The following is a 141,640-nucleotide window of genomic DNA, read 5'->3' on the forward strand; positions in this document are numbered from 1 at the left end:
CGCATCACCACTGTCTTAACCTAAAAGACACTTATGCAGCAACAACATACAGTTCAAAATTAAGTAGTCTCACCCAGAATCAGATCACCTTCAGGGACACATCGGACTTCACCATCTTGCAACATCACCCACCAAGTACATCCAGGTCCCTGAGCAAAAGCAATCCCACGAATGGGTTTACCTTTGCCCGTTACAGGAAGAATCCAGACAGTTTTTCCCAATAGATTCCTTTCATGCACCACCGGGACTTTATCTCCTTCTACTGTATGTAGAAGGTCTGACTGAGCAGGGCCAGCTCGATTGATAGATCCCCTGGTGTTAACTAACCAGGTAGCTTGTGCCAGATGTTTATCCCAGTTTTTAAAGGTTCCACCCCCCATTGCTTTCAGGGTAGTTTTTAACAGCCCATTATACCGTTCAACTTTCCCAGAGGCTGGTGCATGATAGGGGATGTGATATACCCATTCAATGCCATGCTCTTTGGCCCAGTTGTCTGTGAGACTGTTTTTGAAATGAGTCCCATTGTCCGACTCAATTCTCTCTGGCGTGCCATGTCGCCACAAGATTTGCTTTTCGAGGCCCAGAATAGTGTTCCGGGCAGTGGCATGGGGCACAGAGTATGTTTCCAACCATCCGGTGGTCGCCTCCACCATGGTAAGCACATAGCGTTTACCCTGGCGGGTTTGAGGGAGTGTGATATAGTCAATTTGCCAGGCCTCCCCATATTTATATTTCAACCACCGTCCCCCATACCACAAAGGTTTTAACCGTTTGGCTTGCTTAATTGCGGCGCATGTTTCACAATCATGGATAACCTGTGCAATAGAGTCCATGGTTAAGTCCACCCCTCGGTCACGAGCCCATCTGTATGTTGCGTCTCTCCCTTGATGACCTGAAGTGTCATGAGCCCACCGAGCTAAAAATAGTTCACCTTTATGTTCCCAGTCCAAATCTATTTGGAACACTTTAGCAGCTTGATCCGCTTGTTGGTTGTTTCGATGTTCCTCAGTTGCCCGACTTTTAGGTACGTGAGCATCTACATGACGTACCTTCACGACTAGTTCCTCTAGCTGAGCAGCAATATCTTGCCACAATTCAGCAGCCCAAATAGGTTTCCCTTTGCGCTGCCAGTTGCTTCGCTTCCACTGCTTTAACCACCCCCACAAGGCATTTGCCACCATCCATGAGTCAGTATAAAGATACAGCCTTGGCCACTTTTCTCGTTTAGCAATGTCTAAAGCCAGCTGGATGGCTTTTACCTCTGCAAATTGACTTGATTCACCTTGTCCTTCTGTGGCTTCTGTGACTCGTCGTATGGGACTCCATACAGCAGCTTTCCACTTCCGATGCTTTCCTACAAGACGGCAGGATCCATCGGTGAACAGGGCATACTGCTTCTCATCCTCTGGTAGTTCATTATATGGTGGGGCTTCTTCAGCACGTGTCACCTCCTTTTCTGGTGGCATTCCGAAGTCTTTGCCTTCTGGCCAGTCCATGATCACTTCTAAGATTCCTGGGCGATTAGGGTTTCCTATTCGAGCCCTCTGCGTAATTAATGCAATCCATTTACTCCACGTCGCATCAGTTGCATGATGGGTAGTGGGAACCTTACCCTTGAACATCCAGCCTAGTACTGGTAATCGAGGTGCTAGGAGAAGTTGTGCTTCAGTACCAATTACCTCTGAAGCAGCTCTAACTCCTTCATATGCTGCCAGTATCTCTTTTTCAGTTGGAGTGTAATTGGCCTCGGAGCCCTTGTATCCTCGACTCCAAAATCCTAGGGGTCGACCTCGAGTCTCCCCTGGCACTTTCTGCCAGAGGCTCCAGGTAGGACCATTGTCCCCAGCTGAGGTGTAGAGCACATTTTTAACATCTTGTCCCGTACGGACTGGCCCAAGGGCTACTGCATGCACAATCTCTTGTTTAATCTGTTCAAAAGCCTGTCGTTGTTCAGGGCCCCACTGAAAATCATTCTTCTTTCTGGTCACTTGATAAAGAGGGCGTACAATCTGGCTGTAATCTGGAATATGCATTCTCCAGAAACCCACAACGCCTAAGAAGGCTTGTGTTTCCTTTTTGTTAGTTGGTGCGGACATTGCTGTTATTTTGTTGATCACCTCTATCGGGATCTGGCGACGCCCATCTTGCCATTTAATCCCTAAAAACTGGATCTCCCGGGCAGGTCCCTTGACCTTGCCCCTTTTTATGGCAAAACCAGCTTTCAGAAGAATTTGGATTATTTTCTCCCCTTTGTCAAAAACTTCTGCTGATGTATCACCCCACACAATGATGTCATCAATGTATTGCAAATGTTCTGGAGCTCCACCCTTTTCTAGTGCAGTCTGGATCAGTCCATGGCAAATAGTAGGACTGTGTTTCCACCCCTGGGGCAGTCGATTCCAGGTGTACTGGATACCTCTCCAGGTAAAAGCAAACTGTGGCCTGCACTTTGGTGCCAAAGGAATAGAGAAAAAGGCATTAGCAATGTCTATGGTGGCGTACCACTTGGCTGCCTTTGACTCCAGTTCGTATTGAAGTTCTAGCATGTCTGGCACAGCAGCACTCAGCGGTGGCGTAACTTCATTTAGGCCACGATAGTCCACAGTTAATCTCCATTCTCCATCAGACTTTCGCACTGGCCATATAGGACTATTAAAGGGTGAGCGAGTCTTGGTAATCACTCCTTGATTTTCTAATTGTCTAATCAGTTTATGAATGGGGATCAGGGAGTCTCGATTGGTGCGATATTGTCGTCGGTGCACCGTGGTAGTAGCAATTGGCACCTGTTGTTCTTCAACCTTCAGCAACCCCACAACAGAAGGATCTTCTGAGAGGCCAGGCAAGGTAGACAGCTGTTTAATGTCCTCAGTCTCTACAGCTGCTATACCAAAGGCCCATCTGTACCCTTTTGGGTCCTTAAAATACCCTCTCTTGAGGTAGTCTATGCCAAGGATGCACGGAGCATCTGGGCCAGTCACAATGGGGTGCTTTTTCCATTCATTTTTAGTTAGGCTCACTTCGGCCTCCAATACAGATAACACTTGAGATCCTCCTGTTACTCCTGAAATGCTGATAGATTCTGCCCCTTTATGATCCGATGGCATTAGGGTGCACTGTGCACCAGTGTCTACCAGGGCTCGATACCTTTGTGGTTTTAATGTGCCAGGCCATCGAATCCACACAGTCCAATAAATCCGGTTGTCCCTCTCCTCCACCTGGCTGGAGGCAGGGCCCCCCTAATTAAGAAATGGATTCATGCTGCTCACAGGGACTGGACCTTCATTTCTCCTATTCACACTTGGGAAAAAGTGATTTGAGGCCCATCTCCCCTGACTGGGGTCCTGCTCACTGGTAACTGGAGCAGCCATCCTCCTAGAAAAATTCTCTCTGGTATTTCTTTTAGCTTGCAACTCACGTACTCGTGCCTGTAGGGTACTGGTAGGTTGTCCATGCCATCTGCTCATGTCCTCCCCATAACCACGCAGGGCACTATCTTCATACTGTCGCATACAGTTAGCCATTTCGCCCACACTAGATCGTGCCATAGCATCTTCTCCCCATACTAATATTGACAATGTATGGGTATATGTCGGTGGAGCATTCTTCACAACCTTCCGGAACATGGATCGGTTGCATTCCACTTCATCAGGATCTACAGGATCTACAATGTCCCGTGGGTGTCTATAAATGATCTCTTGCACAGCCAGTTCTCTAAGGTAGTTAATACCTTTTTCTATAGTGGTCCATTTGCTTAGGTGGCTCATAACATCATCTTTATAGGGATACCTGCTCTTTACAGCTGACAAGAGTCGCCTCCAGAGACTGACAGTGTTTGACTTTCTTGCGAGCGCTTTATCAATACCACCATCTCTGGACAGGGATCCCAACTGTCTGGCTTCTCTGCCATCCAATTGCATGCTGTCTGCCCCATTATCCCAGCATCGGAGCAACCAGGTAATAATAGGTTCACTGTCATAACGGCTGAAGTCTTTCCTTATATTTCTCAGGTCCTTCAGGGATAAGGAGTGGTAGGTTATCTCTACGTCCGAGTCCTCTTGTGATAGTTCTGCTTTAGAAGGGCCTTTCTTCTGTGATGGGTCTGCTTTAAAAGGACAATCAAGGGAACCCCCATCTGTGTCGGGCCCTAACTCTGCCTGAGAAGGGCCCTCACCTGGGTCATATGATGGCTCTGTCTTAGAAGGCTCTGAGTCATCATCCTTCTCTTCATGAGCTGATTTCTTTTGGTATTTCTTCCTGGTTACAGGAGCAATTGGTACAGATTCGATAGATGCTGGGGTCTGAGTAGATGCAGTGGCTGTCGTGGGAGTGCTGAGAGTCTGAGTAGCTGCAGTGGCCATCTTGGGGGGTGTAGCAGCTGTGGTACAGGCTGCCAAGGTTTCAGTGGGTTGAGTGGCTGTAGCAGCAGTACACACTGTAGGATCTGAGGTGGCTGCATAACACCTACAACTGTCCCTGCACCGATATTTAATCTTATCCCACATCAGAAACACATTCAGGACAACCAAAAATAAAAACATGCCACCTAGACAGCACCATCCTAATTTCGCAAAATCTAGTGGAATCAGCTTGGCAGAAAAGGAGAAGGTACTATTTCCCAAAGTAAAACTGGAAGTGTAATCATTAACAGAATCAGCTAAAGGACGCCTGGAGCGTGCAGATGAAGTTGCTGCTACTGATTCGCGATTAAAGCTGCCCATCATTGTGTCATAGAGATAAGAGATCGGAATATTAACTGCCCAGTTTATCACAGCATAAATCAGTATCAAACCCCATACCAAAACAATACATTTCGACCAGCGCCCACTGCTAAACTGCATGTAAACATTCATAAGAAGCAAGCAATAACACAGTGCCCACAGCAGGTAAGGCATCATTGCAATACTCAATTGTGAAAGAAACTCCATAAAAAGATGAGATAACACAGCATTCAAAAATGACATCACCATCTTCACTATCTGTTTTAACTTTCCAACTCCTGGTAAATCTCAAAGGAAGAAATCTGATATTCTCTCAGCTGAGCTCTCCAGGTCTCCTCCCACCAGAGCCAGGATTCAACTTATCAGAGTAACCTGTTGGAGCTTCTCTCGAGCCCCACGTTGGGCACCAATAAATCTGTCATGGTTTAAAGCTGGGCCAGCTATTAACCAGGTGGCAGATGCTCTCTGTTAACCCTCTCCCCCCCACCTAAGGGAAAGGGAAAGGGAAAAGGGAGAGAGACTTACGGGTTGGAAAGTTAAAACAGTTTTAATAAACTATAATAATGAAAAAAGAATATAATAACAATAATAATAGAAATAACCAAATATATACAAATATGTACAAAACCAAGATCAAGAGCTTGGAAATCCTCCTCAGGCAGAATTGCTCCCCCCAGTACAGGCAGAGGGGAAAAGGCAGTAGCTCCCCCCAGCACGGGCAGAGGGCAAAATGCAAAAGCTCCACCCAGCACAGGCAGAGGGCAAAATGCAAAAGCTCCACTGCCATCACACCTGCAGGCTTTTAACTGGAGATTTGGCAAAGCTGGTACCAATCAGTGGGAGACAGGAGGGCCCCTCCCTCCTGGGCCCCACCTCCAGGAGGCAGTGGGTTAGTGATAAACAGGAAAGTGAGAATGACATGTATGGGATGGAATACCTTGCCGGTCAATCCTGGGTCACCTGCCCCATCCACTCCTCCCTGCAGGTACAACCCCCTTCAGCTCTTTACATGTAAGCAGTGACCTTGGGTTCTCTAAGACTCTTTGGCCTGGTTTGAGCCAAACCAGGACAGTTACTAAGCTTAAGCTAGATTTAATCAAACTCTTCTCTTTCCACTGGTGATAAGATCCCTACAATGTTAGTGTTACCAATAATATGCAGCAACTCATTTCACATGTGACTACCAGGTTGATCTGACCACTTACATGTGTTTACACAAGGCAGAATAAAACCTGCTTCTCTATACAACATTACACAAGGTCAAAGAGAAAGACATTTAACCTAATTGAACAGATGTATGCAAATAAATCTTAACTAAAGCAGCATTGCTTTCACTCCAGATATGTGCTTATAGAGTTCAATTATTTTGCAGACTGGAATCTACATGGATTACTCAGACCTGTCTTCATTGTTCTGGGATTTGATCACAGGCTGGTTTCCTCTGGTAAGCTGAACTTAATTATTTTGAGCACAAGCAGCTATGGCACAATATAGGACCTTGCATTACACATTTAAGATACAAGCAAGTGGAGTTAACTACTAGTCTGCATCTTAAAGAGATCCATTTTGAAAAATAAATCTATCCTTTGTTGTCTGCTGCTTTTATCTTCACTTCTCTACCATCGTTCCCCCTCTGTTTTGTTAGATGTTGGCATGCCCCTCTAGAATAGGCAGTTTTTCTTGTTTTGATTTAGATTGTTAGTTACCTAGAGAACCAAGCCATATGACTTATGTTCTGTGTCGTTTTTTTCCCCCCCTCCAAAAACACATTCAGAATCAGGTACTTAAGATTGGTTTGGATTTGGGCGTTTATTAGTAAAAAATCAGATCTTTAACACTGGCAACAGCAGACTTATTTCCTGAGCCAGAAACATCAGACCATTTAGGTTAATAGGTACAAGGAACCAGTTCTCCCCATCACTGGGCATGACGATGCATGATCTCCTGTATATAGCTGTCTCTCCATGTAGGAACCAGTACACATATTCAAGCTCTCTTGAAGACCTGTTTACATACTTGATTCTCACAATGAAGCTCCTACCAAAAAAAACACAAACAAAAGTATAGATGTATATAGTAATCAAAGAAACTGCTTCTAAAAGTGAACATAGATCCTTTGCCATGACTACTGACCACCGCTCTGCTGCCATGCTAATCAGTTATGCTTAACACTCTGAATTTAACTGTACAAGACAGTGTTACAGTGAAGTTGTTCCAGCTGAATTAAATCAAAGCAGAATGTTCTCACTATGTACCACCCGTTACAAATACTACAGAGCTAGAAAACAACTTGTGCACACCATGACCACATTATAGATCTTAATTTTGTCATAGAAACAGAATTAGTAGAAATCTGAAGTAAATACCAGGTGGAGGTCATCTCCTTCAAGCCAGTGAGTCCAGCCCCTGTTCTTCTTCTCACCAGTCTGTACACAGACAAGTTTGTCATTTTCCCAGGTAACTAGGCTCTGTGGGAGAGGAAACAAAAAAGTGTTTCTGTATGTCTTTGTCTCAGTTCTGCAATATACTCGTAGACAATGTCCTTTTTTCCTGGACAAAAGGGGACCTAAATACTACTCCTGAGGGAAAGTGAAACTCCTTGTCTGTAACTCAGGCTCCTACCTCTGCATTGCATTACAAATAGTATTCTTGAAACAATTTCAGCTCAAGTAGCTGGATTGATCACGGCATCTTAATTTTGTCACGGCCTCTTAATTTTATATATTCAGCCTTACCTTGCATTTTCTGTTATCCAGGCCTTTATTATCTTCTTCAAACTCTTCTCCAATTTTGAATTGAAGCGAATAATCTCTGAATGTGCTAGTGGTATGGATATAAAATGAATCACCATCCTGTTTGATCACTTTCTGAGGCTTCAGCATTTTTGCTATCTTGCGTGTTGCAAAGTCAATACCTTGGATGGGAGGCAAAAAAGGTCAGAGTTGTATTTATCACCAGCCATTTTGACAGTCAGGACTTACCTTTATTACTACTAGAAGCATTTCTTAGATAGTTTGACCTTACTGCTATGCAAGGTTTTGTTGTTTGGTTTTTGTTTGTTTGTTTGTTTAAAGCTGTACGTTACACAGATCAAGTCAATTATTCTTGTACAATTTACTCTTTGGAAACCAGTTTACTCAATTATTGCAAAATTCCTATGCAAAATTTCTAGGACTTTGAGTCAGAAGAGTCCTTTTGGGAGTGGGGGAGAGTTGGTTTCCCCCGCACAGACACCCCAAGCTTGGTCTCAGACTTACCCTCTGCTTAGCTAGAGGGAATAGTTAATGCCTATTCTCATCCTTTGCCAGAGGAAAGGCATTATGTGAATTAACAAGAAATCTTTGCGCCCTATACCCTAAATAGGGTGAAATGAAGGGCAGTCCTAAAATGAATTACTCAGGCTTGTTTTCAGGACATGCCACTTGCTATTAACACTTTTTAAGTGCAACTAGAAAACATCACACTTGTCAAAAGATTTCCTGGTTATCTGTAATGATCAGATTTAACAGAATCCTGATGTTGTTGGTAATACTGAGCCTAAAGCAGTGCTTCTAGGGTTTCTTCTGTTTCTCTAGTACATGTTTGTTTCTTTAGAGGAACAGGCCATCTATTTGGCAGGTAACTGAATCACATTGCATCCCAACAGCATGCTCAGAGTTGGGTTTTCAGGAAGAGGGATGGGTAAAATGGGGGGCTGTGCATTGATTTGGTTATTTTCATCATCTAGATTAAAAGTGTCATTTTAAAGGACCGCTAGAAGTTTCTCACTTTATGCAGGCTGGGGTTGTGATCTTGACAGGGTGTGTTCAGCTACCATGTGTTGAACCATATGGCTCATTATGCAGTCTGTGTTTGAAGGGGACTTCATTACTGTATGCATTACAGCAGTGCCAGAATCCATCAGTCATGTTTTCACATAGTTACCAGTTTATTTTAGCATAGAGGAGTTTGAATTCAGTACGGGCAACAGCTGTACCCGTTAAGCCTTAACATGGTTATAAGAATGCATAAATACAAACTACTTACAAATCTATTCTTTAGAGGCAGATAAATTGAAGGGAAGGCTAGGCCTGGAACAGCCATGTCCTTATCTGTAACCCCCTAGTTACTCAGCTGATCAGATATTAGCCTCCTCATTCTACTTACCCTGGCACAAAATTTTTTAACTCTATCTCTACCATATTAAGTTCAGTCCTTGGTTTGTTCAGTATACTGGCAACCAAGCAGGAGTAATTAAAGATAGGTTGTAGATCATCAACAGGATTCTTTGCCTTTACTTTTAAGTAAGTTCCCCCAATTACATCCTGAAAACAAATTGCATTTTTCACAAGACTGGTACTTATGTTTCATTTAAAAAGCCCTTGACTTAGCTAGACAATGTTTATTATCAAGGAACAGCCAGAATCTCTATTCCATTTGAAGACATTAACACATTAAGTGTATATTACTTAGTATGCAAACTGAGGAATAATTTCTCATTATAGGAGCACCCTTTCTTTTTTTCTAATTGGTAACAGAGCAGAATTAGAAGCAGAAGAGTTCTTTCACCCTGTTAAAGATAGGAACTATGCGATTTAAGTAGGTCAGCCAGCATAGATACAGCTAGAAAACAGATTTCATTCCAGTTGTGTATACAATAACCAACAAGGGACACTGTTGGTCATCAGTTTACACAAATCAAAAAGGCAGAAAGGGGTAGGAGAGGCAGGGAGAAGGCAGCACACAAGGTTGCCTGCTGTCACAGTCTGTCATGAGCTTTGTACAAGAAAGCTAATAAAGTACTGAGAACTTTCTTAGTTCCCCATTAAAGCACCGTTAATCTCTCTCTCTAAAAGATCTGAGCAAGGTAAGAGGTTAGCTTCAAGCACTCCAGGAAAGGGACAAGTCACTGTAATGAGACAAGGATTTTGTAAGCTTTTTAAAGATAAATGACACCAAGCTAAACAACTGCCTGGAAGTGGCAAATACCCAGGCACTTTTTTGTTACTTAATATTTAATTAACCCCAGACATAGGTTCTGCAAGTTTGTGCTCAAAAGCAAGAAAAATTGAGTGGACAGGGCAAACTCTTCCCTGTTTCTGATGAAAGCTGTAAAAAATTTCTACTTTTAACAAGTACTAGGCTGAGAAATTCCTGAAAGCTGCAAGGACACTTGGGTTACAGGATGAAGTATAGTTTATGCTGGCTGTTTATCAAGAAACAAAGATCCTTCCATTGTTTTTCAGAGGAAAAAAAAGCTTCAGCTACATCTAGGTTATAGAAGAACTCAGACTCTTAAAACTCAGCAGGACCCTTGTGGGGGAAGGATAGAATCATATATTTTCACCTACCTAAGGCCACCATATAACCTTCAAAGTTGTCATTGCTGATAAGGTTCCAGGTTCCACTGAAATCCACAGGCATTGCCAGGCTGTGGACAGAAGACACAGTCAACCTCTGACCAAAAAGCAAAAGTGAAGAAGTAGTTTTCTAGCCAAGCCTTATATAAGGAAGACTGTGGGTGGGATTACATTGCAGAGCCTTTCTGATGGAGGGGAAGGGTAGTGTTGCTGAGCCAATGGGTGAGAGGGTATCTGTAGATCAGCTCATCTGCGTTGCAGGGAAAAGTTCAGAGTTTCTGAAATCTTTGTGTGGAGCAAATGTTAATAGCCCAAGAGTCGTAATGCAAACCAAAAACTGGTTTAAACCATTTATGTCCATCTTGTATACTTCAAAGGGAATAACGGACAGATTTTGTCATTACTAAATTTCCCTGCATGTGTATTGATCTGTGGCTTTATGACCTGAAATGCACATATTTGTTGAAAAGGTGATCTACCCACTGTAAATACATGCTATATTTGAACAGACAGGGATTGACTGTTAAACTGTGGAGAGTATTGTATCAGCAAATTTTAAAGCAGTACCTATGACACAGTAATAGAGATAAGTATTATATCTTGTTGGTTTACGTCTGGGGTGAATAGTAGGCAGCATCATTGTCTAGTGGTTGTTACAGAAAAGTGAAAGACTAATCTTGTTTGTATATGTTATTTTCTGATGTGACTCTCAACACAGATCTACTGTGCCACAGTTTACCTATTGGTGTTCTGGTTTCTTTAATGCTGTTAGTTATATCGTAGTTAAATGAACGTACATATACAAAATTCTTTATTTTCTCAGATGCCTTTTACCAGACAGAAAGTGTGTGTAACAGTTAGGCATGAGACAGCAGATCCAGAGGCCTGAGCTCTGTTCCCGGTTCTGCAGCTCTGTATTTATCAGTTTTCCTAGATAGGCAAGAGGATGAATACCTGTTCTTGCAATCCACTTTCAGCTCCTAAAAACAGCTAATAGCAATAACAAATTCAAAAAGTAGTCTCATGTATATGGAAGATGTAGCTCTCCCCTTTGCTTTTTATTCTTGACACATCCAGTAAAGGAGAGATGATACAGAAGTTATTCCCACTGATGCTTTATTAGATGCTATACATTGGGGCAGAGCATATAGGGAGTAGAGCACAGGATGCGGCAGGTAAGCTTCAGTGTTGGACTTCAGAAAAAAAGTGAGAGAAATCTCTTAAGTGATGACCCAGCCATGTGTTTTGAAAAGTGAATAAAGAATGCTTGACTTTGAAGAGAAAGGACATCTAAGGAATTTGGAAGTGAGATTTTATTTCCTTTAGAAGATACATAATTCTCCAATCTCTTGCAGTTCCTCCATCTGTGGTTACTTTTTGCAAACTATATGTCTTATTGTTATAATCTACCAACTGAGAAATATGAATGTAATAATCCTGAACTAGGCACTCTAGAATTGCTAAGTACAGAAGAGAACTTCGTACTTCAGTTTCCTCATTGGTAAAATGAGGAAAACAATCATTCCTGAAGACAGGAGTATGCTTTGAGCATTAGCTTAATCCCACATTTTAAGTGGTCGGATAGGACAGTAATGAGCACCACAATGAAGGCTGTGTTAAAAGAAAAACCCAAAATTGATAGGCAAGAGAAATATTAACTGTGTTGCTCCCTGTAAAAAGGGAATTTGGAATTCTGAATCTTGAATGAGGAAACTCATCTATAGCTACTACATTTATCTATTTACAGATTTGGGTTAGGCTGAATAAAAAGATAGTATTTTGCAGAGAAAATTAAGTTTCCCTGAACTTTAGCTACATTTTTGGAGCTGACAGTTTGACCTATATGACTCACAGAATCATGCGAGTAGGAAATTAGAACGTCAGATCTTGTTTCCTGTTTGCAGAGGGATATTGTTCTCTAACCTATGCTAAACTAGGAATGGCACAGAGAAATGCAAATTAATGTTTCCCCTGGACTCAAATAGTAACATTTCACCCATATGTTGCTATTACGAGGTTATGGTAGTAAAGCACTGTTGCAATACTACTGACTTTTCCAAGTAAAGAGAAGTCAGTACTTGGATAAGCCTGAATATAACATTTTAATTGAAAATTAAGATTATGCAGATTGTCTGGGATGTGGTGCTCCTTTCTGTTAAAAAGTGTAATTTTTGAACAATGATGTTCTGTTTTGTATAGACAAAACTGTACTGACATCATTCTACCTACTTAAAAATCATGCAGTCATCAGACATCAGATTTGGTTAATAACGGGATGACTAAAATTAGCATATTACATGCAATTTATTTTATTGAAAGACCCATCACACGTAAGTACATTAAAAACCAGTGAAATATAACTGTTTTAAGACCAAAGCTTTATAAAACATCCTATTGAATTTGCAGTTTCTCTAGAATTACACAAAGTGCACGAACACACACCAGCATCATTATTTAGAAGAATAAACCTAGACTTAAAGTGCAGTTTTACTCTGAAAAGTGACCACATAGATAGGGTGCTTTCCCATTAGAAAGATCTGCTGTTTATTCAGACGCACACTGGTTGACTCGAGTGCTGAAAAGACATTTTTCTCACCCTCTATTCTTCCCAGTCATAAAGAGAGACAGTGAGCAAAAGAGAACAGCAGATCTTGTCCCGTCCTACACACCATCAATAATATAGTTATCTGCAATCAGTTACGGCAGTTAGATTGCTAAGGTGTCACGGGGGGCATAATTTATCCTTCAGTACCTTTATTACTATTGATGATAAATAAACCCAACCTCATTATTGAAGAACAGTGTAAGCTTGCCTGAGCTCTAGGGGAAAAAATAGCAGACTAAGCACATATGATGCAGGAATCACCAAGAACAAAACCTCAGAATCCTTGATGCTACTTTCTGTCACAGTGCTGTTACAGCTGCACTTCTAAGTTGTGACTTGATTTTATTACGCTCATCTCCTTGTAGATTCCCTGTAGACAGCCACCTTTACAGGCTGGAACTAGTAGAACACAGATGTTCTTGTGTATGTTAATTGCAGAATTTAATGTGAGGCTCCAAGTTTGCAGGCCTGATGCTAGCTCCACTGCAGGTTACAGGTTTTCCCAACGGTGTCTTGACTCTGCTACTGAGTTTTATATGAGCCTTGCAGACCTTAGGGCCACCTGTGATGTTCTGTGTTTGGCTTCTGGCTTCCAGACTCCCCCTAAGCTCCTAGCAAAGCCTAGACCTCTGCCTCAGCTCTTTGGGGACCCCCTGCCCAGGGAAGGAGGATGACGGGTTGTCACGGTTATTCTGGAACATGTCCCTGGTTCTAGACTTGCCCAACAGCATCTAGGCTTACTGCCCTGGGAGTCTCACATTCTGCTGGCTTTGTAGATCTGAAAAATGTGAACAGAGTCATCCTGTGGAGATTGTATGAAAAAGCTGTTGGCCAATTAGGTAGTGTCTTGGAAACCTTGACATTTTTAATAAGGCACATAGTCCAAACAAAAATGGGATGACGGCAAATAAAGGGAGGTATAATTCTATCACCATGACATTCACAGTGCCTCTCTAGTTTATATTCACATAATACAGACAATATACTGTTAGATTCAATATCGGATTTCTAGCAAAGAAAAACATTTCACTTATGTACAGTCTTAATATCCTACCATTTCTTCTCAACTCCAGTTTTACAGAAAACAATTCTGGCTATATACATTTGGCTCAAAAGTATATTATTATTTGAAATAAAGGGACAACTGTCTGAGAATCAGTGCAATGACACTATTATTAATTTCTATCCATTAAATCAATGGCTATAAACTAGTTTCTGAAGTAGGTCTGTCCTTCCATGAGAAACAGTGCTGAGCTTAACATGCAGCTCTGGAAATGTGAGTGGAAAAGTAAAGCACAAGGCATTTCTGGGAGCAAACTGCATGACGGCAGACAAACAGGCTGCATATTTGAAAGGCAGGCAGCTCAAAGCATGGCATATCTACCACCACTTCAGCCAGCAGGAAATTTTTGCCTTCCAGGATGGAGCTAATTTCTTTGAGGTGCACCACATGTTGGCAATTTAAAAACAAACTGAGTTATATAGGTTTGCTATCAGTAAGTGGTACATTTTGAAATTAAATGGCTCTGTCTGTTACAACACCATAACTTATTAAAAGTATTTGTGTTAATATTTTATAAATAGCAGTCAGAGCAGTCTGAGTTAAAACTAACCAGAACATTTTCATTTGTTTTATTTGTAATTCTCATATGCAAGTGTGAATTTTTATACTTAGTTCACTGCACTGTGACAAAATGTTTAAATGTGAAAATCTTATTATTGGATTTAAAAAAGATTGTGTAGGTCCAATTATTGAGTGCATCAAACCTCAACAGCAACTGCATATGTACTAAAGCCACAGAATTAGCCCACTATTTACTTAAAAAAAAAAAAAAAAATCACAAACAACCCCTAAGAAACACAGTTTCCTGGACTTAACTGTAGCTTTTTTCACAGCAGAAAGTAAGTTAGTTGTATAGTGCCTTAGTTCTTGGAATTACTTGCATATTTCTGTAAGGGAGCCAAGACAACCTCAGCATTCCTGTCTTCACTCTCTGGACCATACAGATTATTTTTTTCAATGTATGCTTGAACTACATCAGGCACTAGGTAACGAATGCTCTGGCCCCTCCGCAGTGCTCTTCTAATCTTGGTAGAGGAAATGTCATTTGTGATCCATTCTTCCACAAGGTGAATGTTATTCTTATGTCTCCACAAAATATCAGATTCATAGATGAATTTCTGAACGCTGTTTCCAGCCCGAGTGATGCATACAAGGCCATGATTTTCCACAATTTCAGTGATGTCCTCCAACTTCCACAGATTGGGGATCCCAAAAGATTCCAGTATGTCACTTCCACAAAGCAGTTTAACCTGTGGGACACCTTAAAAAAGAAAAATAAGTGAGGAACAGGGCTTGTTTTAGGCTGCCAGATTTTAGCTAACTCGATGGGGACATTTAATTTCTAGGCTACTTCTCTGTACCTTTGGTTAAGATGAGACAATGGAATGAAATTTTAAAAAATTCAGAGCATATAATTTATAATTAGTAGCCTCAATACAGGATTTTTCTCAAAAAAAGGTTATGGGAGTCCCTTTGTTCAAAAGGACTGGAAAATAAACTCTAATATGCTCATTTAGCCTTGGGGTGAATCAATCACTGTGAGGATCAAAGTAAAAGAAAATATAGAGAAAATTCCAGAATAGCTAAGTATGAAAGGATATGGTAATGCTGTTAAAACTTTATCTGACATTCCATAGAGTTACAAAGGAGGAGCTAGCTTTTACAGGACAGGGGGCAGAGGGGATTATGTAAAAGGAAAGAAAGCATGGCCCAAAAAAAAACCCCACAGACTGTGACCTGACTTCAGGGGACTCTCTTCCATACTATGTTTTATAGGGGATCTAGAGAAGCATGCAGATAGAAACCACCTTAAAGTAATGGAAGCAAAATTGAGAGTGCTACAGATTTGCAGCTTCCAGTAATGTCACAGGTTGGTAGGAATGTAGTACAACATCTGTCAACATAATATGAAAAAAGCCTGTCTGATGCTGTTCGTCTCTTCTTTGAATACACTTACTTTAAAACACTACCAATTAAACAGTAGAATTTGGAAAGGTTGAAAGGAAGAAGTCAAGATTTGCTAACATAAAGGATTAAGATGGTCATTATGCAAGGCCATTCAAATTCTATATGAATAGATATAATTGTACATGTTAAGCTAAAGAACTAAAATTAAGATCTAAAAGCAATAAGCAAAATAAATGCTACTTAAAATTACAAAGCCAAGCTACGTCTGTTGTATGAAGTTTTAAATTACAATTTAAAATGATCCTGTGCCCGGACACATTTTGAATTTCAGGACTTAATCCTGTCTTTTCTTTCTTCAGCAACTTATAATATGATCCAAAATTCTCAGCTGTAACTACAGTTTAACAAAGTTCTGTAGGTAAAATGGATAGCTCAGACCTGTTTCGGTTCAAATTTATATTATCTTGAGTATTTTTCATGTCCTATACATTTTACCCTTACAGTCACCTTGTTACAAAGCATACTGTTTTATGCTGTGGATCTAAGGGAATAAACTTACTCAGTGAAATCAGAACCAAGAACTCGCATTAGAAACAGTTACTCATCAGCACAATTCCCTTGAAATAGCAAGTGTTGTTAAGCATTTGATTTGTGAACAGACTTAACTTTTTATATCTGGACTCTGATTTTTCTTTTTAACGGGGTCATGCCTATTTGGTTCCTGTTTCCTCTTCCGTCCTGGCTTTGTTAAAGGTATAGCATTCTGCACACTGTTCGTGGGATCAGGAGATAAAAGCTTTTGATGATGGTACCTGCAAAACAGATGTATTTTAGGTATTTTAAAGATGTAGGACAATATAGGGAAGAGTAAGGCCTACTAAATAATCTATCACCACTTCCTCTTGCTGTACTTTCACAGACAATCCATGCAAGAACTGATCTGCTGGAACAGGGACTTGTGAGAGCTGGGTCGTGAGATGGCCAAAGTGCAAAGATTTCAAAGCAACAACTACAAGGTTGGTTTGTTTCTTCTTTAATAACAATGTTTTAAAAAGAACCTCAGTGAAGTAGCAGTGACTGAAAGAGTAAAAAATGTAAAACTTAAAAAGATATTCCTTCAGACAATTCTCATGCCAGGCTTTAAATACACAAATGGGCAGCATAGAACAATTGGAATTAAATGACAGAAGCTTGTGTAACATGTGTCTACCCTATTCTAGTCTTATCCTTCTTCATGAATGCCTTTTCAGCACAAAAATTGAATAAAACCTAAGAAACAATATATCTTAAAAATTGTTCACAGGCTCTGTATGTTTAAGAGTAATGGTGCAATCTTTCATTTACAATGCTTATATAAACGTACTTCTGACTTCACTGAGTCTATTCATATGATTTGGGGTTAGCCTGCTATTATTCTAACTTGTTAGAGCTAACACCATTCCTTATCCTTCTATAGGTTCTTGAGACTTTTTAGGGTTTGGCTGAAGAATACCTTAAAACTTTTAGTGTTTCCAACCACTCACTCTGGCTGCTTTCCCAATCATCAACTTCCACCCAATCTGAGGTTTTTGTAGCTAGTTTTGCCATAGTTACTCGGTGATTCGCACTGATCAGACCTTTCTTCTTATATGCATCACCTACTGGTGAAATTATTCCCTTGATTACTTTGTATTTTCCTGTGGAAAAAACACATCACACAAGAACATGAAAAGTGGTTGAGCAGATGTTACTTCCACTGTATTGTATTTGAACAATTACATAACCATTATTCACTGCAGTCCCTAGGAACACCAAAGCCAGCTCTGACAGCCGGCCCAGTGGAAAAGTACAGTACACTTCTGCCCTTGTGCAAGGCAGCACAGTTAAAGATTTAGTAAGATATATTAGAAAGATATGTTTCTATAAAGAAAACCTGTGAAACTCATGCTTTAGCTCATTAAAATTAGTAGTAAGACTGTCCTCTCATGCATTTGGCCTACATGATTTTCTGCGATACATACATGCATACTAGCTTCAACATCTAATTAGTATTTCCAAAAAATATCTATCACTGTCAAACAGGCATTCAGATACACAAAATAGTCACCTTAACATTTAAGTGTCTATTAATCAGAGCTGTCTGAATGATCTAAACTACCATCCTACCTGTTTCATGAAAGTAGTCTTTAGCCAGCTCAAATAACCTCAGATGCATGTTGGTAATGGGATTGAAGGACCCACAGGCCAGCAGTACTACTTCAGTCTTCTTGTCAGGATCTTCCATAGCCACTCCTTGCAGCTACAGAACCAAGTGGAGAACGTTGCTGCTAGTTACCAGCCACTACAAGAAGAGACCAGATGAAAAAATAGTTATTCCTACTTATTTGTGCTGCCAATATCAAATTGAACACTGTATTTTCCTTCCATCAATATTTGGCCTGTGATTGTTCATGTAATACTGCATTATCCAGTTTTTAAGAGATTAAAACCACCGCCTCTCGTTCTTTCTGGTTGTCCCTGGATAGAGGTACAATGCCAGGTGCTGAGACAGCAGTGGCATTACATTGCAGAAAGGGTAGTTCTTCTATGGGGCTTTAGAAATCAAGGATGTAGAGAAAAGTGAGTGTGCTAGGAAGAAGACATATGTGATAGATAAGTGAACTCACATTTGCCTTGCCCATGTATTATCAAAGCAGCTGTAGCTCCCTCCTATATGCAAGAGAAAACATCTTTAAAAATGAAATCACCAAAAACAGGCTGCTTGCCCCAAGAGAGGACAGCGTACTGCCCACTCTGAAGAAAAGCAGCTCATGCAGAAAAACTTCATGAGGAGATATTATTTGTCCTGACTGCAGGACAAACTTTATTAGAACTTTGCAGTTTTTTTAAGATGCCAAGAGACACATCTGCAGGGAACTTCCTTATACGTAACTTCCTTACTTCTAGTGCTTACAGGGGAGAATAGAACATCCTGTGACAGTTATGAGTGCTGCTACTCTAAATTGCAGTGAGTCTTTTCAGCAAAATCTATAGAACTAACATTATATTCTATTAAATTCTGGAGGAGAGGAAGGTTCACATTTCTTCGTTTGGGATTTATTTACATTTTACACGCTCTTGGTATGCGGGAAGAGAATGCTATGGGCTAAACATGAAAACAACCAATCTACTTTGTGTACCAGTGGAACAGATGATAGAAGAATAGTGAATTAAAAAAAGTTTAGTAAAAGCTGCAATTAAATACCAGATTTTTTTTCTTTTTTAAAATACAACAGCACTGTTCCAATTTTGAACTTCAGTTTCAGAAAGCTGTTTAAGAATTGGTGGAAATAAGGAAATTTCACTACTTATATTTTTGATTTCTCCTCATACTAGATGGATTTTTGCTTCTCAGTGCTCTTTTCTTTCATGAGAATATTCTGGCTTGCCAAGATGGTTTCCCCTAGCCTGGCCCTGGACAAATGAAAACTGGACTATGTTATGGGCCATTCTCTTGCTGTTGCTGTTTGTGAGATGTGCCAGACATCTGTGTCGAGCACTGAATAGTCTGCCATTGTTTCTACAGCAACATCACTGCCTGCAAAAATCCCACAAGGTCACCCTCACATTCTGTCTCCTTTACAAAGAAGCTGAGTGATGTTCGCAGCCATCACAGTGGTGAGATATCAGCACAGCTGAATCTTCTAACAGCTACTATGTACGAATATCAAATAGCCCTTGAATGAAAAAAAAAAAAAGGAACTCTTGCAAGGCTTCATATTTTGCAAGTGTTAGTACTTTTCTGTGCTCTCAAGAGTTTCACAAACTTTCACAATATTCTTTATTGTTGCACAGTAGTTCAGCACTGGAAGGGTTTGGTGTTGGAATGCAGTCTTCACAGGGGCATCAGCTAAAGAGTTACTATGGGAACAGGCAAGGAAGGAGTTGGACTTGCCTTTCTAATGCATAAAGCCCTACTTTCTAAAGAAAGTGACTCATGCTGCAAATTTGAAAAGGGTTGATTTTCTTCTTAAAAAAAAAAAAGCAAGGGCAAAAATAATAGGAAATTTTAAGATGAAAATTTATAGTGCCTTTTCTGGTGTTAGTCAAATGTCCTTTTTTGTGCTGCTGGCTAATTTCACAATCTTTAGAAACAGGCAATTATTGCATCATAAACTCACCTTGTAGAGCTTCATATCTGCATAGAAATTGAGACTATAAATATAATTGAATAGTTTGCACATACCCTCAGTCTCCTAATTTGCATTGACATCCTCTGTCTAGCACTGTTCTCATAGAAAACAGCTGCACAGTTGATGTGGAGAGCGGAGGAAATGACAAAGAGGTATCACCCCGTGATTACCTTCACTGTTATGTCATCCTTATAACCAAGACAGCACTGTCAGAGCTGGGGTTTGCTTTGTACGAAATGATCTTCATAGAGCTCTGACTTTTGGGGGAAAGCTATGCGATTTGCACATCCCAGGAGAGAAAAAGACGACTAGGCTCCAGTGATGATTAGAGCCCAGCCACTGCCTGAGCTGTATATGGAACTACACCTATTCTTATTGTACAATAACATATAAGTACTTTTGATGTATATTACATATAATTATTACATATAATTTGGCACTGCTTGACACAACTCAATATTGCAGTTTGACCGTAAGACCCAAACTAGCAACCCAGCTCCTGCTTTAGAGAGATGAGAGATGTGTATGCAGGTGTTTAGTTTCACAAAAATGAGAACAGTCTTAAAATAATTAATGCTATTCTATGTCAAATACTAAATGAAATATTAGTAAAACCTCTCTACAGGGACTTAAGATGGGGAAACAAAGTAAAATGGCCTTCACTCAGATTCTCCCTGAGTGTAGGACATCCTAGATCATTTTCCCTTCTCCTTCAGAAGGAACAATAAGGTGCCCTGTGATGTATTCCTTTACATATATGCTTATATATCATCTTGTCATGCTTATACATAATCTTACCAATATTTAACGTGTACTACTTGCAGTCCTACTAGTGCTTAGCTGGATTGGACACGTATTTGCACTAAAAAACATCAAAGTATGCTTACAGTAGGTTTGGGGATGGTTCTGAAAACCAACCTGTTAGCTGGTGAGTGTGCTTTGGTCAGTCCCGTTTACATTTCAGAGGTAAATATTTATTAAGCATGCTTATGTATCTGTAGAATATAAACGTCATTAAACATTGAGTTTAGGGTCCGCAGGCTGCAGCCGGCAGCTCTCGCACGCTCAGCGCTCCCGTTTTCGGTCCGTTTCACTCACCTCCTCCCCACAGCTCCACGCCGCGAGAGGCCTGCACACGGGTCCGGCCCCGAACGCGCGGGACGCACGATCAGGCCCCAGCCCAGCGAGTCCCCCGCCCTGCAGCACCCACCAGCGGGCCCCGCCGCTGCCCCGCCGCCGTGCTTACCGCCCGGGGCCGCACCGCCAGCTCCGCGCAGAGGGGCCGCACTGACCTGTGGCGCTGGCGCCGCGCTCTCATTGGCCCGGGCGCGCCGGCGCCGCGCTCTCATTGGCCCGGGCGCGCCGGAAGCGGCGCTGGTGGGAGGCGGTCAGATCCCGCCCGCCGCGGCCTGCCCCAGGTGAGGTGGCGGCGGTGAGGGCAGCGTGCGGGGCCGAGGTGGGCAGAGAGGGCGGCCTCGGCCTCCTGCCCGCGCGTGCGGGTCTGGGTGGACTCGCCTCCGCGAAGGAGGAAGAGCCGGGCTGGAGCCCTGGCCTCGGGGATGGGCAGGCAGGACCCGGATAGTGCCCCAGTTCCTTCTTCTCGTTTCTCCTCCCCCCGGGCCTCCCGCTCGCTCTCCTCTCTCGCACCTTTCCGGCGGGGAGGATCGCGTTTCACTGTCCGGCTGCCGGCTGCTGGAGCCGTTGCCGTTAGTGCAAAGGTCAGAGCTCGCTGGCTAGCGGCTGTGGAGCCGGTGCGATACCCGGGGCTGGCCCGTTGGTCGCTGCCGTGGGCTGGCCGTGTGCTCCTGTTTGATACCCAAAGCAGCACGAATTTCCTCGAGAGTCCTCGAGTTTTCTACAGCTAATGGTCCTATCTAAGGTGTTTGCATGCTTCAGACACTGTGCGTCCGGGTTGCTGTCTCTTAAATAGTTTCCCAAGGGGCAGTTGAAGAGTAGAATCTGTTGTTTCATACAGCGGGACCTCAGTATTTCAGTAATTGCTGCATGGTTTCAGACTTGTTTGCTTTTATGTGCCGTGGCTGTTTGAATTATTACCTTGGTTAACTGCCTCTAGCTACAAAGAGAACAGCCCTGTAGACCCAGCCTAACATTTCTGTATTTCCACTGCAAGGGTCTCAAAGTGTTTTGATTAGACATTCCATCATGAAGATATTGCATAATTTTGTTGATACTTGGAGCATTTTACAATAAATTTTAACTTGTTGATACCGAACAATAAAATGTTCTTTCTCCTAGAAGTGTCATGTAACAACTGTAAAATTTTCATGTGAAAACATAAAATGGCTTCAAGAGGAACAACAGAGACCAGTAAACTAAAACAAAACCTGGAAGAGCAGTTGGATAGATTAATGCAGCAGCTTCAAGATCTGGAGGAATGCAGGTAATAAAACCAGATGCTTTCCTCTTACGTGGTAATATTGTTCTTAAGTGGTTGGCAGAAGAAAGTGGTACCTTTCAAAAATCTTATGTTTTTTTTTTGTTTTATGTTTTGCTGTGGCTTTATATTTTTTAAATTAGGTAGGATGTTTGAGTTAGGCAGTAAAAATTATTTTTAAAAACCTATCTTTTTATTAAGATAATTCTATCATCTTTTTGAGGAACATGTAGGCAGAAATACTCATTACTATTTTCTTTGAAATTTTATATTTCAGTGTGACTTCTTAACTTTTAATAACTACTCACAGGATTCACAGTTTTCATATGGTCTTTTTTAATAGCAGTTAGCAAATACCTTTTGCGTCTGTTTTGTTTTGTAATTATGGATGTTTGGGTTTGTTTTTAGGTTGTCTAACATTCTCATGTGATTTGTTTCATGTGATTTTTGTGTTAGTTTTTTTGTGGGCTAATAAAATTTCAGATAGATTGAATTACCAAGGAAAAGGTGTTTTTCTGTCTCAGTACTTGCAGTACTTGAGGAGGCATGCTTCACGATATTCCCTGACATCCTTTTCTCCATGTTAACATCTCAGGTTTAATCCTATGAATTAATGTGTCTTGTTGGATCCTCTTTAGAGAGGAGCTAGATGCAGATGAGTATGAAGAGACCAAAAAAGAAACTCTAGAACAGCTGAGTGAGATCAATGACTCCCTGAAGAAGATTATGTCTGGAGATATGACTTTGGTGGACGAGCTCAGTGCGATGCAGCTGGTAAGGGTGATGTGTTACTAAAACAGTTCACGTTCTGCCTGGACTCAGTGAAACAGAAAATAGACAGAAGTGGTTCATTATAATTTTTAGACAGGCACATGTGAAAGCTAGTTCTATGGATCTAATGTTTTTATTATTTAATACATGTGTACCTACAAAAACTTGGTTAGGTGTCTTCATTTTAAAAGAAAAAAAATGTTGAAGTATTATAACCATAACACTGTAGAAAAAACTGTGGGAAACTGCAGGGACTAAATATATCAGATCCTTAATATGAGAAAATAACATAAAATAATACAAATTAATTTAAAAGGTGTGAGGGACAATACAGGACAATATCTTTTGAGAGAAATAAAGTTCATGCCGGTTTGTTAGAAAGCGTAAAGATAGCATTTCCTGTGCTCTTATTGCCGATTTGTATTTTAGAGATTCAGGAGTGACTGTGTAACTTTAAGTTATTTTAGTGAATTGATCTTATTTTATGCTGAATTCCAAACTTTTGATCTATTTTGTCTCTTCTCAAAGGTTTAATTAGAGCATGATTTGTTCCTTCTGAGCCCTGTCTTTTAGTGGGTTGTTTCCAGAGGGATCATGATTTGTCCAAACATAACTGTGGTGAGGTTTAATCATAATAGTTTTGATACTCCATAGAGCATTTTGAATAACAGTAGCAGATTTACCTCATCATTTACATTCTGCTTACCCTTACAAGAGCTGTAATCATCAGTGTGGGCATTAAAACTGCTAAAGGTAGCATAGCACATCCACTTGTGATGTGCTAATATCAGGAAGATGTTGGAAACTGTTAGAAATTAAGACCTGGACTGTAATGAGAAGTTTCACAGCTCTTTCTCAGTGTAGTTGCACTAATCAGTGGATTTTTTCAAGCCCTGCATAAAGGTCATATATTTTTTCATCTCCCTTCCATTGTTATGCAAAAAAAAGAAAAGCTCTCTTTATCAAATGATGCAGAGGATACTAATGATGCTTTCCAGCCTTTATTAATCTTGTCATGCAGCTGTAGCTTCTGACTATTAGTTCTGGTCATTCTTACTCTTTTCCTTGTAGGCAATACAAGCAGCCATCAGCCAAGCATTTAAAACTCCAGAAGTAATTAGAATGTTCGCAAAGAAACAACCAAGGCAATTGAGGACAAGACTGGCAGAGGTGAAGGCTTCTATTTTACTGTAAAAACTGTTTATTTGAGCTAGACTGATTTAAATATGTAATGACTGTAAGGAGAGCACCAGGTGTACTAGAGAACTTTGTGGCAGCATCATAAGGAGACAGAGAAGTTCTCTTTCAGAATTTGTTCAGTTTTAAATGTTCCTTGAGGTAGTGAGGACAACCATGTGTATTTCTTGAATTATCTGCTAACTTGCTGCTTCAAAACAAAATGTGTTTAACAGATAGTGAACTGAGTATAACTGTAAATAGAAAATCTGAAGAGTATGAATCTGTAATTGCATTGAGGGGCTGGAGAGTGCACTCGATGTTTCAGAGATGTAGACTGAACTTGAGATCCAGGTAAAGTGAAATGAAATGTGATTCCTCCATGTATCAGTGATATGTAAATCCATAATTTTGAATGAATAGCAATCTTTTAATCAAAGAGATTCACGTTTGGAGAAATCAAGAATGCTAAGGTTAGGTGCAAAGAGTATTTGCAGAATGGTCAGAAAAACTTCACGGCCATCTTCTAAATTATGGGTAACTCTGTCCCTTACTTCCATAGGTACCATGCTTATTGATGATATTTTTAGGCTGTTGCATTGCTCGTGCTGTTGGGTTGAGCGAAACTAATGGGAACCTTATATATTTTAACTTACTTCCGCCCCGCTATACAGATGGACCGAGACTTAATGGTTGGGAAGTTGGAACGAGACCTGTACACACAGCAGAAAGTGGAAATCCTGACTGCCCTCAGAAAGCTTGGTGAGAAGGTAAGGTGTTGGTATGACAGGTGAATAGAAATTTCTATCTATCTATTGAAGAGGAATTTGAAATCATTAAAATGAGAAATTACAACTTCTGTTGATGAGCAAATAATAAAATGCAGCTTGCTTTTGTAGTACATAAACGTCTTTCCATTTTAATGCTAAGCTTTCTGAAACACTGACTACTGAACCATATATCAAATAGTATTGTATATTTATCTAAGGCTGTTTTTACTTTAAAACGCTTTCTTTAGTGGGTCATATGAATCAGTCCCATATAAGCTGGTACAAGTTTATGGTATTTATAAAAGCTACAAAACAGGTCTGTACTTACTTTTGTATTGGTGATAATACCTACCTCTTGGTGGAAGAAAAATAAATTGGAGAGATGAGTGATAAACTCATTGTTTCCCCAATGGGTATATCAGTGGCAGAACAATCCCTGTTTTATACCACTAGAGGGAGGAAGAGAAGTTATTTATTTTTGTTGAGGGTGTATGAAGAAAACGGGTTGCTATATATCTGTGTTCTTAAACTTACTTAGGAAATGAGGGAATATAACGGAAAACATCAAGTGCAGTACTTAAAGGAGCTGCATTCCAAGTAGATGATAGTAGCAAATGCGTTCCCTCAGAATATTTTTATTGCTTGACTGTCAGAGAAAAAAAATATTTTGGAAATAGGTTAAAAGGCTCGTTAAGATTGTGAACTGAATGCACGAAGATATCTAATCCTCCTGGCATGAGTTCCTTGGATCACTTCAGACAAGCCACTTCACCGTGCTTTGACACAGCCTCTGTGTCTTTTAAAATTATCAGTAACCTACTTCACAGAGGACTTGCTGGGACAGTAGTTTCCCATCTGTTCTGAATGTGAAAAATCATGGTCAATATTACATGTTTGTCTGCACAATAGTGCAAAATGTTAAGTAGCCAGATGCTTGCTTACAAAGCACAGCAAAGGCACATAACTAATACTTCTTCCTTCATTCCAACGTCATTCTGAATGCCTGTGCCTGATTTTTCGTATTTTTAATAAATAAACTGACACAAACACTGTGAACAGTTTGACACACTTATGCTTTGCTTTAATAAGGATATATATAATCTGAGGCTACTTAAATGAGCAAGTTTTAACTTGGAGTATCTGAACCTTCCAAATGTAGGTTACTGCTTCATTATAGTAAATATTTTATGGGCATCTGTCACGAGGCATCAGAGGACATACATAAAAGCAGAATATACATGTGCCAATGTCACTTTCAAGGGAGAGGACCATTTCTAGGTCATTGACTCGTAGCATGGTCAAAGCTGGTAGTGACTGCATGTTTTGCTTTCCTCAGTAGGTGATATGAAGCGAGCTTAGATCTTAGCTCGTTACTGTATTGACCACATGACAAAAAAAGTAATTGACATCCTTTGCATAGTTTTGGTACAGAGGTACCATGTGACCTTTTCATCAAAAATTATCACTGGAGGTCAGCTTGAAACTTAGTGGTGCATGTAGAGGCATGTCTGATGTTGCATATGCTGTCCTTCCTGGGCTGACAGGCACCATTGAGAAAAAATTCAGTGGTAGAGGGAGTAGCTTGCATTTTATATTGGCTTTTAGAATGTTAGGTAACACTGCCACTTAAAAACTGCAAATTGACAACTGCTGTAACCTGTCATAGTTCATGTGTATGCCCATGTAGATGGTGGGAATTACGGTGGTGGGAATATGCACAGTTAAGGCACCAGGTTCACAGTTGTGGCCTTTTTGTTTTAGCTCACTCCAGATGACGAGATGTTCTTGTCAGCAAATGCTGGTACAGCCCTGAACCAGTTTGAGAGAGTCTCCACTGACCTTGGTAAGTTTTCATTCTCATAACTTCCAATTTCTTTGCCTCATTGAACACTGATTAATAGAAATACCTGTGATTCCCCTATGAAAGAGAAAATACGAACAAAACCGTCTATAAAATGGCAAGTCTCGCCCATAATTCTGAAGGCTTAAGTGGTCTGTCTCAAGCAGAGATACCACTCCTACAGTTAAACACGGATTTTTTTTGCATTAATGACTCTCTTCAGGAGAGGCTTTTCCTCTGCTTGATGCAGAGAATTCAGCAATTATAGGCACATTGTCAAAATACAGCTTTAAAGCACTCTTCTTGCCATGACTGTCATAACTCTAATCATATTGACAAGACCTAAAGTTCAGTTATAATATACATTAAATAAGCACAACAGTTCATTCTAGCATTACAGTTAGAATTGTGATGAAAAAACTATGAATGGCAGGAACGTGCCAGACTAGGTCAGGGTACAAATAAACTGTCTCTGTGACCTACCTTTCAGCACTCCTCTTCCTGAGAGTGTAAGCAAGGTGAGAACCCTTTTGTTCAAAAGGGTGCTTCATTAGAAGCTCTGTAAGGGGGGGTGGGTTGACCTTGGCTGGCCACCAGGTGCCCACCAAGCCGCTCTCTCATTCCCCCTCCTCAGCAGGACAGGGGGAGAAAATAAAATTAAGAACCCATGGGTTGAAATAAAGGCAGCATAATAAAGAAAAGCAAAGGCTGTGCACAGAAGCAAAGGAAAACAAAATGATTTATTCTCTAATTTGCATCAGCAGGCAATGTCCAGCCACTTTCTGTGAAGTAGGGCCTCGGTACGTGTAGTAGTTCTTTGAGAAGACAGATGCCTCAATAACAAATCCCACCTCCTCCTTTCTCATGGTGTCATGTGCTATGGACTATCCCTCTGGTCAGTTTGAGGATCCTGGCTATGTCCCCTCCCAACCTCTTGCCCACCCCAAACCTACAGGCCTTTGGGGGCGAGACAGCCTTCATGCTGTGCCAGCACTGCTCAGCAGTAGCGGTGTGTTATCAACACTATTCTAGCTACAAATACAAAGCACAGCACTACGAGCTGCTGTGGGGAAAGTTAACTCCATCCCAGCCAGACCCAATACAATGTGGCTGGTTTCAGACCTGTCAAGCCAGTATGGCTCTTTTTTTTCTAAATTAGCTCAAGTGTTCTAGTTTTCAAAATGTAGATTTGATTTCTTTTGATCTCAGATGTTTTGCTTGATTTAAATTGTATATAAGGAAATTCACAATTTCTACTAATACTGAAACTGTTTTTTTCCTCTCATAGGATCAGGAGCGAAAGTCTTTGCTCTAGCCAGTTTTGAAGTAGAAAAGGCAAAACAATGAAGAGGTGCGTTAGGCTTGTGTCTCTCCAGTTATCAGCAGCATTGGACTTCTGTCATATGGCATTTGTTTTTTCTATTTTTAACTGTTGGGAAAAAAAAAAAAGTCAAAACAAAACAAAAAAACCCAAACCCTAAACCTCTTGTGTTCTCAACCAGAAGATATGAAGTAAACAGCCTTAAGTGCACTTTGGAACCTTGGTGTCTGTACCCCTTAGTAATATAAGCTCTGAGGCTGAACACTAAGTGGTACTCTAAAAACAAAAGTGTGGTATGACTGTCTTTGGAAAGAAGCAGCTATTTTGAACTTTTCTGAATGTGTATTTCTCTAACTATTAAAACATAATCTTTTTGCATGTGGTTGTAGCAAGCAGATCTTTTTCAGGAGCAGTCCCAGTGAGTGGTTTTTTTGGGTGATTCTTCACGTTGCATTCTCAAGTTGTCTTAATTTTTGTTTGGACTCCCCACTAAGTAGTATTTACTAGAAATGCACTGAAGCTTTGAAAAATGGACATAGTTTATTTGAAATGCCATCTTTCTACAAACTGTTTGCAGAAGAACCAAAATGAGACTGTATGCTGATGGTTGGCCCTTATCCGCTTGTTCGCTCTGCGCATGAATGAGTGCTGTTGTGTCCCAGCCTTGACTGACAAACAATGGAAGCCCTGTAGGGAGGCTTCTGGAGTAATTTAACCTTGTGTATTGAAATGACAGGGAATTGCTAGGAAATGGCAATGAGAAGCCCTTTCTGTGACCTCTTACTTTAGCTCTATGTGTGTAACTATGTGCTACCGTTATTTCCCAGTATTTCTGAGGTAGCATGAAATAGCTTGCAAGTAGAAACGAGTTTAAAAAGGAGGGGAAAGCTCTCATTCATGGTAGGTGCAAGTGTCCATTTATCAGATGGTGGTGCTGTGGAGAGGGTAGGGGCTGTGTCTCTACAGAGAAGTTAGAATCCTGAGTAATCTCAGGGTGTAGGAGGGTTTAAAATCTCATATTGTTGAATTTTGAGCTCAGAGTGTGGAGAAACTACTTGGGACTCTCGATGTGTGTTTAACTTCCTGATAAACTAGTTTTTGTAAAGTCAATATTAGGGGTCTTGTTCTTAAAGTACTGGCTGTTTCACACTTTAATTCAGTACTTGTAGCATTTTGAGCTGATTCGAAGCCTGTATTTCACTGAGAATTTTTTCAGCTTGGGAAATGTGCATTTTGGGTCTTCTCTACCCTTGGTATATATTCAGGTGCTGATCTAATAATATTGGCAACAACAAAAAAAAAGGCATTTCTTAATTGAATTTCGTACCTATTCCCCATCTTATTTTGCCACTAGCTAGAGAAAAGTATACAGCTTATAGCCATAAAAAAATAATGGAAAAAAAAGTAATTTCCCTATATTTCTGTGCAGAAAGTTCAAACATTAGACAGTTCTGGGTCCTTTGGACTATGTGTTTTAACAGGGTTAGCACTTCCTTTCTTTGGAGAGCTTCAGAAGTGGAGGAAGTGTTATGAAATCCCATTGGCAAAAGGAGTGAGTTAGACTTGAGCTTCAGTGAGAACTGCCATTAAATTGAGTGAGTGGAGTGGAAATAGTCTTAAATTTGGGTAGCCTGTTGCAATGTTAATCGTGGTGTCACATAGTAGTCAGTCTCTAAGTGGGTAGCATAGACTATAAACAGAAAATTAACATGATCAGTCATAATTTAGATTGCACTTATGGGGCATAAATACCCTATAAATAAGCAGGTTTGTCTAATTGTAAACTAGGACTGGAGTAAACTAGAAAATGTGCTTTTTAGAATGTATTTTGCTTTAATAGATATCCTTTTGAAACCTAGTATTTTAGAAATGAAAGGATACACAGCATAGACAGCATGGTTTATGCCTTTCACTGATGGAACTTTTTTCTCTTTTTTTTTTAAGAAGCTTTTATTTAGATGGTGTCTTTTGTCCATCATATCAGAACTATTTTCCTGTCTGGGACAGTATTATGTTCTCTGACAAAGGCTGATTGCAGCTTTATAGCTGAGAGCAGCTTATTAAAAGATGTTATTAGACAGTCTAAAATTATTGAAAACAAAACAGTCCATGGGGACTGTAGCTGCCTTCTTTTCCTTTCTGCTCATTACTGGTGCTCAGTAACTCTTCTCCCCCCACACCCCCCAACCTGCTTGCTGCATTAGTATGTAAATTACATCTCTCAGCACTCCCACAGATCACAGTAAGTTTACAGTACAAGGATATGGAAATCTTTTTCCTTGTAATTTGAGAGGTGTAAGTTTCCAGGAGAAACTCTTTTTATTGATTTGCAAATATTTCATGATTTTTTCAATGTTTCTGTACTGCAGGCAGTTGTAAAATTCCTATTAAATTGATCCTTGACTGAATATCTTTTTAACATTGTGCTTCTGCTCTTGAAAAGCTCCCTCGTGATTTAGATGGACAAAGATGAGACTGAGATCAATGACTGATATTAGTGCAAGATTCAGTGTGCCAGGCCAGACTTCCCTTCTCAAAAGTTGTGAAGGGTCAGAAAGCATAGCTCTAACCCAGAGGCTGGCTGTGTCCTGTAGAATGCCCTGACTATAAATGTAATTTAACAAGGAAGCTGTTGCCAATATGAAGCTATTCCTATGTTGACACTAGCAAACGGTTATTTAAGTAACCTGCTTGAAGTGGTTAGATTAATTTCAGAAGCCTGGTAAGTTAATTGGTGTGCTGGGCTAAATATTTTGCCAAATAATCCTGGGATGTACCTCCAGTAGTATCACAAATGATTCTTCCAGGGCTGGAAGAAAATCCATAATCGATTTATTATAATAACCATTTGCTCAAATAAAAACTTGTAACAAAAAAAACAACTCCTAAATGAAAGCATGGTTTTGTCATTTAACATACAAGCTTGTGATGTTTGAGTTCCACCCCCGGTTCAGCATTAGACCCTGGCAGATCACTTATTCTCTACACATCTTTCTCTCCTGCAGTAAAACACAGATTATGATACTTGAATATCAAGTGCTATGAAGTTGTTATTGATCATACATTGCTTTGAAGATTAAAAGTGCTTTGTTTTTTGTTTATCATTTACTTCTGAAGTAAGAATTGTAAAGTACAGTAGCTTTAAACACATCAGCAAAGTTGCCCAGGGTTCTTTTTGGCCATATATAACCTCCCTTTTAAAATCTTTCTCTATAGGGTGAATCTAGTGATTGTACTGATCTTAAAAGTGTTAGAGAGAAAACTGAAGCTTCGAATGCTCTGTCACTCTTCTGTCTTTGTCTCCTTGTATTATTTCCCTTCTTTGATCTTGAATGGAAAAGTAGCAAGTGATCTTTGTCTTAAAGAAAAAATACAAGATTTCTTAAGAGATCCCTTAGATCATCATGTTACCTTGCCTGTTAAATACATTTTGATAGAGAGTAAAGTCTTTGACACTATCTGACAGGATAAATACATTTCATTATAAGTAGTCTCTAAAATAAGGCCTTAAGAGGAAATACAGACATAAGGTTAGTGGATATAACTCTATGTAAGGCATTGCTGCATCATGCACTGAAACGTCTACTGTAATTTAACACACTGATGTGTTAATGCTATATTTAACAGCAGATTTCCTTTTAGAACAAGTTCTAATCATAGACCTCTTTTTTTTTATCTTGCTATCATAATAGTTTGCTGCTTCATAATGTTTAGGATCGTGTTTTCAACATGCCTTGGTAATAATTGCAGATGTACTGAAAACCATCAGGCAGAACCACCTGCAAATCCTGTGGACAGAAGTGTTAATGTCTGGGTAAATAGCTTTTCTTTTGATTGTCCAAGTTAATATCCTTGTAAGGTGGAGATTGAAATTAAGTTTTGTAATGTTGTTGTAAAAGAGTGTGCTTTGCAACTTTGTAAAGGCCAAATTTAATCTGGGAACACTTCTGGTTTTGAATAAAATATGCAGCTGAGAAGGTTTCTTAGTGTATAAACTAAGTCTGGATTAACAAAAGAAAGATTGTCGTAGCCTTTTCTATACTAAAGGGCTTTTTTGTCGATCCTTCTAAAATACCTCTGCATACCTCCTCACTGCACAGTGAAGAAACATTATATATAGTAACTAAGGCAGCTGAACTATTTCTTTAATTTTCTAGTATAGTCTCTAATCTACACAAGTTGTGCTTGCCACTAGTTATGCAAATGTCAACAGACTGTTGTGACCCTACATCATTTATTATAGTGTCCCAAGTATGCAAAGAGTTGATTGGTTGAACTGCATTTAATTTTCAGAAAACACTGTACTGTTTCTGCATCAGAGCGTCATTTTGATGGATTGGAATTGTCAGACTAAGTCTGAAATATAAAAGACTACCAAAAGAAAAAAGATTGCAAACTGAAAACAATTCCCTCATTGGCTACCACACACCTCTTCGAGAGAAACGGAGTTTTCATTATTGTTGCATGTGGTTAAATCAGATGGATAATGAAAGCGGGGCTTGTGTGTGCAGATGCTGCTGGAAGCCCTTAATGAGAGGGAGATGCCAACAAATACAGAGGGACTTGGAGGGTGGAAGCAGCTGTACTGTGAAGGAATCCTAAATGAATTTCAGAGCTGATTAAGAAAGAATTGGAGATCAGAGAAGGACAGAGTGAATTGAGAGATTTTTTCTGTGTCAAGCAGGGATTCAGAGGAGAAGGTTTCATGAAGTTTTTTCTTACTAGAATGAATAGCAGCCTCATTAAACAGAAGAGATGAGAAGCTATTGAAAAGAAAACTCCATTTCATCTGTTAGATTTTCGTAAAATAATATCCAATCTTTATACAAACTTCTAAAAATGTTAGAAAGACTTAACCTTTAGATAATTAAGCTTCCTAACATTCCCCTGCTGATGATAAGCTGTATTATTCCCTTTTTGTGGTTGGGGCAAGTAGGGTGATGATTGGTAAGATAATAGATTTGATCGAGTGTATCTTCTGTTTACTCTGTGAAGGTCTGTGCGTTCCCATGAGACATGAAGAATATTCTACTAAATCTGTTGCGGAGCTAGGAGTTAAGCGGTTTCCTGAGCATCCGTCATGTCTTATGATGATAAAAGTGACTACGATAATGGCAGGATGTCACCTTGCTTGATAGCTGAACATCTCAGTAAGCTTGATGGTAACAAACTAAGGTGAGGCAGAAGCTGATTTAGACTCAGTGTTTTAAGAAAACAAAATTCTCCAAGGGTAGAGGAAGCCTTATAGTATCTCTCTCTGCTAAAACCCTTTCTAAATAAATGCAGGGTATTAAATTGATGCTATATAAGATTGTATTGCACTGTTGTACAGTCAGCCAGCTAAATTAGGAGAGCGAGACAATACTTAGTCATAAAATGGTGGTTTGCCCACAATGTTATCAGTAAGAAAACTCATACTGTTGCAAAGATGCAAATGATGGCTTAATTATATGCTCCTACTAGCATAAGATGCTTTTAGATCTTTCCCTCACACTCATGTACTGTGCTAATTAACAGTAATCCAACTGGAGGATCCCAGAGCAATGCTTCTGCATATTTTTTTCAGCTTATGCTGGAGCTCTTATGTTCTTTTCTTAAATAATTAATAATCATTACTGCCTGCTGTGCTGTGGGTCTGTGCTAGTGATCTCAGATCCCAGCATATTTGCACCATTCCTGTTCCTGTCAGCAGCTTGGTTTTGCTCTTTGCACAGGCTTTCATGTTAAGACCTTCATTAGCTGGCAGTGGGGTATGGATTTCAGTGCCGTTGGGCTTTGATGTCATGAAGTAGCAAGCTGTTAGAGGAAGTGCCACCTATTTCATTACTGTGACTATTTTCATGCAATTAAGTTAAATACCAAGTAGAAAACAGATGCATTTTACTAGATAACACTTAGTACACAAAGCATTTTTATCTTTAGGAATTTTACCCTTACCTTGCTGGCTCTGCCAATGCATATTATAGGTAAGCAGCGTTACTGTTAAGGCTAGTGGGAAACCAAAATGCCCATCAGTGATGGAGCAGGGGTGAGGAACCTTTGATGGCTTCTGTCTTCTTTTTTTAATTATTTTTTATAATTAATTTCTCTGAGTTCAGTGTGGTTTTACTCTGCTTAGGTCTGTCTAGTGGAAGGATTACTTTATTTTTGAGTGCTTGAATGACCAAAACGATATTCATTGTAGTTGGAGGTTCTCAGAAGATGGCATTTTCTGTATTTGCTGAATTAGCATGAATTCAGCTGTACTGAATTAGGCAGTGTCTTTAACTTTCTTAGCATAGTATTATTGAAAAGTGGGCACGTAACCTGTTTTAACATTAGTGTGATTTATCTAATATGGCACTGCGGGAGAAGTTGTGCTCCTCAGCCTCGCCCCGCTGAGCAGGACAGCTGGAGGGGAACGTGAGCTCAGGGAGATGCTCCGCACCGCGGCATTTCTGAGTCCGACTCCAAGGATGTTTCTTCAGGTAAGCACACGGCTGGTACCAGGAGCCACACTGCGGGCCCCTCTGCTGCCGGCGTCTCGTATGTCACCTGTCGTGATGGAGAAGCTCTGTCGCGGAGGGAGACCCGCAGCCCGTGGCGGTGGCGGGTGGTCGCCCATGAGTGCCGGCGGTTCGTTCCTTCGCCGGAGCCGCTCCGGGCGCGCTGGCTGCCCCGGGGAGCCGGGCTGAGGGGTCCCGCCGGAGGGTCCCGGCGCCGCCAGCCCCGCGGTTTCCCTCGCCGCGCTCCCGCGTGGGCGCGGCCCGGCCCTGCCCGGCCCTGCCCGCCGGCCCCGCCCCTTCCCCGCCGCGCCCCGCCCCGCGCGGCCCCGCCCCGCCCCTTCCTGCCGGCCGCCTCGCGGGTGGTGCCTGCGGCGCCGCCGCTGCCCTGGGCGCCGGGACGCGGCGGGTCCCTCCCCCGAAGCCGCCCAGGCACCTCCCTCCCTCCCTCCTCCCTCGGGCCGCCGCGGTGAGTCACGGCGGAGGAGGCGGCTGCTCCGCACGGCTCCGCTCGACCCGCCCGGCTGCCGCCGCCCGTGCCGCAGGACCGCCGGGGCCGGCCCGGCCCCGCACGCAGGTGAGCGCGGCTGCCCTTTGTGCGCAGCGCCCGGCCGTGAACAAAGGCGTTCGCCTGGGCCGGGGCGCCGCTCCGCCGGCCCCGGGCCTCCGCGCCTTCCCTCTGCCGCCCCGCCGGGGCCGGCTCCCGAGCCCTCTCCCCGGCCCGGCGCGGAGCCCGACCCGGAGCCGCGGCCCCCGACCTCCCCGGGGCCCGGCGGCGGCGGCCGAGCGGTCGTGGGCGCTGGCAGGCCGTGGCCTCGCGGCACAGGTACGGGAGGTGCCTGTTTAATGTTCTGGCATCATCTCTTACGTCATGTGGCACCCTGTTCCGCGGCGGCGGTGTCCCACCCCAGCAATGGCCGCGTTTTTGCGGCAGGTGAAGTCATTCCCACGTAAAGCTGCTTAAGGTGCGCTGGAGCCGGCGGGAGGGCAGGTGTCACGTCCGCAGGCGATGCAGGACAATAGCTGGACGCCCCGGCTCAGGGCAGCTCCCGTTTGTCGTACCAAAAGTGTTCGGTGCTGCACGGTGTCCGGTCCTTGGCGTGAAACGCCGGTAACTTGCGTGGGAAAATTGCTTCTCGGCCAGTATTTAATAGAGGGCTTCGCTTGGAGGTAATTTCTACCTTGGCTAAAAATTGTGTTCCTAGAGTATCTGGAGCAGCTCTCTGTAACTTTTGATTTAGCGTACAGATGGGCAGTCTGTGTTGGTGCACAGTAGTTCCGTATCTTTTGGAAAGATACACGAGAGAGGGACAGCATCATTTTCCGACTGGGAATACATTAGTACTCCAGAAAGCAGATGAGAGATGATACTAGTTTCTGCTTAACATCCTGTGCTGCATCAGGGTACGTTTGACTTTCAGACTTGCCTTTGCTTTCTCCTCAAGAAGAGAATATTTTGCTCTGTGGTATATCATCTTTTATTTGACCGTTCCTCATCTTGGCACATTGAACAGAATAAGCTTTGATGCTCTGTGAGATGAGAGCAAGACATTCTGCAGATGCAGTGGCTTAAAAAAAAACAAACCACCAAACTCCAGAAAACAGACATTGGAGGCAAGTTAGGTGTGCTTGTGCAGTTTTCTGATTGGAGTTGGCTCCAGTATGGTGATAGCCATGTCTATTGAGTATTTTAAGAACATAATTTTTAAATGTTTTTACAAAATCAAAATTTTATATTTATTTTTTATTGGCCACTGAACTTGCAAGCTGTCAACTTCTTTTGCCTTTGGTATTTTTGGGGCTCATGTATGATGTGAAATAGCATGCTGAAGGAGAAAAGCTATGTAAACGGTGGAAAGTGAGGCTTCTGTCTGTTGTCTTAACAAGAATTGGTTAATACTCATCCATTTCACTAGATATATAGCGTAATAATGTTAAGTATTAGGGCTGCACAGAAAGCAAGTTCTGAATCCCAGTTTGATGGGAAATCTGTAGTTGTATCAAGTTCTGCTCTTTCCCATCCTCTGCCATTTCCCTCCTTCCCCCATCCAGGGATTTACAGGACTTTGCAAGAGGACAGAGGGGTTTCCAAAACAATTTGTGTTATTTTCTAAACAAAACCAAAAGTGAACTGAAACAAAACTTAAGTTTTGTAATTGCAAACATTGACTGTGATATACATCTATTGCTAAAAATTAAAATATCATCCTGCAGTTGCATACAGGCAAATAAAGCTACATCTGAATGTGTTTGATACAGTGAAACTAATGTTAAAGGTTGATGCTTTGCCCAGGAAACAACTTGTGTGGAATCGATCTGTTTATATTAGTTTGAGTTTTTCCTCTCCAGAATGTTTGTCATCTGTAACCAACATAAACATTTATGATTTTTAGTAAGTATTTCAATTTCTAAGTTTGTTATTGACTGCAAAGCATCCCTCCTGAGCACCTGACCTAGTTTTAAGTGTCAAAAATGCACCCGAGTGCTGTGCATATGGAGAGGCAATAGGCTTTTGGAGGCTGCTGTTGAATATGCTTGCAGAAACTTCCAGTAGAGTTTTTTCCACAAAAGAAAGACTGTGTGTCTTCAGAAATATTTCTATACATGTGGATGCAAAACTGTATTTCTTTTTATTGCAAGCTGTCATCAGATTGGATTTCCTGCTGAAATGCAACAAGGACAGTAGCAGCAGTTACAGCTGTACCACACCATTGTGTATGTAATGCAGAAGGGATTGAACCTGATGTTAATGTTTTTAGTTGGAAAAATTGTAATCCTATTAAATATGCCAAATATTTATATTCTGGGGGTTGGCGTAAGTGTTAGAGCTAGAAGGTGGTTATAATTCAATTTTCAGGTAGTGAGAGTAAATTACTTTTTCTGCTATGTTTCCAAATATGTTAATAGTCAGGATGGTAAAGCTGGTCAATCATGTTCTTTATTTGAGCTATCAATGTGGTACTTTTGGAACGGTATAGTGGGATGTTCAGCCAAAAGTAAACCTTGATTTGTAATAAGAAAGATGCCAAGAATCATAATGTTTAATAGTTCTAATAGAGCCCTCTTTAAAAAAGCAATTAGTCCTGTATGTTTTTCCAATAGACTAACTGAAATCCATTATATCTTGTAAGATTATGAGTATACGTATATAAGTGGGGTTTGATTTTTTGGTCTTCTGTGTTAAATGATATAAGCAGAAACCATACATAATTCATATTTATAATGCCTTTAAAAATTTCTTTTTATTATTTTAAAAGAGTTATTTTAAACTCTCTACATTATAGGTATTAGAGGGGTTTTTTTGTTGTTTAGTTTGAGAGTTCTGATTTGCTGGAAAAGTAATAGTATCCATTAATTAATGTCAATAAAGCTGTTGGGTGTATACAAGTATGTGAATAGTCCCAGAAGATGTTCATGTTTTGATGCTGATGAACACCAAAGTTGTAAAATATTGGAATGAAACATTTTGTCACCTACTACACATTGTAAGTAACATTGGTAGTCTAATGGTCTTCTAAGTACATGGGAAAATGATACATAAATAGGTTTTAAATGTACAAACTTAATTTCATTTAGGAAAAAAAACAAAACACTGTTTACTGTTGTTGATGCTGTTGTATCTCTGAGAATGGATGAGACTGACAGTTCTTTTTCCCTTTAAGGAGCTGTGGCCTCTCTGTGAACTTCGATTGGAGTAAGAAAGTGGGTAGACCAGAATGAGCAAAACTACGGAGTGTTAATAGGTGAGAAGAAACCAAAGATCAGAAAAATAACGTTAGCTGGTAATTCAATAAGGAGAACACTCTTCTGACTCTGGGATTTTCAGGCTCAGTGTTGGGGAAGCATTATGTAACAAATGCTCAAAAAAAATGAGGAAAGTTAATTTCTTGTTTCTACTCCCTACTGGTAATTTGACAGAATGTTACAATTCTTCTGTATGAATTCAGGGAGTGTAATCATACTTTATGCTTTTCAATAAGTATTTTTAAAGTTTTACAGAATATCAAATCTGCCAAGCCTATTTTTCTCTCTAAAAAAGTAAGATAGATATATGTCATAATTATTAATGCTATTTTAAAAACAAACCAACCCCACAGCCTAAAAATCTCATCTGGAGATAAACTACCATGAAAAAACCCTAAACATTTCAACTTATTGCATTATTGGAATTCCTGTGACTGACTAAATTAGCTACTGATTGGAGAACAGAAATGGAGCCAATAGATCTGTACAACCATTGCACTTGCCTCAGGATGTTCTGTTTTATTTCCTGCAAATACGTAGACCAAGAATTTATTTGATTTTTCAGAAAGTCCATTTTCTCTTTGTTATGAGGCTGACGAACAAATACGGAAGCAACTTAAGTAATGACCATGACCAACCTCTGAAACTCTCTGACTCAGTTTATCCTTCTATAAAATTAGTTGACTACTTCACAAGAATGTTAAGATGCTTAATTAAAGTGTAATTGTCTTGCCTCTGAACTCATCCAGGTTCTGATTCAATGCACATTGAAGTCAGCGAGGAGCTTTTAATTAATTTCATTGAGCTTTAAATAAGTGTACGTGTATGCACACCCATGTACACTTAAAGGAAAGGTGACCTAAATTTTTGCAGCAGAGTTTCTGTAGAGCAGCAGTGTAAATACTGAAACGGTTTCAAGTAAACTACTGATGGAAGGCTTTTTGTAGAAATGAGAAGGGAATAGTGCAACTGCAGTGATCTCTGGTGCCTGCTGCCGTGCTAATGTAATTTTAATAGTTTCCTAACTTTGAGTGTGCTGGATCTTAAATGGAAAGCTGAAAATATCATTGTGTCCTGGCAGCTTGCTCAGTTGGTCAGGAGAGGCAATATCAGACTACAAGATAAACACAGTAACTGAATGTTTATGCAAAAATGATCAGCAATAACACACTTAATATAATTAACTTTAAGAGTTGATGCCAAATGGAGAAAAATAGGAGCATTCACATCTGCTTAGCTGCTTTTTTTTCAGGAATGTCTGTAGATGCCAAATAATACTCATTGGTTTATGTGGAATTCATGAAAGATTTTGCTTCACTTCAGAGGTCAGAAACATCAGGTTTATAAACAGAACTTTTATCACTGAAAACGTGGTCAGCAGCTACAGAGGAGTCTGCAAAATAAACCTTTCACAGTTCACATAAAACTGGTTGCAACAGTTTTCTTAATGTTTCACTCTCATTATTCTTGGTTCACTAGCTCTTACAAAATATGTTTTATACCTGAAATAAAATTCTGTGTGTGTAGTAGCGTGTGTGTGGAAATCCAGTTTTGGCACTTTGGTTTTAGTATATTACTTTCATTGTTCTTTTCTTGGTAGCTGCAGTTTTTGACATAACTGCTATAAGCTCCTTTCTTCTGTTGAGAAATTAAATATAGTAAAGGTGTACTGTAATTGTACTAACAGTTTGGGAAGTGCAGAAATCTGTCTGCAACTTCAGTAGTTCTCTTTCCCCATTCTGCCTTAAATTGGTGGTTGTTGCATACAGTCCTGCTCATGGAAACTTTCTGAAGGGGTCTGGAATCTTGCAGTAGTTTTACCCTGTAGAAGGATCAGCCTTGTCCTGAGCGTTGTTGTTAATGGTCTCTGGGCTAACACCCTTTGTGTTATTGGTATATACTGGAGTTTGATTAATCAAAATACATATTGTTGCATGTGCATGATGCCCCCGTTCTAGGGGAGCGGTTGCCATTTATCCTGTAAATACACTGACTTTTACATATATAGGAGATCTTGAAGCAATCAATTTTAAGTATTTGATTTCATTAGTGTGGATCTCTGAATAAATCAAACTTGCCACACAGTTCCACATGCAGCTAAGCTTGGTTGCCTCTAACATATGTGCATTCTCAGTTTTACCTGTGATTCTTCCAGTTTTCATTGTACTCTGAAATAAATCAGTCCCAGCCCTGATTGGGACTTGATATAACCCTTAAAAACCCCTGTAGGCAGTAGTTTGTTTTTCTCCAGCCCATGTGTGTGTTTGTACAGTAGTGCTAAAGGGAGATTCCTGCTGTCAAACTAACGACCTCATACAGGTTTATTTCACAGTTCAGGGCTAATATAATTAAGGTAACATTTGAAATTGTGGCTAGGGAGGAAGGAAATTGCATCCCTTTTCCTGAGAAATAGGAAGGTTCTTGAAGGCAAGATTTCCTTCCTTGTAATCCCACTTTACCAAAAAACTATAGAAAGCAAAATGTCTGTGGTACAATTGGTGTGTAATTAGAAATTTGTTTTAAACTCGTGAACGCTAGAAGTCCTCTCTTAAAATTGACAAGGATTTTTTTCCTTCCTCCTCTCTCCATCAGATATCTTTGCAGTATGGTCTTGTTTGGTGACCTAAAGAAGGTAACTCTTTTGCCCATATTATCCAATAATATTAACGATGCTAACGGATCACTGAGGAGGCAAAGGTTTTGTGTTGTGGTTAGTGCAAAAAACATGATCAAGGAATATATTCATATTAGACAAATAGCCATTAATTCTTAGCTCAGCTTTCAGCGAGAGGTATTAATAAAATACGTCTTTAAATGGTTTAAGAAACTTAACCATACGTTGATTCAAAACTGAAATAACTTGTTTGCTTTTTTGATTATGCAGAGCATCCATGGGGAAAGCAGCACAGATTTTTTTGGTTTTTTTTAATTTTTTCTTCTTTAAAGAGGCAAGAGAAATAGGTGTCATAAGGGATATATTTATCACTGTTTTAAAGCAAATTTTATTCATGTATAAGGCCAGAACAATATTTCATGTTGTTGTTCAATGGTTAGGCAATTTTGGTAGTCAAGAACTATTAATCTAAGAGTCTCTGGTCCTAACACTGTACTTTGATACAGTATTGCAAAATATTAAAATGCTAAGTAGTCACCAACCTAATAACAGCTCACATTTTAATTCCTTTTAAAAAAAATCTAGTTAGCCATAATGTCTCTACTGTAAAGATCTGTAGGCATTTTCAGTGTAAAATGTATATGATCTGGCGTTAACGATGTTCAGATGTCAGTATAAATTACAGGGCAGCATAGGTCATGCTTTAAATTGAAAGCTATCTCTAATATGCCAGGCATCTGTAGGAAGATACTGTGTTGATCAGTACGAAAGAAACGCCCGTAAATATAATGGTGCTTCAGTGAGTGGAATGGTGGAGAGAAATCCTTTCAGTAGGCATTACTCATGACGTCTGCCATTGCTGGTTAAATATAACAATGCAGTGTGCTTAGGCTGCTGAGAAGTTGGTCACTGGACCACAAGCAGTTTGACTCCAAATATGGTAGGTCTGGTTTTTGGAGGCTTTTACTGCATGCTTGTAAATTGAAATTAAACATTATTGTTATTTTAACTGCTTACAGATACTTACTGGAATTTTGCCTGTTCTGATTTTAGGTTGTTCTGTAATGGTTCATGATTTGTTAGTGGCGTCACTTGCCTTTTTGTTAAAGTTGACTGAAACATCAAATTTTTGCACTTGACATAGTTTAGTTTCAAAAATCTGAATACAAATACAGTGTTAATGAAACTATTTGGTTGGAAACATACCAAATACTGAAGTGCCTCTCCATTGGCACTGCTGGTAATTCTGCACATGTGCTCGTTCATGCATGTTTCTGTTTCCTGTTCCATTGCAAGCCACTTCAGAACTACTGGAGAAGGCAGAAAAAACATCCTCCACCTTGGGCACATAGACATACTTGCATCGATTTTGACATGTACTTTGCTGTGTAGGCGTGGTAGGTTCATTGTGAAGGCTGAACCAATTTCTTTTACAGTCAGCTAATTCTTTATCGGTGTTTATGCTTCGTGAGCGTAGGGGGTTTATGTCCCATGTGTTAAGTTTTTTTTTTTTAGCTTGTTGAGTTTAGTTTCTGTAATATAAATGGCAGTCTTCAGTAAAACCCAGTTTTAATGCTAATGATCTGTAAGTCTTCAGAGGATTGTGAGTCCAGTGTTACCACTTCTTGCAGAGCTGCTTTGAAAACGTGACTTTGGTCATAAAGCTGATTGACATTACAAGGAAACGAAGTGACCACAATTAATGGTCTCGATCTTCCTTGTGCGTGTTTGTGTATTGGCCTTGGTTCAGTGTCTGCAGTGATCATAGAACAGGCGTGCTGCAGGAGGCTCTGTCATCGGTGTCAATAATGAATAGTCAAAAAATATGATACTTCATAGGTGGAGGTGTTATGGGTACATATTCGTACGATGTGTGTAGCATGCCTGCCATATAAAATGGGATAGATATATTGAAAATAATTTGTTGATTCTTGTAAGCGGTTGATAAAATTTTTACCTAATATTGGTGCTCTGTTTTTTCACTGGTTTACGATTCAAGTTAAAATCAAACTATGAAAATAAAGCTAATTTCTTAAGAAGAAGAAAAGGCATCTCAAGTTTGTTATGTCTGTGTGCTGGAAACTTCGCTTTCTGTTTCTGAAAAGATACAATATTTACAAAGAGATCCATAGAAATCACTGCCGTACAGTTTTGTTTTGATGATGGATGCATAACAGCAGTAATTCTTTTGTGTGGGCTACCTGGTAGTTAAAATCATTTGCTATCTATCATTAGTGCCTAATTTCCTGTCTAGAATATTTGTAGCTGTGTTATAAATAGGGGAAGAGGTGCATGAGCCTCTGTGGGAGATGCTAATGGCTTGGACAAGAGCAGCACTCATCAACCCATCTGTTGAAGACCATTTTGAGTAAAGTATTGTAACCTTCTTTTAGAATTGTTTCTTTGACTGGGATAGACCTTCTGTATAAGCTGCTGTAGCTAAGTGGTGTCACTTTTTAAAGAATCTTTGACAAATTCATCTTTGAAGTGTGAATACCTTTGTGAAATGAAAGTCTCTTTTTAAGGTTTTGTTGCTGTTACTACGTTTAATTTCAGAGGCTTCAAGTTGACTGACGTGAACTACCTAAAAACCTGTGCTGCTTAATTTAACTGTAAGAGATGTGACAGATGTCTTCTCTTTGAGAGGTTGCTGCTGTGGTACGGCAAAAAAAATAATCTGGTTTCTGTGTGCCTGAAGGTCGGGAGGCAACCACTAATTTCATAAAAATGGTGATTATAATGGTAGGATTTTTGTCTTACAGTTAGCTTGAGCATTGATGTAAGAACTGGTTTAGTATGTTGGGAAGCTTTTTTGAATGCACTTCGTTACTATTTTTGAAGTCCTTTTTGACACTCTGAAGGGTGGTCCAGCACTGGGAGAAAAAAACCTGCTTGTTTTTATAAATTTTCATGTCTAAATGGCAGTGTTTTGGGCTGTTCCCTTTCCCTCTTCAAGAAGGATGACTGTACTGTTTTGTTAAAAATTTAAATTGATGTGACCCTACCACTGGAGTTCCAGCTGTAGATGGACCAAAATCTGACGCTGGGGTTCAGATTCTAAAGTCAGCTAAAAGATAATACTGAACATAGAAACGAAGACAAAAAACCCCACATGTATTAAATATTTTGACTCTTACTGTTGACCTATGAATAGTTAGCTGTAATGAATTCTTCATTGTCATATTCCCCTGGAGATGGGAATTAATCCAGCCTCCAGCTGCCTGTGACTGAAGGTCATGAGTCAGGCTGAATTAGAGGAAAATTTGTAGAAGGATTTTGCAGACTCTGGTTCCTGACTTCAGGCTTCAGGCTCCAGCTTGGAAGGTTTTTAGGGCTCTAGCTGTTCTCTGTAAAATTTCATTTGAAAATTAAAAAGGCTTAAAGGTGCAGCATCCCCTTGCACTTACAAGCTTCCCAGTGTGACCATGTTTTAACCACTGAAGTACTCAATAGTGTAACTGTGGAGGCTAATAGCTTAACCTCGGATAATGATATCATAGAGTTAAAGGGACCTTTTCATGCTGGCTGTTAACTCAGTTTGTGTAGCGCAAAGGAAACCTGCAGCGGTTGGTTTTATTCTCCGTAACTCCGTATCTGAGCTTTTATAATCCTATCCCATTAATTGAGGTTTTTAGCTGCCTTCAACAGAACCACCCAGATCCAAGAAAAAAACTGAAATTGTAGCTGAACTAACTCCTGTTGGATTTCTTTTGGCTATAACTGGAAGTGATATAAGATGTTAAAGAGGTAGTCAGCTGTGGCTTACATTTTAAAGAGCTTGCCAGATGGCTGCTGTAAGTACCCTGAATTATTAAAACTAAATATGTAAAATATTACTCACATTTAATGACAGCTTACTGCCTTTTTCTTTTTTTTCCCCTTAATTTAGGCTAAATTCCTTAGTTTCACTTTGTTTTTTCACATACCAGTAAAATGTGGATGTTAGGAATTTCAGCATTACAGAGGAGTGTAGTGTTGGGGGGAATATGTAGCCTGAAGGAACAAAAGCTCCTGTTGCTTTCTCATTGCATTAGATAAGCATGTCTTTAAAATTAAATGGGATGCTAAAGTAGTTTGCCTTATGCAAAATTTACAAGCATACCATTTTTAGCGTGTTTTTTTTTTCTTTTTCTATTGGGATGTGAAATTTTTTGGTTTTTTTTTTAAAAAAGATTATGGGGGGGGAGTCAGAGTAATTTACAAGTTCTTTATTATGAACCCATCTGTGGCTTGTCCAGCAGAAAAGCCCTTCCAGGTTTTGAATTCATAAGAGTATAGGTGGAAGTGAGGGAAATACAATTACAAATCTGTAATTTTCAGTTGCTGCGTGTTGGAATCCTCCTCTGCTGAAAGCGTTGAGTCAAAACAGTTCTTGCCAGAGAGCTTGAGTTTCTTTAGGAGCTGTTTCCATCTGTTCGTAAAACAGACTAGTTAAACTGAGTGTGAGTACACAGTAGCTGATGTTCTGAATCTAGTTAGGAAAAAAAAAAAGGGGGCTAACTGCAAAGGGAGTATTTTTTCATTGCGTACTGTACTGTTGTGTCCAGGGTCTGTAATTGAAGAGAAAGCTGATATGGTCTTTGAGTTCAGTTTTTTTTGGAAGGATTATATTTTATATTCATTATAAACTTTTCAGGACAAGTAACAACATGGAGAGGTAGGGAAGCATCTCTTAAATGCTAGTGGAAAAGTTAAAAATACTTAATCTCCTTCTACTTCAATAACATACTTGTAAAGTAACCCAGCTGTTTTTCAGTGTAGACATACCTACATCTTCTGGTTCCAAAACCACGTCCAGTTTACTCTTATCTCTTACTGTCTTGCTAGAAAATATAATTTCAATCTATAGTGTTTTGCATGGAGGTGGTCCTTACACTTTCTTTCGCAGGGGGACAGGATTGTACATAGTCTCTCCACAGCCAAAGAGATTGGTTTGGTAAGCAGACAAACGGGGATCAGAACAGGGATGTCGGGCGTGCTTGACTCTGCCCAGTCCACATGTTGGGCCTTGCAAAGCAGAAGGCATTCCTGGGATCCTCACCCAGCCCTTCTGCAGGCAGCGTGGGGTATGAAGCGCTGAAGAACAGGACAGCTTTGCCAGTTGTTTACTGACCAACCTCCTTTCCTGCTTGGGAAAGGGAGGGAATGTCTTTAAACCCAAATTTATTGCTTTGGCAAAGCTGGACTGGCAGTTTTGGCTGTAATATATAGATCTTTCTCATTTATTATTCTGTCTTGTGAATTATATTAAAAATAAATGAGAACTAAATTTCATTCCCTACACCTGCCAAACAAGGGAAAATTAGGTGACCCAGTTATGTCCTTTTGCAGTGTGTTGGATGCAGCAGGACAAGCTTGTAAGATTTAGTCTTTTAACACGGTTTAGTGAAGAATGTAGTCATTTCAGACTAAAACTACAGCTTTTGAAATGCACGGGTTAGGCTTTTTTATGAGAAAGGAATTGAATAATGGCACTGGAGAGTAGAACCATGCTTGGCTGCAAAATAGATAAGGTATCAGCAGCCCAAACTTTCCTGTTGGCTTTGCACATCTGCCTCGCCCTTACCTGGAGAGACCAGTTCCAGACGTGATAGAACAGTGCGTTCTGTATGGCTTCGTCAGCCTTTGGCATCTCTTCCTTTAGTGCTAATAATTCAGGATAAAATTACCAGAAATTCAGCTGGGACCCCCAGTAATTCTTCGCTTAGGCCAGTAAGTATCAGTGAACGTGTAACTGGGCTTCTGAATAGCTTTGGCTATTCACTCTTGAATGAACATCTTCCCAGTTCAGTTCTGTTAATGCTGTGGGGATTCCTTCAGCCCAGTACACAATGGTTCTTGTTTTTCTATCCCCCTGTCTGGCTTTTTGTGCTGAAAATACAGATCAAAATGTTGTCTTTCAGGGAATGTTTCTCATATGCAATATAATATATCTGGCAAGAATAGGTAGATAAATTAATTCTGTTTCAACTATAAACACCAGGATTCATTAGTGTTGTTGATAAAAGTTTGTTTATGATGTACAGGATGTGCAAAATTTGTTTTTATCTTTGCTGATCAGCTGACGTTCAGCTGCCAGCATCCTGCAATTGGCATGTTGCATCCTGATGCTGGTTCAGTTTCCTTACGCTGTTGTAATTCAGTGACGTGTACTTTAAAAACAGGTTTATTTTCAATTAGGGTGCCTTACATTTTAGTTTCAAAACTCATTTGGGGAAGCAGCATGATCTCTAAGTGATAGAACCTAAAGTGAAGACTTTGACCTTTTTCCATCTCCTATATGGCCATCTCTGAACTTGTAAATGTGACTTCACTGCTTTTAAGATTTTTCTGTATGTTAAAAAGTACTCTTTGTAGCAATCTCTGACCCAAGTGTAAACCATTCTAAGGAAGTTGAATTATTTAGGGCAGAAGGATAAGGATGGATTGAAACTGTAGTCTTTGTGATTAGAATAGTTCTAATTTCATTTCCATGGTAAAGGACTGTGCATGGTTTTATCTGTTCTTAAATCCTGGCTGGGAATGTAAGCCCATTGGGGAAAGAAGAATTTTGATTTTTAAGTTTGAGAAATGGTTTTATGTTCTTGTATCCTAGTGACACCTAAGTTGGAAAGTGTTCAGGCTTGTTTTTTTCTTATATTCGTGGGAGTACGTGGTGTGAGTTTGGCTTTGACAGAACCTCGTGACCAGGAGAAAATCTGAATCTTGCTTTCGTGGTAGAAGTGCTGATTGGTGTGATGAGCCCAAGCAGCTGTTTGGAATACCTGCGTAAATGTAGAGAGGCTTGTGTGAGGGTAAAGTGATACAGACAGACCTGAGTCCTGTGGCATTAATAAATGAAATGAAGCAGTCACCGCTTGCTTAGACAGAGGGACAAAAAATTGGAACTGAGCATAGGCAAAATAAACGATGTTCTGACCTTGCAGGAATCGAAGGTGGATACAGGTGAGCAGAGAGGCAGAATTCAGAGCTGGTAATTGCGACTGAGGCATAGAATTATCTGACCTGGAAAATGCTTCAGGAGTGGATCATTGTTTAGCACACAGGTCTGTTGGGACTCTTAAGATTGTGAGCAGAACTCATGCTAGTCGTGATTCAGCTGTTCCTCAGCTGTCCTGCTAAACTCTTTCTCATATTTTGCACTTCTTCCCTCCCACCCCTAAAATACACAGTTGCAAAATATTTTTAGATCTTATTTCTTAGGGTTCTTTAGAGATGAATGTGGAAACGTTGATGTATAGTTGAAAATATTGGAAGAGCTGCCATTTAGAATAGATAGGAACAAATTGGTAGGAGAACCTTTGTGTGGCTTTGGACTGGTTTCCTGGCCTTTCAGTCTCATTTTGTTCTCATACTTCTAAGAAAAAGTAATGAAACCTGATTTATTTGACTTACTCCAGTCAAATTTTTGGAGCCTTTAGCAGTAAAGGTGCTTGTTACTCGGAGGATGTGCCCTATGGTTTAGCAGAGAAGTTCTCACGCTCTGGTGTGCAAGCTTGATGTTCCACCCATGTATTTGTTATGACAGTGGTGAGGTGAGTTTAGCTGGAGGCAGCCCCGGGGATCGGATGAAGACAGCATGGTTGGAGTGCTGCTGCTGCTGGCTTGTAGAGGGACTGGGCTTTTGCTTGAAAGGGAAAAGTGTCTAAAAGACAAGCCTTCTGGCTGTTGTGAAAATGGCCTGTCTGTGGAGGCTGCTTCGGTTCTTAGCTGAATTCCTCTGAATTTATAGAGTTAGGGGTAAACATTTGATCTTTCTGTTTTCGTTTGTATTTGGTGTTAACTATAACAAATGGATGGATTGCTATTATTTGCAATTCAGGGTGTGCATGGGGAATTTTAATGGTAACTATAAATACGCTGTTGCTGTCAGTATGACAGGAGTGCATCTCAGAAGTGGTTGCTTCCCGTGCTCTAATCCTTTCCTTTAGGAAGGAGTTCACACAGTTGTGAGGTGAGTATTTGTACAGTGATGGTGGTGGTGGGGTGTCTTTGAAGTCCATAGAAATGAGAACAGCAATTAGTTACTGCAAATGGTCCCGTTGTCAGTGCTGTAGGATAATCTTGGGACTACACTGCACATTTAGAGGGCAGGAACAGTGGGAACTAATTAGTGAGACAGGGCTTAAATAATCCTTTCAGAGCAGGCGATTTCTCTCGTCTGGATAGGTGAAACAATTCTTTTAAGCCATTGATAAAGCTCAGCTGCTTCCAACACTTGTTAGTGAGAGACACTGTTGAGAACCTATGGGTGAAGCTAGCGGGTATTTTGGATTCAGCATTTCTCTGACGAACCTGGGGTAGAGAACAGATGAGTAGCTCTAGCTACTCCTGTCTTGTTTCCCTGCTAGTAATGACATCTGCATGGGGTGGTGAACAGCCATGAAAGAAATTGAATTAGTCTAGATTTGCCTTCCCTTGGTGACCACAAATAAAAAAAGAGAGAGGGTATGTTTGGTAAATTTAAGACTTTATTAACAAATGGTGCAGGTATGCATATCTTCCCTAATGAGAAACTCTTAACTGAGTACAGCAACTTATGCTATTAATTACACGATTCTAGCTGTGATGCTGTCCTGAGGAGCAGCCACTTGCTATTTCATTGCGTATTACAGGGGGCTTGAACTGTCACTTCATTTATGAGATTGCTTGACTCAGAGGGAATGTGGTGTATAGGAAGAGTTATAAATCCTTACCATGCCCTGATAGCCAGTTGTAAAATATGTTCAGAAATATGTCTCGAGTCTTAAAAAAAAAAAGTCTGTAACTCTTAGCTGTTGGTGACTGAACAGTGAGGTTGGACTGAAAAATTCTGCGCGAAAGCTTTTCCAGCCCAGCTTTCAAGTGCCAGTCTTCGTAATTGCTATATACAGATAACATATGCATAGTTGAAAACAATAATTTTGGTCAAAATCAGCATGCTTTACATTTCTCCCTAGTTTTCCTCAAATCTTTGGTAAGCTATGCCTGGTTTTGGGTTTTGTTTTTTTTTCTTAACTGGAAGAAATTACGTGTCGTGACATATATTGGTTTTTCCAGGGAGTTGGGTTTTATGCTGAAAGCTTCTTAAAGAATGCAAAGCTTGAATGCATTCCATTCTCAAGTGATTGGGAATGTCATTGGTATGGTCAGGGTGTAAATCTTGTAGATGAAGAATGACTTGAGCTTTAAAAAACTTATTCTTTAAAAATAAAAAGGATCTACAAATTCCAGACAAACCTACAGCTTTAGGAATTTTGGCTAGACCATGTTCTAAAGCAGACTGTGATTCAAAGCATATTGAATGAAGGGTCTTTCGGGTTTTCAGCTTTGTATATTTCTGTAATGCTTTGCTCGTTTGTTTTCACAGGGCAGTTTCTTCATACGTTTTTTCCAGCTACAGTCATTAATTGGGACTGAACACGTGGGTTATCTGATCTTCTGTGGTTTTTAGAAGCAGGTACGTTGGCAGGGAAATCTCTGATGTTTTTGGTTGGGAACGGGGGGGTGATGACTTCATCTATGTGCCAGAAAGAATTGTAGGGCTAGGGAAATTCTGCTTAAGTAATGTTGCATTATGTGTAGCATATTAATGTAGCTTTCTTGAGAAAGCAAAGTTGATAAGTACTTTCATAAGATTTTTCAGTCCTTCACTTGTAAAGATGGATTGTGCTGTCTTCTGGGCATAGACTAGCTTTGTAAGTGGCTGTGGAAATTTACTGAGTAGTATATGCTGGGTAGTATTGTCATCCTAAACCACAACTTATAAAAGCTTTATGTAACAGGAACAGAGATGTTAAAGTTTTTCATTCTGGGGTCTCAGTACTGTCTTAAGACTTTTGTCTTTCTACTTTGAGGTCATCAATTAGGAAAAGCTGTGGTGACTGAGGCTGTTGCCCAAACTAATTGTGCAGTGTATGAAGAGCAAAGCACTGTTGCTCTGTAATCTTAATTTAACCTCTTTATACATATATTTTGATAGCTTTTGAGCCATATTGAGTGCTTTAGTACTTTTATCCTTCCTGTTAAATAGGTAACTTCATGATAAATCCATCTTGGCTGAAGTTCACTTTAGAAGAACCAGGTTTTGATAGGCATTTCCATCACCCCTTTTTAAAGTTTGAAAAATTAATAAACAACTGGGAGACTATTATCATGGAAAACAATTAATAATGACATGTATAGCCTACAACTCTCTTGTAACAGCTGATGTGTAGAGGAATGCTGAAATGTGGTCTCCCTAGCTGGCATGGGGGCAGCCGTGGCATTTTCCTGGTGCTTGTGTATGGTGCCACCTATTGATAGATATCCCATAGAATTTGTTCCATTTTTAAACAATAGGTGTGTTACCACCTTTCAGGTTTTTGCTGTTGTGCTTTTTCTTTTCTAAATCGATTTCTTTGGCTACTAGTACAGCACCTTCCCTCTTCAAGTAACAGTATTAAAAAAAATACTGTGAACCAGTCACAACCTTTCAGACTTACTTGGTATCTTGATAAGTGTTTATTGTTTTATCAGTCTCTGGATATGCATAACAATGTCTCTTGCTCACTGTCTTTTGTTCATTGTGTTACTATTGACATCACTTGTTAGCACTCACTAAATTGCACTGTGGGGTATACACTTGTAATCTAATCTACTTATTTGAGTTGACACTACACAAAAATATGGGATAGTTTTATTCCCCTTTCAGAAAGCAGTTTGCTGATTATAGCAATAAAATATGATCAGCTTGCACGTTTACAGGGTGCAAGTTTCTGAGCAGAACCATCTATAGCAAATCTTCCCACTGGAAACTTACTCAAGTAGGACTGGTGATATAGCTTTCTCCACTTTTTACTACTGTTATCTTATGCTAAGTAATGTGGGTGGTAAAGCTTATCCCAGCAGCTGCTACTTAAGTTTGCATTACTTCTGACTCATTCAGGAGGGCCTATGTGTAATTTTAAACTGTTTCCACACCCAGATTACTTTCCCTTAAAAGTAATAATGAAAATAAAGTGAGGAGAGAGGTTGGTAATGACTAGAGGAAAACATTACATGGAAAACAGTGAGTTTGAACCTGTTGTGACAGAGTCTTCACTAAGCATGCCTCATATGTGGCGTATTCCTTGGTTACTAAGGTTCAGGAAAGCAGATTTATAGCTTAGTATAGGACCAGACCCAGTTCTGTAAATGAAAACTAACTGGAGAACTGTTCTGGAGCCACTTCTCCAAGCTATGCATGATGGAAGAGGGCTGGCTTACGCCTCCATCCACAGATGCCTTAGCGGGGGTTACGTTTCTCCAACACACAGTACTTCCAAGAGGTTTGTCTAGTTTGTTACACTGCTGTACTAGTGTATTCTTCGAAGCACCATTATTTTCTAAATTTGAAGTTAAGATTGTTATTATTGCTGACTTAATGATCATGCTCCAAAATAATTTTTAATAGCAGCTGAAGAGCATGCCTGAACATTTTTTTTTTGTCGTGGTAAACACCCTATCGTGGAACTTAAATAATTATCAGATACACAGACAACAAAGTATAATCATGCTCTGCACTAGAGAATTTAGACAGCATAGTCTGTTTATTCCATAATGTAATTATTTAAGTAGAAAAGCAAAACTTCAGCTTTTAAATGATAGGACAAAGGATGATAAACTCTAGTCCTTCCCTGCTCCTCTTAGCTCTTCTTTCTTGCCAAAACCATTTAATGAGTTTTATTAACTTTTACAAAAGTGCAGTGGCCTTTTTTCTATGATATAAAAAGGAGAAAAGAGTTTAGATTTCATCCACCTTTTGTTTAGCCATTGCAGGCTTGATGGTTGTGCGTTCTGCATCCTGTTTTCATACTGGTTGTGCTTATTTATGGGAAAAATCCAAAACCACAGGCTCTTCTGTCAGGGTGATTCTTTCATCTAGTTGTTAGAATTCTCTTTTTCTACTCATGCAGTAATGTAACAACAGATAATGAGCTAGTAAGGGTGTGAACATCGGCCTTTTTGAATGCTTGAGTTGCATATGTAAGGCCCAATTTAGCTCTTCAGATTTTTAAGGATTTCTCTGATGAAGCATGTGGTTCCTTACTCTCCCGGGCTATTAAGTGGTCTGCCCACTGGTGAAAAGCAGGTAGTTTGGAAATTAAGCTTTTCCTATTTTTCCTATTATACCCCATTATCTATTTTAGTTTGCCTTTTTCTAATCTTATATCTTCAGGAAATCCAGGAGCTGGCAGGAGGGGAATGAACCGTGAGGGCGTCCCCGGCAAGAGTCCGGAGGAGATGTATATTCAGCAGAAAGTGAGAGTCCTACTCATGCTGAGGAAGATGGGATCAAATGTAAGATGCACTGTCAGAGCCCATATTTTGTAGCTTTCCAGACATAATTTTGTAGTAACTGGGATAGTGCTTACTGAGATGGGCAGGTGATGGGCTGGTTTAATCGCTGAATTCTTTTAGCCGTCATTGATTTAACTGTTATCTGCAGTTAAACACAATTGATTTTTGGCTTGTGATGCCTGAAACTAAATATGAGCATCTGATCATTTCTCTGTACACAGTGAAGCTTTTCATTACTGGAAAACCAGCAAAATAAAGCAGCTGTTTTAAGGCAACTTTGAACCTCTCCATGAGTGCACGATGTACGGTTTGCTGCTGTGTCCTTGCTGATGGTATAGTTTGTACAAATAACAGATTAAACTGTTGAAGAGTAGCATAGAGGCAACTCTGACGTTTCTTATTGGGAAGTCAGAGACAATATCTTCAGTCTTTCCTCATTTTCCTTTTTGCTGACTGACTCTTTGTGCCTTTCCAGCTGACCGCTAGTGAAGAGGAGTTCTTGCGCACATATGCAGGTGTAGTGAATAGCCAACTTAGCCAGCTTCCTCAACACTCGATTGATCAGGGTGAGTACTGGATTTATTTGCCTTGTGTTTATTTCATCTGTGAGAACTGTCTCAGAAAATAACCAAATTTAGGCTCCTGTAGTCCTGTAATAGTATGCAACCTATTTAAACCCATCCTGCAATCTGGGATATGCAAGTCATTGCCTGCAATAATCTTTGGTAGAGAACTAGTGTGTACTGTTCAACAGGTAGTTTTATTTTAACAGGTAAATCTTAACAGGATGAAGAGCATTGTTAAACATCTTATTCTCCACGATAACTCAAAACATTGATGGCCAAAGTCCTATGAACTGAATGCATGTATATAGCTTCCTACTCTATGTAATACATTAAATACAAATAAATTTTAACCTGACTGATTTTTGCTATAGGTGAAGTTAAATTCAGGAATACATAGGTCCCTTTAGTTCTGAGTGTGTCTTACTGTATTCAGTATTGATCCTCTGTATAAGATGACTCTGATCTAAATTTTTGTATTTCTTCTTAAACTGGACATTTGTGCTTAAAAAGGAAGACGACTGGGGGTGGGTGTGTACGCTTCAAACTGGGAGTTTTACAACAAAATCAAATGTGAAGTAGATACAGATTTCTAAGGTACAAAAGCAATATTATGTGTATGATAATTTAGTTACTGTTGCTTAATAACACTTTTGTCACAAAATAAAATGGAATCATCTAACAACATCTTTTGTTTTTCACGTTTCCATGAATGTGGAAGTAAGGTGGGATGTTATTGTTTCAGTAGAGTGAGAGGGAAAGTTTAGCAATAGGAGGAATTTGTTTTCCATTGCATTTCTTTAATTTGCACAATGTAATTAATTCCTGGACAGGGGTAGTAGACATTAAATAAGTTTACAAATCTGCTTTGGTTTGTTTAGCTTCCCATTAAGGGGATGAAGTATGTGCTGCTTTTACCAAGACTTCTGCAAAGAATTCACAAGCAATTGTGTGCTGCTGCTCTGAATCTACTAATCTCTTCTGAACCTGAATGTTTCTTTCTGAATTCTTTTTTTCTCCCCTTCATAGGCCTCGGTCCAGATCACATTCATAATGTAGGATTTGGTATTGAAGGGAAATTGTAAGACTCATATGCCAGAAAGAACTGAGTTGAGCAGAAATTTAATACAGATCTAAGACCTTTAGAAAACCAGTAGAAACACAACCTGCACAAACTTGCTTTTCAGTTGTAAGCATGTGTGTTCATTCCTCACATAGCTGGGGGACTGATGGAGATAGATATACTTGTGTATTTTGGCTCAGAATTCTTAAACTTTTCTGCCAGTCTGAAGTGAAAATTTGCCTGTTTCTCTCAAAAGCTGAGGCAGACATATTCAACTAATAAAGACTGTCTTAGTTGCAGTTGGCATTTTTCAGTGTTATTCCTAAAGTAGTTACATTTCTGACAGTGAAAATCTATGCTGAATTACCTGCACTTTGGCAAAGAAGAGATAATAAAACAGAAGTCCAGCCAGGGGACACAGGTAATTAGTAGAGCTGTGCTCCTGCACAGCTTGATCTCACTTTCTTGTCTAAACTATATGGTTTTATTTTCTGTAACATTATATTTTCTCACTTTGCAGAGGGCTTTGGAGACTCAAAAAAATGAATTTTGACATAACTTTTAAATGTAATCAAAAGAGAGACCAACAGTTGCTTAGTCTGCATCTAGACTCACTAACCATGCAATACAGGAAATGCAAGAGCTTCACACATTGTTCAAAAAGTCATCTTTGTCCCACATTTGAACAGATGCTAACTGATTTCTCTTATCATTTTAAAGTCCTTGAAGATTCTTAAAACTTTGTCCGTAGGGAAGTGAAGTCCTCCCTGTTGATGCTTGCTTTGATCTAATCTGAGACACTGCTGTCTTTCCTGGGAGATTTGACCCCACAGGCTACCTTCGCTCCTCCCAAATTATAATGAGGCTGGTGGTCTGACCATTAAGACTTTTCTTGGTAGGGGAAAAAAGAACAAAGAAAGAATATAGTTAAATATTTAGAGAAGTGGGAAAGTATGTTGGTTCTTTTCATATTCAGATATGCCATCTCTCCCAATTAAGTAGTGAATAGTGTGAAGAACAAAAGAAAATGAGGAAACCTGGCCAAATACTTTTTCCTTTGGAGAAAGATGAAGCTGTAGTATGCTCTATAGACATAAGCAACTATAATTTATTGCTCAGGACTTTGATTTCCTTAGAAATCTCTCCAGATTTCTCACAGTCAGTTATGATAATGTTGCTCATTGCTCTTAGGTGTGGTGGCTTATGCAGCAACAGTCATTGCTGTCTGTACCTTTTGCTGTATCCTGGTGATGGTGAAACAGGAAAGGTCGATTGTGGCAGCATTGGGAATAGAGACTACAAATTGCGTAGGTGTCCAATTTGCCACCTGAAGGCAGATCCTGTCTCCACTAGATGGCATGATCTTGTGCTGCAAAACCCCGTCCCAAGTCCACACCCTGAGGTACTTAAATGTTTTGTGTTCTTCAGGGTTGCTTAAAAGAATTTTCTTCCCTGCTTTTCTGCTGTTTTCATTGAGTCTCCTCTGGAGGATTTTTTTTTTGCCTTTATGCAACTTGCCTTACACAACAACTAAAAGATGTGTTATTTAAGGAGTAACTTAGAAAGAGTTAGTATGTGAGTGGATTTCACAATCTCTTCTTCCAATAGTAAGACAGATTGCTCTCAGCCTAACTTGTCCCAGACCTATCTTTAGAGTCACTTTCCTCCAGCAGACACACAAAAGACAAAGATGTTTTCATACCACCATTCCATTCCAGAAAAGGGAATGACATTTTTGGCCTTAGCACTCTAAAAGCTTTGTTATAGACCTGCAAACTTTTGTGTGTCGCTTAAAAATGCTGAAGTCTAGCTCCAGAATTACAGGAAAGTAGTTCTGGGTTTTTTTGGGTTTTTTTGTTTTGTTTTTTAAGAGGAATATAGAGGATGGATAGTCTAGAATTGTGTAAGTGTCTCACAGTCTCTGTTACAATTTTTATGCTTTTCTTATTGTGCATCCATGAAATACTGTCTTAGAACAGCTGGCTGGTGGCCTCATAGTAATTACCTGACGTAGGACTACTGAGCTTATCACTGTATGGTGTTCCCTACTGCGGTTTCTGATGAAGATTTGTCTGCTGCTTTGTTGAGTCTGTTTGTTTGACCACAGGGAGTCACTGCAACCTCTGCGTCCAACGTATCTTTGCAGCAATGTGACAGTGCGTTGAAGGAAGAAGTTTACACTTGTCCCTGCTAAATTCAGGTGCTTGTGCCATAAACCTTCAGTGGGCCACTATTAATAACAATATCTCTGACATTGAGTTCCTCCATGATACTCTGCTTACTGTCTTAGGATTCAGCAATAGAGGTTAATTGCTAATTTTGATCAAGAAGCATCTTAGAATACCTCTGTAATTTTCAAGCAATCCTGAAGTCTAAGACTCCCCCTTCTGTTTGTGCTTATTTTTATAGGAAGAGCAGAAACTAAACTCTTGATCTTTTTATTTCCCTTCTTGCTTTCAAAAGGAATTCATCAGTTCAGACATACGAAATCACTGTGGTTTAGGATTGTTTGCAGATCCCCTTTTACATTTGAAACCTACATTTGGAACGCCTTCACTCTTGGAAGCATCTGCACTGTGTACTGTTGAAACGAATCTTGTTTTCCTGACAGGAAGCTCAAAGTTATTCTGATGGCATTACTGAATATCTTTGTGTAAATCAGGTAATAATGACATATGTCCGGGGCTCTCTAATGTGCTGTAGCAGATACCAAATTGAAATTAGTGCAGATCTTTCTAGTATGTGTTCTAAACTCTGTATATTCATAGCCACAACATATATTAGAGCAACAGATCTGTGAAGGGATCTTAAATGACCAGAACATGTACTCCAGTCTTAAAATAGTCCCTTTTGTTTTTTATTTTTAATTCCAGCTCTATTTGCCCTTTCTTTTCAGTGTATTCCAGAATCTCAGGTTGTGCTTAGTCCCTCAGTATGTTGACTTTGATACGCTTCTCTAGAGGTGCTGTTTTCCTGACATGGGCTGCAGTCCACCAAGAGCAAGGCACATTTAGGCAATTCAGATGTCTGGATTCCGTTCATAGCTTGATATTTTAGCTATTTTTATAAACACTTTGGCCTCCTTTGGTTCAGCCATTCTCTTCTTCAACTGATCCAGACAGTCGTGTTGCATCCATGACATTTATGAGGCATATCTGATGTATTAAAAGTACTTTATTATCCATTGAAAGGTCAACTGCTAGCAGAGGAGATGAGATCTCAGTAACCCAGGAAAACCTGAACAACAGTTATAGAACTCTAGGCTGAAGTATTTAATACTTAAATTTAGCATTAATTAAGAGACTAAACATTAATATCATGCTCACGGTTTTTTATAATAATTTTATTTTTGGATCATTGCTGTAGTGTTGTTAACACCTATATGAAAGTGCAAAATATAGGGCGTTTTTCTTTACTTCTTTAGCTGACATCCATGGGTTGTTATTTTGTTTTTATGGCTCCAAGAATAACTGAGGAACCCAAAGGTATCTATGTTCAACCAGTGTACGTGCTCGAGAGTGGATGTAATCATGAGCTGTTTTGAGATATTAACATATTAGTTGTCTTCCCTGCATTGCAGCAAGAACTAATGCAGCTCAGACTCATTGGGTTTCTTGAGCTCGAAATCATGAAATTAAGGCTTCCTCACATATCTTTAACACAAGCAAAATGCCTCTCGGGAAGTTATATGCACAGAAGCATCTCCTCCATAAAAACCATATTTCCTGTTTCCCAGTTACTTACATTTCTAAATGGCAGGCTAGCACTTGGCTTCCTTAAGTCGCTCCTCTGGCAAATCTGTAAATGGAAGCTGTGCAGCTAGTAAGCGTGAGATGTGAATTATACTAAGACCTTGGTGATTACAGCTCTGTTGTTCCTATAGCAACAGGAGTGTCGTGCTGGTTCTTGAAGGAAGCTGGTCCCTTGGGGAGGGCAAAGCTGAGATGCAAACACATGCCTTGGCTAGGCTAGACAAATTCTCTGGATGGTAGGGCATTAAAAATGAACCCAGGCTGCTCGGGGAGTTAGGAGGGGGACCATGCTCATGAAATACCAGATACTGGTGGAGAAATGGAGATAGAGCTCTTCTCAGTGTAGTTTTAGTCTTTTGAACACAATGCTTGTTTTAATGTGCTCCTCCTCTCAGCAGTGCATGTTGTATTTTTAGAATGCCAGACTAGGTACTAATACTGGGAATTTCAGAGAAAAGTTAATGTTTAGAAGATAGTTGCTGGAACGTAATTGAAGCAATGTGTGTATGCAAAGATCTTGAGGGAAGTAAAGAATTCTTTTTAATTTGGCAGCCTTCAGAAATTCATGACAGGCTTAACCACTTGATCTCTAAAGGCTTTTTGGGTTTAATTAATTTTGCAGGTGACTACAAGCAAATCAGGTCTATGTATCTATTCATCATTCAAAGAACGCTCGGAAATAGCAGCTGTTAGGTGCTTCAGTTAGTGTGTTAAGGTAGTGTGGTTTTAATCCAGCTTGTACCGTACTGGCTTGATGTCACTAGCTGAGTACTTGCTGTGGAAAGCATTAGCTTCAGTCACCTTGGTGAAATTTTCTGAAACTGAGGTGAACTGATGAGCAGTTGCATGTGCTGAGCTCAGTGGCTACCTACAGTCTTTACTGCTGTGCGGTAAAGTTGTTTGACCTTCAGATCATCTTGGCTTGCTAAGGCTGGAGTCCAAGTGGTGTAAAACAACTACAAAATTCAGCAGTCCAAACAACTGCAGTTAGAACATAATTGCAGCAGGATTTTTTTGAAAGTTAGTGGGGTCAGACCGTCACTATTGCTTTTTAAGACAGGACATAGGCCTACCAGTTATTGTTAATTTCTAGGAAGGATGAGGGTGGGAAAGTGTAAGGCAGAAGAAGTGGGCGAAGTATTTGCATGTCTGAAAATTAGTGGCAGTTAATGCTTTGCTCATGACAGAAGATGGGGAATGTTTTGTTGGGCATATGTAAGTCTATTTCAGCATAGAAACGTGTGCCCAGAAAAGGGGCAGCTGCGGAGAGAGAAGTTGTATGTATAGAACGCAGAAGGCCAGGTATAAGTGTGCCTCTTTCATTGTTCTATACGTTAATTACTGGAAGTGCAAGGCACAGTGAAGGATGTGCTAAAAGTAAACATGGGTCACCGTCCTATTGTCTTAGTTGCAGGCTTCTGGCAATGTGCAGCTTAACTTTATAACCTGTGCTCTGCTTTTAAAATCTTTTTTTACTTGATTAGAAGGAAAACATCCGTTGTGGGAGCCAAGTGGGACTGCAGCAGAAGCTCTATTCATGGGTACTTTAATCCTTGCTTTCCTTTCACCACATAGAAACCCCTGCTCTATTCTCTGGAAATGTTTGTACATGAGCACAGGCAGCTGGAAAATTGCTTAATGAGCAGACTTGTTAAATTGGTTTCATTTAGCTCTGTATAGTTTGGGTTGTAGGACTGGTCTTGAACAAAACCTGCTTTTGTCCTCAGAAATGTGGATGACATTTTTCTGGACGAATGTCACCCAGTTTTTTTTGCTACAGGACATCTTCAGAAATAATCATGCTCCGTAAGTGGCTTCTGGAGGGTTGAAAGCACTGATGAGAGTACCCCTTTCATGTGCATACTGTGCTCTTACCCTTACTCGAGTTCAGCAGAGAAGTTTTCCATTCTGTTTTCAGATCATTGAAATGCTCAGCTAAAACCAGTAGGACTCACTGCCCTTCAAGAGATTATGGCATTGTTATAACTAACTACTCGGCTTATGGACATGAAGGTATCTTCCCTTTTCACAAGTTCCCTGAACAAACTGGTTCCAGATCTGGGAAATACTATTGCATTTTATATCCCAGTCAAGAGTCACGGTGCTGGTGAAGAATGGAGAAGTGCTGAATAATGAACTCTCTTTTGTTAGTGAATATAAAATAAGGCCACGAGGTGCAATACCCAGAGGGCAGGGATACATGTGTTGAAAGTGACTGGGCTGATGTTGTCTGGGAACCATCAGTTTTCGTGTGAAGTAGATGGTCCTGTACTCATAACTTCGTGCTAGACTCAACATTGAGAGCTTGCAAGGACTTTCTGTGTGGCTGCTGTTTGGACAAAGGATGTCTTCATCTTTGTAATAATGTATCACCTTGCTAAGGATAAAATTGGATCTTCAGTGTGGGAATAAAAGAAATCAGCATAGGCTCGAGTCTTTACTGCAAGATGTTGTTCTGTTGGGTGTTGTGCCCTCGGGTTACCCACCCACTTGGTTGTCCTCCTTGAAGGTATTATTGTCTTTTATTTGATAGATCAAATTGTCTTTTTAAAGGCAGTTGCCTGAGGCTCTTCCAAATGCTGGCTTGCATGTAATTCCTGCAAATGAAAATGTTGGTCATTCTACCAAATAACAAAAGGAACTGAGGAGGGAGCAGGAAATAAAACTGTTCAGAATTGTGTATAAAATCCATTCTTTACTAATCTTGTTTAAAACTGTACCATGAGACATAGAAATACATCACTTCTAATCTTTATCTTTTTTTTCTTCCTTCTCAAATTAATAGCTAAACCCCTTTAGACATCTCTGGTCTTCACTGCTATCCTGTTCATTCCTGTGTATTGTTTTGCTGCTCCTTGATGTTTTGGTGGAACTTTCTAACTCTGTATTGCTGTCAGATTTCATTAGTATATGACTACTTTTCTGTTCCAGGATCATTTATGAAAGTATTAAGCAAAATGGGTGCAAAGGCCAACCGTTGAGAAAGTGCAGTCATAATAATCTCCTTTTCAGCCCAATTATTATCTTTTTCAAACACAATTCATAATCTTTCCTTAACAAATTGTTTACCACCTTGGTTCTTGTTCTGATTGCCCATCTTAATTTAAAAAGTACCATATGGGAAACTATGAATTGTAAAGTGCTAAAGAACATCAGAGAGGAAGCCTGCTTTTTGATGATGTTATGATAAAAAATGCGCTTTGTTCATGAATTCAGGTAACTTGAAAACTGTAGTTATTGTAATTACATTAGTGGTAAAACAAGGGTGCTGCACACTGACTGTGCAGTTAGCTTTGGCTGTGAAACACTGAAACCTGGAATCCTAGACCCATTCTCCATCCACTGTTCTACTTCTTCCTTTAGGATGCACATCGTAATAATTCATTAATACTGCAGGTATTCAAGCATTTTGCACACTTTTACAGTGTATTCTTGATTTTACTCTTACTTTTTCCTCCAAATAGATCACTTTTAAAATTGGGCTTTTTCTGTTTTCCTGCTGTATTGACAAGCTGTATTTCTTGTACTCCCTTCTCGTTTCCTATTCAAAGTCCAGGCAAATGGCAAGTTATCAGAAGTGTATATGGACAGTGACACTGGTATTGAAGCTGTACCAGGTGGGCCCAGAAAATCGGAGCAGGAGCTAGCTCCGTGTGAACCTGCTCTTCAGCCATAGCTATTTTGATCGTGAAAGCCAAAATGAACTGCAGAATTCCCGGCATCCTTCGTGCCAAAAGCTATTTTTGCTCATCGTGTGTTCTAAACGGCACAGGAGGCTGTGCCTAGGAACAGTGCTGGAAGCTGGAATTGTTGGGGACAGGCAGAAATACTGAGCTGTGTGTTTAGGGCTGCATGATTATCTGGAATGAAATTTCTGTGTGAAATTTGTAAGGATGCTTGTAAGGATTTTTTTCATATTTAGACTGTAGGAAGGGGAGACCCCAGGAAAACAGTCAACATCTGTGAAGTAATCCAGCTCATCTCTTGTGCTAATGTGACGTCATCTGTGATTTTGTGGTTGCTAGGCTGCTCCAGCTGCTCTGGACTTGCATCGTGAAGCCTCCTCGACTTTAAAGGGGGATGCACGTAAAACACAGTGGCATAGGTTGTGCTTTATGTGCACTTGCTTTGTTAACGCTTCTAAGCGTCAGTACTCCCTCCTCTTTAGCATAGACTTGTTTTTCAGAACCCTTGCAAATAAAATCCTTCTTTTTGTAGAGGCCACTAGTTTTTGTGCATTTAAAAAAAAAAAACAACATGGCAACTTGTTAATTCAGAGCTGGATCCTAGTGCTATATATCATTTATGTTTTGATCAAGGAAAAAACAGTTTGTGGAGGAGATGAAAAGGGAGATGACTGCAGGGCTTCTGAGTGTTGGCAAGAGGGAGCATCACAGCAGTTTTTGATGTAGTTCTATAAGATACGGATCCTACATATGAAAAACAAACTACTGCTTGGTCCTTAATATTTCCTCCTTTGAGCACGTATAACAAATACATTGTGAAGTGTATAAAAATAAATGTAGCTGCATTTCATAAGCATTGATTTAGTTTTTAAGGATATTAGCGAGGGGAATTTACAACCTTCTCTTCTCCCCCTTTTTTTGGCCACTTTTCCTTCTATATTGCAACTAAAGAGCAAATTAGATAACTGAAAAATGGAATTAATTAACTATAACAGATGAGGAATTTTTATTAGTCCTCTTTCATTTACCTTCTATGCAGGTGTATAGGGAGAAGTTGCTTGGGGCACAAAGCTGAAATCTGCTTCTTGATATGCTTCAAGTAAAAGACTGGAGAATTTTTGCATGCTGATGCTCCATCCAAGTGAATTTGAACTTTCCAAACCCTAGTAAGAGAATTCTCTAGAGCTGATCAGTTACCTGAATGGGACAGGCAGTCGGTGTTGATCTTGGCATTTCCTACTTTATTGTGTAATCCTTTAGTAGAAGCTTTGGAGAAAAACTTATTAAGCAAAATTATCCCAAGCAGATCGAATTAATTAATGAAGGCCAAAATGGTCATTGTGAGTAATCTGTTGCACTTAAACACTTGGGCTCATTTGAATGGAGGAAATAATTTTTAGAAATTATATAGACAGTGAGTGGAGGATTCATCACATTTTCTAATCAGTTAGATAAATGCTGTTAGAGGATCTACAGATGAGAGAAAGCATTTACTTTTATCTTACTTTCTCAGGGATCAAATTTTTACCAGAAATTAAAAATACTAAACTCGGCCCTTCAGGGTTGTTTTCCAGTTCTTGTCTAGACTAGATATATTGATTTAAACCACTGCTTTGACACTACTGTATGATGTATTTTTATTTCCATATTGTCCTGAAGACATTTCTCTTTAAGTGACTGTTGGGCCACACTCTACAGTTAGGAAGTCCAGAGAGCTGATTTTTTTTCTGAATATCTCAAGGTATCTTTTTGAAGAGTGAGAGCTTAGCATGGGACGTTCTTCCCAAGCCTTTATCAAACATGATTCTCAAACTGTTCAGGTCTTTTTACTATAAATGCCCACTTGAAAGACCACACAAGTTTGTGAAGACTTGGAGATGGTTATAGGAAGGTACTAACATCTTTCTGTGCTTAGGGAACATGGGTTTTGATGGTAATTACACACAGTTGATAGCCTCAGTTTGCGGGGGGGGGCAAAATCTGGTAACTGAGAAAAGTCCACACACCGAATTCTTCTGGAAAAGATTTCTTCGGGCTAGGGATAAAAACATTACAGAGCAAAGCTGTATCTGTTCCCTGGGCAAATGGAAGCCTTCAGTTTGAAAGAAAATACTGCACTTCCATTAGAGAATGGCACGTTCTCAAGACAGTTTATAAAGGGTGTTTAAGGGATTTTCAGTGAGGGGGGAAGCAAAAACCTTTCACTGGCCTATTAAAACAATTTTTATTCTTAAAAGCAGAGAGTAATGAATATCTAGATGTAAAGATAAAGGATATCTAAATGTCACTTTAAAAGGACAGCATGATGCATAGGGCAGTACAAGTTTTATTGAACAGTTGAGTTCCTTATACTTCAGAGAAGCTCCGTAAGTCTCTTATGCAGTGCCAGAGTTCACAGGGCAGTGAAACCAGAAAAAAAGATTATCTGTACATGCCTGTGGCGACAATCCTATGAATTTTTTTTTAAAGTCTTGTTTCTTAGAAATATGTGAAAGCAAGGAATTCCTGGTTTTCTTTAAAAACAAACTGATTTCCTTAGGCTTGCAAAGGAGCATTTTAAATCTATGGTTGAAACGTTTAGACCACTTCAGGTTCCAGTCTCAGAAAAAGAAGAAAACACGGCTTTTTCTGTCCTCTTTTTCCTTTCCCATTGATTTTATGGATGTGTAGAATGACAGTTTGGGTACTGCATCTATCCACTGTTCTTTAAAGGAAGTAATTATGGCACACGTTTTCCTGTATCCATTGTTATTACAGGTGCTGAGGATGTTGTGATGGCATTTTCCAGATCAGAGACAGAAGACAGAAGACAGTAACTACAGGATACCTGAACAACACAGAACTGGAGAGGACAGTGAGATTCCTGAAGACAGAGGAGGACGGCTGAGCACTAATAAGTTACTTTGCCCACCCTAATTGTTCCTTGGTATTCCTTCTCCTTTGTAATTATGTTTCCCTTTGCCCAACCCTCAAAATGCATCTCACAGCCATCTATTCCTATAAGTTTTTGCCACTCAGCTGGGCTGTGTTAATTAAGGACAAACCTAAAGGTGTATTTTTGATTGGCTCAAACGGACAGGCTGTGATTGGCTAAAGGAAGACAATTTTTCAAACTTGACCAATGAAAACCTTTTATCTCGCATTTTATTTTATACTTTAAGGAAAGTCTCTTGACATCCTACTTCTGAAGAAGCTTTTTATGCTGTGGTGCTTACTTAGGTCAAACTTGTGAATTTGAAGAGGGTTTGATTTGGCTGCATAGAACTGGAAGCAACTTGTGATTCCTTGACAATGCAAATACTTTCTCTTCAGTTGGCTTGCAGGTCTTTTGCTGACTTTTGACGTCATTTTCGTTGCAGAAAGCTGATGTGTTGGTGCATTGGTTATTTCTTTATACTTACTGACTTGGGGGAAAAAGACAAATGTGCTTTGCAATATTTATTACATCTACACACATATAAACGCTTGCTTTTTTGGGTTTGTTTTGGTTTTTTGATTGGCTTTGAAACCATGTTTTTGATTTCCTATTGGCTGCAGTGTTTCTGATGCAATCAGTTTTTCCACACTCATCTGCTCTGTGGCCTCAAGCTCTTTTGGGAGCATGTGTCGAAAGCATATTTAGCTCAGTAAGTCTACCTGTTTCAGCTGGAACATGGAGATCACCAGCCGCTCTGTGCTGCTGTGTGGGCTGTCCTGTGAACTCCTGGTAGACCTGGCTGTTCAGGTGGCTTCTCTCTTTGCTTCTGACAGAGGAGCTGTAGATATTTTGCAGGAATTGCAAGAATGAGATCTGTGGCTGTGACATGAATTTGCCAAATTTGTATAGAGAATATGTGAACTTGTTTAAAATGCTACATATAGTTCCACTTTAACCCTTTAATTGCTGCACAAGACTAGCTCTCACATAAGGAAAACTTAATTATCATTAACTTAAATCCAGCTTGCACTGGGCTTTAATAAACTTAAGTTTCTAGTCACTTGAAAAATTGTATGTGGTTTGGCTTCTTGTAACTGTTTGGTGATTTGTAAATTATCTGGATCTTCTAAGATAATACCATTTTATTTAGGCACTGTTCCAAGAGGCAGTAGCACTGCATTAAGCTGTCCAGTAGTGAGTGTACAGGTGACACTCTCAGGTTTACTCTCTTAGTAGCTGCAGGGCCTTAAAACACACACAACTGAGAAACCTGCAGTGAAATTCCCGAAGTGCACTGACTGTTCAGGAATCTGCACATCAAATTTCTAGTACTGCTGCCTAAAACCTAGCACTTCATTTTCTCTCATACGTGCAGGTCATTTTTACAATACTTCTAGATTTTTCCTGTGGGTTGCACTGACTTTCAGATGTTTCCAAATCTATTAAAGCAGAACTCCATTCACCTGTTGCTGGTTCCTTTCATATGGTGGTTAATTATTTGAAGTAACAATTCCAGAATCTGACTGTGACAACATGACCATTTTCATGGCAAGAAATTGTGATTGCAGGATGCTGTTATGGTCTCAAAATGGGGAAAACGCTTGAGAGGAACCACGGAATGTATGCGAAAGGAAGAACGGACTTGTAAGCAGCAGGAGGGAAATTATCTTGAGCAAATAAATACTGTGTGATGAGAACAACTGTGCATCTATTTATGAAAAAGATCCTTTTGATTCAGTTGCAGCTTTGTAAAGTTCAATGTGAAAGTAAATCTTTTACCCCTGTTTGTTGGGGACAGTTAAGAAATTTATTAAAATAAACCAGGAACGCGCCCAGAAGATTCTTTAAATTTTGACCTGGTTGCCTAAGAGGCACTTTAATTTTAACTTTGGTGCAAAGGGGGGCAGCCCTTAAAGGGTTAATTTAAGGGGATACGTGTGTTTCTGGCTGCTGGCTGGAATGAATGGGCTGGATTGTGGTGGCCTGTCGTTGTCGAGCTAACATGCATCCTCCATGTGTATCTATGGCATTTCTGAGCTGTTAAATCTTTTCAAGGAGAAAAGTGAAGTGTTTATGTGGTTTAATCTTTTCACTAAAAATGTAACTGTTGGGGAGAAAAAAATACAGTTTTTAATAGCTACTCTTGTTTCTTATTGATTTATTATACTGTTAAACCACCAAATGGAAAATAATTGCTTCATCTTTGTGGATGACTTCCATGTAGACTCCAAACTTGGGAGTCTTGAGTGGTATGTTGGGAGGGATATGTTGAAAAAAGTCAGTGTGGTGTATAGCAATGTGATTTGGGATTCAGAAACTGGAGGAGATGTAGTATCTTGAGAATATTTGTGCTTGCTTGGTTACCTGTGTGCTCTCCCCTTCTCCACTGGTGATTTCTTAACTTTAAACCAGGGCTGGAAGATTTATAATAAAGAATTCATATATAAATCAGGGAGAAGGTAGTGGAAAAGAGGGCTTTCCAGTATTCCCCTTGAATTATATTTCTAAGTATTTATCTTCTTGCTATGATAACTAAATCCCTATTACCCCTGTGGAGCCTGGATTAATTGGGTGGTAAAGAAACCTACACAGAGTACATCAGCTTGGTTGACTTGTTTGTTGTACATACAAATTTCTCTAGTTTTACCCTTGTGCTTTTGCCTTCTCAAGCAAACCATTACTGATAAAAATAAGAAATCCAGTGTTTTGGAGGTCAAAGGTGAGTACAGATCTAAATTGAAATACATTTGTAAATAGAAAAGGCTGTATAGTTCAACTGCCAACCAAACAGTGCTTAAGGCGTTCGGTAAGGGAGCATAAAAGCTTTAGAGGCATCTTCCAAAAAAGCACACATCCTTTGCATGGTCTCTTTGGGACACATAGTCCTTTAGATATCAAAATGTGCTGTTGTACTTCACTTACCAAGCTTATCTACCTCTCCTAACACTGTGTTTTCGAGAGCTTGAGGAAAAGATTTAGAGCTGAATCAGATACTCCTCTCATCTCTCTCCAGATGGGTAGCAACTGCTGTAATTGTCGGTAGGTCATTGTGTCTGTGAGCATTGCCAACTGTAAATGAAAATGAGACTCCACCATTCAGGTAGGCCTTTAGATTGATTCTCCCAGGTCCTAAAAATAAACCCTGGAGTAAGAGAACATCTGAGCTGGTGGCACAGCAGCACTTCAGAGGGAGCTATTGCCTGAAAGAAGCTGGACCACTACTAAAATAAAATAAGCTCTTCCGATTTTTGTTCCTGTTCCTATCTAAGGTAAGTAGTTACTATAAGTTGTCTCCTTCTCTTGTCTGTTCAGTGGCCTGTGTGAGAGTTTCTAATGCTTTACCATTAAATATGTTTCAGTTCCATAAGGTCTATATTTCTAATTCACCAGCAGCCTAAATAGTTCTGGTGAAGGCTGAAGATTAAATGGCCCATGAAATTCGAAGACCCCTGTCACCTATAGAAGAGACCATCCTAAATAAGACTTCAGGGTCATATGTGGGATACATTTCTATAGCTGTTGAGAATCTGTTAGTAGACTAGAGCAGTGCCATGTCTAAAGCTATCAGAGTTTTATAATGCAAGAGAAAAAAAGGGGCCAAAAGTTGAAAGCTTTGAATCAAATGTATGTAATGTGTGTTAGAAATTATTTTATGAAAGACGTACTGAGTGCCTGGGCAATGAGGGGAATGTATGATTGGGATTACTTTAAGATCAGTCCTTCAGCTTTTTTCTTGGTCTCTTGCCTCCCAAAGGACTATGTGACAGAGCTGACAGCAAAAAAGCCTGCGGGGTACTGGGACCAGCAGAAACCACACTGCAGTTAGAACAGTTTCTGGAGGTTTCAGAAATCTTCAGCTGTATTCAGTCTCTACAAAAGAAAGAGCCCTTAGTGAGTAAGCATCTCTTCCTCACTGTTATTCACCAGTAAGAGAGTGTTCCAAAGCTTAGTTGTTAATAAAGAACTTTTAAGAAGCTTTGTTAAAACTATAGAGTATTTGGCTTAGGTGTAAGAGTAACAGGAGCACTAAAATGATGCACAGTTGCTGCCTTGGTGGGGTATTTGCTGCATGCAGTTGACTTTTAAATCACCTGACAGCAATATGATATAGATCTAGCCTCAGCATCAACCTGTTCAACACTCAAATGAAACTGGACCTATTTGTCACTCAGCGCTGCAGTCAGAGGTGTGTGTTGTATGCAGGGCAAATCCTTCCCTGGTCACAGCATCAACAGGATATAAAATTTATTTTTTAATTTCTTTTAGGTGAAATGTATTCATTTGTTTTATTTCACCTTCTGCTGCAGAGTAGTGTTAAGGATCCTGTCAGTTAGGTCTGGATAAATTATTTCAATAAATTTAGGCAATATGAACGGCCTCGCACAAAACTAGCTTTTAAAGGTGTTAAAATGTGTCAAATTTTGATAATCGTGAGCCGAGCACAGTGCTGATGAGTGTTTGCTGGGCAGACTTTTTTCTTGCAGCCTCAGGTGTAGCATGATCAGTTTGCTGTAGTGCTTGCATCCTGCAAATTTTGTATCCTGTATAATCTTGGACTTCTCTAGAGCTGCAGTAAATAGGTCACTGGATTGCTCTGGTTCTTCCAGATCCGCCTTAGACTTGCTGTGTAAATACAGCAAGTCTATACAGACACTTTGCACTACAGTTTCCCTTAAACCTCTTCTTATTACTGATGCTTTTCACAGTTTTACAAATATAAAGATGCTGTATACAGGGAGGCGCATTATTATTACTTACCAGGGTAAGAGAGGAGCTTGGATCTCTTCCCTGTCAGACTCTAGTAGGTTCCCATACAAAGACAGAAATCACCTACTGTCTTCTGAGCTCTGCTTTCATTTTCTTTGCAGCTGATTTGCCCTAAGCAGAATTCCTGCAGTATGTTATAAACAACCTGGCTAGTCTCCTTTGTGGCCTGAAGCACTTCAGTTTTCGGGATTGTTTATTTTGGAAAAGAGAAAGTTTTTTTGAAGCTTTATAACCTGGCCTGCTTACAAGCTGCCTCATGTATCAGCATGAAAGAGTTACACATACAGGGTTTTTTGCTGTCTTGACATTTTCCAGGTTCTCTCTCCTTGCTACTAAATGCTAATCTGTGACGAGAGGCCTGTGAAACTCAGAACATAAACTTTCAGCCTCTGTTTAACAATTACAATACTAACTCCAACCCAGGTATGAACTGATGTTTCTATACTTTTCTGTCGTTTTTCACCTGAGATGGTTATTGCTGCCCTTTTCTGATGCAGTTACAAATACAGCAGTCCCTACAGGGTCAGAAGATGATCCTGTCTGTACCTTATGGGAGCAGCTGGAGACACTCAATGCACAGCAAGCACACTCTCCCCATGTGTTGTGCATGTCAGTGCTACACAGCACCTGAGCTCTTTGGGCCCCCCAGAGAAAAAGGCCCTTTACCCACTCTGTGAGTAACACAGGTGGTTAATAACTATTTATTTTCCAAGGTTGTAAAATACTTCTGATTAACCTTGTTACTTTAAATTGGTTGAGCTGAATCCTATGGTTATGTCTGCATTTTGAGTTGAGACTCTTAGAATATTAGGGACCCATTTAGCTAGATTTATGTTTTAATCGATATTTAATAGCATTCTTGGCTTAACTGTTAGAGTCTTAGCCCCAAGCAAAGAGTTAGCTCCCTGTGTTTTACTTGCACTGCACACCACTCTTGTATAGCTAATTTCACATTTCAGATGATACAAGTCATAATTAAGTTATTCAAGCATGCAGAGTTTGCTGTTCACAGTGTAGTCCACATGTTGTCACATAAAACACATTCCCAGTTTGCAGTGAGGTGAAAGTAATTTTACAACTCTTCTCACATAAAGCCTATGGCTGTAACTCAGTATTCTCGTGATGCTTGCAATAATCCAACTGATGTAAGAAACAAGGATGATTGTTCTGAAAAATATCTTTCCCCAAATGAGGGAAATTTTGTGAGATGAGCATGGATAATATAAGCTCAGATCAAGGCTTGATGTATAGATACACCACAATAAGAATGTGACTCCAAAGCCTTGCTCTCTAGGTGTTCTGCCTGTGGAGGTTTAAGTTGCCACAAGAGCTCAAAAGTTGCTTTTGTTTCCTGCCCTTAGTGTGTTCCTTCAGAGAAGATAAATGCATGATGTGGTCCAAGACTGCAGAGCAACTTGTGACTGGAACTGAAACATAGCTTAATCGTGTCTAGTCTGCCAATGGGACCCGTGTCCAACTGCAGTAGCGAGGGAGTGCAGCACTGGAAGTAGTCATCTTTATAGTGTAGGGTAAGACTGTGATGGTCTGACTGCTTTGTCACTGATGGTTTGGGGGTTTGGTTTTGGTTTTTTTACCTTTGTGAAGGGATGGAAAGTTCCCATGATTTCAGAGGAAGGATGCTGCTTCGGAAGAGAGCAGCTTTGGATGTTACTTAGATACATACATTTGTCCCATGAAGCAAGAGAAGCAGCTCGTGTTGCTGCTGACTGTGCACTGTAATCCATTTTCAGCTTTACCTGTGACCTCCTAATCGGTGGGCACAGTGTAAATTGCACTGAATGTGATGGGAATGGACAGCGGTAGCCAAGCATTTTCCTTCAGTCTTTTGTCATGTATCTCAAGTGCCTGCAGCAGACAGACATTAACTGTGTGTCGCCTGTTCGATGTCTGCAGTTAATTCCTGAAGTGTGTGCCTGATGCCTGAGCACAGCTAGGCATGGAGTTTTCTCCTGCAAGTAGAACAGTTCACAACATAGTCTGTATTCTAACTTATGGTTTATTTTTTAATACTAGATTCTGCTAAATATCGTGTGTGTGAGAATGAAGTTGGGGCAGGTCAGGAATGGATGAATTTCTGTAGGTGGAAGCATAAGAGGAGAGGATTCTGCCTCGCCATTGTATTCTCATAAGCTTCTTTGAGCCTGGAGAAAGATGGTAATTAAACCAGACAGAATCTTAAGCTTTTGACTTGCCTCACCAGCAGCACCAGACTCTCTAAAAGGAGCTGTGCTGCATGCTGGTTCTGTAGCATGCGTAGCTGCTTGTACCATATGGGCATACAGTAGAGCATTTTGTTTTAGTCTGGTCTTGACCTTGAGGTCACAGTCTCCTGCAACTAAATGGGACATTTGGACTTATCCTGGCTAGTGTAGCTACATGATCATTTTTACTTGATTTTTTTTTCCCCTCTCTCTAAATGTAGCAAAGTCTAGATGTCAGAGGACTGGAGCAGCACAGGGAATTAAATCTTTTCACTTTCAGTGCCACTGTCAAAAGGAGGAGGCAAGACTTAGATAACTGAGAAGTGTTTAGATTAACTACATACTGGTAGCAAATAGGAAAGGCTTTCTAAGGGTTTTGCAGACACCAAGCCAGCAGAGCTCAGATGTGTACCTGCTCTAGTAAACAGTAGACTAGCATAAGTAACACTGCTATGTGTGTGAAGATTCACAGCTCATATCCTTCTATAGAGAACATCCTTTCCTCTGTCCTTAGAGGTTTAAATAGAGGATTTGTCAGAAAAAGCACTGTGACTTAAGTAATGGTGAGACTGATCGCAGAGCAAGAAGTCTTTGACATAGTAAGATCCTAGACCTGGTAGTGCTTACAGCTTAAAGTCAACACCTTGAATTCACCTCAGGCAGAAGGAACGTTAAATTCAACTGTGTCAGGTTGCTGTAGAGCAAAGCCACAAAAATACCTCTGAAACACAAGTACTGTTAGATAGGTATCACTCAGAGATCGTAAGCAACATTCAATCTGCAGGACTGGGTAGTGACTTAGTTAAGCTTCAGCCACAATTAAATTGGTTCTGTATTTCTTTGCAGGCGAGGCCACGCTGCTTTTGTGGTCTGATGGATAGTGTGTTCTGCCACCTGGGTAGAAAGAAGAGGTCATGTGTGGTGTTTCTTTAGTCTCCTGTCTTGACACAGTGCAGAGAGTTGGTTCCTGACTGGACCTGAATAAATCTTTGTGAAGGTTGTTAGCACCATTCTTGCTTAGAGCTACTAAAAAGAGAGGGGGAGCAGAAAGGGGGAAAGAGATTAAAGGGGAAAACCCAGTAGGTTATAAATGCATTTTCCTCTGTGCTGGAGGTTAAATGGTATTTAATGCATGTGATAGAGATACTGTGATTAAGGAGCTGTCAGGCAGAATGAGAGCTGGGCAGCAAAGGGAGCAGAGATGCTTGAGGGAAAAGGGTATGAAGATGTTCTAATGCTGAATTCTCTTGTGCATGTCTAGTGTATGATGTGTGGCTTTGTGTGCCCTTCACTGAAAAAAATGGCTATTCTATAGATATTTACGCGTTTTTTCCTCTTCATTGCTCAAGTATCTTTTCTGTCTGAGATGTCTCACTGGTTACTAGTGACATTATTTAGACAATGGTCAAAAACTAATCTATGCTGCTACTTCAGGGTCTAGGATTAGGACTGCAGAATGGCATATGATAATCTTGTACATAAATCATGGCTTTAACAAATGGAAAAGATGTCACACTGTTCTGTTTATCCTGTTTACCCCGTTGCAGAAAGACTAGCTCCTGTGCATCTTGCTCAGTTTGAGGAGGACTCAGTCATTGCAGAGCCTCTGGATTTTTAGTTGTCCTCATATACCTCCTGTTCAAATCGGCAAAAACTGGCCACTCGGACTCATTTTTAGATCAGGTCAGTAAATACTTGACCTGTCCTGAGTTGTATTTTAATGTAATGTTACACAGACACCAGTCATTCCCAGAGGCTCTTCCTCACACTGCACGAGGCTGCCTGTGTAAGCTGAGCTTCAGACAGGATGATATGCCTGTCTCGTCTCATAAGCTTTTTACTTCCACTCAATGGGCAATGTATCACTGAAGCAGCAGTGAACGTGGAGAAACGTGTGCTGTTAGAAGGCAGTGCAAAGCTCTGTACTTCAGTCATTTAACACAACCTAGGATTTAGAGCCCCCCCTGCTTCCTCTGCAGAAGACAGTGTGTCATTCCACTTATTCGTCTGGTCCGCTTTTGACAGACACGGAAGAATAGTGGATAGGCCAGAGGGAGAAAAGGTAAGAAGTCTTAAATCAGAGGCTCATTGTCCATACTGAAAACAAGAGAAAACATGAAATGTTAAAAGGTACAGGTGGAATGGACATTCATGGCTGCTGAATGTTTGTCTAGGTAGTAGGATGGTCCTTGAGATCATGTTGGGTCCAGCAGAAGCTCATCCCACGGAAAAAGTGGGCACATAACCTTTACAAAAGAACTCTCTGGAAATGTTTTATCTTCCTTCACTAAGTAGAGGAAAACATAGAGTTAACAATCTAATGGATACATTAAGCAGCGCATGTTGGGATGGGGTAAAATCCTTACCTTCGTGCTGAGTACAAACCATGGTGACAATGGTTTTGCTGGGTACATGAGCCTTAGCTCCAAGTGTGTTTGCTTCCTTCCTTGTTAAGACACTACAGCTCTTTGCTGGCTCCCTTTTAAGGCTAATATGCTCATAACACCTATTCAGCACGTACAAAAGCCACTGAATAGAATTCTGCTGTTTTCCTACTGGTGGTAGGTCAGTGGCTGAGTCAGTGATAGAAACAAACCTCTGTTTATCTTATGGTGTGTTCCCAGAACAGTATTCCACTTCTTTAACACAACCTTCCCACCCCAAGACAGTTTGCTGTCAGCATTTAACCTCCTTTCTGTTGCGGTGTAGCAATGGAAAGCGGCATGTAGCTTGAAAAACAGGAGACAGACATGTCCTTGTAGGGAGACTGTCTGCCTTGGAGCTCCCCACGGGGAGGCAATCGGCTCCTGCTGTCGGCAAGGAGCTCTCGCTCACTCGGCAGCATTAATCAGGGCTGACTGTTCCTCTTAATCCTCTGATCCCTTCCATACGGACGAGAACAGAAGCGACGCATTTGCGTGTTATGCTCTTCACTGAAAATAGGGCTGGCTCCCTGGCTTGCAGCAGGCAGCGATTAGATGGGTGGGTGATCAAAACATGATTAGCAAATCTGCAATTAGAGTGAAGGCCAGGAGGGCAGTGGCTTACTGCAAGGGAGGGTCACAACTGGTATCTGTCAGGATAGAAATAAATATGTGAAATAACAAAGGATTTAGCTGCACCCTTGTCTGATGAGACCGTAACTTAAATAGCCAAGACACTGCTAGGAAGAAGGTGGGAGCACTGGAATTTTAGAGAAAGAAAAAAAAAAGGGGGGGGGGGGGCTTTCCTTCTGGACCAGATAATTTTTAATGGGACTTTTAAAATCACCAGAGATAGTTTATGTAGCTAAAACATGGCCTTGGAAATTGGAACATCTGCATCGATTCTAAATTTTGTCCCAGACACTTTTTGTGACTGATATACAGGAACTTCATCCTTTTCTTCAGCAGCTGGACAGTAAAGGTATTGACCATACCTTGCAGAGGTTTGTGAAGCTTTTAATATGTCAGTGTGTGAAGTGCTTTGAGACTATGTGGCCAACGTCTAGCAAAGCTGCAGACGTGATGCCAGATGTGACGAATTTGGGCAGGCCAGGAGTGGAGAGGAGTTCATGTCAGATACCACAAGTAGAGGGAGAACAAGTTTGCTTGAAGCCAGTTGCAAGACAATGGCATATTTTTAGCTTATTTTTGTTGTCTGTAAAAAAAAAAACAAACCTATGTGATGTGGAAAATATGGCAAGTAGAACTCTGTCTCCAAAGAGCTGTTCAGTAAAATTGATCCCATTTTTCTACATCTAAATAAGTGTTCAGATTAGCTTCAGAGACGGCAAGATTGGCCCCATTTACAGCACCATGCAGTTTGCTGTTTTCTCAGGAGTAGGAGGCACTTGCATGTAATGATATGAAATCTAATATTGCATGATGAAAATTCAAATTACACCGTCAAGATCCAGGGAGATCTGGGAAACTTATAATCCGTGGTCCAGATGCTGGAAATCAATTCATTGATACCAACTAATTTAACTGGGGTCTGTGCAAACAGAGGGACTTGTTCTTGGGACTCTGGCTGCAGCATCGGCACCTATTACACAGTCCCCCTGCGCATCCATTCAGCACACTGCACAATTCAGGGGGAGAAGGGGGTAGTTTGACTAGGGAGCCTTGTGCACACTTGGGAAGAAAATGCTGGACAGCTGTTTTTAAAGTCCAATGACAACCAGTAGGACCTCAGTAGTTAAAGCATATACAAGCTGGGTGACCTGTGAATTAACCTTAGTAGTCCCATGTTTGTATGTTACAGAAGGATAAACAACAGGGTTAAGCTTGTGAGAATTCAAAACTGTTTCTAGTGGGTTGGGAAATTGAACCTAGGGTCTTATGCCGTTAAATCAGTCCCTCTGCCTGAAACTCTGGCCCAGCAAGCCGGCCTCACAGAGACATAAGGTGATTCTTTTTTACAGGCCTATTGCATGACAAGCATTGCACAGCAGGATATTAGTATAAATCTGGTAAATAGAATTGCATGGGCAATAAAAAGCCTTTACTCTAAATGCTTTCTGTAGAGACAGTTAATGAACATAGTGACCTTTATTTGTTTTTTTAAGACCGTTATGAAAAGATACAGGTGGGCAAATGTTTAAAAATGCCCTGTTCTGGTTCTGAATATTCTTGGTTCTGAATATTTCTTATTGCATAGTGTATTTAAAATAGACTTTGTGCTTCTCAAGGTTTGCTTGGGAATTGGGACTTGCTGTCTATGATATGATCATTTAATAGCAGGGAATTTATAAATGCTGCCTTTATAATGAAAATAATACTACTCTGAATTTCTAGAGAGGCTTTCATCCTAGGATCTTAAAGTGCTTCACAAACAGTTAATGAAGTCTTACTACCTCCTTGTGGGATAGGCAAGTTGCATTAAATTGAGAGGATAAATGAAGCATAGAGAGATTAAGGGACTTGTCTGTGGGTAGAATGTCGGTGGTATCACCAGGAAGAGAACACAGCAGCTCTGTCCTGTCTCAAAATCTTACCTTTACAAATACTTAGGACAAGAGCTCTGTGCTCTCTGAATAGGGTCAGTACAACTGGGTTCTCAGATCAGGTTTGGAGGGTTGTTCTGGTTTTTGAACCGTATAGGAAATAATAAAAAAAACCTGTCTTCAGTGAGCCCTTAGATAATTTTGCTCTAGTAGACAACCATTCAAAATAAAAAATATTCCAGATGGTGTTTTCAGAAAAGACAGAACAAGCTTTTTCAATGCTAATATTTGCCTGCTGAGGTTTTATTTCTCTTCTTCCCCAAGGGACTTGAAAGCAACGCAGTACAATTGAGTGGGTAGAATCCCCAGTAATGGAGGCAGGCACAGTTAAAGGCAACTTGCCATCATAAACAAGCCTCACGTTTCCTTACCAGTAAAACTTGTACCAGAGAGCAGTAAGTAATGAATGTCCACTGCTGTCTCTGGGAAGGAGCAAGTGACATTCATTTTGTTGGGTGACACCCCTGTTCCCTGCACACACAACTGTATTGCAGCCAGAGCCACTGGAGACCTGGGCATAGGGGATTTGGGGGACAGTGTGCTGAACAACCTTCTACTAATTTTCTACCCTGTTGCAGGAAGACATAATATTTTGCTCCTTCTTCTCCTTTCCCAAGCAACCACTTACAGAAGGAAACGGTTGGACATCTTTTTTTCCACAATGGGGCTTTTCTAGCCATAGCAGCATATGAGACCTCATGGAGATTCAGATATGCTTTTAGAGAAAACTAGAGAGGAACATGTTTTCAGAGGAACAATAATTTGTCCTGGAGGGAAAAGAACACAAATCTTTGTCTGTGGAGTACATCTATACCTACTTAATTTAGTCACATCTACCCACCTTACTGTCTTACAGTAGTAAGAGTGCTTGTTTTGTTTTGTTCCCTAATATTTCTTTGGAATATCTGGTAAGTGTTCATCTGTGGATGGTCTGTGCCGTTGTAAGCCATCTTGGCTGACCTTTTGTAACTTTTTTTGCTAAATGTCATTGAGTTTCATGGATGTCAGTGGGAGATTAAAGATCTTGGTCACAGTGAGCCTTTGAAGAGCAGTGATGACATTGCTGGAAGTGTGCAGCAGTGCTAGTACAGCCGTTATGGCCCTGCTGCTTCAGCCAGTGATTATGATGCTGGATACACAACTGGAGGCTTGTAATTTGGTTTCCTTTTAGAAGTCTGTGAGAGGAGTATACTCGCCCAACAGGAGAGTATCTTCTCTTCTTTTTGCTGAAGAACCCTGCTGGAACTTCTCTGTATAAGCTCACTTAAAAACCCATTGCTTGATTTTATTAATATGTATTTGGTTCCTTTTACCTATGGAAAATTACTTATCTGAATAAAATGCAAGAATATTGTCTAACGAAAGGGGAAAATAAAGAGTATAATTGTGTTAATTATCAGAATACCAGACATGTAATTAATATGCCACAGGAACAAAGAGCAAATGTACTAATAGCACATAATTGGGCTTAAACTACACCCTTGGTAGAAGTCTCTGCAATGGAACTGTTGTGTTTGTGCTCCTTTTCAAATTAGCAATAAGGAATAAATTAACATCCATTTTCTTGCCCGTACAAAGACGGAATCATATTGTGGGGCAGTGTAATGAATTCAGGGAATGCCTTTACATTCCCATATGGCTCCTAGGGAGGGGAATACTCATGCACATGGCTCTTCTCTTCTTCCTTGCAGGAAGGCAGGCAGAGAGAAGAGGAAAACCTCATTCTATGACCAGATGTTTGCCGAATACCATGATCCCAAAGAATACAAAAAATCTATAAGCTGAGTAATTTCAACAGTGTCACCAGTAGCTGGTGCAAATATTTGAGTTGGTTTGTCCATCCTTTTACACGTGGTATGTTACTGTATTTTTGTTGTCAGATAAGGAAATAGGTAGGGTAGGGGCTAGTCACTCAACTGGAAAGAAAAACCATAATTCCCTTTCTGTACTCTCTCCCTCTTTGTCTTAGTGGTGTCTTACTAAGCTTTACAAATAATATTTAATGTTCTTCAGAGGCCACAGTGGCTTCAGGGACTTAGGAGACCTCAGTACCCCTTCAAGTAACGAAAGAGATTTTTAAGAAACAGGTCCAGTTTCATTCAGACTCCTATTTATATGACACAGCTTAAAATAGCCATTGTGGTATTAGATGCAAAGACTTAAGTTAATAAAGCCTAAATTTTGAGGTCCTTGAGTCAAGTATTGCTTTTTAAATAAGCACTTGAAAGCCAGTCTGTTCAACGTATTTCAAGATTCAAGGTATTTCAAGGTATTGTAGTACTTCTTAATTTTACCTACCCTCTTTGTGCCCTGCTTTCCTAAATATGCAAATGGAAAGCCTAGAAATTCTGTCTTATTCAATTGTAATGCACCTGTCATCACAATATCTAGACACCTGCCTTTCTACTTCACAGAAGTATTGTGAGAGTGCATTAATTAACGCTTATAAAATGCTTGGAGATCCTAGGATGGAAGGTGCTAATGGGTTGTAAAATATTATAATGATGTTGCAGAATATTCAGCCTCTCTCTCTTTGTAAGGAAAGACTTGCATCTTTCCTTCATTGCTTTCATGTTTCTAGATGCATATTTTGCAATAGAAGTTAAGTCTAAACAGGAGAAAAAGGATTAAACAATGTAAAAAGATTGCTAATGCTGCTAGTTTTCATGTGAGGAAGCTAGTTGTTTTTATGTACTTCTTTGCTCATGGAATTTTCATTCTGTGTCTCTGATGAACCCATACTTCAACGGCTTGTTGAGAATTCTCTGAATGTTCAGAAATGTCAGGGGAGAAGATTTTCTTCTTCAGATTGCCAAGGCCTTAATTTGCATTCCCTAAATCAAGTCTCACACATGATCAAAGCAGTTATGGAAATTTTCGAGTGTGGGGAAAACCAGCCTTCTAATTCTTTCTCCTCTAATATATACAGTCAGGTTCCAACGTATTTAAAATCTTCATCCACCAGATCTAAAAACACATGAATTTTATGCCGCTTTATGTTCAGAGGGTTGCAACTGTGTATGTTAGGGACAGCAAGGCTAGAAAAGATGTAAGGGGTCACCTATGTATGTTTTCTCTTCAGGCTGGTAGGGGCATTGCTCTAGCATTTTGTGGTGGAGTTTTCTTTTGAATGACCCAAAAGATGCCGCTTCTGCCTGTTGCCTTACAAGAGTACTCTGTGGCTTCATAGATCTCATTGTGAGGAATTATTTTTTTGTATTCACCTTGAATTATCTTTTTCTTAATGTCATTATTGTTCATTCTTCCTGCTTGGCTTAGACTGATGAAGCCACTATCAAAAAATACTAGAATTCAAATTCCCAAAAGACTTTGGGATTTTCCTATTGCTTTCTCCAGTGGGAATGGGAGGAGCTAGAGTGGAGCTGTAATACAGCTTCTCAGAAACTGGGCTGTTGTTGCCTTCGTCTAATCTTTTGCTTGGCTGTACAGACATCTCTCATGAGCTTAATTACTGCATAGTCTCTATGGCAATTGGTCCCCTTTCAGAAGTGGTTTCAGGGCAGCTGTGATAAATCAAATGCTCAGCAGAGGAGATAAAGCTGGGTTCTAACTTCCTATTAAAAGCAGTCATGATCTGGAAACAAACTAGTATGCAGACATTAATTGTACTGAGATGAAAATAAGCCCACACCCAGTTCTAGCCTCTTTAAATAAAGACTGGACCATTTTCTCAACCTAATTCTAGACTGTTTGAAGTTTGGAGCATCTCCCCATACCTCCCCTTTTGAACAAGGGTCCAACTCTAGTATCTAGAAGTAACAGTGCATATTCTGCATGTATTCAAAATCATTTATGATCCTGAGCTTTACAATCGGATCCAGATCTGCTGTTGACTTAACTGAGCATGTCTCGCTTCTCTCTGTATTTACGTTATGCACTGGCATCCCTTAAGTAGCAAGCAAAGGCATTTATTTTTACCTATCACCTTATCTTTTCATTTCTGGCTGCTCAGCTCCATCCTGACAAGTGCAATAAATGTGTCCTCCTGGGTCCTTGCAAGCTGGGCATTAGTCACACTGTGCATTTCAAGGACATCAGTCCGATACTTTTTCAGCTGTAACGGAAAACATGTTCTGCCAGGAGCCATTTGTTCCAGTTTTGTTGCTTACTAATAAAATAAAAATCATTGTTTTTTTGGAGCTTGAGAAGCAGGTCAGAGAGTAGGAGGGGAGACAGGTGGTAAAAACGAAGGTGCTGAAGTTAGTTATCTGAGTTTCTCTGAAATAATGGCATGTGACATTTCAGATACAGTGAGAGTCCCTGTCAACTTGTGAAATGCAGTTATCTCTGGCAAACAGCATAGCTGTTGTTTAGCAGCAAATAGCACTGCTGCATGGCAGGTCTCACACTGGGCAATTTAGATCAAATTTAGTTTTGTGAAACAAAAGGTATTTGAGAGGATGTTGTATTTGCCATACTTTTAGAGTACGTGCCAATGGAACATCAGTGGTGATACGGATCAGAATTTCATTTTGCTGTCTCCACCACAGGTGGAGTACCCATCCTGTCTGTATCCTCAACCACTAAACTGCCAGTTCAAACCATTTAGTCATCTAACTAAACAAAATAATCTAACTGATCTTAAAAGACAGACTAACGAATTGCTGGCTTTACTGAATCAGTGCCTTAGTCACAACTGACTTGGGGGAGTTTTGCTTGGAGAGGGAAATGCAATCAATGCTGCCTTCTTCCTTGGAAATGTCCCAGTTTCATCATGACTGATGCAGCTGAGTAATTAATCTGAGCTGGTAGTGTCATTGTGCAATAAATAAGGCTTACCTGGACATAGCATTTATTCTCTTAAAAATGTCTCTCCTTTGTAATTCTGCAGAATCAGAACCATTTAAAGGAGTCCTGACGTCCCTGAAGTCCTCTTCTTACTGTGGTTGATGGCAGTGCACTTTCCCCCACTGTAATGCATGATGTAGCCCAAGTGGACTGCAGAGCAAATTTTGATCTGTAAATTGTCTTTTCTGCCACACCTAATGAACCTAGGTTGTTCTCCGGTTTAAAGGTAATAATTTATTTTGCAGAAAATGTTTTAGGGTATGTGTATATATTTGCATGCCAGCTGGCCACTGACTTCAGGTCAGAAGCCTTCTTCAGATGCTTTTATATTGACATTCAAGCTCCGTACATAGTTGTACTCCTAATCGAAAACTAGTATTTGGGCAAATAGACTTGTGTTACATCATAGATTCATCAATGGGCAATTATCTTTTAACTGATGACATCTTGCCTTGCAAATCTCTACTAATAGGGTCGTTGTTACTCATGCATTAAGTTAGTAAGACTAGTTTGAGAGTCATACTGAGCTGGACGGTCCTTCTACTCTCCATACAAAGGAAAAATACATAATGTAGCATACTGTCAGCTGAAGCTGCGTTGGCAGAATGTAAAGACTCAGCTATCTGGCAGCAGATGGGCTACAGGCTTCTTCTGACATGATCTGCCATCCAGCATATGTTAGACAGGCTGAGAAATCAAGCGGTTTTAGACTGAGGCTTTAGCTTTATTTGAAAAAAAGACATCTTAGCTCTTGATCGAGCGGGTGGCCTACAGCCCACAGTCAATGAAATAAATGTGGACTAACTTGGTTGCTTGGTTAAGGGATAACTCCATAGCACAGGATAGTAACTGGGGTGGTGTTCATTGTATTGCACCACAGTATATTTCTCTTCAAATTCCTTTTCTGATCTGCACACACTCGTATTAGCAAATATGCTTAAGGTACAGCAAGTAAAGATGGTTGGTTTTGAGGACGGAAGAAGCCGTTGGGTGGGCAGAAGAGCTTGCCTTTGAATATCCAAATGCACTGGCTTGCCACAGACCTGATTCTGTCAACTTGTGGAGACCTCAGGGCCTGATCAAGGGCAGTAAGTTGGTTTCTCACCTTTGGGTGGCTGGTCCCCCCCCCATCTAGAGTTTGGGGTAAACAGGCAGCAAGGAAGGTAACAGTATTGGGCTTGCCTTGGGAGGGAGGGGGAGGTTTTTCCAGAATAGATTAATCTTGGTATTTAAATTGCATAGTGTTTTAAAATAAAGAAATACCACCTCTCCAGGATCTTGAACATTCTGGACTTTTATTTTTATTTCACTGTGGGAGTGAAATGGCTAATAGGTACAAAGCATGAGTAGTCATGTCTAATTATAAAATAAGTTGGTTGCATTTTAGTTGTCAAAACTCTGATCATAGTAAGGTATTTTTTCTTCTGTTTAAGCATTTTCTAATTGAACTTTTTGACCAAAGAGCAAGTAACTTTTCTATTACAGGACAGGTTCCATGCAACTTAATTATTCCTATGAAACTTCTTGATTCATACAGTACTTGTGAATTTTTCCAAACAGAACTAATAGACTTTCGCCTTGATAAAAGTCAGTAAAACTATACTAAAAAAGGTTTCTCACTATGCAGAGTATTTGTCTAAACTGCTGTTCCTCCACTCAGGCAGGGTTAATGCTACATGACGGGACAGTTATTTTCTGCAGCATGTTGTACCCTGGGGATGAGCACCAAGGAAACCCCTTCGGTCTACAAGCATCAACTCGGAGAGGCATAATGCTGCTCTAAGGTGTGTTTGTGTTTAAAGCAGACAGATCTCTGTAGGACTGCAGTTTGAGAGCTGTGAAAACACAGCAAGAAAGCATGTATCTGTTTCATGGTGCTTGTTGTAGGCAGGTGTGGGCAGTTTGTTCCTTCCTGGGGTGGTTCAGAACCCAGCAGATGCCCAAAGTTTGTGCATCCTGCTCCCAGTGCCTTACTGGGCCGGGCTGGCTGCTGCTGCCCTTGGTGTCAGTGTTGGGTTAGTTAAAAAACAGCTTTTTGCCTTTTTGCTGAAAAGATCTGTGAACAAACAGCTTTACAGGGGTTAAAACTCCTTCTCCAATGTCGGGGGTTTAAATCAGCTGGGAGGCACCAGCTCAGCCCTGATTACCCATTGCCCGCAGCTGCAGCGACGTGGGGACCTTCAGCTGGTGCAAAGAACAGCAAAAAAAACAACGAAACAACCAAAAAAAAACCCCCGAGCCCCGGCACACCCCATCCCACCTGGGTCAGCGGTGGAGGAAGGGGCCGAGCAGCGGCGTGGGCGCGGTGCGGTGCCGCAGTGCCCGGCGCCGCGGGCTCCCGGGGCGGGGGCGGGCCCGCCGCCATGCTGCGCAGAGGCGTTCCCTTGCGCGGCGCTCGGCCCCGCCCCGCCGCGCAGATGGGCTCTCCCGCATCCCCCGCGCCCTTGGTTCGCTCCCTCCCCCGCCCGCGAACCGGCGCGGGGGGAACCGGTCGCGCTCGCCGCCGCCGCCATTTTAGGTGCCGCTGGGGGGGCGCCGTGGTGCCACGCGGGGGAGGGCAGGGAGGAGGAGAGAAAAAGCGAGCGGAGCGCGGCAGCGCAGCGCTTCTCTTCCCTCCTCCTCTTCCTCCTCCTCCTCGGGGCCGAGCCGAGCCCTCCGCAGAGCAGAGCCTGGTCTAGCGGGGGCGCCGCAGCCGCCCCGCCAGCCGGGGCTGCGCGCTGCCCTGCACCGCTCCCCGCGCTGCCATGCCGCCGCCGCCGCGCCGCCCGGGCATGCCGCGCTCGTTGCCGGCCCCCGCCTCCTGCCTGCTGCTCGCCGCGCTGCTCTGCGGAGGAGCAGGGGCCGCTCGAGGTAAACAGAGCCGGGGCGGGCGGGGGAGGCTGCTCGGTACCGGGGGGAAGGGGCGGGAGGGCGGCGGATCCGGGTCCCCCCCCCCAGCTTGCCCGCCGGCTCCCCGGGCGGCCTGTGGGGCTGTGCCCCCGTCGGACGGACCTGCTGGGCGGGGAGATGGTGTCCTTGGCTCCCTTCGTCCTTCGGGAAGGGGAGGAGGGAGCGCAGAGGAGGACATCTCGGTGGTGCGATCGGGGAGGGAGGGGAGGAGGGCGCTGGCCGCCCCTCCCCGGGGCTCGCTGGGGGCCGGGGTGACCTCGCCGCCGCCGTTGCACCTGCGGCGCGGCCGGGAGGGAAGGGGGGGGGGGGGGTGCGCGGTGGATGCGGCTCGCCCTCCTCCTTCTCACCTGCGCCGGGCTGCGCCCCCCGAGACCTTCTTCCCCCGGAGGTCAGTCCCCGCCCCGGCGGTGCGGCCGTGGGGGCCCGGCCCAGCTGCGGCGGTGGCGGTCGGTGGCGGCGGCCCGCCCGTTACATAAGCGCTCCCTCAGGCTCCTCACTTGTTGCGGGGGAGAGGGTTCGGCTGGCGAAATGCAGCGAGGCCCGCCGGTGCCCTGGGCGGGCCTGGCCGGTCTGCCCGCTGCCAACGCCGCGCTCCTCAGGGCTCGGAGAGGCGGCGGCGGGTGGAGCCGTGCCGGGGCTGGGGCTCGGGGGAGAGCCTGGGTGGGCGGCGGAGTGGGAAGGGGCAATAAAACACCTGGGAGAGCCCCTGGGGAGCCGAGCCTTCAGGCTGGCGTAAAGAATGCTCGTTTGGTTGTTAGCGAGAGCACGGAGCTTTGCTAAACCTTAAGCGATACGGTATTTTTAAACATCGGCCTTGTGGCTTTTGATTGATCTTGTGGAGTAAAAGCATACGCATTGCAGGTCTCCTGAGCAGATTTCAGTCAGAGGCTTGCAAACGCTTCCTTACCTGAAGGTTACCCCTCGAATGGAGGGTGCCATTGCTGCAAGATTTAGCTGATGGTATGATGAGATTTGAGATCTTGCATTTAATTTGAATGGAGATTAGAAGCGTGGCTTTAAAATGGCTTGCAGATACATTAAAGGGGAAGTTCTTGATCTCAAACAAAACCAACTCATTAAGGACACATCTTGCTGCAGTTTCCCTACATAGGATCAAGAAGCTGCTGCTGTAGTAAGAAGTCTGCCAGCTGTTTAGATAGTGGCCATAATTTACCTGTACAAGATCTCTTAAGTACAACCTATTCACTAGTATTCATGGAACTATTGAATTTAATGCTTACCACGCCAATACAGAAGCACAGTTTCATTGAATTGCTAGGCTTTTCCATCATTTGAAATTACAAATAAAACCAAGGAAAGCTAATACGTCCTTGGAAATGAATGGCAATTTTAGATAGCGTTGCCCAGGACAGCTCTGTTAGTCAGCTCTTCTGCAGTCTGTACTTGTTTTCAGTCTAATCTACAGTGCTGCTGGACCGCAGGTCCTGATCTGGTAAACTTCATCACACATAACTGAGTTACAGGGTGAGGTCTGGTGTGGCGTGGTATGTGCAGTTGCCTTAGTCGTCACGACATTTTGGCTACTCTAGGTAGGCCTGTTAATAATGTTACAGGAAGATGCATTTAACAAGTAGGCTCTGGAGAACACCTGGAAAGCTGCTGGGGCAACTTGCTCTCATTTCCACGTTGTGAGGAGAAACATTTGTTTGGAAGCATTTATGATAAACGTCCAGTTTTGTGCTGTATTGTCAGTTCCATTTTTTTTTTTTCAAGTGCAGCTTCATTTTTTTTCATTGTGACTTTACAAGTCCTTGTTACTGAGGTCACTAAGATTTATTTTAAGTGGTGAGAACTGAATTGTGCTTGGTTCAGTAATGTGCTGGAATGGACTGGAAAGGCTACAACAGGGTGGTGAGTTCCATTCTCCAGTCGTGTGTGTTCCTGTGGTTGGAACAGGGGAGTGAAAAGTGGTTCCTTTTGGAAAGAAATGGAAATAGCTTTTGGGGGCTGTGATCTTACACAAGAGTTAGGTGTGAGCTAGCTGACCTACCGTCTTCCCTGTAGTTCTTTTTAGGGGTGCAAAGAGTGGTTTCAAGTTCTAAAGAAGCATATTGTTGTCCAGCTGATGCAGAGCTCCTAATTTAACTGAATTTAGCTCGTAATTGGTCAAGTTGACCCAAATATTTCTGAGCTTGTTGGACTAATGTTGCGGTGGAAAAGCAGTGCATTCAAATTGTGTTTGTCAAAGTGAAACAATTGGATATTGTATCAACACAGCTGAATGGGGAGTGGAATGGAGTGACTTTTGAGATGAGGGGGCAGTGCATCTAATGGCTGCTTCTTCCGTAGGTACTGACCAGGTAGAGCGATACACCTCTGTTGCGTGGGCCCCTTCCAATTTATTGTCCTTTAGGAAGGGTGTTGATTGAAATACTGCTATCTTGAGGAAGCTTTGCTGAGCTGTGATTATTTCAGGAAGTTATGTGGTGCTGTGAGTGTCTTAAATCCAAACCACAAACCACTTTCTCGCTGCCACAGTCTTACTGCAGATGTTTCTTTGACACGGTAACAGCCTTTATGGTATAGGGTTAGTAGTTAGGTTTCTATCTCCTTTTTGGAGGCAAGGAAATTTAAGACTACCCTAAAGGATTATGAAGAGACAATTTGGCTATTTATGGGGGCTGTTAGGTTTTTTTCCTCTAAGGATTTATGAAAGTAAGAGACTACTGAGAAGAGACAGAATTAATCAGTGCTAGACCTTTCTATGATGCATAATGCTTGGAAAAGCATAATATACAGCCATCTGTTCATGCAAAAAATCTTTATCTCTTTTTCTAGATATATTATATAAAATAATACACTGCTGTGGAAATTGAAATGCAGGAGAGAGGGTCTGGGCAAGCATAGTCTACTTTGTGTGTTTGGAATACTATCGTGCCAGTTGCTTTCTCCCATATTGTTAGACTGCAGGTTGTGCTGTCTGTGCCAACTTATCAGGAAAACTTACCAATAGAAACTTTTTTAGACTTGTAAATGTATCTTTGGTTTGAGGTCTTAATGTTGCTGCAGACTTGAAATCACCAGTTTCAGATCATTGCAAAGAGGTTTGTTTTTTTTTTTAAGGAGAAGGATAGAAGCTAGGCTCACAGGCTTCCATTTCTCATGGAAATTAGAAGGCTTGCAGTTAAACCCAGATCAGGCCACAGGACAGTATAATGTGAACATCTCAGATTAAATTAGAATTCTGGTATTCTGGGTAAAGTGGCATTTTCTGCCATGAAAATCAAAGTATCTGATAGCTTAGAGGCTCGTGGCTATGAAACTGTTCTGCAGCGGAGAAAAAACTTGTCATCAGTGATGCGTTCTGAACAAAAGCACTTGTACCATTTTTCTGAGCCTTATCTCTCATTCTATTTAGTTGTATTCGGGGAAGTCTCTCTGAAATTTTGTTTATGATGTTTAGGGGCATACATCTCGTATCATTACCATTATTGTCAAAGACAGAAGCGATACTTCAAAAAGTGGGAGAGTTCAGTAAGTCGGAAGCCTTGGTCTTAAATAAATCTTGTTTTGCACTCTAATTCATTTGATTTGTACTGATTGACTCGCATTGGCTTCAGTAGGGACTAAACCTCCTTAGGAGCCTTTAGAAAGGATTATTGGAAACCTCAGGGCCTTTGAAGAACTGTCTGTCCTTTGTTTATGGTATTAGGTCTCATCTCACTTCCTCTGTATTAAGATTGAAAACAAGTTGCTGCTGCTGCTCCCCATTGGTTTCCCTGGTTTTAAAGCGAGTCAACAAGTAGAGCCAGAAGTGCCGGCTGTGCTGAGATGGTATTTGCTGTGTTTGTAAATAAGATTCCCTTTCAAGGAGTGAAGTTTATAAATATGGCAACAGTTAGTTTCTAAGTGATTTCCACTCTTGCACTATAATTAGCAACATTTAAGAGAACGTTTATTAAATGAATGTTTACAGGTAGAGGCTTATGTTTTCTATTTCAGTGTTCTGTTTAGTTTAAAACATTTTAAATTTCACTTCAAAAATTAAGGCTTTGTTGCCTTAATCCTATTTAGACTCTTTTGTGGTGGGATATTATTGTTTTGCTGTTTTCCCTGCCAGGCTTTTATCCAGATTGAAATTTGGTCAGTATATCCTCTAAGGTCTTTGGTGCTGTGAACATTTCTTCTGCTGCAGGTGTGGATAATAACAATTGCAACTGGTTTCTAATCTGTCATTTGCATGTACCTTAGTTACATGGGAGTTTTGCTATAAGCCTGAATCTTTGTAAAATAAAATCAGATTTAGGTAACTGGTTCAGCATAGAACAGGAAACTCTCTGTTAGTGGTGATAAACCAGAGATTTTTCCCTAGGCAAAATATCATTTAATAAAACCTGTTGAATTCCTACAGCTGTTAGTTTGAATATGGTGTTTGGAGAATTAATATTAATTGTACAGGCTCAAACTGTAGGCACCTAACAATTTGTAAACGTTACCTTGTGCTCTCAGTGCATGGCAGCTGAGCTTCCAGAGCACAAATTAAAAGTGCTCCTTGACTGTGGCAAAGAATCCAAGATAGAGAACTGAGATTGTGGCATGAATTTCAACCACGTGCTTTTCCTTCAACTAGGAACCGTGGAGGTTAATGTTAGTGGGTGCCTGTGCCCTTAATCCATCTCCTAGTGCAGATTCATCCCCCTGTATTTTGTTACTGCCTACAGTTTTCACGTCCCAGTAATGGAAATCGTGGTTTGTCTTGGAAACCAATAGTACAGATAAGAAAAGTTTCATGCTATCGAGAAACCTGGCGTTTGAGCAAAACATGTGTACAGGTTTATCCAGTTGTTTATACCTGGTTGTAAGATGGTGATTTTTGATAAAATTCTAGGTATGAGAAGACTCAATTAAAAAACAAAATAACTCTTTTAATTACCACTGACCTATTTCAAGTTGTTTATATACAAAGTTAATCCTCACCCTTTTCTAACAGAACAAGGAAGCCAGCCCTGAACTGCAGGCTGGTGAGTAGGGCAGGAGCAAAACACACATAATAATCAGGCCATGCTACACCCTTTCTTATTAAACTTTACTTTCAGGGTGGAGAAGGCATATTTTATTGTGTAGATCTTTGCTCCTGCGCTGAGCTGTATTTTTCTGTGATTATGCACTATACAAACTTTTTCTTTTAATGATATTGCTTGAAATTTCATCAGAACGGTACTAAATAATGAATGTTTGAGGTAAAACATACTTTAGAGTTTTGTTGTCTCACTGAAAGGCATGCTTATATTTTCTTATATCAAGAGGAGGACAATTAAAAGATGCAGAGTAATCAAAACCTTTGTCAGCCCTTCAGGACAGGAGTAAAGGACTGTTTGCAAAGTTCATTGAGTGCAGTTCAGTTGAATTGACAGAATATAATTTTCTTTATGCAATCTCTGGGTTTTTCATGAAGCCTCAAAGGTGGATTTTAAAAATGAATATTTTATGTTTATCTGCTGTCACGATACTGAACATCTAGCCTTCAAACTGCAGTACTCATTATTGAGTTCATTCAATATGTTTTACCAGTTAATTCTTAAGAATTTGTTTTGACATAAATCATCTTGATCTGGTTCTAAAGATATATAGCATGGCTAAATAACACTACATATTAGAAGCAGTTATACAGAAGAAAAAATATTTTCAGCTACAGTCCTCCCTGGTTGAGGTATGTCTAAATCTTCAGTTATGTAGGCGCCAGATGCCATTTAAGTCAAAAGAACTTCTGACCACTTGTAAGAAGGTAACTGAAGTCCTCAGAAAGGACTTTGATAAGTACATCTCATTTTAATGTTTGCGTTCAAATACTGGAACTGAATTAATTCTGATTGTCTTAAGATTATAGCTTTTGATTAAAGTTTCCATTCTAGCCCTAAACCCCATTGCCCTGTCTACATATTCATTAATTCCTTTAAACAGCAGGAAAAAGTTGCTGCTGGTTGATCTGATGGATTGCATTCTGCAGCAGCAGCCGATGCTTTGGTGAAGCATCCTTCCTTTGAGGTACATTCCTTTTTTGCACAACACTCAGTGGTAGTTCCAGTCAGTCAAAGTTGGTCTGTTCAGCTTCATGGGAAACTGAGCGCATTTACCTATGGTATTTTAAAAAGAAAGTGAATGGTATTTTAGAAACCAGTGTTCAAGGCACACATCACATCAGGCACCAGCTCCCTTTCCTCCTATAGCTTAGCAGCTTATCTTTAGCTAAGATAAGCTAGTTTTTAACGGTGCAGTTTGCTACCTGGAAAAAGAGGTGTGCTTAGCTGTCTTTTAAATTTTTTTGGCCAGTAAAAACAAAGTAGAAGTCAGCTTGCTGTGTTGTGCCAGGGTAGCTCCCCCCACTTGACTAGATTAAATGCTGGTTGGGATTTACAGCAGATTCCAGTTGAGGCACTTACAAATAGTGTGAATATTGTATTTCAAGGAAACCAGTGTAGTTTATCCTAGTTAAATGGCAAGAGATTAACAGCTCAGGGCACTTTGTTAGTGTCAAGCTTGGAACAGGCCAACTGTTTTGTTTTGAAATTAACATTCTGGCTTTGAACAACTTTCTCTGTAGATTTCAGGAGTTTTGTGGCAATTAAAGAGGAAAAAAAAGTGAAAGGATAGTTTTCAGTCCAACATTTAATGATATTTAAGCCAACTGAGATCAGAATACTTGGTTCCATTTTGCAGTTGGTTCAAGGGAAGCAGTAATGTATTGCTCATAAGCTGTGCCTCATATTTCAAATGCTAGCTTGAGAGTTTCTTACCGTGTGTGGTTATGCTGGAGTCAGTAGATCACAAATATGGATAACAGGCGTTTCCTGGATATTCAGCAGTAAGTTTGGTGAGTTGTTTTAAAATCCGGTGATGTGCAGCCTTCATAAACACAAAGGGATTTAAGCTTTATGTTTTAAAATCTGGTGATGTTTTTGCTTCCCTAAACACAAAAGGGTTTAAGCTTTATGATTTTTTTTGTCTACAGCACAATAAAAGGACATGACTTTGCTTTTAACTGGGCCTGTTGTTTGAAGGTTCACTAGGCTCTGCAGATGCTTAGGATATTCATAATTCTCTTCATATGTGGTTACAGTACTTCAAGCTTTTATAGAGCTCCCTACCCTACAGTAGTGGGATTTACTGTAGGATTCCTAAATGAGGAGAAGGTTTCTTAATGCCTTAAAAAAAAAATTTGTAATTTACATTCAGAAGCATTAGAATGGAGATGGGAGTTTATTTCTGGTGGAGATGTGTTCTAGTATTTCATACGAGGTCCTTGCAAAGACTAAGATGAAGGGATGAAAGGACTCTTGATATATTCAGTTGAGGTGCAGCTGCCCCAGAGGCACTGACAGAACGGTACACGACTGCATCCTCCTTGTGCTCCGCACAGACATGGCTGTGTTAGCGAAACGCTTGTCTTCAGATTTGAATCAAGAGACGTGTTTCAGTTGGAGATTCACACTCTGGCAGATACTGGCGCCTTCCCTCTGAGGGAGAAGTGGTGTGTTAGTCCCTTTGAGCATGACGAAGTTTGTTTTAAAACGCCAAGTTCTTGCAGGGTGCCGTGGCAGTGTGCTGCTCTGGGTGAATAGGACAATGTGGTTGACGTTTAGCTGGCTGTTCGGGACGCTGGATATTGAAAGCATGCCCGGGTGAGTGTATTGGGGCAATAAAGACAGTGTTGCCATGTTGAGTAAAACCACATGGCGGTAATTAAACACTGTTTGCATTAAAATAGCTTGTTGTGAGTTCTCTTGCTGCATTATGATGTATGGAGATATTCTATCCTGTCTAGCAGTTCGTTGCTACTAACCAGTAAAAGATTGCAGATGAAAGCATACTGGGAGTGTGTTATGGTTCCCTGTATGAGTTCTCTGCCTCTAGGTTTAATTGTTTAAATGTCCTTTTATCACCGTTTTTTTAATTCCCTTGGGGAAGTATATGACAGGTATCATGAATCCATTTTGGTTTGTTGGAGAGGCAGGACTCAAGTCTAGGTTAGCCTTCCATCTCTGCCTCTTTTGACAGTCTGTTTATGTAATTCTTTAGAAAGGTGAAATAGCAGGACTCAATAGTGTAATGGTGTTCTAGCTGTAGTATATAATTTGCTGTGATTGCACAGGCATTAATTTCAGAACTTGCACATGCTTGATCTCATGAAGACCAAAATCTGGCTCATGTCACTTATTGAATGCTGGTTGGTATGTTTGTTATAACCTCTAGCAAAGCATTTCTTGTATTTGTCTGTGTATAATTTACTGAAGATGACTTTTTTTGTATAGTAAGGAGCAGTTTTGAGGTCCTCTTAGATGAATGTTTTCTGTAGGTTCTAGGCAGCTAGATACATACGACCTTCCAGAATTAGATCTGGGAAAAATAGTATGAATTTAAGAAGCAAAAGTGTGTGGTAGCCTGTGAAGTTTTTTGAAGTAGCAGATGTACATTGCCCAAAACAATTTAGGTGAAACCGATGCATGTAGAACCTCAGGATGAAGAGAGCTAGACCAAGAGAAATGATGTATTCAGCTGTCAAGAATTAGTTGTTACACCACGTATACTGGTTCTGTGGACTACAGGCTGTGTTTATTTTTGGAGAGCATAACATAAAAATAAATATTTAATAATCAAAGTGGTTTCAAACCTTTTGACTTTGTACTTTGTTTTCCTTTCAGTTAACAAGCATAAGCCATGGATTGAAACAACCTATCACGGTATAGTGACAGAAAATGACAACACTGTGCTCTTGGACCCACCTTTAATAGCCCTGGACAAAGATGCGCCTCTGCGTTTTGCAGGTAAAGAATTCATCTGCATTTCTTTTTTTAAGAAGTGGAAAAGCTTTCTTGATGACAAATGCTGTGTGTTACTTAGTGTGTTTTCCCTAACAGCAGCCTAATGTTTCAAAGCTTTTAGACCCTGGGAAATGTTTGTGCATGGACCAGTTTTATTTCATATTTACAGCTGTACCCAAATATCCAGACCAGAGAGTACTCTGTATTGTAGATATTCCATGCTGCTTTCAAGTTCATGTATGTATGTTAATTTTTCTGTTTTGTTGGTGTTGATTGTTGTGTTTTTGTTGGTAGTGCTTTTTTTTTTTTTTTTGCATAGTGTCTAACCTTTTCCTCTATCCGTTGGATTCTGCATTTCACAGCATTCAGTCTGGGAGTTCTGAAATTATTTTCTTATCATTCTGAAGAGAGTTTTTGGTTTTCTTAGTGGTTTTGATTTGTATCTTAATAGATTGAAAACAGTAATTGGTAGAATTAAGGTTGCATTTCTTCTGTGCAGTATTTGGACCGAGAATTCCTGTAGAAATCTAGACTTTCTGTGATAAGCTTGTTTAGCAATTTGGGGCGTTTAAAAAAATGGACAGCCTCATCTACCTGAAGAAAAGTCTTATTCTCCTCAACAAAGAATGTAGAGAATGATAAGCAGTATTATGGAAAGTACTTTTTTGGTTTCACAAAATATTAGAAAACTGTGTTTGAAGAATAGCATCGGGCATCTGCAGGTATTTAAATTAGTTGTAGAGGGTAACACAAGCTTAAATTAGATGCTTGCAGAAGCTTACGTGCTAAGTAAAATTTTAGAGCTAAGAATCCTAGTAAAATACCCAGAGGATGTGACATTAGCCATTTTTGAGAACATTGCTTAGCCTGTCTTTGAGGAGGAAGTGATTGAAAAAGAGAGCGATTAAATTAACAGCCATTTGAAATGTTCAGCATGCTGAATGCATTGTGTGCTGCAGTATTATGGCAACGTGGTCACAATTTCTTAAAGCAGTGCTTAAAGTAATGGTTTTGTTGCATTATCATAAGGCTGTAATTATCTCCAAGGCTGCCTAATAAATTCAGGAAGTTCAGAGATAATGGCAAACCTCTGCAACTCAAACTTTCTCATGTATTGGATACACATGGCAGAGGCTATTGAGTGATCTCAGCTGGAAATAAAACTGCTGTTTATGAACAAAAAACCCTTTCATTTCCAAATGAAGAAGTTTGTGTTGGGATACACAAAATCTGTTAAGTAAGAAGAGGTATAGGAAAGCTGACTTGCGTTCGTGGTGATTAGGAGAATATTAATCATCTCTCGCAGTTCTTAAGTGCTTTAAATGTAGGTGCTGGTAGTTTGACAGCATTGAACAGGTTTTGAAAATGGCAATTTTATACCTCTCGGTCAATAGTAAATTTTTCTTAAGTGCTGGGTATCATGAAGCTTTAAGAAAGTACTGGCAGAATATCTTGAAATATATTGTCAAATTTGCAGAGGAAAATCCAATATCAAAGCATCTCTTCAAATGAGACTGCTTTTCAGTTGTGTTGGTCTAAATTGTATAAACCTGCTTTCATTTAATGAACACGTTTACCAACTGGAAGCTGGTTTTATTAAACGTTTGTATAAACCTGATATATTTTGGCTTTCAAAAACTAACAATTCTTCAGTAGCAGCAGAACAATGGATTTACAATAGTTATCTTAAATTCTGAGTGTAGCACGCTAACGCTGTGAAGAAATTTCCTCGATATGACGTTGTTGGATTCAAATTGCGTAAATTTTGAATGACTGTGCTGTGGCAATCTATAAAAGCATTTGTCTGCCATTAAATGGAACAATAGTTGATTCTGTCTTTGAGGAGACCAAACGTGGGAGATGTGTTGAATCAGCGTTACCAGTTCTGGTTGGTGGTGCTGCAGTCATGTCCTAGGACGGAGAATAGCGGTGGTGTTGTCCAGCAGTGTCTATGTGGGTGTTCAAGTGCGAGAAGCCCATTAGATCAGTGACATGTTTTTACAGCAAAACAAAGTGTTCTCAGGGTTAAATGGCTGTTTCAGCCCTAACTGGTATATTCCTACTTTTAAATCAAATTTATTCATGCTTCAAAAGGTTGGATATTTTAATTAACTGTGCCCCCTAGCTGAGCTGTGAAACTTTTGAACTGTCTGCAGGTTTAAAATATTTTAAATAGAGCTTTTTGCTTTATTTCAGTTTTGAGCATGTCAAAACATCTTGAAACTAGTTCATTTAAATGCTTTGTAGTACCTGAACTGTGGGGCAAGTAAAAGTCATACTTTATTGCTTTGCTCACTCTGTGCTGTGGATAGGATCCCAAAATTTAAGTGTGCAAAAATAAATAGGGTTATGTAGACATTTATTTCTAGGGTAATTTGTATGGTTTTAAATCTGAAAAAATACACTTTTGAAAACAGTTTGAATATAGTCATGCCAGGTTGCCTCATCATACTGCCTGACTTTTAGAGACCCTGTGGAATCAGCCTTGTACCATGATTGCTACAGATCTGCTTGAGAAGACAATGACCATTGTCCTTCCTCAGTGAAACTGGGATTCGATCCAGAATGGTTTTGCTGAAAAAATAAAATAAAGGACAGCTACATTTTCTATTGTACGTTAGAGTAATTCGTGTCCAAAATCAGTTTAGCGCCTGAAGCTCTCAGTGTGGGTTTCCCCTTTGCTATGCAAAAAGGAACAGAATTTTTATTGCATTTGAAACAAACAATGTTGTATCTGGATGCCTTCACATCGCTGAACGTGTTTTGTTATGAGAGTATAACGCAGGGTCTTGCTAGCAAGATGTTTGAAATGTTTCCCTTGTGGAAGGAAATGTGTCCTTGTTTTTTGGATGTGTCTGTAATAGGGTTTTAGTCCCTCTTCCTCCACCCCTAGAGAAAACCACTTCTCAGCCACAATACTTTATTTTCCCCTTACTAATCTGGGATGCGAGAAGTATTTTAGTGGGGGTTAGGAATTTTTTGACTTAGAGTGTGAATATGCATAGAGCTTTGAAAATGATCTTGCAGAATCTCTATTTGTTCTTTAAAAAAAAAAACAAACCATAAACCCCAGCAAACGTTTGTGCCAGCCCCTCCCCGGAGGTGTGTGCGGGTGCCCCGTTTCCACGCCGCGCCGCCAGCCCGTGTTTGTTCGGGCAGGAGCTGTGCTGACGTCCTGTCTGCGCCAGGCCTGTGCCTAATGCGGCGCTCAGCTGGAAGGGGTTGTACAGGCGCCATGTGTAGAGGAGATGAATGACACCGTGTAATCAAAGAGATAACGGTATTGATCTTGTCACATCCAGTGAGCCTACACCAAATGTTTCGCAGCCGGTTGGCAAACGGAAGAGGAAATTTTGTTGCAATAATATTTCAGGCGTTTTTGCATCAAATTTAAGGCATGCACAAAGTGACGTTTTGTTTGGTACCTATCACACATACAGATGCAAACTGAAACGGAGATATCGCTAATTGTGGCATTAAAATATTGGTTGGCTTTTTAAGGGGTTTGTATGGTACTAAGAAATACTTGTTTAGGAGACGTTCTACATATATTGAAATGGGAGGCTTTCCTGAAGGCTTTCTGTGATCCTCCTGTAGCCTGCTGCATGGCTAGAGCTGGGGGAATACACCTCCTCCTGTGCAGTGGAAATGTGGAGGGACAGCTGGCTCCAGAGTTTGAACAGTGTCCAGTCAAATACTGTATGTCCAGTTTAAATGTCGTACGAACCTTTTTTATAACTATATAATACATGTAAGTATTTTGCATCATTATATCATAACAGTACAGAAGGAGATGAAACAGTAAAAATGAACAAAACCTTAAAATTCTACCAAATCCTCGGTCATTTGTTTATGCTACACTAGAAAGGAGAAATACAGAATGCCTTTAGGATACAGGGTACTGTGTGTTTTCTGGCTAACCTAAGTTCCACAAACCTGTGGTATCTGTAAAATGGAATGTTTTTTCAACTGTAATTACAGCTGAGTGAAACACTCTAAAGTTCTATCCTAGTTACAGTTTATTTAGCTGAACAGTTTCCAATATATCAAATATAAACTAATTGATCATCATTCTGTTCTAGTATTAGGAGAGGTAGAAATTTATTTCAGTAATGTATCTCAGTTTCAGAATGAAATGAGAAAAAGCATTAAGCACATACGCCATGGCATGAAACCTTATGCAGCATGATACGGGACTAAGCTTACTTAATGGCAATAAAAAAAATTCACTGCCAAGAAGTCTATAATCACAGAGAGCCTTACCTGTAATACATAAATATATGTATTTTGTAACTGAGATAAAAATGAGTATCACCTATGTATGGGAATATTAACCTGTAAATTGTCTTGAAACAGCTCTGTAACAGGTATTTTTGAGAAAGGAGGGGGGGCTTTAATTTTTGAAATATTTTGTACTTTAGAGAATTATTCCTTTTTGCTTCTTTTCATTGTGGAGACACTTTGAAGAAGGGAGCTTAAAAAACCTGTTAGGTTGGCAGCTCTGCATTTGCTTATTTAAAGCACTTATAAGTAACACCATAGTTTTCATGCATTATAACTTTTTCAGTCATAAGAACCTTGTCTATGTAGTAATAAAAGGGCTTTTTGTTAATCTTACTCGTGTGAAGTGGAAAATATGATTGTACAGGGTCAGTTACTGTTCTGAGAAACATGTGGCAGGAATTGAGCTTTAGTACACCTTGAATTGGAGCTTCACACTTTAAAAAGCATCTGGAGACCCACGGATATATACTGGAGAGCTTATTTATGTCTTATGCTCAGGAGCCAAAAATATAATGCCTGAACTTCCTAGCAGCCAAACTGGTGTTGGTGCCAGGGTTAAAGATCACTTCCGATGACAAAGAACTGACCAGTTTTTAAACAGCCTCCCCTTCTCCCCAGTAGGTGATTGCTGCATTAATACACTTCTCCCTCTTCTCTCCATTGTCAGGCTTTCTGCTTTAATGTTCCCTTCCATATATTTTTTTTTTCCTGTAATCTTAATGTTTCACACACAATGCTTGACTCTTGAGGTTAGAGTTACTGGAAGGGAGCAGGGAGTGGGTGTACAGGATTAAGAGCTGTGGAATATTTAACAGCTTGCAGTTGGAAGGTCACTCCTGGCTAATCAGTGGTGTCAGCCATGAATTTAAGCAGTGTAAAATTTTCTTGAATGATCCTATTGCCAAACCACATTAAAAACCAGGATAGTATTTATATCCTGCGTAAGAATAGACTGAAATAAATTATGCGGGTGCCACAAGAGGCAGCATACTTGGTGCATTAAAATAAAGAGCTGATTATAGATCTAGGGATTACCTGAAGTGCGTTTCAGGGAGAACCTAATGAGAGCTATTTCAGAAACTGGCTCCTTTTAAAATGAAGGACTACAAATCATGATACATTATGAGGTATTCTTCCTTCATTATATTTCTGCTTCAATATTAAACTGTAAATTTGCTTTTTTAAAGAAAGTATCTCTTTTTAAGGCCCTTCAAGAGTTTAGACGTGAATAACTGTGTTCCTGCAAGTCATTTGAAATATGTGAGAATTAACAGGAGATCTGCTAGAAGTGGTTTTCAGGGTACAGGTCTGCTTTGTTGTACTGGAATTCAGGTCAAAGATGGTGGCAATCGGGAAAAGATAAGTGATGGATGATATGTAAGAGGTGGTAGTTTGGGGTTTTAACAATTTATGGTTTCCAGGGGAGGGAAGAGCAGGGTTAACTGTCTTCTCATTAAAACTGTGAAACCATTTCAGGTGCCTATCACAGTCATCTAATACCATTGTAAAACTCAGTTATACCTGAGATCTCCTCGTAAGCTGGAAAATCCAGGACACTGTGGAAGGCTGTACGTTTCTGGAGCGGCTGGCGGGGGCAAGGCAGGCTGCTGGGGCATCCGCAGTGCCAGTACGGGAATAGATTTGAGTGCCTGAACCTCTCCTGCCCAGCATTGCAGTATTTCAGCAGTAGAATACAATGATAGAAGCTGTTGGTTGCTTGTTTAACCTGGAAAAGAAATATGCTGCCAGGAAAATACGTAGCTCTCCCCATTTCTTACATTAAAGCTTTTATGTTCATTAGGAACACAATTTAATGTGTATATTTTTAAATCATGAATTATGGCAATAGTGTCGAGTTAAGTTTGGTGTAGAATTTAAATTTTGCAAATGCTAGGTGTTATATAGCCTAGACCGATAAAAATTTATGTGGAAACACAAAAATCCCGTGACTATTTAAAACTATTTTTTTTTCTGGAACTTAAGAGGGGAGTATGAAGTTTTTTCATTGTGGAAACATGGTGGTTTCAGTATAATAGATAAAAGCTTGTTTAAATTATTTAACATGTCTTCTTTAAATAGAATAACACAGATAAATTCTGATGAAAATTCTACTTTATGGATAGTTCTTCATCAACGTGGAATTTTGAAAATATCTTTTGTTTAGCAGTTGGTATTGTTAAAAAAAAAAGAAAAGGAAAAAAAAGAAAAAAGCCTTTTGATAAGCTAACTAAATACTTCAGAATTCTACAAATGACAACCTGGAGTTAAAAGATTAAATCATATTTAACGTAACTAAAACTCTAAAATTGTAACAGTTACAGCAGATCGCCACTGGAATTTTAAAATACAGTTTTTCCAAAGCTTTTCTGTGTAACGTGTGCATCTTTGCCTTTTCCTTATTTGCTCCCTTTCAACCTTTCCTGTTACTGACTTGGGTTTATCTTTTCTCCCTTTAGAGAGTTTTGAGGTGAGAGTCACCAAAGAAGGTGATAAAGGGTTCTTTCTATCCCTTTTATGAATATTAACGTACTAACTTTGGTTATGAAATGGGGAATCAGCACTTAAACAGAAGATCCTGTCATGCTCTTTTGTCCCATTTATTCTCCCAGTTTTTTTCTATTTTAAAATATATTGATTAAAAACTGTTATGTAACCAAACCCTTGGTTAGAAATATCTGTAAATCAGACATCCATTTGAACCATTTGGGATTATTGTACATTGAATGGGCACTGAAGGAGTCGTTTTTGGGGAAATTAGTGTTTTCTCCTATTTTCACTGATAACTTCTTCGGGACATCTTAATTTTTTTCGTATGCTTTGTAAAGTAATATTTAACGGCCAAAGCATTATAACATCTTCCCTGCAGTACACGTCCTTCAGTACATACTTCAGTAGTCTAAAATCAGAATCAAATACCTTTTTTTGACTACCTCTCGACTTGTTTACAGTAGGAGTGCATTCTTGGTACTATGGTACCACTGCAACTATAATAGCAAATAGTGGTTTATGTTGGTGTAAGAAAATCACCTTCAAAACGTAACAAGTCCTACAGGTACAGCACAGTGTGGGTGATCAGAGTGTTTATTGGGTGGCTTTTGTGAGCACGGCTCACTCCACACAACGCGCTGACTGATGGACCTAGCTGTGCCAGCAAGGGTCTTGTCGTGTCGTCTTAGGCTTAGATGTGCTTTAAAATGATGTACTAGGGGCTTCTCTTGCAAGTTCGTTAGGGTGAAGGGTTTGACTAGAAAGGAAAGCCTACTAAATCGTTCCACGTGAGAGCTTCCTTGGTCTGTGTTAGTAGCTAGCTGTTGAAATGGATGCCTGAGAAGTTGGTATTTCTACCTTTCTCATTCAGTAGTTTATTTTGATTCCCTACTTTTAGCCAGGTACATTGCACAGGAAGACTTTGTTCTTTGATCTGTTGACAGAATTTCTGTAATTTTGGTGCTGAACCTGTACTCGAAGCTTTTTCATCCCTTGACTTGTAACTGTGCATTTTAACCTTTTGCTCTGGTCAAAATAAACAAGCTGCCCAGCTATTCCCAGTAGCTTGGCATAGAAGATACTACCAGTGGCCTTGGCTGTATGCTTTCATAAGATCTACTCTTACCCTAGAGCTATCTCAAGTACTCCTGTGAAATGCCTGTCTACATTTCTCTTTTTCTCTTTTGTATTCCTGCATGAATGGATGCAAAGTAAACAAGTTGCTTGGAAGGCAGACGTATGCTTCTTTTTACTAAAGTTCCCAGAAATCACCCATTTTAAAGCACAGTGCTCTTGCTTTGTCCACAGACCCTCACAAACCCTTGGCTGCAAAATATTTGGTCATTTATTTTAAAAACGTGTAAAGATGTTGACCAGTTCTAACCTCTCTTACTTTGAATCTGTAGGTGAGATCTGTGGATTTAAAATTCACGGGCAAAATGTTCCCTTTGAAGCAGTGGTAGTGGATAAATCCACTGGTGAGGGAATAATACGCTCTAAAGAAAAGCTTGACTGTGAACTACAGAAGGACTACACGTTCACCATCCAGGCCTACGACTGTGGGAAGGGACCAGATGGAGCGAATGCAAAAAAATCCCACAAGTAAGTAAATCTGTGGTGGGCTGAGGGGAAGTTTGGTTTCAAGTGGTCTCCTGCTCGTGGTGATTTATGGTCTGTGTATTAAGAGTAAATGCAAACCAAGTGTTAATACTGGGAGACTTTCATATAACGGTAATATAAATAGCAGCAAGATGGATGTGAACTGTTTTGACATCTCTTTAGCTGTATTTTAGAAGATACTGCTTTGTCCCTTGATGTCTCTGAATTCACGTTAGACAATAGTGTGGGGATAGAAGTAGGAAAACTGTTGATAGAGTTAAAATCTGGCTTGAGTTGATATAAAGAGTTTGCATGGGATACCAAGGCTGGACATTGTTTCAGAATTCAGTTTTTAAAACCGAAAACCTGGTTCAAGATACTAAACTTGACAAAATGGAAAAGAATACATGTCGTTTCCAGACAGCCTCACAAAAAAAATCAAGATCAATAGCATAAGGTTCATCTCTGCCTAGATTAAAGAATGGGAACAAAGCAATCTTTGGCTAATCTTTATCTAAAGAAAAAACCACAATATAAAATGCTCTCTAGAACATCCACTTGAGAATAATTGTTTAACACCCTGGTGTAAACATCTGCAGAACATGTGGAAGATTAGTGATTGTTTGAAGCAAAGAAGAGCATAAATAAGATGAGGAATAGACTAGCAGCAGTCGTCTTGGTGACAGATACAGCCTTGGTACTCTATAGTTGTATGCTTCAAATAGATGGCAGAAAGTTACCTCCATAAGGATTGCACTTACTTAAATGCTATTTGATACTCAGTTTGTCTTTTGAGGAAAGATTTCAAAGCGAAAGATGGCAGCAAATGTTTGTTGGGTTGGCTGGAATTACATTCTTTGTTCAGCTTGATAGTGTACAGTTCCTCCTCCGCACTGTGGAACTTACCTGTATTTTTCTACCTGTGTTGGTTCATTGATTTTGGTTATCCAAATTCATGGCTCTGTAATGAACCAGTACAGCTCGAGCAGCACACTCTGCAACTCTTCTTTTTCCACAGCAGAACAATGGGCTTGCAAGACCTGCGCCTACAAACCACTGCTGGTTTTTAGCTCTTAAAGTCAGGAATAAAAAGAGTGTGTTTGGTACAGAAGGCCGTTTTTTGTGGCATTTATTTAGCACATAGGTTAAAATAAAACCTTGAAGATTATTTTTTTAGCATAAGCCTTGGAAAACTTTTGCTTTTATGGAAGGACTCTAGTGACTGAATTCTTTATTAGTTTATATTCCAGCTACTTTTCGTTATTCACCTTTTCTCCTTGGTCATTGACAGAAACTGTGTTGTTTTCCTGTTCTGTATATACCAGCAATCGGTGACAAGCGTGAAAGGACGGAATTCAAGATCCAATCTGTTCAGGATTATCTAGCTAGCTATATGATGTGTTAAGGTGTATCTTCCACTTCTGTGATTCTTCCGTTTAAATTGCCTGATCTCCCATTCCTACATCCAAGAAATAAGCCAGTTTTCACTGACTTACACAGCTCAGTACTTGATTACCAAAAGAAAGCTCATCAAATGCACTTGACTGAGCTCTTAGTCTAAGACAAGTCTTAACTGTCATTCTTGTTCACATGAAATGAAAATTGGGTGTTTATATCGAATACTCTTGACAGCAGGAAAGAACTTGAAGGGTTGTACTGTTTTAACAGAAGTAAAAGCCTATTTTGTCACAGTTGTAATTTCTTGTATTTCTGTAAAATGGCGGCAATTAAATAGTCACAATATAAGAGATGGAATTTTATTTGCAGTAATAAGCAATAACCTAGAACTCCGTTGAATTATATAGCAACACACTGGAAAAATATCCACTGCTTTCCTGGTTTGAGTAGTTGAGGTTGTTAGTTTTATTAGTTACTGGTCACTTCTTTCAGGGAGCTTAAATTCTGAAGGATAGCTTCATCTGTAAAAGAGGGAGCTGTTACATCAGATGCCTTGCCTGAATGGGAGTTCTGCAATCCGTATGAAACTCACCTTTCTGTTTTCTTTCCAGAGCAACAGTGCACATTCAGGTGAACGATGTTAACGAGTATGCTCCTGTGTTCAAAGAGAAGTCATACAAGGCAACGGTTATGGAAGGGAAGAGGTATGACAACATCCTGAGAGTGGAAGCGGTGGATGCAGATTGTTCACCTCAGTTCAGCCAGATCTGCAGTTACGAAATCGTGACTCCGGATGTACCGTTTGCTATTGACAAAGATGGTAAGAGTACAGTGCGAGATGGGGTGGGAATTACTGTAATTTGCTGCCCTAAGAACAGGACTTCAAACTGGACAGTGTAGAACTACAGCAACCCTGTTTTAACCCTGTCCTACAACATAGTTAAATGGAGATGTTCACTTTAGCAGTTTGAATTGATAATGAAAAGTGAGATGTCTTTCAATGCCAATACCATGTGCTATCTACTGATGTAAGGAGCAGATGGTGTATTGCATGTGTTTTGTTTCTTGTAAAATGCTTTTCAAAATAAAGGAAATATGATAGATGTGTTATGTTTTAAACCAGCTCTTTGTAGGCTTTTTTTTTTTTCGCCGTAGGTTTCTGTTCTGTATTAGGATAGCTTTTTCTAATTAGCTTTCAAAAATGAGAGTCCGTGTGTGTGGTTTTCACATTTGAGGTGCTCATATGTGGCTGTGGTGATTACAGCATCATGGTTATTGGTTTTGGAGGGTAGTGATTTGTTTAGGTCATTTCCTTCCTGCCAGTGATCTGTGGACCCTTCAAAATCTACAGACTACTTCTAAGGGTTTAAGCAAGCTCGTTAAGCAAAGCGAAACAGTTTTTAGTGAGCTTTAGTTTGAGTTTTTGGAGGATCCATGTTGCCAATGGATAATTTTCATGGGTGTGCTAATTTAAAAAAAATTGGAGAATGTCAAACAACTCATGTATCAGTTACCACCTATGAACAGTTTCATTTTGAGTAATATAATAGACTATTAAGAGCCTGATAAGTCTATACCTGCTGTTCTGTGTATGTGTGCTCGTCTCTGGGTTTATGTAATTTTTAAGGATCTGGGCCTGATATCTGGCATTGAAAATTCAAATAGTGAAGGGCTACTTCACTTGCAGGTGTGTCTATTAAAGTCTTGGTACCTGTATGCAGTACCTAGGTGGTACCTGGATGCATTTAATGTGGCAACGTCCCTGAGAAATTAGTAGATACTGATGTCTGCTTACTGCTTTCTTTTTGTGTCAGGTTATATAAAAAACACAGAAAAGTTAAACTATGGTAAAGAACATCAGTATAAACTGACAGTAACAGCATATGACTGTGGGAAGAAGAGAGCTGCTGAGGATGTGTTGGTTAAAATTAGCATTAAGCCTACATGCAAGCCTGGCTGGCAAGGTTAGTGTGATCTCCTTCCTATCTGCTTTTAGCATTTGCCAGTATCTTCAGTTAAACATGAGAGATTTTTAATATTGTTTCTTTGGATAAATATACAGGTTGGAGCAAAAGAATAGAATATGAGCCTGGTACTGGTTCGTTAGCTCTCTTCCCCAGTATGCGTTTGGAGACATGTGACGAGCCGATAACCTCAATTCAAGCAACGGTTGAACTAGAAACCAGCCACATTGGTAAAGGCTGTGACAGAGACACCTACTCTGAGAAATCTATTCACAGACTCTGTGGTAAGAACACTTCTGTTATAATAAAGTGGTCTCTTGCTTATGAGTTTTTCTTTGAATATTATGTTAGACCACAAATGAATGAGTGGATATGGTCTTCATTTGCATGTAGTTTCCTCCAGCATTTTGCCCAGCAGGCAATAAAGAGCATGAAATTGGCTGAAGGTGACTTAAAATAATTGTCAAATGCAGTAAAGATTCCCTTTCTTCTCCCTCTCCACTGGCTTATTTAGACTAATAATTTCCCTCACATGAGATTCATGTTCAGGAGCTGAAAGGATGTTACATATGTGGAAGGGTATGGCCATTAAAACCTCTCTGTTTTTCTGAGGAATGATGGATGTGAAGGATGCAATGTAAGATACACATGGTGAAAAAGTAGGTGCGAAAACCAAGAAAGTATGGTTTGGAAAAAACAGTTTACTTGCATCACTTAGGTTTATACTGTGCTTACCCTAGGAGTAAAGGGCACATTGGCATGTACTTACACTGCAGTTTTATGAATCCTTTGTAGCCAATATAGAAGAATTGAGATTACAGGACAAATTATCACTGATGATTTATGTCTTCAACTTCAGTTGAAGTTAGTTGAAAGTGTGAATAACCCTAGAGACCCAGGCAATTCTGAAGCCATTCCCTGATTAGGTCACTGTGACATTAGTGATTTAGGCTTGAAGTGGGGAAAAAACAGCAAGCCGAATACCTGCTGGGTATCATTGCTCCTGACTGTATTACTAGACTGTGATCTGGCAGGGGATACTGATGCAGCACCCTCAACTGCATGGGTATTAGTCTTACAACTAGTACAGTGTCAAGAGAAAGGCATCATGTTCATGGGCCTGAGGGACAAGTGGTATTAATGTAATCGTTCCTGAGATAGAGGCAAAATAAGGTTTTACAGCTGTAGAGATAGTAACCAAAACAATTTCAATGAGATAAGTTGTCTACCTAGAAGTTAAATTTATGGACGTCATCGTGATATGAGATGTCTATTATTAGTGCCACATTATTTAAAAGGAGAATTGCTTGATGTGTGGTGGTAGTGCATAATCCTGACAGTTGGTGATGAACAATTAGTGCTCAGAAAAAGATCGGTTTGAAACTAGTGGTGATGTTTTTGGTTTCAACGTTTTTTCATTTGAGCGTTTTTTATTGTAGGTGCTGCTTCTGGCACAGCTGAGCTACTTCCCCCTCCAAGTAGTGCTGCTAACTGGACAATAGGTCTTCCTACTGATAACGGTCATGACAGTGACCAAGTCTTTGAATTTAATGGCACACAAGCTGTGAAGATTCCAGATGGTGTTGTCACAGTCAACCTGAAAGAGCCCTTCATGATTTCAGTATGGATGAGGCATGGGCCTGGAACCAAGGAGAAAGAGACAATTCTGTGCAATTCAGACAAGACAGGTTTGTCAATACTTCAAATATAAACAGTCTCATTGGGTTTTATTTGTTTGTTTATATCTGTTGTGGCAGCATATGTGAGAACCTTTAGTTTTTTTTCTCTAGGTTAGGTTATTCTTGAAGGGAATGAAGGGGGCTGCAAAAGTAGCTCTTTATTGTGCTTACCTATAGAGGCATGGCCTTAGATTACCTAGCTTCAGTTTCAGATTAGGCAGCCTTGTTTTTCTAATTTTATTTCAATTTATGTTATGCATTTGTTTTTGGATTTGGAGATAGACGTGTCTGTTTATTGTATAGTGTATTACCCATGGGTTGTTCAAGAATGTTTGCCCTAACTACTGTTAAGAACATTTTTCAGTCCTCTTAATGTGCTTGATTTACTTCTACATTTGTTTCTTCCTATCAGTTACTTGGGGATTTGTGTATGAAATACAGAACAGGTGAATTTTGTGGAGTTCTTAAGGTTTACAGAAAGTAATAATTTTAATTAAACCTCTTGTGCAGATATGAACCGGCACCACTACACGCTCTATGTACACAACTGCCGACTTGTTTTCCTCTTCCGCCAAGATCCTTCAGAGGGAAAAACATACAAACCTGCTGAATTTCACTGGAAACTGAATCAAGTAAGTGTGAAAGGACAGTTGGTAGGATGTTAGAATGCAGTGAAAACCATCGGAGACTAAACTACCTGTTAGAATAATTATTACTAAATACTTTTTGCAACTCCAGACTCCTGATGTCATATTTTATAGAACCCAACAATACTTACTGTGTTTGTGATGAAGTGTCAGAGGTAGCTTCAGCTATACCTTTTCATCTTGAGTATGAAATACTGCTTTAGTGGTTTTATTAAACCCAGTGGCATACTCATGAAATAAAGTACAAGTCATTGTCCTGAAAGGTAGTAAAGTGTGGATTTATATGTGAAAATACATTGTCAGTCTTTTAGCTGTGATGGCAGTTATCTTCACTAAATATACTATAAGGTAATCTGTGTGAGAAAACAGGAACTATTCCACTTTTTTATAGCATTAAAGTATTTCTGAGTGACATTTTTGCAGATCAAAATGTTACTAGGATAACAACTTACCTTCTTAATCCTTTTGCACCCTGAAATAAAATTTGTGACTTTTTCCACGTTGCGAGCAGTAGCTACAAATGAGTTTTCTTAGTTGGATTTTACTCCACAAAAATAGAGTTAATAAACCTCTGAGATATGCAGGTACTTTCTGCTTCCTATTTAGAGAGAGGAGGTGTCTGTTTGTGTTCTTTCAGTCATGTATTCTTAATTATTTTAGATTTCAAAGTGAAGACTATAATAACTAATCTTTACTTTGGTCCTACTAAGATCTGCAGAAGTTAATTCTGTGAATTCATATTGTTTGTGATCATGAAGAGTGAGACAGAAGGCACTAAGTATTTTGTGTGCTTTTCCAGCTCTCTGTGTTTCTCTAGATTTCTAAAGGTTCTTTTAGTGGCTTTAGGTTACTATTACAGGTCTGTTTTGCCAGTTACCTAACAATGAGTTACTTTCTAACATAGCTAACTATATCCTGTTTTCTATGCAGGGCAATGTTTTGATGGTAAAATGCCCATATATGTCCTTATGGGAAGATTGTTACTTTCCAAAAACTAATCAGCTTTCGCTAAAAATAATGCTGTCATGGAAGGCTTTTTTTATATTCAAAATTGTCGTGGTTTTCTCTGAACAGTCCCTCTCAGCAAATGCAGGTCCTTTGTCAAGAAATGTTGTATTGTAACAGTATTTCAGAATGTGCTTGCGTGTAGATATGTATTTTTAAATTTAAATATACTGTTATTAGATATAAAAATTGAAGGAATGGAAATACATGCAGCTTCCTATGTTGGCAGTAGAAGAAAAGAAGCTATTTATAAGTGTTTGACAGTTGGTTTGCTTTTTTCAACGTGTGCCATGTGTGAAACATGAAGTATGTCTATACAGGCTTATAGGTTGTCAGTATGTCTGCGTGTATGTATATGCAAAATGTGCATCAGATCAGTTATTCAACTGTAATTTAAAAAAAAAAAAATTAAAGTAGAATTTTTAAAACTTTCTTTGCTCAGGTGTGTGACAAAGAGTGGCATCATTATGTCCTCAATGTTGAATTTCCTGCGGTGACTCTTTATGTAGACGGTGTTTCGTATGATCCTTTCCCCGTGACGGAAGATTACCCACTCCATCCTTCAAAGATAGAAACACAGCTAGTAGTTGGAGCATGTTGGCAAGGTGACTACTTACAATTGTTGATAACTTTTAATTAACTTTTTTGTTTAATGAGATCTTTGTGGTTAGCCTAGAAGTACATAGCAGATCTTTTTAGTGCCTGAAAGATAACTTGTTTTGGCTTTTGCAGATTATTTTTGCTCCTAGCTAGGATCACATATTTCCTTTTAGTCATTTTTTCCGTGAGTGTATGAAATACAAAGCTACTCACCAAGCAGCATTCCATCAAAGGGATTTTTGTGGTAACCATGGGAGTAGAGATAGCTTATTTTTAATACCAGTTGTAAGAGTACATTGTATACTTCAGATTACTAAGCAGAACACTTAATTTCAAGTAGGTTGAAAAACATATTGTAGAAAAAGTGTTCTCATAAATGGAAGCATGACCAGCAGACAATTCAGCGAAGCAACAGTGTTGCTGTCTCTTGGATATTTTACCATTTCTGCTTATAAAAATAAATACAGAAAACATCTGCTTTATTGTATGCAGACTATGGCTTAAAACATGATATTCTGCAAGCTGTAAAATGCTGATTCATGTGCTTTAATACTTGTCAAACCAACTCTTCAAAGCTTGAGAAAAAGAAGAATGCATCTGAACATGGAGGCTGATTACCAGAGACCTTTGTAACAAAGCTCTTGCTTCGTAGTCCTGAACTGAAATGTTTGCTTGCTGATTGAATTACACCCTAGCTGGTATGAGGCTGATCTTTTTGGTCAGAGATAAAACAGTGTTAAATCATTAATTGTAGTTCAGAATATAGAGTGTAGTCGCAGTCTTTAATAATGCATAGAAGTAGCTTGTGAATGAATGACAAAGGGAAAGCTTTGAGACATTTATATCAAATTAAGTCTTCTGTCTTATAATGTCTCTTTTCTTTTTAAGTTTTAAGGCTTTGAAGTGTGAATGAAGGTTAAATTATCAAAATACCCCATCCATCAAATTTACTATTTTGTGACAAGTTCACTATCTTTCAGTATTAATGTTGTTTCGGTGTTAAGTTCATTCTGTTGTCCCTTCCTTTCAGTCAGTTAATTATTTTCTCCATAATTCATCTCATTCTGGTTGTGACTTTCCAACTATCTCTTATAGCTCAAAGGGAAGCTATAGTGGCTGGTTTTCAAGAAACTGGAGCTTGGAAACTCTGTTCCAGCTAGGTATATGGATTGTGTAATGGCTTCCATATATGTTCTGCATTCTAACAAAAGCATATACATTTAGTTTAAAAACTCCTGTGCTTTCATATTGGCACTATTGTATGGTTTGTTAATTACTTCTGACATGGATTTTTTTTTTAATGACAGCAGACTGAAATAGGAGCATTAGAAGTCTGGAAAACAGAAACTTGGGGCACCAAGTTAAAAATTCCACCAAAAGTCTGATTTTTAGGGGATTAGAACACAGGGGAAAAAAATATGCCAAAGGAGTGAAGTTAGTGCTTCAGGCCATCCTCTGTCTTAATAAGATTTTAAAATAAACCAGGCCGCTCTAAGTATATACATACAGCTCACCTCTAAGGAGAGAGAGATTTTTATACTTTTGATAAAGTTGTTTTGACTTTTCTTTTGAAAGATTAAAAACTGTTTTTCATTTTTGGTGCTTCCTTCCCCCAGACACTTCCATCTGATAAATTGACTACTTAATACATACGATGCTATTATTATGATTAAAAAATCTGTGTCGGTAATGGCTCCTTTTGATGAGCATTTAATACCTTTTGGTGATTTGCTGATACAGGCTGGATCTCACCTTAATTTCCCCTTTAGTAGTTGGGAGAGGAGGAGATAAATTGAGCCAGTGGATAGACCTGTATCATTAGTAACAGAGGTTTGTGTGAGATTGGCTGTGGTTGAAGTGTTCTCCAGTGTGACTGTTCTTACTGCACCTCATGTATGGGGCTCTTCAGGTGGTCTTGCCATGAATGTTATGTTCTCGTAACAACGTAGTAATGCTTCTTCCCTGCATTGCAGCTATTAGTGTTCCAAAGAACTCATAATCCGTGAGAAGCTGGGTCGAGTGTGAGCAGACTTTGGGGAAAGCTCTGCTGTGTATTTTCTGTGATAAGAGAGTTTGCCAAATTGTAACTACTTGGTCCTTTCCCTCTTGTCCTATTCTTTGTCTTGCTTTTCTACAGAATATACAGGAAATGAAAATGACAATGAAACTGTGCCCGAGACCTCTGCAGGTTGCTGGAGTTTTTTCCCTACTGTTTTATTTCATTTTTAAGCCAAGACATTGCTTCATCTCGCACACAGCATGAAATGCAGGCATTGCATTCGGGCCATTGACCTTCACATAATCCTCTCCTAGGCTTGTTTCTTCATTGTGCGTCTATTTCCAGAGCTTCATCAGCTGATTTTTTTTCTTTCTTTTTGGTTTTTGTTGTTTGGGGTTTTTGTTTTGTTTTTTTTTTTTTGGTGGGGTTTTTTTTTGGTTGCATCCAAATGCACATCCATGTACAAATCTGCAACCATTGTGATTGCAGTGAAGTGGTGTAAAATAATTTGCTGATGTAAAATATCAGCTGTAATTTCTTTCACTGAGTTTTGTTAAAACATCGGTTTAGATGTAGATAACTAACATCTAGAGGAAGGATGCTGATCTATTGTGATGGGCATTGCCCGTTTTGCAAAGAACCAACTAGTAGGAGGCGTTACCTCAATATGAAGGTTCAGGTTTCATAGTTCATCTCATTGGTTCTGTCTGTCATTTCTGAAGAACACCACCTCGCTGTACGGGCGATTTCTTTTGAAATGTTTGTTACGGAAACATTAGCTTTAGTTTCATAGTTCAAGATGGCCACACCTGTTTTGAAGGCCATGTGCATGGTGAACTGTTTAATTCTTTCTTTATGCTTGAACATAATCACAAGGTTAACACCCAGAATGGATAAAAACTAACCCGCATGTATATAATACTTCGTGGTACCAGAAGGTGTGTTTGTTGTTTTACAAAAGCAAAAAAAAGTGAAAAGAATGAAAACACAGAAAGATTTTTCCTTCTTTCCCTTATGAAGGTGGTGAACTCCACATGGCGCAGTTTTTCCGAGGCAACCTGGCAGGTTTGATGATTCGTTCTGGTAAACTGGAAAGCAAGAAAGTGATAGATTGCCTGTACACCTGCAAAGAGGGGCTGGACTTGCAACTGGCTGATGGTGCTGGCAAAGGCCTGAAGGTAAAGTTGCGTGTGAATAAAGGGGAGCATGTCTGTTGCTTTGCTGGTAATAGTTACAAGTTTTGCTGGCAGAGTTAGTAGTGTCCCAAATAAAACAAGCTAATCTGTTGTGACGTTTTGCATTCAAATTACATGAAAACCAGGAAGTCTTTCTTGTACAGACATGGTCTTAGTGGAGTTTAAGAAGGAAACTCCACTGCGTTCTCTTCAAGTCTTGAAGAGAAATTCCATGTTTGTAAGCCTTTGTTTTACCAGCTATACCAGGTTGTCTAGTAAAAGCAGCTTAGTAGAATGAGACTAACTCGCATGCCTTTTTTTAATAGCAAGGTTGTGTGAGCAGAGCTAAATTTCTCCTTTATATTAGCTGTCTGTCATATTACTAGAATCTTCACATCAGAACTATGATAAGTGCCTAGAAAGAACAAAACACTAAATATATTTGACTGGAATAAGGAAGTGAATAGGGAAGTTAAACTGTGTACTACAAGGCCAGTAAATAATGCCCTTATTGCTTCGAATACAGATGTAATCACCCTAGCGTTTACCAGGCTAAGCAGCGCTGAACTTCCAGTTTTTATTACCTGATCATGTTACTGTTTACGTATTCTCTTACATTTTTTTTTTCTGTTGTTTCAGATCCACATGAACCCAAGTCAGTCAATGCTGACCTTGGAAGGGGATGATCTTGACAGAGTTGATAAGGCCATGCAACACGTTTCCTATCTGAACTCCCGCCAGTTCCCAACACCTGGGATCCGGAGGCTTAAAATCACCAGTGTTGTCAAGTATGTCCTGTGCTGAAATAATGCGTCTCTGTATGGTGATGCTGAAGCCTGGGACGATGTTCATGTATCTCAGTTGTGATAAACAAAGGAGTCTTGGTGTATGTAACCATCGCACGTTTGTTTTCTACACCAGCACCCTGTTTTCTTCCTGAGAATGTAGTAAGGAGTGTGTAAGATAGGGAGGAACTTATTGCAAGGGTATGCTGTGAGTATGTCTCCAGCATCACAGCCTTCATTAAAAGGTGTTATCTGTGGCTGTTAGTCATAGCATAGAAAATGGGGCCAAATGTTAACTGTAAGTAAAAATTGTAAGATTGCTCCCTTGGTGGGGAATTCTTGCTTTCTAATGCGGTTGATGAATTTATCTAAGACTCTTGGGTCTGAGACAGAGCTTTTTAAAAATTTATTAAGCAATTACTCTGCATAATTGTGCCTCACTCTCAAATAGCCTCCTTGACTGTACAAAACTGCTCCTGTATCTCATAGATGTTTCAATGAAGAGGCCTGCGTCTCCGTTCCTTCTGTGGAGGGATACGTAATGGTCTTGCAACCAGAGGAACCGAAAATCAGCCTCAGTGGCATCAACCATTTTGCCCGCTCTGCTTCAGAGTTTGAGAGTTCTGAGGGTGTTTCCCTCTTTCCTGAGCTTCGCATAATAAGCACCATTACACGGGAGGTGGAGCCAGAGGGGGACGGAGATGAAGATCCTACAGGTAACCTCCTTTTGTGCTTAGGACTGTTGCCTACCCCCACCCCACTGAATGGTCACGTTGGAGGATCTTCCTCTTGCAAAGAGGCGTGGATTTCTCTTTTAAAACAGAATCTAATAGGGGAAAAGAAGGTGTATATCTTTTGTGAGAAGGTGTAAATACTCCGCTCTGGGCTAACAAAAATTTACCTGGAAATGGTAGTAAGCCCAGGCCAGTATCTTCATGTAAATATCCTTTGTTTGTATTTTTGGGGTTTTTTTGGTTGGTTGTTTTTTTAATCATTATTTCATGAATACATGCTCTCTTCACTTCAGGCCCAGACCTTAATACCTGTTTTGGAAGAAGAGTTGTGTTTGCATGTGACATTTTATAGCTCCTGGGCTCTTTTGTCTACTTCACCTTTATTTCTGCTTACCTCTTTGGCTTTTTCTCTGCTTTTTAGTACAAGAGTCTTTGGTATCTGAAGAGATCATGCATAACCTGGATACATGTGAGGTGACAGTGCTAGGAGAGGAACTGAATCAGGAACAAGAAAGCCTGGAGATTGATATGACACGATTACAGCAGAAGGGCATCGAGATGAGCAGTTCCAACCTGGGCATGATAATCACAGGTAGGGGTTACTGCTTCTGGTCTTTTTGTAGGAAGGATCTGAAGACAGTGATGGCAGGAGCAGTGTGCTAGAGACATGATTTGTAACACCTTACTCCAGATACTTTGTTTTTGACTAGAATTTCAAGCTCAGAGGTGTTACAACTATTTTGTGGAAAGCTGCGATTCTTGAAAATACATCATTCTAGAACCTGTTCTTCTTTCGTGTCCCAAATTGCAGGTTACCGCTGGACGCTGGAAATGAAGTACGCTTTGCCCCACAAAAGGCTTGTTCCTTGCACAGATAATGCAGTGCCTAGGAGCATACATCGTTCCTCTCTATTTTATATTCAGAATATGTTAATGTGTTCAAAAGAAAGGCTTCTGAAATCCCTTTAAAGACTAACTGGGTCTAGGATTTTATTACAACATCAATCACAGAATTTCAGTGGAGCCACATGTGTGTGTGTCTGTGGTATTACCTTTTTTCTACTAACTGAAAATCTCTCAGCCAAGAAAACTTGTAGATAGATAGTAGCATTTGTCAAGTATATGGTTTTGTACTAGTCTTTTGCAAAGTAATTGTTTTACTTGTTTATTTCTCTGAACAGGTGTGGATACTATGGCTAGTTACGAAGAAGTTTTGCATTTGATACGCTACAGAAACTGGCACACTGTTTCACTCTTTGACAGAAAGTTCAAATTAGTCTGTTCTGAGCTTAACGGCCGCTATGTCAGCAATGAGTTTAAAGTGGAGGTATGTCAGCTAATTGATCACTCTGAGAAGTTTTAGAGCATGGATGGCTAGGAGGATGGAAGTGGTTGCCTCAACTGATAGATAATTGATCAACTATTGATTTAGATTTTTGTCCTGTAAATAAAAACTAGTAAATGTGCATTTCAGACAGTATTTTATATATAAATGTGTTCATAGTCCTACATTTCAACTTTAAATAAGGCTGCCTTAACAAAGATGAAACTGTTGTGTTGTGGAAGAAATAGTGTGGCTAATGGAAGCGTGAAGGCAAAATGGTTGAATCGGGAAGACAGCAGAAAACTAGCAAATAGAGTAAGAGTTGTGCAACCAGAGACTTGAGTGGCCTTTGCGTATAACTTCGAGGATTCTGCAAATGAACTTGCTGGGCCCTTCACTGGTTTTGCTTGTGTAGTGCTTAAAACGCTGTGAGGGCTTGTGTAAGAGCACAGACAGGCTAAAATTGCATTTCCTCTGCAGTAGAGTACAGGTTAATTATTACTTAGTACAGTTATATCAAATATGTGGAAGTACAGCAGAAGATTACAGAAAGGGCACTAAAATTTCAGGTGCTGGATTGTGAAGTTATTAATATTGAGAGGAACTGTCAGGTATCTCTGTATCTTTCAGTTATGAGCTTGAATTTCTACATTTCAAAGCTGACCAAAGGGATGACAGTACAGTTAATTGTATTTACCACTAGTTGGGTGGTTGTGGCGGGCTGCGGAGCCTCTTGTGTTGCAGAATAGGATCTTTTTAAGTAACGTGGTTTTGTTTCCTGAGGAAATTCTGTGAGCTTGAGTTGGGATCTTACCAAACTGTTGAACTGCAAATGCTTTCCTTGTTCTGTAGTAAACGTGCTCTCTTCGTGTTGCGCAGCTGCTCAGGTACCCTGTATCCCAGTGTCCCACCACAGGAGGGGGTATATTCAGCTCTGCTTGTTTTGCAAGGAAACATGAAATGTGCTGTGCAAATGAGGAGCTTGCAGTTGTACCTAAAAGCCAGCTATGCTAAGTGTGGGTTAAACTTTAAAGAATAGGGTTTTTTTTAACCCTTTGACTGTAATATGGATTTTTTTCTTTGCTGTTATCTGAAGATATACAGCAGAATAAGAAAAAGATGGGAATGAAGAAAATGTAATTGATGTATCTTTGTATATACTGTTATTTCAGGATTAAAATGGCTGGCTACCAAATTTGATAATAAACTGGCTTTATCTGTTTTATTCTGAAATAGTGGTGTCTGTAAACAAACTTGCCAGACTAAAGAGATTTGAGAGCTGTGAAACTGAAGGGGTTTGTGACAAGAAATTCTAACATATGAGGAGCTGCTGGTTGGGGTGATGTCCCCTGAGACAAGCCATTGCTGTGTTGAAGGAGAATTGGATGCCTGCTCTGGGAAATAGATTTTTTTTTTTTTTTTTTTTCTCCTTTCTTTCTGTCTCTTCAGAAGTAAACTGTTACATTTCTGGAGTTTAACATTTTCTTGTTGTTCCTAGGTGAATGTTATCCACACAGCCAACCCAGCTGAACATGCTAATCACATAGCTGCACAACCCCAGTTTGTCCATCCAGTGCATCATACATTTGTTGATCTCTCTGGTCACAACTTAGCTAACCCTCACCCATTTTCAGGTAAGAATTCTCAGTCACGAAGTTCAGCTTTTTTTTTTTTGTGCTGTTAAACTGTCACAGAGGCTTCTTGCTGCAGAGAGGTTTTTTCCCAGAGTTTAAATCAGTGTGTTGGACTGTAAGCAGCTACTCGGTCCTGTTCTGCTGTTGCCTGAGCAGGGAGGAGCAGATTACTAGAGATCTATGAAATATCTTCTCCTGCCAGCAAGAGAGCTTTCTGTGGGTGTGTGTACATCGGGAAATGGGAGGTGTACTAGTCTTGAGGGGACTGTAAGCCCTAGATAAAGGACTGGGAGGAACTGGGACACTATTTCTTGTGAATGGCATGAGGAAAGAACTGCAGTGTTATTCCCTTGATGAGTTGTGGTATCTGTCCTTCCTGTTCTAATTATATTAATTTGGCGTGGGTGTAGGATGTGAGAGGAAGAAAAATAGGCATTTTAGAGAGGAGTCTGTGTGTGTGGTGGAATCTGCTTTCCATGTGTTGTCAGTCCTTCAGATTGATGTAATTATCCTAAAGGAACTAAGTTGTAGTTCTTACTCTCCAACTGACTTTTTAAGTGGCCTTAGACAAACTGCCTCTGTGTAGCTACATATAATATTTGTATAATGCATTTCCCTCTTGCAGGTGAGGGAAACAGAGGACTAGTTATTAGTATTGTGTAAGAGTTGCTTATCAGTATCATCTAAGAAACTCCTTTTATTTTCTTGTTGCAGTTGTTCCAAGTACAGCCACTGTTGTGATTGTGGTTTGTGTCAGCTTCCTGGTTTTTATGATTATTCTGGGAGTGTTCCGAATCCGAGCCGCACATCAGAGAACGATGCGTGACCAGGACACTGGAAAGGAAAATGAGATGGACTGGGATGACTCTGCTTTGACCATCACTGTGAACCCCATGGAGGTAAAGCTGGTGTCTCAGCACTTCACAAAAAACGCCCTGTTCCAGCTGTGATGGGTATGGTTGTACATGGACAGTCATAGAGCAAAACCAACCACTGAACACAGAGTAGAGACATTAACTGTGAATTTTTAACGAATGTGCCAAAGTGACAAATGCCAAGAGCAGTTATGTTTGGGGTCTTGGATGTGTTATAGCTTCATGATACATAAACGGATTTTACAGGTCAGTGTCCAGCACTAGCGTTGATCGTGCTGCACGGTACCTTAACCGTGGTCCGCTTTTTTCCAAAGTTGCAAGGATTTATTGTTGAAACACCTGTGTTTATGATGTTTCCTTCTCCTGTGGTCGACATCTGAATTTTTAGAAAGTGAGGAACAAGAAAGGTGTACAACCTTAATGCTGTTTGCATGACCTTCCTGAAAGATCTTTTTCTAGTAAAATTTGAAGTACTGGATTACACCTCAGAATTTATTTAGAGTGACAGGATTGATATCCATGTCACAAAGCTGTTTTAAAGAGCGATACTTTCTTTTTCTTTTCTGATTGCCTCATTAACTGGTGAACTTTTAAAACCAGTAAGGAATCAGTAATAGCTCTTTGCAATATAGTGCCTTGTGCCTGAATTCAAAAGAATAAAAAGAATTTTGGCCAGTACAATATCAACAGCTAATTTCTGTCTTAACAGACTTATGAGGATCAACACAGCAGTGAAGAGGAAGAGGAGGAAGAGGAAGAAGAAAGTGAAGACGGAGAAGAAGATGACATCACTAGTGCAGAGTCTGAAAGCAGTGAGGAGGAAGAGGGAGAGCAGGAGGAGGACCAACAGAATGTCAATAGACAGCAACAGCTGGAATGGGATGACTCCACCCTCAGTTATTGATTCCAGCTGTTCCCTTTGTCTTTATGTTTCTGCTCTACAAGACTCCACTGTAACACACTCCGTTGTCACCAAGGATTCGTGGTGTTTAAAAAAAAAAAAAAAAATTATCATTCTGGCCAGTAGATTCAATCCTCACCCAGCCCAGTGTTTGTGTTCTGTCCGCTAGGTCCTGGTGCTGTTCCTAGAGTTGTAGTTAGCGCCTCTTTTCCTTCAGCCATGCCTCAGTGACTGGATTTTTTTTTTATGCTATGTGAGGAACCACCTTGCACTTTTTTCTTCATGTCATCTCAGCTAAGTGACTCTACAGATCTGTAGCCATTGCACATGCATTTCTGAACTCTTTTTTTTTTTTTTTTTTGCTCAGTGAAACAAACTTGGCTTTGTTCCTTTTTCTAAAAGATGCAAAGGTTGCTTGTTGACAAAGGGTAAAGCTGCTCATTTCAGCCTGTTTTCTTTTTTTCCCCCCAAATTAGTGCATGTGTAAAGTGGCAGAATGAGGTTAATATGTAGAAGATTAACAGACTTTTTAATATTTTGTAAATATATTGGAATTATGTAATTATGTCATTTGTGGTAGTGAAAACAGGGATTGGGGTTTAAAACATGCTAAAGTAAAAAATCATGCAGCATGAAATACTAAAGTCTCGTACTACTGCAGCAGGAGCACGGGCACAGTTGTCTAGTGTAGATGTTTCAGTAACGCAGTGTCATTGGCCTTGACTGCCATGGTCGCTCATGCCCCGCTCTGTTTTTTCTTTCATTTTTCTTTTCTTTAATCTCCTTTATTTTTGCAGAGGGAACAGACAAGCTTGTAAGAAATTGAAACGGCTTTAGGAACCTCTGCAGAGTGGTTCAGCCGCCCTGTGCAATACACTTGTTTGGTTTTTCTTTTTCTTTTTTTTTTTTTTTTCCCCCTCCAATTAAGTCCTGGCGTAAGGACTGTGGGGAAAAAACACTCCTTGGATGGTGGGCAAATTAGTGTGCTGTTGCTGTGGTGTGTTGCCACAGCTCCTGTTAATTACTGTGAGGCTGCCTGTAGTACAATGATGCTCTGTTCATACTGCTGACAGGGTGGATTATTCATTTAGTTGATGGATTGTTACATTGGTAACTGAAGCTGGAAAGCCAGAGACCTGTGTACCTGTGCACCGTGGCTGCCAGATGGGTGTTTTGGTTTTTTTGGCTGTTAAGTTTTTCTAATTTGGTAGTGGGAGGGGTTGGGGCATAGCTGCTATCATTCCTATTAAACACACTCCTCATTCCCTGTAGCCCCTTGTACAGTAACTTGGACTGTTGGTGTATTAAGCCTTTGTTTACACTTAGTAATTGTGTTTTCCTGCTGGTGAAAAAACTATAGCGTAAATTATCCAACCAGAAAACCTTGGGAATCATGTTAATATTATTCCAAGTCCAGATGATTTTGGTCGTTTCTGATCAAAGTTTAACTTGGAATTGCAAAGGACTTCTCTAAGGAAAGAGCTGAAAGGTACGAAAAGTAAGTTATGACCCCATGGTGGAGAGGGCTAGTCTTTTTGTAAGGCAGGGCTTGTTTATTTAACTTCATTTGGTCTTACGCAGAGCCTTGAATAACGAATTATCTGCTTACTTGATTTTTCTTTTACGTTTGGAAGTGGATTAAACAGAGTAACTTGTTTTGCTTGTAACAGGAGACCAGGACTCCAGTCACTCAGCACGGTAAGCAAAGTTCTGGTTTTTGCTCTCGTACGTAGTCTGCCTTGTTGTAGGTGCACAGACCACACACACCTCGTGCACGGCAGGGAGATGTTGCGCTGGGGAAGCGTGCTGGAGGAGCAGCAAGCCAAAGGGTGGGGCACAAAGGGTCATAACTCAAAGAGATAAAAGATAAGGATTGATCCAAATGTTTCTATGGTTTTGATTTTCGGAGCAGACCTATTCTCACCTTAGTGACGTGTGTCATGGGAGCTGACGGTGGGTTTTATCTGGGGTAACGCTTGACTGCGGAGTGCCTTTTACAATAGTAGATGGACCTGGAAGCAGGGAAGAGAACCCACACAACTAGCTTACTGTTTTTTTGGGGGGTTGTTTTTTTTTATGTAAAATTTTAGATTTCTAAAATGGGGAAATGGTTTTGACTACTTACGTGGTAATATAACTGCTAGTTTTAAGTAAACTGGGAAACTTTTAACTTATGTCTGACAGTTGTCCTGTGTTAATGTGTAGAAGACTTATCCTTCCATATACTGTTGCTGTAGCTGCTGTATTTTAGACCAAAACTGATCATGACTTAATGGTAATACTGAAAGGTTGTAAACGGCCCGACGCTGTTTGCAGCCACTGTGGGTATAACTTTTCAGATGTGTGTATATTGGTAACAGGTCAGTTTGGAAAGTCTATAAGCTACAATAAATTTCTGGTTCTAAAGGTTGTTTGCATTTATTTCTTAATGGAACAAAGTTGAATCAAGTTATACTTACTGTGTGCTAATTTATAGAAGAGTTTTGTTGTGTTTTCTTTGATCTCTCCGAGTATAGACAGACTTTGGCAGCATCTGTGTACAATTTATCAATCATCTGTTTTATTTTTTGAGTTACAAAACATGTACCTAAACCAACTGAAAAGTTAAACATGTAAACATTCTCTTCTTACAGAACCACAGTTTGGCTTAAAAAAATACTTCTTTTTTCAAAGGCAACAGAATAAGCACAATCAGTTTGTACAGAGTTGAAAAAAATAATCACAGAAACATCTCTAAATAAATAGAAATAGAAAGGGGTATCATTTTGGGCATATTTGTAAAATCAGAAGCTACTTATTTATAGTGAAATGTAATATTTCTCAAAGTGATTTAAGTTTCAATCTTCAGTACAATTCAACTTGCTGGAAACTATCAGGTGAGTTTGCTGCTTTGTAAAGTAGGAGTCAAAGGCTCTTTGCTGACCCAGTATAGCCATCGGTTTTATTGAAGATGCTATTCCGGTGGTGCACAAGGAAGAACCACTTGATGACTCACTGATATTTTTACTTCTTGCAGGTAAGTCAATTTTCTAGACTAAGTAACCTCTGTAAAATTGTGCTGGATTGAGAAACACCTTTGGAATTGCTCAGTTCTTGCAGTTTACACTGATACAACTTTGTTTTATTGCACTTACTTCTGAAATTGAAGGACAGATGACACGAGCCACTGCTGCTTTGTACTTCTGTAAAACTGTATTAGGGCTGGAGTTTTCTGGAAACACTACCAGAACAACAGCTGGAGGTGGGAACTGCTGTGAGCGTGCAAACCCAAGTACCTAACTGGGACTAGGGAAACTACTAGGTCAGACTGCTGGGCTGCAGTGTGACAGGCAAGATCCTGGATGATCAATTTGTGGCTATTTAAGAGAATTGCTTTGACATTTACAGACTTGTAGTATGTTTTGTCCCTTCCACAAGAACGTACAAACCACTGATGAGGTGGTTGTGGTTTCAGTGCATCTCAGCTTGCGTGTGGCCTGATAGTTTTCATACTTTTTGCTCTGTAAATTAGCTTAATAAGGAAGGAAATAGCACTATTTATCTATTCTCTAAAATGGAGCAAAGTTGTGTGGCCACAGGGAACTCTGCAAGTCTGGGCGTACCACGCCACAAAGGGGCCATCGATACCTGCCTCTCCCTGCTGCGGGAGCAGAGATTTCGATGGGTGCAGGACTGTTTTCTCACTGATTAGCATGCAAAGAGCTTTAAATCCTGCAGTATTTTATTCTAATATCAAAATAACTGTTAGAGCGCTGGACCTCTTTTCCTTTTTGCATTTCCTGTTCAGTATTTCAGGAGGATCCCTGCCAGTCTTTATTCCATGATTGTGGCAAATTTTCTATATATTATATTAAGCTTGGGTGCAGAATGTTTGGTCTCCACAAATCTGGCTCTTAAAAAAAAAACCCACAAAAGATGGCATCATCAGTTGCATTTGTCCAAGTCCTTATGGTAATGTTTTTTTTAATTGGACGTAAGAGATACAAGCATTCTCCTGCTCCTAATCTAAATTGTGACACTCAGCACCCTCCTAGCCTGTGAAGCATGAGGTTATATAATACTTAAAACAGCTAAAAAAAAGATAGTTTACTGTCATCATTTGTTGACCAGTTTCATGGATCTATACTAATAATTGAAAATATGGATTCACTGTTTTTAAGACTTAATTTGAAACCTGAGACCACTGTCTGCTGTTCAGTTCAAGAAAACCATGAGTAATATTCTAGCCTCAGGAGAACCACGTCAGTGAAAGTTATGTATAGTATATTGCAGAGAGCTCATCCTTCACAGAGGACACTACTCACAGCCTACAGGAAGTTTCTTTTAGTCTAATCTCTCTCCCAGCAGCAGTTCTGGGCGCGCTGGCTCCAGTCGAGATGGTGTTTTGTTTCCTGCAGGTCAGTTTATAACACATTTACCCACTGCTGTTTCTCTAGTGTTAGGGTCAAATGCACAGTTAGGGAAAGACAAAGCTGGCTGTCAGTTCCAGCTACGTAGAAAGTACAGCAAAAACAATTACTTGCTGCAAACGTACTTTCAGTATTATTTACTATTAAACAATATGCTGAAGAACTATTACAGAGGAATGTGTTAGTAAGTAATGTGGATCATATGGAAGGGTACGTGCCATTCTATCTTGAAATATTCTGGGCACTTCTCAGTCACATACAGTGTCATTTGAAAGGTGTAGAAAAAGGGGATCTCCAAATGTAAAGTTAAAATGAGTTGTCTTCTGTAACACTGCTTCTAGTAACTGGTGCTCTATGAGGGGCAACCTGTTTGATATTAATATATACAAAACAGTATAGGATAGACTTCATAACATCTTTTATGAAAAGAAACAGTAGGTACTTTAAATCAGAATATAAATTGGCAACAGCGTAATACTAAATCATCATCTACTAGCATCTGTTTGTGTGTAAAGGTAACGAGGGAAGGGTTCATTAAAGGTGTTTCATAGTCCATTCACTGACCAAACTTGGTATTACCTACTACTGTTCATTTATACTTAGGGTAGAAGTTACTTTTTTAAGGCACTGTTAACTTAGCTATGGAGCTGATGAACAACAAATATATTTGAACTTGTCCTTAAAAAAAGAAAACAAACACAAGGGTGGACTGAACAGCTAGTACAGGCGGCGTTCTTTTAATTTTAAAGTACGGGGATACCTGATTTTAAAGTATTAAAAAGAGCTGAAAGTCAGGAATGAGAGGTACCTATGTGCTGGATGCAAAAACACTATCAAATCAAATTTATCCCAGTTGACTAACAGGCCAGTTAGTTCAGGCTCTGTCCTAAACTTGCTCGTTTTGTGTGAATTTTAAACCAGACAGGAAAGCTAAATTTACACGAGAGAGTAGTCCATCATTTGGCAATACAGCATCTCTTGTCACTTGAGAAACAGGATATGAAATGCCTGTATTTTTTTTACCTACTTAAGTAAGAGTAAGTTTAAAAAAGTTCTGTGAGTAAAAGAAAATTGCTTAACTTAGAGCATACAAATCAAATACAGGATTCAGCTTCAGGTGTTTTGAAAATTAGACCGTGCTGTTCTTTACAAGGCAGGAATGGTAGCACCTTTGTGGGAACCTGATGTTGTGAACACTGGGAAATGGAAGGAAGCACCTCAGGAAATGCTAAAGGAAGCAGGTACTAACCACGCTACTCCAGCTATCCTCCAGCACGCCCCGTAGGCTGCAGCCTGCCTGACGCACCTGGCTGTGCTCCTGGGAGGCCCTGAGTGGCAGCAGTGGCTCCTGTCCACCTGTCCCTGTGCAACACCAGTGCTCAGAACTGCTCACCAGGTGAGGACACTCGCTGGAGACAAAAATATGACACATGAGTAGAAATACACGATTGATTACAGCACCTTGGGGGAGATGGGACAGATTCTGCTTGGGAAGGAGACGGAGGCAGCAATGAGAACAGGAGGAGGCTGGAGCAGACAGTTTGTCCTGATGTAGGTACCAGCACAGATGACCACAGCTCGGTCTTTGGCTGAACACCCATATGGACGCACAGTCTTTGCACACCAGCTCTATTAGTGGACACAGAGTCCTGTACCGTGGCTGAGAGGAGGAAGAGTGTGGAAGGGAACAGAGAGTAAATGCGTAAGAAGATGAGAGCTGAGATGCAACTTATGCAAGTAAGTGTTTCAGTGTTTAAACCCACTCATCCGGCACTCCTCTGTCCTTACACAGGAAGGCAGACTGGGCAAGTAACAGGCACAGAATGGTACCATCTGTCCCAGCTGACACTGGAATTACAGTGTTGGATCCCAGTGATGACGTAGGTGGAGGCCAGTGCCCCGCACGCAAGTATTACAGGGAAACCAGGTGGCAAACTAGCTCTAATGTACCCCAATGGGAGGTACGTGTAGCAACCAGTGTTACATGCCAATTTTGAAAATGCAATCTTACTGTTTTCAGGCTTAAAAACAGAATAAACAAACACAGAAACCCCAAGAATTGCTTGAGGCTCAACTCAAGTCTGACTTAGGAAAGCAAACAAAAGAAATCCCTAACAACCCACTGGCCAATCCAAGCCTGTTCTTGTGGCATCATTTTTTTTGACGGCAATAGGTGGGTTCCAGTTCAGTTTCAGAACACTTTGGACTCTGTAGCAGAGAGACAGTAATACAACAGCATGGATATTTTTACCCTGTCACAATGCAGAGTAAAACAATTTGTCCAAGTCAGCTTCAGTGGTGATTTAAGCTGACCTACCTTGGCGTACACTGAAACAGGGTAGGAGGAGCGATCACGTGGTGAAGTTAATGCCTCTGAGCTGTAATGGTGGGGACCTAGACGATGGGTTGTATTATATGAGCTACAGGGGTAGGAGGCTCTCAGTGTTCAGCTGAATTTTCAAGAAAATAGAAATAGACACATTAACACACTGGAAGGATGTTACAACTGTCTGAACTCCTCCATTAGATGTATTTGAAGCTTAACAAGTGCTGAAGGATACAGTACATCTACCTACCTCTCACTGTACGCAGTAATTTTATTGCCTCACATCTCTCCCTTGTCCCCCAAAGATCTACAGCAGACACCATCACGTGGCTGACGACAGCCCAACAATTTCTCGGTCACGGAGATATGTCAATCTCTGGGAATGCAGGTGCAGGATCTTCAACATGGCAACATCCAGCAGTCTAAAAACCCGTCCACAATTGCTGGACTCAGTGCAGGTATTACCTTGTCTCAGAGCAAGTGTGCAGGCTGATGTTGCTCTACTGTCTGTTATCTTTAGACACATTATGTGCCAGCCAGTTCACTTTGGTTTTCCAGCTCTCTCGCAGGGCTTCATTAAACTTCAGTCTGAAGTGCTTCAGTGCCTCCTCATCTGTTTTCCCAAGAGCCAGGGAATCCTGAAGGTGAGAGGCAAAAATCAGTGTACCCTCACTGAAAGTGCAACTGAACAATTAACTGCTTCACTACTAAAGTGTTTACTCGCTAAGAAATTACTCCACTGAAAGGAGGAGCACTGAGTAGGAAATGAGTAGCCAGGTATTGTTTTAAATAAGTTATGCACAAGGTTTTTTCATTCTGATAAATACATGCATCCTACTCCTATGTGGGGGAACAGTGGGGTTCTTAGTGCTCTTGTACAAAGCTACTGTCCTTCAGCTGGCCAGGGCTGTTGTTTAAGAGACAAGCTGGGAACAGGAGATGATACACAACCAGAGAGCTCTGCCTCCTTCCCTGCAAGCTGGTCCTACAAGGTACCTACTGCCTTTGTGCCAAAGAATCTGAAGTTACTTCCTGAGCAAGAGTATCTGGCATTTCTGATGTCCTGCACATGAACGATGGACGTCTACTCATGATTTTTGGAACTCATTTGCTTCAAAGAATATGCCCTCACATGCTGAACTCCTCCTCACTGAGCTACAAGATCAGGTATTCAGTTTTAGCCCTATCTGGGCTCTGCTTCTCTTACCTTTAGATACTGAATGTCTTTAGAGCAGCTGAGTTCTGGCAGGCCAGCAGCTTTCATCAGTGCAAACAAGTGCAGGAAGAGAAGACCGTGGCGCCTCAGAATCATGTAGGCTTTTTCACAATAACCCCTGAATCTGTTGAGAAAGGAAGATGAGGCAAAGGAATGAAGGATGCAAGCTGTACCATTTTATAAAGCAGGACCAGGTATGAGTCTGAACTCTGCTGTCTGCATTGATGATTAACAAGCTCTTTCACCTGCTCTAACAGGTAGATAATAATTTATTTGCTTTCATGTGTACACACAGCTATCAGCTACATATCATTGGCAGAAATAACTTCTGAAAATTCAGAGCTTAAAAAGCTTAAGTCAAGTTTAACTGCTCACACTTACCTTTCAAACTTCTCGTTGTTGTTGGTTTTTCCTTGCTGGATGACATGCACAAAGTCGTAGGTTAGGATGAAAGGAACGCGTTCTCTATTGATACCAAATTTAGTCTTGAAGTTCCCCAAAAAGTGACCAAAATCAATATGGAACAGCTGAAAATAAGGAAGAAAAAAATGGTTTTCAGAATAGTATCTATTTCAGTTGATCAGTGTTGAGTTCTCTTCACAGTTACTGTATTCAAAAGATACTGACTGCAGGATTTTGGAAGGGAGGAAAATGACCTCTCCTATGGCACTCCTTTGGGAAAAGAGGCATTAGTTACTTGCCAAGTTTTTCTCTGGTGTAATTAGATGTTGGATAGGACCGAAAAGGTACTTACCCCTCTTCAATACTTGGTATATCTGAAAAAATTTCAGGCTTTTGTAAAGCCTTAGTGTGCCACTGGTAGGAGCAGAAAGAGAACTACAATGGGCACCCTACCAGTGCAGGCTGCAGTCCCAGACAGTGGGTGGAAAGATGACGTCCTGTTTTGAGGTTACTACAAAATATTACTTGTGCAGGAAAGGCTTTTTTTTCTTTTTCTCCCTCTTTTTTTTTTTTTTTTTTTTTTTTGAATACCAAGCACAGTGAAATCGCTGCACCACCAGTGCAGTGATGGGAAGGAGGATCATGGGCAGAACCAGGCACACTATGGCAGTTTTGCACAGCTCCTATAAACCCTAAATACACACACCCAGGGCTGTAACACTGCAGGGCATCGGCTCCCCCACGTGGACACAGAACTGAGCAGCCTCTGCTCTGCACAAACAGTTTTGTAGCTATTTTTTTTGTAGTATTTTTTAATGGAGAGAAGAGGCAGCCCCGAGGTAAGGGCTGCTGCTAGCCACAGCCCAGGGAGGGAGGTTAGTGTCTTGTTAGCAAATGACACAGTGTCTCTGTCCCTGCTGTGACCCCAAAACAAAGGCAGTGCAAGGTTTCTTTGAGCACGACTGCTTGATTTAGGGGAATAAGACGCAGAAGAGGGGGATGTTACACAGGAACAGTGCGGGCAGTTGCGCATACCTGAGAGATAGGAGTCTCAAAACACCAGGAGCCCATTTCTCACTTTCAAATTCTAACTAACTAGCTGACTTCCCTGGACCTGCAGGAGACTTACCTTGCAGTGTCTAGCACAGGGTTGTTTCAGGCTTTGTAGAATTCACAATTAAACAAGAAAGATAGCTTAGACTTCCCCTTTACCTAAATATTACTGATGTAGTTTAGTACATGCCCTGTTACCAAAGGGATTTTATTTTGCCTAGTTTTGCCCTTTGTCTTCCAAACAGTGTATGAGAAGATATAAACTCTGGTAGCTAGTGTTGTGTAATAGAGAAGTAAAGGAATCAGTACAGGTATCAGTGTGAAATTAAAACCATGTACTGATCACTGGCATTCTTTTTTTTTTTTAAAAAACCCACCAAACATTTTTTCTAGGAGGAGGACTACAAATACATCACCTTGGGTACGTAACCAAGGATCTTACCTAGCAACTACAAGCGATTTGTGACTCTGCTGAAGCCAAGTAAGTCTTCAGACTGATGGCACAGTGCTTGAGTTTGCATCTGCAGAGAGTTTTAGGTCTGAGAGGTAGGAATTGCTCCACTGTAATTTCAAAGTGGGTATTAACAGCGGCAGCTGCTGGCAGTGATGCTTACAGAACTGTAATTCAAATTATAAAACTATATTTACCCTCTTAATGATAGAAGCTATTGAGAATATTTGTCCAGTCTGCCTCTCGGCCGGAAGGCGAGGTACAGTCCTTAGCAGTAGGATTGCACTGGGATGTATCTGTCCATTGCTAAGTAGCATTCACGCCCCTCTTGCAGTGCTTCACCAGCAGCAGTGTCCCCATACCTGTCCAGTCTCCCGGATCATGATGTTATCACTGTGCCGGTCACCTATCCCCAGCACGTACGTTGCCACGCAGTACCCAGCACAGGAGAGAGTGAACTCCTCTATAGCTTGTTCTAATGCGTCGCTAAAGAGGGTAAAAAAAAAGATTGAAAGAGAATTTTACATTGAACACCAGTACTTCACCACTGGAAAGTTGTTTTTATAGCGTCCCCCAAGCAAACCTGCAGGAGAAGATAAGGGAATCACATGGCTGAATGTCTGCAGTGCTCTCCACAGGCAGTGCTCCCATCCATGCTTTACAAAAACCAGCTGCAGTAACAACTCTGTGATTGGAGAGGTCTGGCTAAGGTTGTGTCTACAATCTTAACAAAAATGGTTTAGTCTCAACTAAATTAACTCATTTCTAGATCTTCACAGATCCAAAAGACAAAGTGGGCTCCTAGAATGGCACCTGTTGGTGCCCTGCTACCTTAGAGTAGCACTGATGTATTGCTGCTGTCTGGTTCTGTATCTAGTAAAACCCCAAGCTACACAGCTTTTGTGCTGCTTTTTTTCACCTCCTAGTTTTGGCGTTACTCCTTCTGCCCCTTTTCCAGCTGCCACCACACTGACTATCTATCTCTGGAGAAAGTAACAGGACTGATGGGAACACCAAGGTTTGGATCCAGCCTGTGGACAGCGCTACCTTAAGCTACCAAAGATCAAAAAAGCTTGCAAACAATAACCCAGATGCCTCTGTTTCTGTTCAAGACCCATAGAGATCCACCTGATGCCTTCTGGCGTGCCAGGCAGTGAAGCAGCCACAGATATTGTGGGACAGCTTGGAAATATGCATAACTGAAGGAAAAAATTGAGTAAAGCAGAAGAAATGTCTCCAGCTGGAAGCAGTAAAGCAGCACAGAGTAACAGGTAAGCCCACTTACCCTGGGTTCTTGGATTTTAGCCAGTTCAGCAGTGCATCCTTGTTGAAGGCTGCAGTGGCCACCATGTTGCTCTTGTTCAGCTGGATGTTGGCAATGGTGTCTGAATGCATGACTACTTCTATCAGTCCAGTCTTGTCTCCTGTGGAGAGGCAGCCATAAGGGGTCATCCTGCAGAGATGAAAGAAACCCTTCCACTGAAATCTTGCCCAGAAGTGGGTTGTGTTGACTTTTAAGCTTTCCCTTGTCTGCCATATCTACTCCGTATCTATTCTGCGTTTCTACTCCTCAGTACCACAAAACCTGACTAGCTGCTCACAGAATACCAGACAGACCTGTCAGGGACAAAACAGGCTTGCAGCCAAAATGGCCTCAGCACACCTGATTTATCCTTGCAGTAGGACAACCATGTGCACATTACTCACCTCAGGTCCAGGCCCTCCTGCTTCCACAGGATGTCCATCAGCTGGATCATCTGCAGAGTCAGCATGTCCTGACGAAGATCTATAGAATCAGAGAATCGTTTTGGTTTAGTAAAGACCATCAGCACAGAGCAATGTTTATTAGTGCAGTAATAGTGTAAAGCCACCCTACTAGGCACCTTAACTCAGACACAATTACACTAATGGGGGTATACGCTACTCCGCTTTGCCACAGCTCTGCCCACAGTAGTCAAGGGAGCACTTTCGAAAACATCTGTCTGGTCACAAGAGTGAGCAGCAGCCACTCTAACCCTACAAAGCCTGGACTGCTGTAGCTCTTTCAGACTGCACATCAAATCTCTTTTTACCATGCGAGCATATCCAGCTACTACATGCTAAAATCTTAATGGAGAGGGCAGCAAGTAAAATAGAGAGGAGAGTTTACTGTATCTCCAGCTTACTGTCAAAAAACTCAGACACGTTGATGGTCCTCATTTACACAACATTTAATGGTCCATTATTTAGGCCCACTCACTACAATAAATACTTGAGACTATTATGCCTCTGACAACATACCCTTTAAAGACTTACCATCTCCATTTTTAAAAATAATACCCACTCCACCTCCACCTGTCTCTTCATTATTGAACACAATCCATAAAGGTTTCATTTTGGAGTCCATAAATGTGCACTGATCCACACTAGAGGAAACAAAAATATTACTATCAGAGTTTCCATCTATTAAAAAAGCAGCCATCTAAGCTGCAAATTCAACAGCATCTACAAATGCTAACGGACTGGTGACTTCCATGAGAAAAGAGGACCCTGGGGTAACCAGCAGCCTGGCTCTACTGAACACAGGCTGAACAAAGCCTGTGGCACAAATTAAGAGCTGCAGCTATCTTCCTTACCAGACTTCAGCGAGGATAATGTTGGGGTTCAGAGGGGACTGGAGGTGGGAAAGTGCTTCAAGGTAAGTTTCCTGCTTCATGCACACATGCATCATCTCCTTGGTTTGAGGCTTGGTGGCCTTCTGAGAACTCGCTTTAACAAAGTCATTCAGAGCTTTCATCTTGTTGAGTGCTTCTCCCTGAAAAAAAAGGGAGGGATGAAACAGGGTTAACAAATAGGAAATTCCTGGAGAAAATTTAAAAACTATTAAAATCTACTGGGAAGTGTAAACCTTGGTTGTACCTCTTACCTTCTCTTCAACCTGTGGCAATGTCACACACTGTGATCAGCTCCTACTAAATGGGAACTCATTCAACTCATCTAATAACAGCAGTTGTCTGCCTTTGAACATTTCAAACCATTCCAGACACACTGTGTAGTTTGGGATGTGTGTGGGTGAGTAAGAGATGAGCAAAGTCACACATGATGGGGAACTCCAGGCTCTTAACAGGATATGCCAAAACCAATATAGCAGTTAAAAGGCTTTTTTTTGTATTACTGATAACATTAAGTTGCAAAAGCCAACAGCTGAGAAGCAGCTCCAAGCAAGAGGGAAGTCAGTCATGGCTAAAAGCAATTTTTACCTGTTTCATCAAAACTTTCATATGGTGGGTGCTGCCTCTGCAGTAAGCTTCCAGGATCAGGCCAAACCTCAAGGCAACTGCAGGAACATGCATTTCTGACCTAGGGGAAGAAGGGAGGTTAAAGCAATTCTGACTCACTGCAGCGAGTGACTAATTCTCCCATTCACACCAGCACAAGGAGAGGAGGGTGCAGAATATTAGCTGCTGTTTAGATTCTTTCTATGTACTGGGGAGGGGAAAAATTAACCCACCCTAGAACGTGATGTAGAAAAACCACTGCTTGAAGTGATGAGAGATCTTTCTGGATGATTAAACTGCTAACCACTCCTTTGCGAACATTACTTAAGGAGCAAGGACAGTTCAGAGTCTCTGGCTCAGAACTGGCAGGTGGCCATGCATGGCCAAAGTAAATTTCACCTCACAGGCATGTGTATATAAATGCATTCTGAAAACAACCTAATCCAAACACCACCACCACCACAACAAAAGAAAAAAATAACAAATAAACAAACAAATAAAACAACAAATAAACTTCTGGAATAATCCTTATTCAGTGTCCCAAGTAATAAACAGCAGTTCCTGGGTTTTGGTAATCACAGCAAGGAAATCCCACCAATGCTTTGATGAAAGACACTCGTTAAAGGACAGCCAGTAGCCTTTAAATAAATACCCTGGCATCGATACATACAGACACGCTTGCTGTCTCACTTCACAGAGCCGTGACAAAACCAGTAAATGCTGGTTTCACTCGATAACTGAGAAAAAGCCTAAAAATATTTGCTCTGTACCTCAGATGCCAGAAGAGGAAGTGGCCGATCTTGCGGTTGGATAATGCCCTGTCCAGCAGGAACTTGGTTAATTCACAGTCTAAGTAGGATTCATACTTTAGCACCTGGACAAGCTGTAGCAGATATTGGAACAATTCATGATCTCTGGGGACAGAAAGGAAAAATAAGACCACCTTATCTTTACTGCAACAAGTGTACTTGCAAAAACTGTAACGATAAGACTGTCAGCCTTGTTCACAGTCCCCCTCAGCAGCCCTGAACATAAATAGAAAGGGGCTCCACACATCCCTTCTGGTGAACACTTACGTCAGCTTCTTTAATGAGTTGATGGCAAAGGAACCAACATAACGGTCGGGAAAGCTAAAATCCAGCAGTTCCAAGGCATTCAGGACAGGCAATTCTGGCCAGGTCTGAAGCAGGGAAATCATCTGTAAGGGAAAAAAAGAAATAGAAAAAGAACAAGGTTTTTATGACAATGGATAAAAAAAAAACCCAACCTAAAATTCTACTGATGGAAGAGCAGCTCCTTTGTGGAGGGGTAAAACCACGATATTAATCACTATTTATAGATGCCTCAGAGCAAGTTTGCAGACACCAGCTCAAAAACCATCAGTCTACACCCTCCAGGAAGGCTGACAGGGGGAGCCATCCAAGCCCAGGGCAGGGTTACATTTGCTGTAACACCATTAGTGGAATGAGCTCTCTGGGAAAAGCTCTTTTCTGCAGCATAATAATGTAGACTAGAAAAGGACCTTTCGAAGATCCTGTCAAAGCTCTTGAAGTAAGGAGGGATTGAGCAGCACAGAGACCATCCCTAACTGATGTCTGATGTTCTCAGTGGAAGAGATTCACTGACCCCCTGAGGTAGCTTGTGCTGGTCTCTCACTATCAGTTAAGAATATCCAATCCAGATCCTATTTCTGCTGTGAATTAAACAGATCTTGTCTTGATCTATTCCCTTGTTTCTAGAGGGAATAGGCAAGACCTTGTTGGTCAGTAATGAGTCTGGGACAGCGCACAAAGCCAAACGGAGCCCAGAAGAGCTGAACCTCAACTCAGCTGGGTACCACCCAGCATACATTCGCAGTGACTGGCTGAGAACAGAACATCTTCCTCAGCCTCACTGACACAAAACCTACTTGCACAGGGGCGTTGCCAGACGTCACCTGCTAATCTGGCCTCCCAAACACAACACAGGAATGTAGACACTGAAACATGGATCAAAAAGGGAGCCTTGGCTGCCAACCCCAGCATCCTCACCTGGGCAACATCGTCATGCTTGTTCCATTTGGTGATGATAAGGAGCTTTGCCAAAGCTTGTGGGTATTGGTCACGGATATCGTACCTCATCTTCCACACCAGGTCTTTCTCATGCTCATATAGTTCAGTGTGGCTCCTCCGCTCCAGTATCTCCTTCAGTTGCAGCTTCTGCAGATGGGAATCACAGGAAAGAGCATACACAGGGCTCAGTCTCAACCCAGAGGACCTGCTCAGCCCAGAGAGACCCTGTAGGACTGGGGAATGACCCAGGTTGGTGAAAAAAGCTGGTTGGGGCTAAGGGGGAAACATATAACTTGATCTATGAAACCAGGCTTGCACATAGCTGAAAAACTGACGCCAGAAGACTCACCTCCTCAGGATCTTCTGGTGCAGCGCGGGGTTGTTCTCCGTTCCTCCCCAACTCCAGCAGCTGGGACACAAATAAAGAGTTTGAGAAAGGCTCCTCATTTCCTCTGTACTTCTAGCTCACCATCACTTCAGGCATTTATGCTGCGTTAGAGATCAGTCACTTGCCACCTCTGGAGAATAGAATCACACCTCTCGCAGCTCAAGTGTCGGTAAGTTACTCAGCAGGACCCCTCTGCTCAGAGGTGTAACCTAACTGGCCATAGAGCCCCTTCCCTGGTAGTAACAAGAATGAAGGGATGAGTCCTTCCCCCAGAAAGGGCACATCTGCACACTCGTAGTTTGTGAACAGGGGCTCTGGGTCCCTGAGCTCCAGGCTAACATGAGCCATTCCAGATCCTGAGCGCTGGTGTGTGTTTGCCAAGCAGGCAGCGCTGCCCAAGCCACCCTTCGCACCGGCACAATCCATTAAAGCTTCTGAGCCAGAACATGCACCATGGAGGAGCATGTGTGTATGTCCCTGGCAGAGCACATCTCCTTTCTTTCCTGTAACAGGCACATTTCGTCTTCCATTTTAAGTGCCCAGTTGCAGTGACAGATGGAAAATCCCCACACCACACGGCATGTTATCACCCTGTGCTGAAAGGGAAGGAGCTGTCTACTCACACTCATTTCCCCTTTTATTCCTCTTCCTTCCTATAAAGCCTAACGCTGCTGCAGTTTAAAGGCAGCTCAGTTAAACCCATTTTTTTAAACAAATGCTCATGCGTAAGAGCAGCTTTACCTCAGTAATTCACAGCTTGGAAAAGTATTCACTCAAAGGTCCGCTAATTAAGAGAAGTCATCAAATTTTCAATAAACAATATCTAGTCATCAAGTTTCCTTGTACTCGGTCCCTGTCAACAGCTACCCAAGAGACAGTGACACTGTATGCTCCTGCACCAGCAAAGCTAGGGAATTTCTGTGCCTCCCAAAAAAAAATGTCCATGTCTCCTACCTGCTCAAATGACGGGTAATACACAGGGTGTGATGCAACGCTGGGGAAGCAGATGACCAAGGCTGCTGCACTTTCTGTGTTGGGGTTGCATTGTACTGTGCCCATGGGGTTCAGAAGTTCCCCTTTCTCATCTGAAAAGCAAAGTACAAGAACCCATGAACCCAAATCTTCTGATGGTTTGGTCCAGAAGGCAGAGCACAGACTGTTTCCAGCTCTGCGCTGGACACTGCCTGGCCCTGAGCAGCTCACTTCATTTTCCTGACCTCTCACAAGTGAACTATACATGACATCTTTAGGACAGCAGCTACCTCTTATGTCATACGTGCAATGCCAAGCAAAACAAGCCCTTCATCTTGGCAGGGCTCTAGATGCCATCACAATATAGAGCAGTAATCATACTGGGTCTGCTAGTCTGAACCATTATGGCCCCTCCTACAGCCCAGCGGAGACCAATGCGGAGTGCAGGGCATCTCCTGCCATTGGGGTGGAGACTAAAGACACAAACCAACACAGTAGCTCTATCTCCTGACGTACCTGGAAAGGAGGACCACATGGGCAAGCAGCACTCCCCTGTTTTCAGCTGGTCCTTATAGTCAAAGAGCATGACATTCACCCAGGCGATCGGGCAGTCCTGCGAAGCAAAGCAAGCAGCTCATTTGGGTGCTGTAACTGCAAAAGCTGGATGAAGGTAAGAGAAGACCTAACAAGAAAGTGAGATATCTCCATGCAAAGCAAACCCCTCAGAATAGCCAGGAATAAGAAGTTATATAGTCTTGATCTTTTCCAAGTCTGCAAATTGCTACACAGACTGCTACAGGCAGGTAACTCCCCATTCAAGGGTATGTAGGCACCCCCTCACCAAAGAGTTGCTGTAAAGAACACACCACCCAGGCAGCCAGGCCTGTCTGCTTACCTCTTAAGTTCTCCTAAAATCAGAGTACAAGATGGCATCAAATTCAGATACTTGCCAAAACCTGGGGTCTTTTGTGTAATGCTGAATGGCACCAAACACTCCCCACAAACACACCTAAAACTTCATCACCCAATATTTTGCAGAGCTGAAGAATCTCTAAGTTTCCAGTAAGGCCTTGCAACTCTACACTTGACATTTGAAGGCGCTACAACATATATACTTATATATATATAATTAAGAACCTTAATTTTGAAACAGGGAACACAGAGTCAGCATGACTTCAGAAAACTAGGCAAAGAATGCTGGATATATCCGATAATGGGAAGAAAAGGCATGGCTCCTTTGTACAATAATAAACACTATAGAAATCAAAATTCACACTGCCAATCCCCCCTCTCACATCCCTCAAAATATAACCCACAAGCCCAACCCAGTCACACAAGCCAGCATCATTTTGGAGGTGGGAGACTCCACCAAGTAAAGTGACTGGGACGCGGCCAAGAAAGAGAACCCATCTCCCTGCTCTAACCCAGCTCCCCGCCACCAGAGCACACAGACATATTCCACAAGTGACCTAAGATTTCCTGCAGCCAGGTTCCCCAAATGGAACAATTTACTTCACATAACAGTTTCAGCAATGCCAGCATTTCACTCACCCGCTCAGAAAACACCAAGGCTTAGGCATACGCTAGCACAGAAACTGACTTGCAAAGAGGTTGTGAAGCAAAATTCTAGTGAGACGCACCCACAAACAGCGTAATATTCAAAGGGAACCACAGTGAGACATCTTGTTCCACTGAGACATTACAGAGAAGGTATCAGGCTTACCCTGAAGATACACCAAAGGACTTGGGGGAGGTAGCAAAGTCAGCATTTTCCCCTAATGCAACAAAACGAAACGCTTCCAAGTGGCCTCTCACAAACCTTTGAGCTGATTTGATTAGACCAAGTATCTTCAGTAAAACCCCATTTGAGACATCAGCTTCTAGCTCATAGGCAAAAGCCAAACAAAACACCACCACCAGCAATAACCTTTGCTAACAGAGTAAGTGACATCAAACCGCAGCGCAGAGCCTGCCAAAACACAAGGCAAGGTTTTTGGTGGATAAGGTCCAGCAAAGCAACGATTCAGCATTGTAAGGACAGAAATATCTCCTGCATGACTTACAGAAACACTGAAAGCCAGCCCTCTGGGTGACATTACCCCTCTGACTCACCCCAGTCAGTCTCAAGCATGCCTGTTTTTGTGGTAGTAAATTATTTAGTCCCACCTATCTGCTCTGGACAGTCTGCACAAACAACATTCACATAATTCACCTCTGAGTACCGTAAGCAAAGCAAGCAAAAAGATTATTAATCAAAAACAACAATCAGGGTGCACTCTGACTGTCACCTCCTCTTACCAATCATTTTAAATGAGATCTGGGCACCTTACTCAGAGCTGCAGCTGACCACTGGGAAAAATCCATTTCTGCAGAGCTCAACTCCAGCAAATATTGTGATTTTATATTAAGAGCTCACCAGAATGCATCCACCTTTCCCCAATACCAGAACACACATGAAAAAGATTCTCTTAAGTCAGCTAATCAGGCTGGTTTTGTTTTGTCAATCAGAACTCCTTATGACTGCTTCAAAACTGAAAATTTTTCCAGTGTGACCACAAAAATGCAGCCGGTGGATGAATCAGATACTCTGTTCAACAAAAGCCTCCAGCAGGAGTTGGAGTTCTGCTTTTATTAAACAAAAACACAACAATAAAAAGGTTGATTCTGGTCCTGGCCTCAAAATATTTCCAGTCTGAAGTCTCCAAGCCAGAAACTAGTTCACAAAAGCAACACTCACGTGTTGCCTGTTGCTCCCCAGACATTAATGCACCGTAACCCTGAGAACCTTTTTGCTGTCAACACAACAAAGCTCAGTGACTCTCCCAGCACTGAAGAGGAGCTAGCAGAACTGAGACTAACATCTTCTGTGGTCACATTTATCAGTCCCTCATTTCTCTGCACTCTAGTAAAGATGGCACAACTAATCCTGTGTTTAAAGCATTGTAACAGGGTTTTTATGGCTGCAGAAACAATAATTTGCAGAGGAATAAACGCATTTGTTGCTCACAAAGAAAACTCTTCATGTGCAAAGAGCTAGAGGCATCATGCTTAAGTTATAACACTGGGAAACCAGCAATTCAATTACAGACCACACTTAGATCTACTGTTAGTGACTGGATTATTAATGGACTAGAAGTTTTGGAATAAAGGGGAGGAAAGTGAGAAATACCGCTACATCTCTGATTCAGAAGCTCGAAACAAGAGCTTCCAAAGTGATTTAACAGTAACCTTGAAGATCCTCCACTTTCATTTTACCTCACCTAAAGCTCTGCTGTAACCCCTGTTTACATTCCCCATTTTCTTCCCCCTTCTTAGCCGTTACTTTGCTCCACGAGGGATTTGCATGACAGACCCCACCAGAAAGGAGATGCAACACCGAAGATGGTTTAACCACAACTACAAAACAAGGAAGTTGCGGAACAGCAAAACAGAGACACCAACACAAATGATTCCTCTTTATGTGCATTCAGATGCTGGGTATGTTTCTTAATAGTCTTTCTGAACAAGAAATTACATTTAAACAACCTTTCCTACAGGCAGCCACTCCTCAGTTTCCTATTCTTGTTGAAGAAGTCACTGGCCATCTCTCTGTAAGCTCTTTTATTAATAAAGTCTTCTGAAAGCAAAGGGCATTTGGTTCAGGACAGTGTCCTGAGTCCTCCAGCACTGGCAAGCCCTGCTCAGTCCCACACTGGCTGTACTTACAGCTTTCTTGGACTTCTTCTTGGTGGAACGTGCCTTCTTTGCCTTCTCGATGACAGCATAGAGGGCAAAGCAGAGCCGCGCCATACGGGGAAGATCACAGATGTTGATATCAAAATCCAGTCTCTGCTTCCACACTGGCTCTGAGCAGACATTCACTTCAGAGCTTGACACCATCTTGCAGAGCATCTCATTGCCATGAAAGAGCCCTGCTTGCACCACCAGCTGAGGGAACGAGAAATAAGAGAATATCATGAATCCAGAGGGACTTGACCTGTCTGCTTAAGCACATGATTAGAAGAGGAATGGGACAGGGCATCCACTCCCCTGGACAGGATGCCTTACTCCTGTCTCTTTCCCGATTCATTGACACATTAAGTTCCTTAATCTTCATACCACTGTCAACTAATATCACCACAGGGCAGCAGCTCTGTTTGCTACTCAGAAACTTCTGCAGGAGAGTGTTTCTAACAACACATGGCTCTATTGCTGGGCTGCTGGCTAGCAGGTTCCCTTCCCCTTCCTGTTGTGCTGCGGTTTAGAAACTGCCCAAAGGCTGAATGAAGCATAACAGAGGATCACGTGTCAGCCCTGCTTTCCTCACCACACAGACAAGACAGATGCAACTGGGAAAGCCAAAACACAAAACCAAAACCCGAGACTGAGTCAGTACCTACCTTCATTCTCTCATCTGCATTGACCTTGCTGCCTTGCACCAGCTCAATGTAGAAAGGATGCTCTAAGGACCAGAGAGAACCATAGTTTGGCTAGAAAGAGAAGAGGCGTCCGATCAGAAAGAGACACAACAAAGACCTCTCAAGCCAGTGCCAGACCTCATCTCTCATCACGTGCTTTTTGCTCCAACAGAAAAGCTCACTGCATTGCAGGTGGGCAGCACGAAGTCTGTGACAGCCAGGGAAGTTGTGGAGGGAGCTGGAAGGCTGACTGGAAATTCCCAGCTCTTAGACCCTAGCTAGGAACCTGTCCTGAGAGAGGCAGGGAGAACCAGCTGCTGTTCCCAGGCAAGATCAGCATCTCCAGGAGTTGAGGGTGACCCCACTGTGTCACTGCCCCCTTTTACCTTTTTCTTTGGGAGCGGGGGAGGCTTGGCAATCATCTTCGGGGGGCTGGCAATGCAGTTGGTCTGCTCATCCCTCATAGCAATGATAGTGGAGGAGTGTACCATGGTCAGGTGGGGCGTCTGGCCTCGGTGCAGGCAGCTGCGAATATACTGCAAAGAGAGGACAGAGTCAGCGAGGATGAAACAGCCAGGCAGGCAAGAGCAGTCAAGCAAATCAGAACTGGCTGAAGTAGGAACAGGTGGAAGGAGTAAGGAAAGGACACAGCAATGATTAAAAATAAGTTTTAATTTATCTCCTCTAGCTTTATAAACCTGCAACTCACTGGACTCATGTTGCCAGAACTGAGAAAATAAAGTGCCTTTTATAGCTGGCATTTCATTGACTGACTCAAATGGCTGCATAAAGGGAAAACACTGAGAAGGATTCAGCACTCCCAACAGCGGTTTGCCCTGCCAGGGGAACACAGGATACAGGGTTACTTGACCAACTTTCAGGAAGAGAAGCCCCAGCCCACCGTGCAGGCAAACAGACGTTTCCAGACCCATCATCTATAAATGCATTTACACAGCACTTGGTACCCAGGGACACGCTTAGATCACTAGCCCCCAAGACCATAAGGATCGGTTAGGTTGCTAGAAGTATCCCTTGCCCTAAGTAGCATCCAGGTCCTGCCACTGGTGTGTTGCATTCCTGTAAACTGCATTGCCTCCTTGATGGAGGATGACATGCCTCAGTCCACCCTCCCAGCCAGAAGGGGCCATATGGGAACAGACTGATTGATAAAGCAAGACAAAAGGCTCACCTGGAACTGGTACAGAGGGTAGTTTCCATAGAGATATTCACATTTCCCATTCACCTGCAGGGTGTAGTCCTCTGGGTTCTCCACTGTCTCATGGCGGAAGACAGTAGCCTGCTTCTTGATAGCATAGCTCATTAATGTGAAGGGGAACTCCTTCGGGGAGATCTGGAAAGTGAAGCTCTCCTGCAACCCAACAACACAGCATACACTGTCACATAGCAGCAAAGGGCTGAAACCAGTACAAGCAGCAGCTCAGCGGACAGGTAACAACATTCCATTGCTGGCGATAAAGAGAAGGATAGGAAGGCAGAATTACTCCCCCACACACATCAGCAAATAAGTAGGGATGTTTGCCAAACTGGGCAGGAGCATGTTTCAGCAGCGCAAGCGCAAGGCTGGAGATCAGGAACTTCAAGTCCAGTTTAAGTAGAATCACCAGTTCAAGTGGTTGCTAGTCATTAAAAATCTTCCCACTCTCATTTCACCAGCAAGGCAGAGGGTGGCTAGGGTCACCATGCTCCCACAAACTGCTCTGGAAAGCCCTTCTCCTGTGAGGGTGGCTCCTGCTTCATGCCCAGGCACAACATGCAAAAATCACACTAACCAAGGGTAGCAGGAAAGAACAGGGGCCCATGGGCAACACAGACCGACGCTTGCAAGCAGTGTACGCTGAGCATGAGCTGAGCAGACTCTTGGGCTTCAAAAGGAAAGGCATGTATTGGATTCTGTGCCCCTCTCCTACCCAAAATCAAAAAGCCTTACACCACCACATGTGCATGCAGCAACCTCAGCTACGAGCTAACCAGTACA

General features: G+C 40.8%; 6 protein-coding genes across 16 annotated transcripts in view; 3 read left to right on the forward strand and 3 right to left on the reverse strand.

Moving 5' to 3' along the window:
* Positions 1–6,502: 6,502 nt before the first annotated feature.
* RBP7 (retinol binding protein 7) lies at positions 6,503–10,148 on the reverse strand. The gene is made up of 4 exons (XM_068414991.1): positions 10,049–10,148; positions 7,454–7,632; positions 7,085–7,186; positions 6,503–6,755 (listed from the first exon to the last, which is right to left on the reverse strand). Exons 1-4 carry the CDS (start codon positions 10,119–10,121, stop codon positions 6,705–6,707), a joined length of 405 nt encoding a protein of 134 aa, XP_068271092.1. The 5' UTR covers positions 10,122–10,148; the 3' UTR covers positions 6,503–6,704.
* Positions 10,149–12,350: 2,202 nt separating this feature from the next.
* NMNAT1 (nicotinamide nucleotide adenylyltransferase 1) lies at positions 12,351–21,156 on the reverse strand. 2 transcript variants are annotated; one of them, XM_068415316.1, is made up of 5 exons: positions 21,031–21,156; positions 17,779–17,953; positions 17,126–17,309; positions 16,300–16,445; positions 12,351–14,986 (listed from the first exon to the last, which is right to left on the reverse strand). In XM_068415316.1, exons 2-5 carry the CDS (start codon positions 17,894–17,896, stop codon positions 14,586–14,588), a joined length of 849 nt encoding a protein of 282 aa, XP_068271417.1. In that variant the 5' UTR covers positions 17,897–17,953; positions 21,031–21,156; the 3' UTR covers positions 12,351–14,585. The 2 variants fall into 2 exon arrangements, with proteins under 2 accessions (XP_068271417.1, XP_068271415.1); XM_068415314.1 differs by lacking the exon at positions 21,031–21,156 and adding an exon at positions 20,883–21,014.
* On the forward strand, positions 21,146–32,036 carry LZIC (leucine zipper and CTNNBIP1 domain containing). Of its 4 annotated transcripts, none has more exons than XM_068415320.1 (7): positions 21,146–21,202; positions 22,041–22,185; positions 22,818–22,953; positions 24,022–24,120; positions 24,801–24,896; positions 26,658–26,739; positions 28,025–32,036. In XM_068415320.1, the coding sequence occupies exons 2-7, from the start codon at positions 22,085–22,087 to the stop codon at positions 28,081–28,083; spliced, it is 573 nt and encodes a 190-aa protein (XP_068271421.1). In that variant the 5' UTR covers positions 21,146–21,202; positions 22,041–22,084; the 3' UTR covers positions 28,084–32,036. The 4 variants fall into 4 exon arrangements, with proteins under 4 accessions (XP_068271421.1, XP_068271420.1, XP_068271419.1 ...); XM_068415319.1 differs by lacking the exon at positions 21,146–21,202 and adding an exon at positions 21,218–21,240 and having other exon boundaries at positions 28,025–30,939; XM_068415318.1 differs by lacking the exon at positions 21,146–21,202 and adding an exon at positions 21,247–21,502 and having other exon boundaries at positions 28,025–30,939.
* A 2,882-nt stretch (positions 32,037–34,918) lies between these two features.
* CTNNBIP1 (catenin beta interacting protein 1) lies at positions 34,919–65,163 on the forward strand. 2 transcript variants are annotated; one of them, XM_068415321.1, is made up of 6 exons: positions 34,919–35,116; positions 38,202–38,282; positions 50,247–50,336; positions 53,076–53,197; positions 53,673–53,763; positions 65,019–65,163. In XM_068415321.1, the coding sequence occupies exons 4-6, from the start codon at positions 53,102–53,104 to the stop codon at positions 65,075–65,077; spliced, it is 246 nt and encodes an 81-aa protein (XP_068271422.1). In that variant the 5' UTR covers positions 34,919–35,116; positions 38,202–38,282; positions 50,247–50,336; positions 53,076–53,101; the 3' UTR covers positions 65,078–65,163. The 2 variants fall into 2 exon arrangements, with proteins under 2 accessions (XP_068271422.1, XP_068271423.1); XM_068415322.1 differs by lacking the exon at positions 34,919–35,116 and adding an exon at positions 35,691–35,709.
* Positions 65,164–84,398: 19,235 nt separating this feature from the next.
* Positions 84,399–121,128, forward strand: CLSTN1 (calsyntenin 1). 4 transcript variants are annotated; one of them, XM_068414686.1, is made up of 19 exons: positions 84,399–84,813; positions 93,513–93,635; positions 100,373–100,402; positions 101,810–102,005; positions 104,012–104,220; positions 105,215–105,364; positions 105,463–105,648; positions 106,804–107,052; positions 107,554–107,675; positions 109,138–109,300; positions 111,433–111,483; positions 112,315–112,472; positions 113,109–113,257; positions 113,744–113,970; positions 114,410–114,580; positions 115,170–115,315; positions 116,811–116,946; positions 117,661–117,845; positions 118,531–121,128. In XM_068414686.1, exons 1-19 carry the CDS (start codon positions 84,708–84,710, stop codon positions 118,723–118,725), a joined length of 2,952 nt encoding a protein of 983 aa, XP_068270787.1. In that variant the 5' UTR covers positions 84,399–84,707; the 3' UTR covers positions 118,726–121,128. The 4 variants fall into 4 exon arrangements, with proteins under 4 accessions (XP_068270787.1, XP_068270790.1, XP_068270788.1 ...); XM_068414689.1 differs by lacking the exon at positions 111,433–111,483; XM_068414687.1 differs by lacking the exon at positions 100,373–100,402.
* Positions 121,129–125,346: 4,218 nt separating this feature from the next.
* The window catches only part of PIK3CD (phosphatidylinositol-4,5-bisphosphate 3-kinase catalytic subunit delta), an 18,803-nt gene continuing 2,509 nt past the window's right edge, over positions 125,347–141,640 (reverse strand). Inside the window, exons 4-22 of one of the 3 annotated variants that reach the window (XM_068414697.1) lie at positions 140,834–141,013; positions 140,031–140,093; positions 139,627–139,716; positions 138,953–139,174; positions 135,764–135,860; positions 135,230–135,360; positions 134,237–134,296; positions 133,867–134,031; positions 132,913–133,034; positions 132,607–132,750; positions 131,819–131,918; positions 131,195–131,373; positions 130,875–130,984; positions 130,287–130,365; positions 129,865–130,032; positions 128,942–129,065; positions 127,055–127,200; positions 126,665–126,797; positions 125,347–126,095 (exon numbers count right to left, since the gene is read on the reverse strand). In XM_068414697.1, coding sequence (XP_068270798.1) covers positions 125,958–126,095; positions 126,665–126,797; positions 127,055–127,200; positions 128,942–129,065; positions 129,865–130,032; positions 130,287–130,365; positions 130,875–130,984; positions 131,195–131,373; positions 131,819–131,918; positions 132,607–132,750; positions 132,913–133,034; positions 133,867–134,031; positions 134,237–134,296; positions 135,230–135,360; positions 135,764–135,860; positions 138,953–139,174; positions 139,627–139,716; positions 140,031–140,093; positions 140,834–141,013 — 2,451 coding nt within the window. In that variant the 3' untranslated portion in view covers positions 125,347–125,957. Of the gene's footprint in view, positions 126,096–126,664; positions 126,798–127,054; positions 127,201–128,941; positions 129,066–129,864; positions 130,033–130,286; positions 130,366–130,874; positions 130,985–131,194; positions 131,374–131,818; positions 131,919–132,606; positions 132,751–132,912; positions 133,035–133,866; positions 134,035–134,236; positions 134,297–135,229; positions 135,361–135,763; positions 135,861–138,952; positions 139,175–139,626; positions 139,717–140,030; positions 140,181–140,833; positions 141,014–141,640 lie in introns of all 3 variants that reach the window. The other 2 variants (XM_068414696.1, XM_068414694.1) reach the window with 2 other exon arrangements.

The sequence above is a fragment of the Nyctibius grandis genome, chromosome 17 (assembly GCF_013368605.1).
Source record: "Nyctibius grandis isolate bNycGra1 chromosome 17, bNycGra1.pri, whole genome shotgun sequence".
In the NCBI taxonomy this organism is placed as follows: domain Eukaryota; kingdom Metazoa; phylum Chordata; class Aves; order Nyctibiiformes; family Nyctibiidae; genus Nyctibius; species Nyctibius grandis.

Excerpts from the sequence above, each read along its gene's own strand:
- LZIC (XM_068415320.1), top strand. The coding sequence starts at position 22,085 with ATGGCTTCAAGAGGAACAACAGAGACCAGTAAACTAAAACAAAACCTG. Across the intron at positions 22,954-24,021 it reads AGCTCAGTGCGATGCAGCTG|GCAATACAAGCAGCCATCAG; the intron begins GTAAGGGTGATG and ends TTTTCCTTGTAG. Across the intron at positions 24,121-24,800 it reads TGAGGACAAGACTGGCAGAG|ATGGACCGAGACTTAATGGT; the intron begins GTGAAGGCTTCT and ends CCCGCTATACAG.
- NMNAT1 (XM_068415316.1), bottom strand. The coding sequence starts at position 17,896 with ATGGAAGATCCTGACAAGAAGACTGAAGTAGTACTGCTGGCCTGTGGG. Across the intron at positions 17,310-17,778 it reads AGACTACTTTCATGAAACAG|GAAAATACAAAGTAATCAAG; the intron begins GTAGGATGGTAG and ends TTTTTTCCACAG. Across the intron at positions 16,446-17,125 it reads GAAACACTAAAAGTTTTAAG|GTACCATCATCAAAAGCTTT; the intron begins GTATTCTTCAGC and ends TCTGTTTTGCAG.
- CTNNBIP1 (XM_068415321.1), top strand. The coding sequence starts at position 53,102 with ATGAACCGTGAGGGCGTCCCCGGCAAGAGTCCGGAGGAGATGTATATT. Across the intron at positions 53,198-53,672 it reads TGAGGAAGATGGGATCAAAT|CTGACCGCTAGTGAAGAGGA; the intron begins GTAAGATGCACT and ends GTGCCTTTCCAG. Across the intron at positions 53,764-65,018 it reads TCAACACTCGATTGATCAGG|GTGCTGAGGATGTTGTGATG; the intron begins GTGAGTACTGGA and ends TTGTTATTACAG.
- RBP7 (XM_068414991.1), bottom strand. The coding sequence starts at position 10,121 with ATGCCTGTGGATTTCAGTGGAACCTGGAACCTTATCAGCAATGACAAC. Across the intron at positions 7,187-7,453 it reads TGGATAACAGAAAATGCAAG|AGCCTAGTTACCTGGGAAAA; the intron begins GTAAGGCTGAAT and ends CCTCTCCCACAG. Across the intron at positions 6,756-7,084 it reads AAGGAGATGACCTCCACCTG|GAGCTTCATTGTGAGAATCA; the intron begins GTATTTACTTCA and ends TTTTTTTGGTAG.
- CLSTN1 (XM_068414686.1), top strand. The coding sequence starts at position 84,708 with ATGCCGCCGCCGCCGCGCCGCCCGGGCATGCCGCGCTCGTTGCCGGCC. Across the intron at positions 104,221-105,214 it reads GTTTGCTATTGACAAAGATG|GTTATATAAAAAACACAGAA; the intron begins GTAAGAGTACAG and ends TTTTTGTGTCAG. Across the intron at positions 105,365-105,462 it reads ATGCAAGCCTGGCTGGCAAG|GTTGGAGCAAAAGAATAGAA; the intron begins GTTAGTGTGATC and ends ATAAATATACAG.